We start from the raw sequence: 144179 nt of genomic DNA on the forward strand, positions 1-144179 counted from the left end.
TTTTTTTCCTCATTGAAGGTCTCTGCAGCACTTATCCAAGTGCCATGAGCATATGGCTGTTTACTTAACCCAGCTTGACTATATAAATAATTGGACTAAGGGAATGCGATAGCGTCCTCACCAAGGCTCGCGGTTATAGGGGTGAATTTGTAGGCAGTTCCGTATTAGGAAGAGGAATTGATTTACAGATGAAAATGTGAAATAAAAATACCTGGATCATATAGAGTAGTTTAATACAAACATTTTAACACCAAAATGAGAAGCCTGACAGCAGCAGTTATGGAGAAAGGAGAGACGATGGCTATGTCAATACTAAGTGAATTTGTCAATGGAGTCGATGGAGCTGGAAACGCGCCTATGTTCACTTCCTATTTGGAACGCAGAGGCTAGCAGGTTAGCTATGTCCATTTATATACAGTCTATGCTTGCAATATAAACACAATTTCTGATTACCATTAGAATAACTGCCCACTTTGAATTTGCTGTGTAGTTATACCCCCCACCCCTAAGTGAGAGGTGGTTTCATTTTTCAGTTTGCAAAATGTACAGTTTGTGTCCATTGCCCTTCTAAGATGATTCTTTACTGGATAACAGTGATGTAGAAATTTGTAGATTTGCTTTTGCTTGGTGGTGAGATATTTGTAAGGTAATGTCCAGACATTTTTCCAATGAATATTGTCAATAGAGTAGGGCTGATAACAGCGCACGAGTAGGGCTCCGTTTAGGAGGTGCACTTGTGGTGATAGTTGCTCTTTTTCTGCGGTGACTCATCATAAGGCAAGTTTAATTGAAGATGAAGCCAAGTAAGTTTTGCAAAGTCTGGTGCACAGCGTCTTCACTCACGCCTACTCAAACCGCCATCTTCAGGTGCGGCCCTGTCCTGCCGCTTCCCAGTTTAGGCTCCTGGCACCACTAATGACATCACTCTGTTACAGCCAATGAAATAGCGGTAGGGGTAACCCTGTTGTCATATCACTAATAAACAAAATATGAACTAAAATGTGTTAAATTAATACTATTGAGTTTGGAAAAATATTGGAATAAATTTATAGCTTTGATTATTAAACTAAAATGGCAAATATTGGTAGGGACTATTTTGTATTCACCAAATATTGGCTGACATGTCCCCACTGTCCCTTTGCAAACCTATGCCCTTGGTTATACACCACATTTTAGGTGCCATCCATGAGTTTTAATATGATGAGATAGGACCATAGTTGTAGTGATTGACAATGTAAAAGTAAATACAATATCTTTAGAAGTGGAAAAGTCCCCACAATGTTGGATATAACAGGAAGGTAAACCCATAAATAACTCAGTGGCTGAAGGCTACTGACCCAAAGGTTGGAAATCTGACACAGTTATTGCATAGTATTATTGTACCCTTGGTAACACACTAAACCTACCTCAGCTCCCATTGGTTCACAGTGGAGGTGAAAAAAGAGCTAAACCACAGCTATTATTATCAATCAACTGAAATCATGTACCTATTGGTTTCTCACAGGTTTTATGTCAGCCAGTTATTACCTTATACCCCTTTCCTCCCTTGAGACTGGCACCAATACAAAAATAAAGCTTTTGAAAGGTTGCAGTTGTGAGGAAGTGAGAACGTCAGATCTCTGGCACAGCTGTTCCCAAAACAGAGACGACAATATGGTCCTCAGAGAAGAATGAGGAGGCACACTGCGCCGCTCCATCAAAATGACAAGGCACCAAATAAAAGGCTGTCATTAGGGTTTTACTCTGACACATGCCTGTGATTTATCAGGGAAACAACTGATAGATCTTGTTTAGGGCGGAAGGATGGGTCAATAAAAACATGTTTTCCTACTGTCCTAAACTTAGCACTGTCAATGTTAAAAGCTATAAAATGTAAGGACAAATCGATACTGATACTGTTGGTATCGAAAATCTGTGGTGATACTGAAAAATTTACTGTATTGGATATTAGTTCAATGATATTGGTTAAGCCAATATTTGATGCAGCTATTTACAGGCTGATTAATTTTGGTCTACAATATCTCATAATGTTCATGCAAAGCTAGTAGTCATTTGAAGGATTAATAACAGTTATACAACACAACTCGGTCGCTTGCATAATAAGTTATCTGTATTGTAAGGCAATAAGTGCCATTTTCTGTTGCACACTAGTATGGCTTAATATCGGGTATCTGCAGATACATAAAAAAGTCAAAATACTGATATTAGAACTGAAAAAGCCCGTGCATCCCTAATAAAATGTACATGTCTGTGAGTAAATACCTGGGTAAGAAGGTATTTGCAAAACATAAAATACATTTAACTATGTGATTGTTAACATAACATTTCCCAAATCCACCACCTGCTTGTCTGATAGAAATGTTTGCATTTGCATGGAATGTTCCACAGTGTAGCATTAAGCTTATCTATCTCTGTGGATACAAGCACGTTACCACCACCTTAAGTAAGAGAGGGGATCTATTGACAAACCTGCTCACAGTAAAAATGTAAGTATTTTTAAGCCATAAAAACACCTGTAATTGAATAAAGGCAAGGTAGATTTGTTCAACACCACACTGTGAAACATAAAAACAAAGTTATAAAATCCCCATGTACTAGCAGGTGATGGACTCCCAAGAAAAGTTCCATAGTTCATCTTTATATTTGATAGGTCCTCAGAGTTGGAATACATAATTATTATTACAAACCAAGTCTGCATATAAAAAAAAACAGTAACTATAATACAGCAAATATTAATAATTCAACACATTACAAAACAAAAATAACTTAAATTTTTTCTATTAATTTAAGATTAACACAAATTAAAACATATAAGACTATCTGGCTATACCAGCTCATGCCCTCACCAGCGCACGTGCACGTTAACCTGGGCTTGGGCTCTTGATTTAATTGCTGACACTGGAGCTTCTGTCTCCCTGCACCAAATGGGTCCCCCTCGCGGGCTACATCATCCATTATCATAAATCAGATGCACCGACTCAGACAGGTGCAGCATGAATAATTAAAGGTCGCTACATTAGCACTTGTGCGGAGGTATGTGTTGTAGAGCCTTCGTCAGAGAACAGTCTAAAAGCGCCACAAAACCCCTCCATCCACATTAAAGCTGCTTAATGCTTTGCACTACAAGCAGAAAAGATGTACACTTTACAAAGAGGAGCTCCCATTGCGATCCCACCTCCAATAGCTCTAATTTTAACCCAGACTGCGGTGTGATGGAGGGGAGTCTGCAGGATTCTCTGGGCTGGGGGCGCTGTCCGTCCTCTGCTCCTGTGGATGGGTGGTGCTGCTGCTTTCTCCAGTGTTTCGTTTTACCCTTGACTGAACCGAGGCAGGTGAGATGGGTGACTCTGTAATGGAGAGACCAGGGAGCTGTAGGCAGATCCAGCTAAAGGTCTATGGGAGCAGCAGGCTTATGCACCAGCACTCCTCCTTTCTAACATTAATTACACTTGAGGCAAATTCATTTGGACTTCTGCCCAGCCAGAGATAAGGCTTAACTGCAGACAAGGCACAAGAGGAGCCAGGGAGGAACCATACAGTTTTGAGACTGCCCTTGTTGGCTGAGATGCACCTTTATAAAATAAGTTTTCTGGCACTCAAAACCATATATACTTCAGAAGTTGGTAGAGCAACAAACATTGTATTAAGTACGTGTCGCATAGTTTGGCAATAATATTACACCAGTAGAAGTACAAAGTGGTCTAAGAAGACTTAAGCAAGTTTTTGGGGAAACTACTTCAATAAGAGTTATTGGCTGTGTTTACATGCTAAATCTGATTAATATAGGATTTTTGGAGTTATAAGATTATTTCATAAAAATATAAAAAGCAAAATAATTAAATTTCTTTATTATCATGGTCTCTCTGAATACTCAGATCAGATTTTGTGATTTACAAGTAATTTAAGTAATCATAATGGTCCAGATCAGATTTTGGTGTGAATGTGAACAAGGCCACTGTCTAAATAAAAACTGATCATTTTAAGTAAATGTATTTAGAAGCTTGTCTCTGTCACTGGGAAGAGAAACTAAACATTTTAGCTGGTAACCTTTAAAACCATTAAACGGTAATATGTATTACATGACTAAATGTACTTGAGTAAATTTTATGTACAAGCCACTTCTGATGTACTTTAAGGCAACAATAAAAGACACACTCAAGATGTTAGAAGCGAAAAATCTCAAATGTGTACCAGAGTGTTAATGTACTTTAATGCATTATTTTGCAGGACATTCAGTGACAGTTAAAGGCATGTCTCTAAAGTGATAGCTTATCCTTGTTGTGTTCATCATACTTTGGAAATATATTTGAATAATGATCATGTGACCATCTGTTGAATAATGATAATGTGATCATGCCCCAACGTGAATTGTCTGGGGGAAAAATAAACAAATGAAAGAAGTGTATGTATGTGTATGAGTCAGCCCTTTGTGTAACTGATCATTGTCCAGTATATACCCCTCCATTTAAAGCCATTAGCTGCTGGGGAAAGCTCCAGTCAGCAGCAACATCTAAGGGAAACAGGTAAGTATATCATTTCTGCATGGTCCTTTTATCTGTCTCACAATGAGATGGTTGAAAAAATATATAATAAAATCCAATGATACAAAGAGGATATAAAAATATACATCACATTTATTTGTACTGACACAGAGTGCGTACAGAGTTATCTTTGTCTAATGATGTATTTGGGCACTACAGGTTCATCTCCACTCCCTACTTCCCTTACAAACCAACATTCAGTAGACCGTCATTAGCGGGCCTTGCATTACTGCTACCAAAGACAGAGTTTGACAAAGCTGACACACATCACCATTGTTTTTTTTTCTCTAAAGATAACACATTGTACAAAAATCCAGTCTGAAAAGAGAAAGGTTTGTTGGTTGTATAAAAAAATCACCTCCTCCTGTTTTAATAATAAACAATGCACTTATCTTTACCAAGCTTCTGCTGCATTGTGATTTTGGCAGCCCAGGGGTATACCAGGGTTTTAAAGTGATAGTAACAGGCCAGCTGATCCCTCTGTTACAAGCACCGCGGCTTTCCAAGAACTGTCCGCGGCAAGCCAAGCGTCAAGCCAGTGTATGCCATCTGGAAAGGAGTTCTTAAGAGACCAATATGATTTCGAAGTAAACAGTCAAACATTTTTTCCTCACAATGTTCACTACAGTACAACACTACCGCCATGTTGGGAAGTCATGTCCACAGAGGAGAGCAATCAGGCAGCTGTTGGCGCAGACTGTCTGGGACCCATTGGGCGCATCGAAGGGCCCTGCAGGATGGTTAAGGCCAAAGTTCGCGGTCAGAGCGACGAGGGAGCGGAAGACGAGCAGCTCCCTCCGAGGGCATGGGGTGGCACTGCGGCCTCACCACAACGCTGAAGGCACCAGAGCAACCAGCACGAGAGCAGTCCATGTTAAATTCAGGCGAAGGAAATGTGTTGAGCACTGATGGTTTTTGGCTCGAACTCCTGAAAGTAAACAGAAACATTCATCTCAATAAATCTTTCATTAATATAGCTATTTCCGGTAAGACATGACCACTGAGAGATTTATGGCTCCTGATAGTGAGTTACTTAGACTGTATATTAGAACAAGCATCATTTTAAATGGCCTTTTTGGGATACATAAACTTGGCTTGAGTACTGAGGAGGCCAGGGACCATTATCTATTTGATTGTTTCCTTTGAATAATGGTTAATCTGCTTGATTCTCGTTGATTCTTGTTTCATCGTTTGATTTTCAGATCCTTTCTGTTTTTTGTTTTTTTTCCTGATCTTTGTTATAATGTTGTTTCCTCATCGCAAACATATCTGAACTTGTGTTTTGTTTCATTCACACATGTTTAACACATAAATCCTTCATATTTAGACTGTTATTTTCTCAAACAGGAAAATATCTTGTTATACCTTGTGATATCATGTGGTACTACAGGAAGTGCTCCACTGTGTTTTTCAACTCCATACATCTTCACTGGAATTGTTTGAATGATTTCAGACCTGGGCTTGCAAATCTCTTCTGAACTAAAGGTAAATGGTAAATGGTAGCTGTTTTGAACTTTGAAGATGTAGACAGACTAATAATAAAGAGGAACTCAAACATATGTGAATAAAACAAACACAACTCTAGGTATGTTTTTGAGGAGGTAGTAACATTTTAACAGCTTAAAGCTCACAAGAGCCAATTTTTATGCAATACAGGACCTTTAACAAAGCCCTGCAAGGCTGAGATATTGGACTATACACAAATTGAATTGAATAATGTAAAACTACATGTGAGTCTGTTTATCAGACAGGTAGTGAAAGTGGAATAAATCATCATACCGCACATTTTGAGTGGACTGGATTGCAGAGTTCTGGACTTGGTGAAAAAAAAAAAACATAATTGGGGAATAAGTGAGCAAGACTATAAAAACAACTATTGTCACATCACACATAAGATTCAGTTCATCTTTCGATTGGAAGTTAATTGTCTGTGGAAGAATAGGACGCTTTGTGTGGGAGAAGTAATTAAAAGAGTATTAGCCAAAGAAAACTTGGCTCTTACAGCAGCTGCAGTGCCTCAATTAGACACAGAGAATGTGAGAACACTATGGATAGATGTTAACTTGTTATCATAGAAAAACACTGGGTCTCATACACAATAGGTTTCTAAAATTGTTTTATAGGTACCTGTCAGAGAGGATAGCTGATTTGTTCCAAAAATACCAAAAAACATCCAAAAAAAAAAAAGTTTGCCCACTGTCTCATTGTAGCATTGTGTACTTCTTGAGAGTAAAAGAGCACTTTAAGGTGTAAATTAATTATTTATTTTACTTTTTTATCTTTAATGGAAAATGCAGGAAAAAAGTAAAAGATCATAGACAAAAATTATCTTATGAATCAAGGAGTGTATTAATGAATTCTAAACTTAAGATAATCATGAATAAATAAAATGTTAATATAATGTATGGTAACACATACACATTTGTAATAGCCTTAGACTTAATTCATGAACAAATTGTTAATTACAAATGATCCAGACTTAGTAATAACTTAAATAATATCCTAACCCTAACTGTTAATTAAGTAGTTTGTAAACCTGAATCATTTTTTCATTGTGAATTAAGTATTTTTTCATGCTTTAATAATTAAGGTGTAGTTTTTATAAAATGGTGCCCAGTATATTCTTTACAATGTTTAGTGCCTTGGTAGAATTGCGGACTCACCGGAGGATGTGACCAGTCGGACCTGGGAGCTGAGTGAGCCCTCGCCCCCCTCACTCAGAGCACGCACCTCGATGATGTAAGTGCCTCCCTCGGGCAGAGACAACATGGTGGACGGGTTGATGGTCCTAGTGATCTGGTTGTGTGGTCTTCCCTCCTGTCTCAGCATCACCTACAGAATCGGCAAACAGACTGGCTAAATAGCAGCAAAGATATTTTCAGAAAAGGTGGAGCTATATATTGTAACACTATGGGAGATTCACTGCTTCTGTAAAAACAAAAATATAACTGAAAATCCACAAACTGTACAGCAACTGAACTGGGGGCCGTTTAGAATGTGGTGCCATGAGAATACAGCCTCTTTGAGTCTTTTTTTGGATGAATAGCAGAGATGGGCAGGAAACATGGAGGGGGTGGTACATTGCACAATTGGCCAGATACAAAGTGTACATGGCTATTTCATTCTGCTAATCGATCCACAAAATTGAAATAATCATTGTGTGTTACATCACTGTGTTACTCATGTTGCTCTGTAAAAGTGCATGATAGCTTCTATAATTACAGGTCAAATCACATTTCACGGATGAGAAGAACATTTGTCAAACGCTTTCAATTTGATTCTGATAAAACTAACATGTGTGTTATTCTGTGTTATACAATAATAAGCAGTCACTGGGAGAGTGTTCTTAAATATTTTTCTTATTTACGCACTTAAAATTAAACTAAGAGTATGTTACAAAAACCAATAACATATCCAAATAATCCTGTTCTCGGATTATTTATGTTCTCTCGGATTATTTATGTTCTCTCGGGTTTATTGAAATCGTGCCTTAAAGGTAGACACTGAGCATTTTTTCTCATAGAGGGTCCACCACTTGCTTGTCTCCAGGGAGATGTTATTGCTTTGCCTGGAATGTTCCATGGTATGGCATTTATTCATTATGAATGTTTCTTTTCCTTAAAAATACAATAATTCCTGATGTGAATAAGAGTTGACTCGCCACAGGTCTGAATTGTAATGCAGCATTGTGCTGTAACCTGCTTGTATCCCTTGTGATAAATTCTTGTGATACGTTCAATATATAATGTGGAACATTCTAGACAAAGCAGTAACATTTTCATGGAGAAAAGCAGGTGGCAGACCGTCCACCAGAACCATTATGCAGTGCACCTTTAAAAATAACTTTTATGAGTGCAATAGAAAATGCAAAAGGTGCATTTTCTATTACAAAGTATCATTTGTATAGTGTATTATAAGCCACAGGCAACTTCTTTACCATGTACCCGATGACATCAGATTCATTGTCTTTGGCCTTCACAGGAGTCCAGCTCAGAGACACGTTGTTGCCCTCCTGAATCCACAGGAGGTTACTGGGAGGCTGCGTTGGAGCTATGGAAAGTAACACAGGCGTCAGTGCATGGAAATACATCCTGTCAACAGAGTTTTCAGCCAACTAGGTCAATTACTGCCACTTTTTTACCAGGGGACATTGAGCCAACTTAACATGTAACCTCGGTTTCCTGATATAGTAATGCATGATTAGTGTCAGCAGTGCACTCACGGGCCTTCCTCGTCCGGGCGGTGACAGCGGCACTGGCAGGTCCCTGGCCGATGCTGTTGAAACCTTTAACAGTGATGTGGTACAGGCGGTTGCTCTCTAGTCCTGACAACACCATCGAAGTTTCATTTTTTACAGTCCGCTGTTTTTGTCCAGATTCCTCCTGTTCTGCATCATTCCAGTAGCTCACCTTTAAATATAAATTTGTGTCAATCTTACACCTACAGATCATCAAGACTGCATAAGGGCCTATGAGGTATATTACTGTACTGTATAAACACTCAGACCTATAATTATGATCAGGCTTTTGTCTCAGTGGTAAAGACAGCCCAGATCTGAGCTTAGAAAGATAAGTTTATGGTTCTCTTTACTACAAAAAACTCTACAGAAAACAAGATGAAGGTTAGCTTATAGTCTTTGCACAGTATGAACCAATAGATTGTAAGGGTTTTTTAATGAGCAGAGTTAAAGAGAGTTTGAAAGTTGTGTAATGCCAAACTACTGCAGTCAATATTGTGTCCTTGTTATTTTACTAAACAAAGTTGGTGGCATTGATTTTGACTAATAAAAATTTTAAATTCATTCAAATACCAGCGCTCAAATATGCCAAGAGGGGGTTCATGCACACCAGTTTGAAAAATATGTTATTGACAGTATTCGTTTCATTATTTAAAATATGAATTAGTTTACAACGTACACCGACTTTCAACCAGTATTTTTCTATATAACTGAAAGGTTGTTTTTTTAATAGACAGGGTAACTTGGTGTTTATAAAGATACATGAACCTTCTCTTACTTCATATCCTCTGGGTCTTCCAGGACCAGGGTTTGGTGGTTTCCAAGTGACCTTCATTTCAGACGAAGAAACACTGTATGCTTTAATATCAGATGGAGCCTCTCTGGGTTCTGTGAAACATTTAGGAATATTTTATGCCACAAAATACCATACTAAGGTGTTTTGTCCTAATGGATTTTTTATTTTTTTCTTAAAATTTTGGCAACAAACTGTCACCAATATATGTTTGTAATTTTTAGTATACTACTGCAAAGCATAACTAAAAATGTTAAATAAAAAAGGAAATAAATGAACTAAATATTTATAGATTTGCTTTTTTTGTGATATTTAAGTCTCAGTCCACCTCCACAAATAATTTCAGTGGCTCATGTAAAATTTTTAAAACATAAAATAACTTTCTCATTTTTTATTATGTTAATTCCAATTGTATTAATGAATTTATTAATTTATTAAAGTGATGATATTTTGTATTATTTTTTAGTATATATAAAAAAAACTGTCTAAAATAACAAAAAAACAAACAAAACAAAAACATACGAACCTCCCTCAGCAGAGTGAATAACCACCACTTTGCTGAATGGTCCATCTCCTTTGTTGTTGTACACTCCAACTTTTACTTCAAAAGGCGTTAGTGGAGGGAAGGTCTCATCTCTGTATTTATAGGTGGTGGAATCTGCTGAAGTCACCATCTTCTCTTTCCATCCTCTGCTCCCATTGGCCCGAAACGCCACGATGTAACCAAAACCCTCTCCGTTCTGGAACTCCTCGGAGACTGGCTGAAATAACATGAAAAAAGAAAAAAATTCCACATCTGAAGAGCTTATTAAAGTCAAGCAGCCCTTCTCACCAACTAGAAAACCCAAACACGAATTTCCCCCTCAAAGGTATTCTCATCTAACCAGATTTCAATTTATTATCCATTTGCCGTAACGGTCTGCCAGTGTTAATAAAGATGCAGGCAGTCTGAGTAATGGAAACAAATCATATCTCATTCTCTTGTGCCCCTTATGCCGCTATTTATCTTCTCATGTTTGACAGTTTGGGTTTGGGGGACACAGGTTTTCGTGCGCTGGCTCCAGTGCGTTTTCTGTGGTTCAGCCTGAAGTGGTAAAACCTGGGGATGTCTTCCACAGCTGCTCCTTAATCAAATCAGATGCCAATTTATTAAGTGAGCTCCCATTTAATTAAAGACTGAGCAACGGGGATTAAATCTTTGGCTAAATTTAATAATTGACAAACACCTGTACACCTGTTTTTGGCAAGATCTCCGTGGCAGTCTCTGTTATGCCTAATTTGCATGAGCTTCAAAGTAATATTGTCCCCCCTTAAGGGATCGTCCAAATGAGCCACTGAGTCTACTGGGGAAATGGCCCGATTGCAGATGTAGTTCACTTTATTTATTTAATTATTTCCCCCCAACAACGACTAATCACTACGGCTGCCTAATTACAAGGATGATCAGCAAAAGTGAATTAGCTTCTATCAGAGTTATTATCTGCGCTGGCAATGCTTTAAAGACCTGCCAAAGAATATGGGGCTTTTTAAAAAACAGCATGAACAAATTAGCCTGTTAAGACAAAAAAACACTTGCAGCTTGGGGAATTGAAATGGTAGCATGTGAATGAAGATTAGATCTAAAAAAAGAAGGCTTTAAAATGAGCTACATGGGTGATATCCATTTTCCATTATTACAAGCAGTTATCTACTTTGCTGTTTACTAGTATCTTAAGTACAAAAGTATAAAATAAAGAAATTATTATACTGAAGTTGATTTTTAGTCTTGCAAAAGAGAAATGTTTATGGCTTTGATCCCTGACTGGTCAACCATGTGAATTGAAGCTTACTTCTATCCTCCATAGACTTCTCAGCCCTCATTAATGACTGAATATGTTTGGTTAACCAAGTGTGACTGTGGTTTTAAAAAAGTATTTTGTTAAGTCAGAAAGCATAAACAACCCTAAATGGCGAAAAAGAGTGTGTATTTAGTGTAAATGGGTGCTGTACAAAGTGAGCTGCGCTGGGTGGGTGCGTGTGGGGACTGTTGGGCTGGCTGCCTCAGTGCGGCTGGCTGACTGTGGGGGCATCACTAATGGTCCTCCCAGTGGCTCCAGGAGAAGAAGCTGTCTCTCTCCATCCACTATAATGAGACGCCTGAATGAAGCTGCACAGAGTGTTTAGTCATTCATCCTGCTTAATAACCCTGCCTACTATGGCCGTCCGGAGCGCTGACAACTCGCCACAGCTGAGTGGAGAGGCAGAGCTGCTCACACCCAGCTCTCACTCGCACCGTTGCCAAAAAGGGCCAACATTCCTGCTCCTTCTACTTTAATGTCCAACAGCATTGATCACTATCAGAGTCCTCAGTGTTTCCAGAAACCTTTAAGATTAAAAATAGTTTTGTAATGCTGACGAGTAAAACATGATTTAAGTTGACACTTTCCTGTCAGTGATACACTCCCACATCAGCTCCAGTGTCTGACAGATGACAGAACTGTTTCTTTTGTCACTTTTAGTAACTGAAGTGTGAACATATAGGCACTTCATCGCTACATTACATTACGTTATTTTATTGTCAAACTGTGACAGGTCTTATAGCGTACTTGGCTTAATTGTCACTTTAGACAAAAAATACCTCGATTCCTCAGTGTTCTGCCAGTGTTAGAAAAATGTTTTCATTTTAACATTGAGTGCATCGCACACCAAATGTTTCATGACTAACCAGACTCCAGTTATTGGGTTTTGTATCTGGGCCACTGTGCCAGCGCAGTGTCCTATAAGATGTTGTGAGTGTAATATTAGCTGTGCTAATGGCCCTCCTGGGTTATAAATAGGCAATGGTTTACCACCAAACACAGCCCATCTGGAATGGACATTATCTCCCATAATGCACCTCAGAGGTGCTCTTCTCCTCATGTGAAGGTTATCGTCCCAGTGGCAGTTGGGCATCCATACTTAATAACTACAAGAATAACTGTCAGTACCCTGCACATCTGTTCGCTGCTCCCCTGTTAATATATCCTCATCTCAATTACAAATTCCCACTTTTACTTATGTGATTCACTGCATGCTGTGGCCTGAGCCTGCCTCTATGCTCAGCTGTCCAACAGTTCATCTATAACATCTTCACTTGAATGTCACATTTGGACTGAACATACTCCCTTCTGATGCATTGTTAACATCCTTGAACTTCAAGGTGAACCACCATTGCTAGGTCTCTCCAGTGGGACTGCATTTAAATACAGTACATCTTAATCACTCCCATGGCTAATGCTGTTCTGTGGGTACAAGCCCCGGCTGGCTTTCATCTGGCCACATAAGCGACTGAGTTGTGCCATAAAAACCCTGGACCCCTGCCCTGCCGAGTTAAACACATTTGCAACAGAATAAGAAAGGATCTGTTCAATATGCAATGAGCTGTGATCTCTTCCTGACCTGCCCTAGTCTCACCTCACTTAGCTAATTTACTAGTCATCATAATTTCTTTATTCATTCCTAGTGTTTCATTTGCTTTGCTTGTATAGCTTTCTGCATATACTTCAAAATTCATATTATGATAAAACAAGTGCTTCAACAGTAAAAAGAGTCATTTTAAGAAGAATGCATTGCTGTTACCACTTTAATTTCCTCCGGGATGTGTTCTGTCATTTGTCTTGTGTCAGACTATTTTGTTTGTAGTAATTCAACTTCTGTTTTGAAGAAAATAGAATCTCCACAAGGACCTGAATACACTCTCATTGCCTTACATATTTCTCAGGAACAGCACATGCCAGATGGGTCTACATTGCTTCTCTCTGCAGTGCGTTGGGGTCACTCTGTCCTCACAATGGGCCCTCACCTGCGCCCCTTAACCTCCAAAGACCTTCTCTCCAAGCGCAGTGGAGCAGGCGAGACAGCGACCTCCACCCTTGAGTTATCCCCATGCTTATAATGTGGGTCTCTAATGCTTTGCTTATCACAGGGGTCAGTGCTTCCTGGGTCACACTGCGTCTCCACACCTGGGTGGTTTAGTCCATGTCTGCTGGTCTGCGCTGATTTATGTGTACCTCCGGTGCCTGTGGTTTGTCATGATTTAAAATTTTTTTATTTTTTTATCTATTTTTTGTTTAGTGCTGTTATTAATGTTGGGCCACATCTGATGATTACCTAATACAATAGCTGACCTTACGTTTATAAGATGTGTTGTTACCTCATCAAAAACATACCTGGTGTTGTGTTTTGTGTCACGCATGTTGGACTAATCCTTTAGTATTAGTCTGTCTGCATCTCCAAAGCTCAGAATATTCTCTTCTAATTTATGATGTCACAAAGTTGTAGTTTTCAAGTTAACAGGTACCTTTTACCTTTTGTTTAGCAGGGGTTGGATATTTCAGGGCCAAATTATTCTAGTATGAAGTTTAAAAACACAGTGGATCACTTCATGTATTACTACATGACATTGCAAGAGTGTTTTCTGTTTGAGAGAAGGACTAAATATGCAGGGCTTGTGTGTTAAATGTGTGGTGGAAACAAAACAACTCCAGGTATGTTTGTGATGATGAAACTACATTATAACACAGATCAGAAAGTAGCGCAGTATAGATCTTTGAAAGGCAGACATATTATGAACAATCAACTTTTAAGAGCTTTTACCTATTTTCTAATTGTTTTCACTTGTCATTTCTGTTGTAGAGTTGTAAAATAATTTATGTTTGTGCAATGTCTATTCTTCTGTACACACCACTGCTCCGATACATTAAAATTTTCACCATTGTCCACATAAACTGTATCTACTTCACTCAATATATATTTCCCATTTAAAAATAACGATGCACTTAAGCTTTAGCCGTCAGCAAAATATCAAATAATGATCCACGAGTGTTCAACATCCCTTCTCCCTAGATACTTCCTACGAATAATGTATATTTAGTTCCACTGCCAAATTTAAATGTGTTTTTCCTCGTACAATGCTACATATAAACTGTGTGTACGCAAATCACAAGTTCAATTCAAACTAAGGATATGTACAAAGCGTTAATATCCACCAAAGCCCTCCCCTGCTGTTTCTGCCCTAATACACACATTTTCAGTAACATGCTTGACGCAGACTGTCTCCTGCTGTGTGCTCTGTGGGTGCACTCTACATGAAGACCATAATTATTACACTATACACACAGACAGTATGAATCAAACAAACAGATTAGAAGATGCTGTTTACTATCTATAGTGACATTCAAAGCAACCAGACAGCAAAAGTCGATATAATAAAACTGACCTTATTTCTGAGGCTTTCAGAATGCACCTCAGCACTGCAGATTCAAATTACATTTTTCTTTGTAGATGAAGAAAAAGGATGACAACCAAAAACCAAGTCCCTATCCAATACAAAACAAAACACCAGCTATTAAGATAACCCCAAGTGATTTTAGCCACAAGTCATCTAAGATTAATAACATCTGACATGTATTCCCAAGAATCAGGTGAAGATTTCTTAATAAATGACATTTTCTACAAGATTAGAATATGATGCCCTTTTTTCTGTATTTATTACAAAGACAGTTGGAGTCAAGGGGAATGCGTAAGTGTCAGTTTACAAGTAGTTTTTGCGTGTTTAAAATCTCATAATCCCGCTTTTATTCCACATAAGTTTAAGCATTCTGGATAGGTTCAATAAAAAAAAATGTGTTTTCTAATATCCCTATGCAGGTGCTCTGACTTGTTTATTTGGATCTGTGCCGTGTAGCAAATATTTACTTCCTCTCTAGTATGCTTCAGGAATGAATTTTAATTGCCTGCGTATTATGAAGAATGTGACACTAATGCAGGATTTTATTGAGTACACTGTTAAAGAACTGACTAAATACCCCAGTTTTTAGATGCTTCTGAACACCCATCTGAGCACACTGCCTTTGTGTCTTAAAGATTTTCTGCTTGTGAATGATTAAAACGTAGTATCTCGAAATTATGCAACCAGAATGTTAAGTACCAAGTGTCATCAAATAGACAGATATTTTAAGTAATTCTATACATTCAATATACAAAATACAACATAGCATTTTGATTAAATCTGAAACAGTGAATAAAATATAAATCATCATTTATAATCAATAAGCAGAGCAATAGCATCTTGGCATGAATGTTTATGGAGAAAATGTTTGTTTACTACAGAAACTGTTTGCACCTTTTTTTAAAGCCTGTTTAGCATTTTAACATTAGCCCTCGTAGAATTTTGGAATAACATCCTAAAATGCCACAGCGCACTAACTAACAGCCAGAGAGAGTTGCAAATAGCACATTACAAATACTTAACAAAATACCCTTTCCTATTTTAGTATAAAAGCTTCTTATAAACCTACTAACCCTGCAGACCAAAGGAGAAATTCCGTTCTGTAAACTGGACAATTATTTTTTTTTTGATCGAGGTTTCACAGTTCATCCAAGCTGCTTCTTCAGTTCTGAACTGAACTGCTCAAAAACTGCTAGAAGTTTTTCGCTAACACTGACAAATGTTAATTGATTTACATCAGCCTGTGCAGACTTAAGACTTAGACAAACTTTATTGATCTACAAAGGAAATTATTTGAACACAGTAGCTCACACATCACAATAATAACAAAGATAGGCCTGTCACAAAAAGAAAATTATTGATTTATCATTCAATATATGAAAGCTGGAACAACATATTTTGGGGTTCAATATTTATCATTGGTACTTTTTTCTTTGCAATAGTGGGCAAGATTTTTGCTATTTTATATAGTAATATAATTTGCGCTGTCCAGAGTAGAATAAATAACTGTTATGACTAATTATGGGTTCATTCTGCCTTTTACTGGTTACAGCTCAGGCCTTTTAGTGAATACTACTATATATTTAAAAAAATAATAATAATTTTCTTGCTTCGTGACAGTGGTATAAAATAGTTTCAATATTATTGTATATGGCAGTATATTTCTGAAGCAATATATTATGCTTACAATTTTGTTTTTATGACAGGCCTAAACAAAGAGCAAAAATAAACAAAATGTAATAATACATTCGAAACAAGTAGCAAAAGTAGCAAGAGACTGGTGTTATATAAGGTAATAACTATAGAACCAGTTTTTGACTCAAACCAAAGTGTCCAGGACCTGTTGCTGTGCCCTTTCTGTAGTCTAAAAGCTGGAACACGCCTTACCTCCCAGGAGATGACAAGCTCATGCCGCCGGCCATTCCCTCCACTCACGTTGGCTGGTGCCACTGATGGGACTGTGTGAAATACAAAGGTCAACAATGCATCACTGACTTTTTGACACTAAACTTTCTCTTCCAAACATGAGTTGAAACACTTCTGATGGTTGTTAAGTGTTGTAAGTGACCACATCGGAGCAATTTCATCCTAAATTAAACAATATTAATACAGTATGTTGAAAATCTCACTTGTTTCTTGCACATTGCAGAGAACGGCGTTAGAGATAGATCACCCCATCAGCATGTGGTTACAGTAATTAGTCTATTAATCATGCTGAGACGATAGTACAGATTAAATAAGCCACATCCAAATGACCGTTGACCTTTGTAATTATTTCATTTTGTCAACGAGGAGTGAGCAGCAAGTGAGGCAAGATATATCAGTGAATTCTTGCTCATCATAAATATTGTCTTCACTTGGGACTCAACTGAACGCTTCATCTATATTGGTGGTGGCCAAAGAAAACAAGGCTTTACTTATGCAGGAGGTTTGTTTTGGTTGAAAATGGTTGAAATGGCTTCCATAAAATGACTTCAATTTTGTGCCAAGTTTAACGTTGGGCTTTATCTATCCTAAAATGGAGACAATATGCAAATCTTTCAGTCATTTACATAGTAAAGAAAAACAAAAACAAGTCAGTCCTATTTCAATATGTCACACAGTCACAATGACATTAATTTGTACAAATAATTTCACTAAATGTCCTTGCAAAATCTTCAACTCTTCAAATTCACATAAGCTTCACATAAGCTGCTTACATTTGGCTCCCTTCCTAATTAAAATATAAACAATGTGGATATGACTTGTCCAAATAGCAAAACAGCAATGCATTGTGCACAGGTCTGGCTTGAATCTAATAATAAATAACAATAACAAGTAAAGCCTGGAGCTATTACCTGCTTCCTTAGTCCGCACAGCTCTGGAAGGAGCGCTGGGGTCTCCGGTCCCAATGGCATTGCTGGCGACTACCCTGAACTCGTATTCCACCCAGGGGTTAAGCTGCACGGCCACGGCTGACTCAAGATCCCCAGTCACAGGCTCCGGCTCTGCTCACGGGAAAAACAGGACCTAGTTTAGCTCCATCCACGTGTGTGGTGTGTATGGGTATTTTTCCACCTACATAGAGGTCAGCTGGCCTCAATGTAAAGACTGATTTATACCTCTGCGTCAGGGGCGCAGCCTGGCCTACAGCTACTACATGTGTGGGCTCAAGGGGGTGGTGCAGGGCATGGACTGGGTGAAGGGCATCTGGGCCAAATTGTAAGTATGCATTATGATTGTGTCAACAGAAAGACAAATAAAACAGCTGTGGAAGGGCTGAGTGACTATGGAACACTGTTAATGGAATGACCAAAAACTGGATATAGAAGTGGACTGAGGGAGCGTCACATCACCAGCAGTGTTCAGCTCTGGCCAAATGAAGCCAATGGAGGGTGGCAGTAATAGCGGCGAATTTGGAGCCAGGTTGTTGAAGGTGCTTGCTCCTTCCTGCCTGCACCACGGATTTGGCAGGAGGCAACCGGCCGTGATAGCTGCCAATCAAACCTGTTGCTAACTCTAGTGGAGCCAAACTCAGGAAAAGTCCTAATTCCTAATTGGTCAGTTATTACAAAATAGTAAAAAAAAACATATTAAGGTAAGAATGAGGAGCATGACAGCAGTAATGACAGAGAGGGGTGATGATTTTTCAGTAGAAATTGAACTGGAGCCAGAGTTTATGGCAAAAATAGCACCCATTCTCACTTCTGATTTGGAACACTATTAGCAATGTCCATCTATATATACAGTCTTAGGTAATGGCAATTCATAGATTAAACCTCTCAGCTGATCTCTGTGGAGAATGCAAAAAAACCTGAAAAACTGACCATGGAACAATATACAAAAATAGACCTTTTTTTATACTACTTACTACTATACTAATGGATCGAGATTAGTTCATAATCTACTTTTTGTGTCTTTCCCAAGCCTTTTCCCAAGCCTGTATAACTTCAATCAACACAACCATTATTCAAATAATTTCACCTGAGGAGGCTGACGGTTTGTGGTAGAAAGCCCAGAATGCAAAATAAAAAACTGAAAAAAAAAATCAGCATATTATTTTGGATTCCTTTCTACTGTACTGCAGCTATTCACCATTTCATATAATCCACTGGAAAACGATCGCCTTTGTTGTAGTTGCCAGTCCTTTTTTCCAATTTACTGGGACTTGGCGAGTTTTTAAACAGATGGTAGTGATACAAGAATCCTCAAAAAATGGAAAAGAGCTTTTTTAAGTTCAAAAAATTTAAATATGAATCAGTTTCCACAGATTTGTTCAGTAATTACACAAAACAAATCTGTATTCAATCAATTTTCACAGCGGAGACCAAAGACCCGCAGTCCTGAGTAATTAGAAAATCTTTGTGGACAAAATTCAAAGTCCAATTAAATCATGCAAGCTACGATGAAATATGTTTACTATGTCACAAATATAATATTGACTTTGTACATATTATGCATATCAACCTAAGCTAAATAAATCAAAGGTCCTCTTATGTAAACAATTTCAACTTTAGAGGGAGAATAAATTTGCATAACACGGAAAGCTGTGTACATTACAGTGTTCCAGCAGATATTCAAACATAAGCTGATACGTGTGTTTGAAGAAGTGCAGTTGAAGCTCAAAGCCCTTTCCGCTACGTCTACAAAGTTCTGCTCTGACAAATACATCACAGGGTCATAATGGTGCTCCAAGAAAATCAACTGAGCATTTGTGTAAGACTTGTGAAAGGTATAAGACTTGTATTTATACTTGAATGACTGACTGTTATGGATTTAAGCTGGAGTAGGTCTAATGTGGCTGAATCTGCCATTGTGTTATGTTGTCACTCTGTGTTTCTGTTTGTTAAATAATCTTAGTATGGGGTTTTTGGATACATCTGGAATACAAATTTTCACAGCACCTTATCTACCTCCTTCAGTGATTTGTACATAGATTTAGCCAGCCCTTCTTGACAAAACTTCTCCCCATTAACTTTAGCTTGGGGCAGGAACAAATAGTACTTGATGATGAAAGAAATTAAACTAAATTTGTTATTAACGTGCACTATGTAACCGTTTGTTATAAGCCAGTTATTTTATATATACACCAACATAAACATTATTTTATTTTATAATCACTTTAGAAGAGTTTATTCTCAAGGTTTCACAAAAATGAAAAATGTTATATTGCTCTGAAACATGTCAAACTAAATACTGAGCAAAGCTAATTACCCAGGTCAAGGTATGATTGAATGCTTCTGATTCTTAAAAATAAAATAAATGATTGTACTGTTGGCACTGCATCTCTTAAACATCTGTATATATTGTGTTGTAAAACCTTGCTTTAGAAGAACTATAAAAAGTGACTAGTGAATAGATTTATACTGTGCCCGTACTAAACTGCTAGATCTACAGTTTGCACTTGGTTTGTTACTGATTACCTGTTTTGACGGTTTGCCAGCCTAATGAAAATGGGCTGCGCGCCTGTATGTTGTAGGTGCTGATGGGACTGTGGTTGTCCAGACCACGCGTCCAGGAAAGTGTGGCTGTTGTGTCTGTGATCTCCTCCACTATGACCACACCAGGGGGACCGGGTGGACCTGTTGACAAGGAGACAGCCAAGACATGGGGCTTTAATTACCAGATAGCCTCGCTCCAGGCGCTAGATAAGCAGAAGCAGGCGTGCTCTGAGCAGGTCTGTATTGTGATGCTATTAGACACACTAATGGATGCAGCCGTGAATTCATTAAGAGGATGTGTGTTACTACATGCTCACGACATGGACAAATCTCCTGTTGTTATTTTGGACAACAAAAGAAAAGAAGCACTGAATTCAAGCAGAAGCCGCTCTGACACAAATTTGCGGCCAAGGATTTGTGGCTGATTAAAGGATATTGCAGCTTTCTTTTTGGGACAGGGATTCAGAGGCAGTCTGCCAGTTTTTGCTGAGCATGACTCGAGCTAGTTGTTGTTGTGTTTTTGTACAGCTCAACATATGTTTACCTCTTTACTCAGAAGTACATCCAATCTGCAACTCCAGCAAATGTCTAAGGACTCAGGGGACAACAGCTGTAAATGAAAGGCTGGCAGGTGGTGTGCTCAATGAAAACTAGTGGAACACGTCGCCAAATAGTGGCCATTCAAAGGGTCCAAGGTATTAGCATTTCATCTGCTGCAGCAGTGGGGAATGCAATCTCTCTAAAGAGTGCTTCATGCAGATAATGCAGAAAACGCACATCTGTACAATTATTCCCTAAGGTGGACATGTCCTCCGTATTACCAAGATCAAAATAAACTAGGGGAAATACACATTTCCTATTCATTAAAATAAAAGGTAAAGGGCATTATCCTTAGTTCATTTGTATTGTTATAAAACATTGTTGGAAATCAAAGTCACAAAGAATAGAAAAGCATAGAATTTTACAAAGGCATAATTGTCCACACAGGGTGAGTAATATGTCCTTGTTACATTTGTATTTCAATATTAATTTCTAAAATAATGCAGGAGCACTTCCTAAAGAGAGAGACAGCAAATGAGTGTGGGCCTAAATATGTAAGATTACACAAACACGTATGATAAACAGACAAAATGCAGATATGATTTGACAGAGGAAACTTTATAAATTGTTATAAACAGAAAAGCACCCACGTGTATTTGACAGTGCGGTAAGAATACAACAAAAATCAAGATTTTACAAAGTAACTTTGTCATTAGGAGATAATAGAGACCCGAAGCTACATGTGCTGTAATTGCTGAATGTAATTTTCAGCTTGAACAGATATGGCCTGAAAATGGGGTGATCACTTTTCTTATCAGCGTGCTCATGCATACACACTACATGTCTGTAGGCCACTCTTCCAGTGACCATAAAATAGGCCTGCTTGGTTAAAAGGGGCCAGGAGCACTTGTGACCGATGTGCAAACCTCGAGCATCAGCTTGTAATTGGAGGCTTGTTTTGTTAAAACTACATTTCTTCTATAGCCCACAGTTGAACAAAGACATTTAAGTTAACTGACTCCCAATGGACTAAAAGCTCCAAAACAAATTCACTACAAGAATACATTATGTTACAGGGCATTGGCTCCGTTCAAGGGGACGGTGAATCAGTGGCTGTGTGAAAACAGTGCAGTGGTGCATTGATGAACACTCACCTCGTACAAGAAGTTCGGCCTCAGCAAACACAGTATCAGCACTAGTCTGAGCCCGACACCCATATTTCCCAGCATGCTTCAGCAGAATACTCCTAATCATCAGATCCACAGTGGAGGTCTGCTGCAGTGAGAACACAGGAGATAAAAAGTTAGGTTTTAGGAGTGTCTAAATGTGCTCAACAAGAAAAGTGTTATTCCCTTAAATGTCTAAGTGGTTTATGTGGCTTGAGACACTACTGTTTAATTCAGGTGCGCTTTGCCTCTACAATCTCCGGCTATCTGTATTTTCCTGAAATGAGAAACGCCTAAGGCAAGACTGAGAATAATTCAAGGTCTACAGGCAGCTGTTTAGCACAAAACCTGATTAAAATTGCAAACCATGCATCAGCTCAGAATGAGCCTATAAAGAATTGCCACCGCAAATTCTCTTTTCCCAGAGCCCCTTCAATGAATAAGGGCACTCCATGACCTAGGGGAATTCAATTCACGGGAAATTTTCAAGTAGGACTCCTGCCTAATAAATAATGTGTATACATTCATCTTAATAGATATGAAAGTACAGCATTGGGAAATGACGACTGACTCTATTCTGAATGTAATTTAGAAATCTCAAAGATAATGACTAATGAATTTTAGTATCTTTTTATTTCATGTAAAATACACAGTAGAAACTTGACATTTTCACTGACATTTTAATACACAGGATGAAGCAAAAGTATATGAAACTAAACGTATTTTGGATGTATGCAACCACAGCTGTGCAAATTTGACAATTTGAGCACATCAATATATGTACAATCCACAAACTATCACAAGATGATCTATTCAGTAGGCATTAAGGGTTATCACAAGTGATCAGTCATACAAATCAATAAATGTTTCACTGTCCTTTCATGCCACACAAAACAAAACAAAAACAAAAGTGCTCTACCTGTGCTCTGACTGTCTGGATGTATTCAAAGTGGCCGCCCTCCTGGTGAAAGCTGATGGGTCGTTGGTTGAAGAACCACTGGAACGCCACGTCCAGAGAGGTGTCATGTGTGGCTTTACAGCTGAGCACCACACTCTCCCCCACAGTCACCTCCACTCTGCTGGGGTTCAACTCCACACGCATGGCCTCTGCAAGCACAAAGCTGCTGCACTGTCACCCCAGGTTAAACACACTCTATGGCACGAGGTAGGACTAATGTGGAACACATCAAACTACTGCCTTTTTAACACACAGTCTTCACTGCGCCTGTGTTACCAAATGAGCTCTTCAGGAAGTCCCGCTACATGCATTTGTAAGGTGAACATGTGAATCTAAATTGCAAAACAGTGTATGTGGAAGTGAATGGTTGTGTCTGTATCAGTCCTAAACAGGCAGTCCAGCTAACATTCCTAAAGCCCAGTGAGAGACTACATTCAGAATTAGAAGATGATGACAGTCCACTCAGTTAGCTATGTATATTTACAATAAAAATAGTATTGTAATGTGAACATTTATTAATACATGTATATTTTTAAACATTTATATTTGTATACAAAATGCATTTCCATAATTATATGTTATCTTGTGTGACAATTAACACTTGGATCTAACTCCAATCCTGATCCACAAGTCTGCACCTTTTTGCTGTTGAAGTGTGTCCTTGTAATATGATTCTTGAATGTGAGAGCCTTTGTGCACGGTTGAGTAAGCACAATATATTTCCTGGAGACCGAGCAAAAGACGGGGGTAAAAATGACATTGGGGACTATTTACTGGTGGCTGACTTGTGCTAATTTGGCAGAAAATAAAGGCCTCCAGGGCATCACTTACCTTTTACCCACAACATGGCCGTCATCTCCGCTGAGCCCAACTGGTTCTCTGCCCGGCACACATAGTTGCCCTCGTCCACTCGGCTGGAGTTAACAATCCTCAGAGTGTTGTTCCGCAACAACATAATCCTGGAGAAAAGACAATCAATACTGGTATGAGCACAAGTGCATAGCAACAGCTGCAATTCAGTTCAATCATGGGTGTACTTGTGAGCTTACAAGTCATTAGTAGAACAGTACACAATAGGAATAGATAGAATGTAATGATTTGGGGAAAAAAATAACTAGTTGCATCGTCAGTTTTATTTCAGTCTTTGAGCCCAGTGCAAAAAAATCTACAGTTACTAACATGTGAGGAAGTAACTACAAGTTTGAAGTTTTGTAATAGAATGCAGCAAATCAATAAAAAAAAAAAAAAAAAAAATATATATATATATATATATATATATATATAAATAATAAGAACACAAATGTAAACAATAGCCTGCAGTCTTTAATGAACTACAATTCAAGATGAGTGGTCTATATCAAGCATAATTATAATTCCAGTCATTTGTATTAGTATAAAAAATAAAAATAAAAACATGCATCATTAAAATAATATATTTACTTCAAGGGATACAAACACATTGCTTTACTTCTCAAAAGAAAAAACCAAGAGTCCGCACTGCCAAAACCTCAATATTGCTGCATTGAAAGGCTCCAAGCAAACACAGCCAAAGTGAGATGAGCGGATCAGTGGGGTGTCCGCAGGGAAACACAAGTGCTATAGACGGCCACATAAAGACTAGCCCTGATAAACAGCACTCTGCAGTCTAACAGCTCCTTATGCAGCAAAAGCATCCTTTCACTTTTTAATATTTACTTGAGTTTGTAAAGCACAGAATGAAGAGCTTCAAATCATATGTCATCATACCCCATAGTGTGAATGGATGAAGAAGGGCGGTGAGGCCTCGCATTCAAATAAAAACAACTTATCAATATTTATGTTAGTTTTTCTCACCAGCCAGCAAATGCTGGAATAAATGTTTAGACTTTCCTCAACGGAGAAATCAATTTCAGTTTGCAGCAAATATTCACAATGACACGCGTGAGGCGGTCCCATCGTTTAATTTAATCCCTATTTAAAACACTGAACGCTTTTATCTTTGGTGAAATGATGAAATTGGCAGAAAATGAACTCATAAAGGCGTGACGATATTTTCCAGACCAACCCTTCAGTAGCATCTGCAGCCAGGAGACATTTTTATATTAGGGCAACAGTGACAAGGACACTGAGGCAGAAAGGACAGGATGATGTTGACAATACATAATATGCAAATCATCCAGCCTTTTATTTGTAAAGAAATATTTGACAATCAAGTCACTGTTGTGTAAGGTGACATCAAAGTCAACAAAGTTTGAAAATAGCTTCATTATCATTAGATTTGAAAAGAACAGTAAAACGATTTTTTTTTTTCTCAGAACAAACAACTTTTGGACTCAGTGTTTGACTGTCAAAAAAGGCATCGGGCACATCCTTTCAATGGGATTAATACTTTCTATTTAAGAGACAAAAGGCTTGAACATTAGCGGAAATCCATGTTAATTACAAACCTCCATTAAGTCGACACAGCTGTCAATGGCAGATAAACGTGAAGCCGCTTCGATCCGACCTCTGTTCTTCTAAGAATAGACCGTCTGTGTCTATGACTCTTTACCACACGAGGTGTCAGAAAATCTTTTCCGAAGTCACCCTGACCCACACCTTGAAAACGCTTAGCTCCACTCAACTCGCCTGGTATCATCTCGTCAGATAAATTCAGTTTTTTTACCTCCCGGTGACACTGCTTAGTGCACTAATCCATGCAATTAATTTACATCACTCCAAATGACATTTTAGGTCTTTAAATATCTTCATAGAGGCATTGGTACAAATCTTATGCTCCTCTGACACAAGACTTTATCTGTGGTTGGATAAAAACAAGATCAACTGGTTTAAACAAGTATGAGTCTTCTTGTGGTCTGGGCCAACAACACTGAAAAATGGATTAGAAAGGATTTGACAAATACCTCAAAGGCTTTATCAGATTTAGACAAGCTTGGGCCATTAATCACCATTTTAGGGCAACACAACCACTAACCTATTCCCATCCATCAGCTTAAACTAAAGTGCCCCAATTAGTTCAGGAAATTGGCATCCTTTCACAGTAAAAAACAAACAAACAAACAAACAAACATTCATATTTGGATCTTGATTTACAGTATGTCCAGTATGAACTGCGTTCCAGTTGGTTCTGAGATTTTAAGGTTTAAAAGAGACCATATACACTCTGGTCCACCTTGTGATGTCATGCGGTAATACGGGAAGTGCTCCACTGTGTTTTTAAACTCCGTACACCTTCACCAGAATTATGTGGATGACTTCACCTCTCAAGTTCCGTGTCTACTGGACAAAAGGTAAAAGGTAGCTGTTAAGTTGAAAACTTCCATTTCATGACATCACAAGGTGGACCAGAGCATTCTGAGCTTTGAAGATATAGGCAGACTAATAATAAAGGAACATGTGTGAATGAAAAAAAAACACAACTCCAGGTATGTTTTTGATGAGGTAACAGCATTCTAATATGGCTAAAAGCTTTGTCAGCTTTGTGTAATATAGGATTTTTAAAGTTCTGACCACTCATAGAGCACAACTGAATCTGTAGACAAATATAATAATAACAACAAGAATATATGAATGCCAGCTGAGTCACTAAAATATCAGTGTCTTTCCACCTGTAGGGAGCCATATGATTAGTTCCTTGTTGTTGTAGAAACCGCAGTAGATATGAGCCCTAGCGCCAGGCTTTTTAACAGGCTGCTAAATCTGGCCTGATAAACACAGGTCGTGGACTCTGCTCGGGAGTTGAGCCGCTCCGCACTGACTGATAATTCCACTGGTGTCGCTCACTTTGATTGATGCTCCCTGGGCCTGCTCCCTCCTCTCTCGCTGCACAAGAGAGATGTTTCTCATAAAAGATGATGCATCAAACTGCATGTGAATGTGAAATGCAATTGTTCGCTTGAAAGTGTCAGCAGCCGTGAAGGGGAGGTGCAGCTAGGCAGTCTCCGGAGCTTTCCCCGGGACCTGCAGTGTTTTGCTTTAGCTTTGACACTTAATTTCAGCTACAGTAATGAAAGTGTGATGTCTTATGGGCTAGATGCACTCTTGGCTTGAGTAGGATTCTACGGTCAGTAAAAGACAGGGTACCCGCTCCACTCGCACATACCAGAAAAGACACTATAAAAATAGAACTAGGACCCAGGTGTATCCAAAACCACTTCACACTATAATGTCCTTGAGCACATTTAGCAGCCATGAGTAAACAGCAATCCAAATAAACCTGAATGACGCAGTGAGTAGTAAAAGTGCAAGGTAAGTACCTTTTATTGGGCACGATTCGTCTGTCGCCTCTCTTCCATATAATCCGAGGTTTAGGAGAGGCTTTTGGTTTGCATTCAAGGAGCACGTCTTTTCCCAGGGTCGCAATAATGTGTATAGGATTAGGCACAAAGACGGGGGGAGAGGCTGTGTAAGAAAGTAAAGAAAAACAGTAAAGAGAACAGTCAGTATCATCTTCACTGTGATTCACACATCCAAATACATTTCTACACATTTTTTAATCACCACCTAGATTAATTATTACTTTATTCATTCAGGTAAATTTGTAACTACTATTATTCAATTAATACCATTGAATAAGAGAAGAACCTTTTACAGAATAACAAAAAGTGTCGAAAGGAAGCATAGGCCTATAAACAATATATAAAGAAGATATACTTGAGTCTGCAGGTTTTTCCTTATCTAAATCTACATAATATAGGCCTTTAGATAAAAAAAATAAAAAAAAACAAAAACACTCCTCTTGATGTTCCCTAATTAATATGAATTCTATACCTTGTAACATATAAGACCACCCTTTAACTATTATAGCCAATTAACAAGCTCAACATCTACACGAGTATCTTAATGAAAGCCTGAGGAGCTGATGAGGACACTGTAGCACAAACTCCGCCGTGTTGCACATCGAGGCCAAGCAGCAGCTCTGAGGCGTTGTCTGTTGTGATTATTCAAATAGAGAATGATGTTTTATCTGTGACGTTACAAACAATGACAGTTCAATCCCATGTGGAGCTACAGGCCGACCTCTCTCCTTGCAACACTTGTGTCTCTGAGCCTGAATGCTCGGCTGAGTGGCAAAGGGTCCCTGTAGGCACCATGAGGATCTGAAAACAGAGCAGTTGCAGTGTGTATTTGTTTTAATCAAAATAGGAGCAGGCCCAGAGCTGGTGGCAGTGGTGGCAGCAGCAGTATAGCCTTATTGCTCTGCCCTCCCAGTGGAGCCAGATCTGGGACAAGATCAGAGGCATGAGGGCAGGCGGTGCCCTGTGTAGCCCCCGGTGATCGCTCATCTGCGGGCGCTTATTATCCATGTAATCTCTCCTGATAGTGTTTGCTGTTGGACATCCCCACAGAGCACAGGTCACTGAGAAGACATGTCTGGGGGGTTCACTTATGAAAACATTCATCACACATTTCAAATAGCATCAGGGTGACTCCTTCTCTGAAGGGGAAAGCTTATTAAAGATTGCTTCTTCTTTAAGAGACAACAGGAACATGCCTCCAACAAGCACTGTATTTTAAAACTGATCTTTAAGTAGAACATTTATCAATCTTTTATAAAAGAATGGGCTAAAACTTGAATAATACATTTGAGTCTTAATGCAATACTAACATCAACTTAAGAATGCAGTTGTTCCACAACTACTACCACACTCTCTTAAATTGTTTTAAAAAGTGAGATTACTTAGACATTTTTAGAGAAATACATTATTTGATGTTACAAATTGTTATTGATGGAAACACATGGAAAAAGTTCATTCATGTGTTTTATTGGCCAGGTTATATAAACAGTGGTAGATTTTAATATCTTTGTAACTTCTATTATTATTAAGAGGAACACTAAGAGACATCAGAAAAGGATTTATGTGAAGTTATTTTGTGTCATTTTAAATAGATATTTTGATGTAACTTTAAATGTATTTTCATAAAGGACATTTGCAATAAAGACTTTTCAAAATGCCACCAATTCCCCTTCAAAAAGGGCATGCCATACAGACAGTAAATCAAACTGTCCCTTAGGGAAAAATGAAAGGGGAATGGGTGTCACCAGCTGTGTCCCAGCACAGGAGATGACAAGGAGAAAATAGTCCATCAAAGCACAACACTGGACAGATATTCAGTGCGACCGCTAAGTTTTCACCCTCGAGCCTTAAGTCTGCAGTGCTTTGTTTCTATGGCTTTTAATCTCTCCAGTTCAAGGTAAATGCATCCCATAATTCACTATGGGCGGAGAAAAAAAAACTGTTCAGGTCAAAGTGCAGTGGATCTTAGTATGGTACTGATAAAGTCATCCTCATTTTTACAAGAAGGAATTTATAATATCATGCTGTGCACACAATGTAGTAAGATGGGACAAATATTTTAAAATCAAATAAACAATAACAGAAAATGTCAAAATGAATAAACTGGTACATGGATGTACTGGAGTGGAGGAGTACTGCAGGTAAATCAAATCAAAGCGGATTTACCACTGAACCAGCATGTTATATTTTCTCTATGAGTCCACGGTCTTGAGTGTATTATGGCCCTTGGGACATCTTTCTCTGTTCCCAGCCCCGCTTTCTAGGACCTTTACACAATACTTCACACATGACATTACTTTTCCTGAATCACCATTATTCTTACTTTCAAGTGTGCAATGTGGTATTCATACCATTGTTCATAATTCAGGCTTCTGATTAAATAAGGAGCGCTGATAACTGGCTGAAGACTTGCTTTGTTTTGTAATAGATACAATGATGAGCACCGCGCTTCAATCACAAATTATAGAGAGGAGGATTAGATCATAATAGACTCATTAAACTTCATCAGAGCTCCCAGAGACATCCCATTTCTTCTGTTGGCTTCCTACATTGAAAAAGCCTTAAGTAATTTCCTTGGTGAGACTATGGAAGTATTCCTGGTCATGCTGGCCTTGGTATGTGCAGACAGGGGTGTATATAAAGGTCCTTCTTTTATTCATGCCGTCCCCTGGCTGGGTTAAATCAGGGACCATTGATTGGCAATCAGCACATCTCACACTTCAGAGTCTCTCACTTGCATTTCAATCTGCCGCTCCGATCATCCTCGGCCTTATTCACATGCCAATACTCGCTCCATTTTATACTTACTGCAAGGCATCAAAAATGCCTTTGTGAGCCCAAGAGTTACATCATAACATTCAGGTATGAGTTCTATTTACTCAAGGTAACTTTACAGTTGCAGTTAATTCAGTTGTACTTACAAATTTACAATTTTGTATATCTTACAAATATCCACAGAAAAAAGAGCTGAATAGTTAGCATTTGATTTTATTTCTTAAATTGCGTTAATAAATTCCTGCTATTATTACTGTATGCAGGAATACTCTTTAAGATACCTTAAGATTTTACTCTAAATATTTTTAATAATATAATATAAGAACTCTTATGTGTGTCATACACTGGTCTGAAAAGAACAGGTAAGTAGATAATGATGTATACCTAAAATCTTGAGCTCAGCGCTGGAATAGACTGCTCCATATTTATTTTCAGCGATGCACTGGTACATTCCTGAGTCCGTCTGCTGCACTCTGTGAATGGTTAGCTCACCATTCACAATTTCTATACGAGCCTGCAACAGAAGAAATATATGAAACAATTTGAATGTAGATATAGACTGTACAATATGCTAATGCTACGCACAGACATGATGTGGCTATATATAAGGAATAATTCATATGTTTTATGATCCAATCACCATAAGAACTAGTGCATTCACATTGTAGGTACCTGCGATGTCAAGGGCAGCCCATTAAGAAGCCAGCGATAGGTGGGCCGGGGCCTCCCTGTGGCCTTGCACTCCCACTGGAGTTTCTCTCCACTATCCATCTGAGTATCATTAATCATTCTGACCCATTGAGGGAGGGCTGGGGAAAAAAAGAAGACTTAAGAATAAAGTAATATATCTTTGCAACACACAAGGCTCGAAAGGGGAGAAAAAAGTATGTACAAATACACTTAGAAATCCCTTGCAAATGTAAAAAAAAAAGATTCAACACAAGAACAACCTTTGAGAACAGAGTGCTTTCTGTTAAATGTGTTAAACATCTAAGTGGGTGCTGCTTTGTACTGCACACTGTCCTCTGCATAGCTCCCAGAGTGCTTTGAGCCATGCCCTTTAAGAAAACGATATTCATGTTTGCTGTCTCATGGCTGTGAATGTTTTATATATATATAGGTATTTTTACAGTGGATCGAGCCTAGGGGTTGAGAACAGAAGAGTAGCTTTTATTTCCTGAAGGCCACTAAACAAGACAAGCTGAATTCATTTACGTAATATGGTGCAGAAATTTCCACTTCAGCAGAGATTCACGCATAGAGTAAACAGTCTAACCTAAATTACACTATTTTATTTACAACCCATTATTTACGTCCCTAAAGGTTATTTGGACCATTTTCTTTTGTCTATAGAATTGGCTACAGTGTCAGGGGTGCTTTTATCAATACTGTCTATGTTTTGGCCTATTTGCATAATGTGCCTCAGCTCAATAGCCTTTGTGTGCTTTGATTGAATGTTTGTGGCCACAGAGGTGCGTCTCACAGCACAGGTTCAAGCTACCGGCTGACCTGAGTAAATTACATTTAACGTGAGCCTGCTACAAATTAGACTCCCTTTTCTCCTCGTGATGCCGACTGAAAAGAGGGTGCCAAGAACAGGGCTTTGGAAATGTGTCCAGACGAGGTAGCAGCACTCTGTTTTATTGGTCCTGGGCACAGTGAATAGCCAGAGAGAACAGAGAACAGTGAGTCAATGCGATCTCGACTGGCGAGAAAATATTTAGTGCAATGTGGTCCAAGTTTATCACCCAGGTAATTGTACTCTAGTATAGTACAATACAGAAAGCCAAAAGATGGATTAAAATGGACCACAAAGTCTTTGATTTAGTAGCCACAAAAATAATCCATTGGAATGCTTTTAAATGACCTTCCATTGCTTGAAGAGGTTTATTAGATATACAGTACCTGTCATTCACATGCACCTATTTACATCTCCAAAGCTCAAAACACTCTGTTCCACCTTGTGATGTCATGATGCAGTAGTTTTCAGGGTGGAAAGTATTTCAATGATTCTAGTGAAGGTGTATGGAGTTTAAAAAAACAGTGGAGCTCTTCCTGTATTACCACATGACATCACAAGGTGGAACAGAGAAAAACTCTCTGAAAATAGCATGATATGGGCCATTTAAACGACATGTAAATGTTAATTAAGCAAAAGCAGATAAAATTTGACTCACTGTAGACCTGCAGATGACCTTTGAATGCAGTTCCTCCTCTTGGATTCTCAGCTTTACATTCGTAAGTCCCTGAGTCGTCCAGCTGGATGTTGGGGATCTCCAGGACTGCCTGAGACTTCCGCAGCCTGGCTTTCTTGGGGATGTTACCATTTATCTTTCTCCATGTAATCGTTGGTACTGGGCTAAAAGAAAAAAAAAATGGTTTAGACATTTCTTATAATATTTTTTGCATAAAGACATTCATAAAACTATAAACTAGAAGATAAGAACAAGAGAATGTATTTCACTTGTTCAACTTGAAAAGAAATATTTGGGTAAACAAAGTGAAAGAGATCAATAGTATTTGCTGTGAATTAGAAGTATGGGTAGTAATGTCTATTCATGTCTATTTTTCCTTTGGAATTCAACAGCTGACATAGTTGTTAAAGATACAGCTTTTCTGTTCCAATACTGATACTATGGTTTCTGCTGATACCTGTCATTAACCAGTGCAGAGACTGAAAATAGGATTTATTTGTTTTAAAAACAAATGGTGTATGGTAAACAATTATCCAAATGTGTTGTAATTGTTATTTATCATTTAAAGTAACCACAAAGCAGCTTTGATATTATGAGGTAAAGAGAATAATTTGGTTTATAGACTAAAATGGGATATTGACTGAACCGATGGGGCCGAGGTCTGATCCATAAATGTTTTCAATATTGGGCCAATAGCCGATACCAGTATCATATCGCTAATAGCTGTTGTATGTATGCTTCATTAAATTATAAATATACTTCACATGTACATGTTTTTCTGGTACTACACTGAATCTCAACCAAAGGATCCGTGTTTATTTCAGCTCATGCATATTGGCTGATGACCTTTTAACTAATCACAGCATATTTACAGAAATGCTAATAACCTACACCGTGTAATATTAGATAGCCGCTCTTGAAGGACATCTGCAATATTAAAGCCAAGCTATTCCCACAGCCAGGACAGTTTTATGATTAGTGTTTGACTAATACCATCTCTCCCTGTTTATTCATGGATTCTCCTATAGGCCCTGACAATATATGGCTCACATCAGACATAGAGGGGCTCTGTCTATAGGCTATCACTGCGGCTCTCATACAAGAAGTGGATTTGACGGCAGTGTGAAAGATGGAAATTTGACACCGTACAAACCTCCTGTGAACCCATCAATCACTTTTTGCCCAGATGAAAATGTTACACCCCTAAGCCTTTTTTATCTCGTCTAAATTCACAAGGACACTCAAGTGCTCTTGACTGAGATGGACTCAAATTAGAATTCAAAGCATGTTTTCTATTAAACAAAGAAACAAACAATTGTCGCTTTTCAATTTGGGTCAGATTTGATTTTAGACTAACATTTCTTCTGACTTTCTCTTTCTCAGGCGTTGGGACATGGGAATGTGCTTTCTGTGTATGTATGACTGCATAGTGTTAGACAATAGTTGATCTTCTCTAACACTTGGGTAGTTATAAATACAGTACATAAAGGCGAAAGATATGAACATAAATCTTTCTTTTAACTAACTAACATTTTTAGGTTTGTACTGTCCTAAATATTAAGGACGTTCTAAACGGGTATGTGTGATCCTGACTTTTCTACTTATTTAATTAGTATTAATGAAACAATCTCCTGTTATGAAATACATATTAAGATTAATTCTACTCTCCCATTTTGAGCATACTGAAATGTCAACCACAACTTCACAGTCGCAAAGTAGCATAAACCACATCTACTGAAATAAACAGCTCGTGTGAATGATCTTCTTTAATGCTGATGTCAAGCTTTGCTCATGACCTTTCCTCCAAATGAATTCTTAACCTGCAGCGAAACACAGCAAACCCCCAGGGACCAGGAGAAGCCAGAACATAAGTTTGAGTCTTCCTCGGTGTGGCAGGATTCAACTTTGGAGACAGAATAATGAGCGCCCAGGCAGCAGTGGACATGTTCAGAGACAAGGGGAAGAAAAGCATGGGATTTGAGATATTCTGATGCTAGATTTATAACATTGTCTAGCTCTTTCATACTCCAAAAGAACAAATGCCTGAAACACTGTACTTTAAACTACTTTTCAACCTACAGACCCCAGGGTAGGCTTAATAGCTGCAAGACCAGCCAGTCCCTCCTAAACCATAAAGTGCGTTAAACAATCGTCCTCATTTGAGACTTTCCAATCAAACTCGCTAATTTGGAGCATGTATCCCTCAAATGTGGAAGACATTTCATCTCAAATATTCTTATATCACAAAATATATGACTTCTTTTACCTCATATACCAAAGAGTTTCTCTGATTGGTTAATCTGCCTGTCCATTACACCCATCTGAAATCTTTACAAACGTCTTTGTAAAGTATTCAAAAAGTGTTTGGTTTTGGCTGGCCAGGAAAGCTTATTAGATGACACCTTAATAATTAACATTTAGCACATCTGCCCAGGCCTCATCTGAGCAGGTTATACAATTAAGGTTAAATATTTGATTAGGACTTCAGTGTGTTTCAGGTCTCAAGATGAAACAATAAATTATTTCCACTGATTCTAATACATTTAAAAACATGAAATAAAATACTTTTTTTGTTGTTGAAATACTACGCTAAAACTGGGCTGTAAAAATTTGGGCTGTATAAAAATACACTGAATTGCATGATGCCATCAATATGATATGACTCTTGTGGTCACGCTGGTCAAAACAACCAGACTCTTTTTTCATATTTGCCCTTCAGTTCACCTCCAACACAGTGTCACTGGTAAATACCACATCAAGAGTCTTTGACATTCACTTAGTGCCCTGCTGTAGCCTGCCATACCATCATACATATTGATTAGAGCAAGAACAAAACCCATTTTAACTTGAGTTTCAGAGCTATATAAAGAATGGCATTTCTTAATTAGGTGCATTGATAAAGCATTCATCTCTTTGTAAAAGGGTACGTCACTAGGATTACTCTGACAGAGAGCTTTTCACATTCCAATTACTTGTCTGAGAAAGCAGGAGCTGACTTTGGTTGTCTGTCCTACACACATCAGGAACACCTCTTCCGGTAATAGGAAGACATAAAGCATGGGAGGTTTTAATGCCCTGTCTATAGACTTAGGAAATGACTTTGCATAATGTGGGTAATTAATTGAAATCAGAGTAAACAATTATAAGGTCTGGAGTCAGCTGTAGATTAGAACATGTTTGTACTGCAGATTCAGTAATGAATAATTCATGCAGAATAATTATAAATAACATTGATTAGAAATGATAAGGAGTGTTCAGCAAGGAGCATTTGTAGCGTTGGCAAACACAACATCTTCAAATCAAGGAGAAAAACACGTCTTTTCAATGTTATTAACACTGCATTCCACAGTTGTTTGATTTACTCCAGAGTAAAGCTTAATTAAAACATCAAGTTGGCAGCAAAGGCTAGTTAGTAAATGAGATGACTGCTTTAAAGTCAGTTTAAACTCTGAAAATGATTGGCTGCAAGTGTATTTAAAATAATAATAAGGATGCATTTTTAGGGTGAGTAATAATACAAAGCTCAAAAATGTCACTAAACCTCATTAAAGAAAACACAAACAGAATTTTAGTCATTATTTCTGGTCTCTGTAGACAATGTGTGTTCCCTTTTGGCAGAAAACTATTTCCAATTATTTTTTTTCATAGACATAACCTTTAGTTTTCTTCGTTCATACCAGTCCCTAAATGCACCTATGGAAGCCCAGTTACATTAGGACTCTCAATTATAAGAACACATGGGTCCCTGGGGCTGAATTCCCTATTCACTCTTCCCTGCTATGCACTAACATGCTATCTAACAAGAGAGCTACAATACAGGCACTCCTGCACTCACTTAACATTCTGCCTCAAGACTATACTGCCCATTCAGGTAATGGAATAATGTAATTTAGAGGACAGAGCCCAAACACAAACAGGATCTCAAAGCATTAGAACAATGGTAGGCTTTAGTGTATTGGATTTGGATATTAATATGACAAAGTGGTGATTCACAGTGTACGAGTGTTGCAATGCATTCACTTACTTTCCCAGAGCAAAGCACTCCAGTCTCACAGTGACTCCTTTTGCAGCGAGGACAGATGTGGGAAAATGCACTTCAATTTTGGGCTCATATTCACCCATGACACCTAGAAAAGGTCAAGAGGGAGATTGCAGATATTAGAACCAAGATGATTCAACCATACTTTTTAAATTGCCATTTTCTGCCATTCACAGTGCCTTCTAAACAGGGACTGGGAATTAAAATAATGACCTTCTTCCTACTGGCAATGGAACTGTCTGAAAAAGATTAGATTCAAACCACATAAAATGTAAATAGAAATAGCTGACTAAAGTGTAATGGGAATCATTTGCATAGTAATACTCAGTGTCACTTTAGACCATCACTTGTGCTACTTAGACTTAGAAACACTTTATTGATCCACAAGGGAAATTATATGGACACAGTAGCTCACAAATCACAATATATTATAATAATAAAGAGCAAAAATATAAATGGGGATAATAAATTAAAAAAATTAGCAAAAATAGCAAAAGACAGGTCTCAAATAATATAGCCTGAATCATCAGCCGGTTTCACTTTGTGGAAATCATCTGGCCTCACGGCATTAGGATTTGTTTGCTCGACGGATTTAACCAATCGCTGCTATTTGGTCATGACGTATGTAATGCGCCAAATCCCATAGATGGAAAGACAATAATGTCTTTCCCCTTAAAAAAAAAAATTTAAATTAGTCAAACATTCTCTTTGTTCCAGCTTTAAATCCTCGATCTCGGGAATCGTTGCCAACACAGACTGCTTTGTTTACTGTTGTGCTGCACCACAAAAGGGCCCCAGACAGGTGCTAGATCTTGACATCATGGCTTCACAGCTCTTTGCTGATTGGCCAGTGTGCAGTCTACAACTTCCGGGGTTCTTGCAAATCGTCTAGTGTATTCCAATTCCTGACCTAGTCGCTGAAGAGAAATGAAATTGAGTGGAGGCACTAGGTGATGTCACCCTGGCTAGTCAAATAAGGCATAATTATACAAATATATATGTACAATAAAAATAAATATAATCAGCTATATACAAGAGGTAAAGAGAAACGGTGTAAAGATGAAATAGTGATTGACAAGGCATAGGGTAATTACATAAAGTTGAGTTGTACAGTTGTATGGAGTGTGGAATGAATGTAGTCCTGTATCTTTCACTGTTGCTACTTTGGTAAACTTTCTAAAGCTGAATGCAGGAGTTGGCAATATGGATGTCAAAAATGTTCGGTTAAGCAATAATGGTTACAAGCTACAATATAATCATAAGAACTAAAGAAAGCATAATAGTAGTGCATTAGTATTAAACAGCACTTCTCCAGAAAGCCAGTAGTCACTCAGAAAAAAGTCACTGGCTGGAAAAGGGACTTATTTAACAGACCAAATCACTCACCTGCTGTAGTTCCAACTAACTCAGTTATTTATGGTCAGATTGAATTAGAACAAAACACTGATTAAAATTTAACTTGAGCATCAGAGATTTAGTCAGAGCAGTGTGTCCTGTTAGCTTCATCACTTGAAAAGTATCAATTCAGAATTCCCAGTTTAACATCTTCAGTCAGAATAACAGCTTATATTCTTTTGGCAACGCACATAAAAGACCTTGAAAATCCATCGTGTGTATTTATCCTAAATCATAATTACAGCAACACCACTAAACTGGCTTTCCTCCAATTTACTGCCCATTTTTTCAGACTAAACACTTGGCATTAAAGCAGTGTACAGGTGCACATCAGACACACCATCTGCTGCATCTTACTAATATCCACCTTTTACAGAAATGATTCTTAATATAGCTTATGATAGGTCAAACATAACATCAAGACGCTGTAATTACCGCATTTCTGAAAGTAACAGAGAATACGCAGAGGCGGCGTGCAGCGTGTGTGCAAAACCCTCACGAAAGCTAAAATGCAAGAGGACAACCCATTAAGATGATGCAGTTACTGTGACAACAAAGATAAGTACAGTCCCGTCCTGGTGAATTAGCAAAGCACTTTACAATTTAGCAAACACACACACTAAAGGACACGGGATAGCGCCTTATCAGTCTTGCTAAGTGCCACTATGACTAACACCTTCGCTCTAAGTCTCCGACAGAGGACACAGCTCCTTTTGTTTATTCATCTGTACGTTACGGCAGCCATTAATAACCATTTGCCAGGTTGATGTGTCAGATGGCATAGAGTAAATTTGGAGTGGAAAGGAAAAACACTTTCATCTGGGATTTAATTACCATTATCCATCTTATTATAGGAAACTTTGTGATATGAATACTGCATGAGTTCTCCAGTGGTTTACACACAAATATTAAGAGCAAATTATGTTAGGCTAGCAGCACAGATGGACACAGGCCTAGTGCATAAGGCGTGTATTGGAGAAAGTGCAGGCGGTACAGTAACACACACGAGTCAGACAAATGACCGCCATGACATTTCAGAAGCCATAATTACACCTCCCACGTGTACCTGACACTTTTTATGAGCTGCAGCCAATGCAGCCAAGCTAGACAGGCCTTATTGAATTGTGGCCTGTTATGTATGGAAAAAAAGTATTTTATGATATTTGTTACGAAGAACTTTTCAATTCCAATCTCATTCCCAACATTTATGGCTCCAAAGCAGCCCTTCACATAAAATGAATTTGCAATATTTCAATGTCCCAGTATATTTCATGTGATATTGAGTTTCCCAGAATAGTGATTGAATTGAATAATAATTCTGTCGTCCATGCAGTAAAACATAAAATTCAATTTGTTAGAAAAAACACCCATCTCCTGCATTATACCCCAAAGGCTTCAATGATGTATGATGTACAGACTGTATGTAGCATGACTTTCAGACCAGATGACCTCCCTGGTACAAACCTATTTATCTGGACACGAGAGTGACACAGAGTACTGCTGTTAACCTCCTCTCACACGATAGAATACAACAGATACACCGAATTTAACTAATGAACAAATATGATTAGTGAAACTGTCTTTGATATCTCCAAATCTTTTACTCCAAATCACTGTTTATTACCAATAGTTTTAATGTTTTTAATTCACAGAAACGGGAGCGAGTGCAGAATGTGTGCATTGTTAGTTAGGGACAGTTTTATCAATGCCATAAAATAAATTATATCTTGTGAAAATTGTGGTGACATTCAATATGGTTACAGGCATAAGGTCCTAGATTATAATTTAGAATACATGACCCTTGCAGATGACTTGTGTCAGATGTTATTATGCTTCTCAGCCATCAATGTCAAGATGCAGAGGGAAAACAAACATACAGCAACTGGATTTACAATTTCAAAGCACCAGTTCAAAACTTGAATAATAACCTGCGTTTGTAACAGTGACAATGTATTTATATAAATTCTAAGGCAAAGTTGCTGAGACAGAATTCAGTTCAATTTTTGGACTGTCAAAAACAATACCCATACATACTGATACTAAAACTTGTATTGATGAACTAAATACTAAAAAATGCTTTGAACAAGACCAGATGATAATTTAGGAAACTACTGGCATTATGTGTTTTATATTGTATTATATCGAGCTTTTTTCCGTAGTAGTAAAATCACATTAGTGACAAAATCTTTTACCAACAGTGAACTATACACACTGATGTTTGTATTCTAATTTACTGCAATGGCCCTGTATAATAACTATGCAGAATCTTTTACAGCAAAACAATGAGACAAGCTGTTCACTATTTACAAAGGAGTATTTTGGCCCAAAGTTCATCGTTTACCCCCGCTGTCCTCACAAGGTGGAGGGGGATGCGTGATCAATGGCATCCTGCCGCGCAGAATAGAGCGCAGATGCTTGTTTTGATTAAAAGAGCTTCTTACCCATCCACTATGTAATAATCCAAGCATTTTATAAAGGCACAGAATGTACCTTCTGATTGGTCCAACTCCAAAGTTTGAGGGCGCCTTTACTTCAGGGACATCTGATGTAGTCTGCGAGGTGTGCCAATGTAATCTTTGTCAATTTAGATCCAAATTTACAATGGAGAAGGGCTGGTGAACATCATGTGACTGGCAGAGTATAGGGTGCCAATTCTTCCATTCTTTGGCATAATGGACCTGCAGCTGTGGGGATAGGATTTGGCCAAGTTGTGTGGGTGGAACGATATTGCATTAAGAGCGTTGTTAGTGACAAGATACTATAAATCTATGTCACATTCAGATCTTTAATTAAAGGCATGACTTTCTATCTCGAGATTTAATTATATGTGTTGGTAACATGTGTGTATTGCATCTGGAGGGACATGGAATAAACACCTGAGTAAACACGCTTCAACATCTTGTCAAGTAGCCATTATCGCCGTAACAACAGCACAGATGAGTCTGTATTCTCAAGGGTCAGGGCTGGCATCTTTCTCTACTACACATTGAAAGCATGTTATGTAGAGTAGTGCTTTCTTCAATACAAATGAAGTACTCGAGTTCTGGACTTTTGATTAATTTTCCAAGTTATTTACAGGACACGGATTTGACTAGTTAGCGTTTGATTCCTTAGCACTGTTTATCTCTAAATATGCTTTTATAAACACAATTCATAATCATGGTTTTAAGTTTAGAGATTAAATTCTTTGTCGACTAAAATGGGGGTGTGGCAAAAGATCTTAGAACTATAACATATCTCTTTGTATTTGATCCAAACTGCTGTCATAAGACTACGCCTGCACAGAAGTTCATGCAAAACCAACTATTAATGCAGAAAAAAGGACAAGGATTAAAAGGATTAAATTTGTGAGTCAAGAGTTTGAGATGCCTTTTTACATATAAATATCAAAAAATACCAAATCTTCAGTTAACACACACATTTCCTCCCTACTGTGGTCCCATATAAATCCTTATAATCAAAATAAAATATTGAATTGACCAATAGAAATTTTTATCGGCTAAGACACTGTCAACCGATTAAAATGACTAAAGGAGTAAGCTTATTTGATTGATTTATTGAGTTATTTTTTACAAATAGCTGGTACCATCAGATGTGAAACCTGTTCTCTCCTCACATAGCCTCTGGTCTCCTTTTGTCCAGTCAAAGCTACAAGACTGTCAGACAGCAGTAAAGCTGATAGCATCTCGTGGTGTTATGTGAGAATGTAGCACGGCTGCATAGGACAATCTAATAAAAAATACTTTTAACCAGTCATATCTGAACTATGGCTCTGGGGCCAAATGTGGCCTTTGGACATTTTTTTCTTGGCCCTCAGGCTTCCAGGTGAATTGGCCTATATTACCTTAAACTATATTTTTTCACCATAAGTTTTTGAAAATGTATCTTGATAAAGCAAATATACCATATACTTAGGATCTAAGCTTGAATTTTCTGTACTGATCACCAGTCTATGGTCCTCGATCAGCCCTCCACTTTGTCTGTATTTTGATTTGCAGCCCTTGATGAACAAAGTTTGGACACCCCTGGTTTAAACTAAAAAAAGCAAATTAATTACAACACTACCGTCTAAACGCCTGATTACAAACTGACATTGTGTCCTTCTGTGAGGCACTAAGGCCCCTTCCACACTAGTGCGTACTCGAGTAGTTTTCGTTTAGGATGCAGTGTTCGTCCACACTAATCCTATTGAAAACAGCTCCAGAGATGGAACGATCTGGTACTGCCAGCTCCCACAAATTCATTTGAGTAATGATCTGATCTGACAGTGTGTGGACACCTGAAACTGCTGATACGCTGATGTAGGTCTATGCGCCGTGAAGTAATTCACTGCCAAAATGCTAGAATATATGTCCATTAATATATACGGTCTATGCGTATGACCTGCAGACGTTGAATCTCTGAAAATTTTAACATGAACGATCTCCAACGTGACAGAAACACATAACAGACTCACCATTAGCAGAACACCCTTCTGTCACAGAAAGAACACATATAATCCACTGAGTCGTGGCCATTAGTCCAACAGAAGCTGAACTGCATCAGCGCACAATAGCAAGCTGTTTTTTGAGAGCTTAGTTTATGCAAATTAGCCATGTGGTTTTAAGTTTAGTTTCTGTAAAACGTAAACAAATATGCTCAAAGCTGTGTGGATAGGGAAGGCTTGCAGACACAGAAACAATGTGTCTGGATGCAGATCCTTTCCGATATGGTGATATGGTGATACAGTGATTCGTTTCAGTGTAAACGTAGCCTAAGATCCACGTTAAGCTGTTGAAGTATTCTAGATCCCAACACAATACTTCTTTTTTCCTTTTTTGAACAAAACTGTCAAGCAGTGTTATAATGTGCTTGGCAAGATGTGCAAAATTAGCTGATGATCTTTGTATCTAAAAACATGATGATTTAGAAATGCACTTGCTCTTGCACTGACTAAAACAGACTAAAGTTTGACCTCAACTGCTGGCCCCAGCCTGTTGATAGCTTACTTGTGTAATTCTAATCCTACAAATTGCTCTTTTACTAAACCAACAGTGTGCGTTGCCATGGTTATGTGTTAAGTGTTACAGATATGTCTCTGTGGGCCATTTCATACCAGGGTATTCTAGTACAGAGGAGGAGTGTAGCTGGAGGGGCTGCAACCCTTAAGAGGTACATTTGTGGTACTACATTTGGAACGAGCATTCTTCCTGGGCTCGCACGTCCTTTTCACTCTTACTCCTGGGATGTAATCTTGAAGGCTTGTTTGAAACCTTGACAATGACAGGCACCTGTGTGAAGTGATGGACGTTTGTCGGTGAAGTCAGATGGAAAAAAACGCCTGTAGGTGAAACTCACACCTGAATGTAACAAACAGCTCGGTATTATCGCTCCTGAGAGGCCAGTACAAAAGAGTAAAATCTCTTCGACAGCGAGGGCCATTGATTCAGTTAATTTTATGCCGGAAAATGATTTCCCCGATGGCCACTTTCACCAAAGCACACCGTGAACAAAAGAGCCTCTCCACACTAATGTTAAAGCATTGCTCATGGTCTATTTATGGTGTATACTGGATTCATAACGCTATCTAAACTAAACAGGGAATGTGCAGCTCAAATCCTATTCTGACCAATTGGATTTGAATTTCTGGTATTATGCATTAGATAAGTGGAAAGTACACTTCTACACTGTAAGACTCCTTTTATTAATATATCCCTTACTAGTGGTGACTATGTGGTAATAATTTGTGCAATGGTGTACTATGCATTTCCACTTTTTGTGTATTTTGACATGAACAAGAATAAACCTCAACGGTACCTTCAGTTAGAGTATAGTCTATAACACTAACCTTCATTCTCACTATTATAAAATATGAGCCACTGAAGGCGGGGGTACCGGGATATTGTAAATAATATTTTAGACCTGTAGTAAATTGTATGAAATTTCTGTTCACTTGCTGCCTTATCAGAAAGATACCATAATGAATATATATCCAGTGTTCATTTGTTAAATGCTATGCCTGATTGTGAAAAGAATTGTGTAGTTTTTATTGTATTCATTTTAAATTGTACTTCAGTGCTATACATTTAATAATCTTGACATTTCTCAGAATAGATAAATAAAATACTCTTACCATCAGTCTTGAGCGTCAAAGGAGTCGGCGGGCTTAAGACCCTTGCATTGGTGACTGGGTTTTTGACCAAACAGATGTAGCTGCCCACATCGGAGGGTTGGACTTTGGAGATGTACAGATTCCCTGTGTCCTGGGAAATGAAGCGGCGACTGTCCTCCGCCACAAACGAAGGAAACTCATTAAAAACCCAGCTGTAGATGATCTCTGAAAAGCAAACAGAGCAAACAGATGTGCAGGCTGCTTATGCTACTGACTCTTCAAGTTCATTACTGTATACAAAGATGCATTATAATATCCAGATGTATGGAAAATTGCAGCTTTACTCTCAACAATAAACAGATATACAAATCCTAAACAGAGCAATGACTTTGAGATCTGCACCATAACAAAGTACTGGGTGAATCAGCAAAGCAAATAAATGCTTAAACAAGAAATCATTTTCACTTTCTAGCAAATAAAAACTAAAATATTCAAATTATATTATGGGACATCATTATGGCCCAGTACAATATTATATTATTATGGAAGTGATGATGATAGCCAAACAGCAAACATTTCCCTGGAAACATGCAGAAAAAGGCCCTCCTCCGGCCAAATAAGAGTCATGCTTGTGGAGATACAAGCCTGCTCAGAGTAAGGACACATGCTTTAAAAAAAAACAAAACAACAACAACAACCTTTTCTTTTCTATTCCATTTAGTCAGGCATGGGGCCTTGCACTTTTTCTTGATTAATTTCTGTTTGTCCACCTTCTGATAAAAGGGAACTATCAATCTCATGGACATGTACAATATTAATGGAAACCACTTATTTTCAGTTATTTTCAATAGACCATTCTGAGAATCTGGACCAGTTTGTACTCCACATTCACAAATAAAAAGTCCCTAAAATTTCTAAAGTGCTTAAATCTTAATTTTTAGATGAAAAGATAAATAGATCCCAACTGAAAATTAACGTAGATCAGACAACAGAAGCTGTAACTACAGAGCCTCAGCTTCACAAAGAGTCCAATCATTTGTTTGTGCTCCAAAGGGTTCAGAAAGTGATTCAGTTTGAGTTGAGAGTCCTTTAAGATAGACATTTTAGGAAAAATAGGCCAGAATGATAAGGGGTTAATGAAAAATAAAAGTAAATGCTTAGAGTGAATATCATATAAATTAGGTGTGATAGTGAAACAAATACATTTTAAACAACAATAACAAGAAAACTATTCGCAAAGCTTTGAATGTAGCGTACACCATAATATTCTCTTCACATCTCATTGGCTTCAAATTAAATACATTAAATAAAAAGTGGCTCTGAAATCCTCCCTCAAACCTTGAGTGCAAACATGTTAAACAGTGTTTTATGCAGTCCTATATGAGTTTCAGATGTAACGCACTTTGAGTCACAAAAGCATTCATCATCACTGCCAACTTTATGACTATGATCTTCTTTAAAGTGATTGGAGCAGGTGCTGGAGATCATTTGTCACTGGATGTCAGAGTAGTCAGATTATACCTGAGTCAGTATGTGAATTTATAAGATATTCAAAAAAAAAAAAACAACAACTGTGAAACATCTCTACTACTACTACTATACTCGACAAGAAAATCTTTGTTACGTTAGAAGTTCCTTTGTGTTTTGTAAAATTGTATTTTCCACATTAGTCCTTCACTTCATATTTGTTTCTGGTCCTCGGTAGTATACAGAAAAAAGTCTGTTTATTTCCCTCGCGACTGTCCTTTTTAATGCAACAGCCTGTTGCCATTTTGATAATAACTAACGGAAACCACCAATTACACAGCAAGTGAGTAAATTGTTTTTGCTTTTTTTTGGTAAACTTTATATATTTTTTAGAAAATGTTTTTCCGTTGTCTAATTTGTCAGTAGCATAATTTATGTATTTAAGTTTAATTCTTGGATGGATGCATGTGCCGGCGTGTATTCTCCAGTTTACCCCACTACTAAAGCATGTACAAAAGGGTCGCCTCTGGGGCCAGGACTCCCCTTAAAATCAGTGGGTGAAGTTTAAAACATGACATCCCACTGGTGCCATGGCAACCCTGGTCAGGTTTTTAATGAAGAGGAAAAAAACTCCTGTGCACTGTGCTTTCATCTGTCAGTCACAGACCATCATGAATCTTTTATTGCCTTTTTAATCACCTGTTCCTGCCACTGGTTTCTGCTTCCTATCATCTTGCATGCTACATCTCATGAAATCCACAAATGCTAAGCGGGTGTTGAAGTACACTTGGCAGACATTCCCATATCACAGCCCATACTAACAAAAACAAATAATTCACGGTTCAGAGAGGAGCTTATATTATAGGACCACTGTGGCGAGAGACTCTCAAAGCTACAATGTTACAATGCCGTCTATGCCCTGCTATATGAGAAATAATTGGCTGTGTAACATTGCCTTTCATTTGTAATGACCCAGCAAATTTGATCTGAGAGAATCTGCGCTGCAGCTTAGCTGTCTCCATAACTTACAACAGCCATCATCAGACACATGGATGGATGGGAGCACAGGCGGATGTACAAACAAAGCATTAAAAGAGTCCAATAAATTCAAGAGACAGTGATCATTCAACTTTAAAAACTCTGCAGTCATAAGGAGCAGTTAGTATGGTGTAGAGTTATAACACTATAAACTTATCCTTAAAAGGTGTCAGAGTGCAATTTTGCAATTTCATATTAGTATCATGTGTTGTTGTTCTATTGAAAAAAAAAGATTAAGTTAAATCTTACCTGGTGAATGTGGGGGAGGGGTGCACATGAGAACCACACCTTGGCCTTCCCGCACAGATACGCCTCCTCTTGCCTTTGTACTAAATGGCTTGAGAACTACAAGAAAGAGAAAATCTATTTACAACTTGGATAATAATAAATATTTCACAACAAGATAGTCATAATAATTAAATCAAGAGAAAAGTTTTGGCTCAAAACATATAATTACAGGTTGACACTGAGCCAGAGTTGAATCAAGTGGCAGGCAGCTGACACCAGGGTGTGCCTCCAGCCTCTCCACCTCATCCAATGATTTCAAGGAGGCTTTGTTTATTAGTTTAAAAAAAGAAAAGAAAAAAAAGAAAAATGATGTTTCAGAGTAATGGGAGAGAGCCCATAACTTCAGATTCTGACATCAGTCTAAAAAAAACCCCAACACAAATAAGCACCAGTTTGTGGAGCTGATCTCCTCTGAACCGTGTTGTGATTGCAGATCAGAGCCAGAATTGTTTGAATGTATAATCTTCTTTTGTGGGCCGACTTCTCTCGCACATTTTCGATCTCATCATGTTGGCCAGCATCCCAAGTGTGATTTATTGGTACTAACAACCTGCCAGCAGAATGGGGATGGAGAGTGACTGATTGTCAACATGTTAAATATTGATTCAGCAGCAGCTGCCACCACTCAGTCTTACTGTCGACGCACTGCTCTTTCCCTTCTCGTTTGGTGCTAAATCACTGATCAGTGTCCTTTGGTCAGATTTGGTATTCAAATGACCATTACGTCTGCATTCATTAAGCAATATGTGGTCTTTGTAAAGAAACCACATGACTTCCTGCTTAATGTCACTGGATTTATTTCAATGCTGCTGAAGGACAACTAGAGTAATTACCAACCTCTAGCACAACTGATGTCCTTCACTGTGCATTTGTATAAATGTATGTGAACCTCAATTATTCATCCAGGCTACTCACTGCACATAATAAAATGTTATGTTACAGCTGTAGTGTGTAAAACTAAACAAAAATGGAAATATATAAGTAAATAACTTTTCCGCATTAAGTGCTTGACAGGGTGAATGTGGTTTGGGCACGTAACAGTACTTTTATAGATTAAAAGTGCCTCTATAGTCACCACAGAGGAGACAACAAGTTTTAATGAGCCATAATCCCCCTTGCAATGAGAATTAATCCAATATTAATGCTAATTTAATAATGCAACAACTGCATGCCCATAAAAGTATAAAAAAATGACCATCTACATTATATATAAACATCTTCAAAAAAGTTTTCTTGCCCAAAGAGGCTGTACTGGCATCTTTGAGAACTAACTAAGACGTACATTTCAATAAATGATGATTTTGAAGTCCTTTCTGATAGTATGTGTATGTAATGTATTACAGTGTATATAGTCCAAATAGTGGGGTTAACTTGAGTACTACTGTACGACTTAAAGCAGCTATACCTGAGCCTGTGCTGGGCTCACGTCTGCAGCGGGAGAGTCTTTGGGGAGAAAGATCAGAGGCCTTCTTTCTGCCTGCTGCCTTCAAAGTCACGGCTGAAAAACAGCCCAAGTGTGAGTTCAGCCACTTCGAATTTCAAAACAAAGAGGAAAAAACATCTTTGAGATGAGCTGGACAGCCCCTAAATCAGTCAGATATAGATAACTCTGACTGAACCATTACCGTAAGGTTTCTTAATTGTTGTCAAAGACTATTACTTATGTTTTGTATGCATAGTAACAGCTAAATAGTAGAGAAGAAGACTTCTAGATGATAATTGAGTATAAGCTCACACACAGGTGTGAAATAAAACAGTGTCTGCCCTTCTGACAAATGAAGTATGTAATAAAAGCTGCACGCAAACAATAACACAGATGAAGTTTATAACATGACATGCGTTATGCTTTAACATTACAGAGAGAATAATAGGATAATCTGAACTTGACCTTTCCCTGTAACAGTAGAGCAAGTCTGACATCAGCCTGACGAGCACAACATGAGAATTCACACATTGACATTTCATCATTGTAAATTTGCATGACTGTCAGCAGACACACCTTCTGCCAAACAGACAAACAGTGTGAATAAGCCTCTAACAGGAATCAAATGTACTCTAATTAAAAGAAACAACATGTTAGAAATTACATTCTATTGAAGTCTTATGCAAAAGTGCAATTACTGACAATGCATGTGAAAATGGTGTGACAGCGGTATGTGTTAGTAGAAAAAGTTGACATTTCTCTTAAAATAACAATACAATAATTGTACAAATTCATACATATGCATAAATAGTCTGTTGAAAAATTGCACATGTGTACTGCAAAGGACACAACAAATAGATGAATTCAATTCATGAGTCACACTGTAAACAAAATGTAGTGATTACTACAAAAAATATTGCATTAACCAACCAGTATAAATGATGTATGACTGTGATAGTGTCACTAGTAATGGTGAACATTTATGCAGAGTTAAGTACACTAATAACTGAGTATTATGTACACTGATATTGGAATAGGTCTATTCTCTTGAAATACAAAAATCACTAAGAACTATAGAGTAGAGTGGACAAGAAATCTGACAGATGGTACAAGTCGAATCCTATACTTTTTTTTTAAATTATGAGTCTTTGCTTCACTGTTACATTAATGAATATACAGTAGTTTAACAAACTGTATTAGTTCTTATTATCCTTGCAAATTTATATCAATGCAAACAGTGATATCAGACACACAAAACTGAAACCCATCTCTTGGGTTTTGCCTCTGACTAGTTGGTCTCTTTTTAAAAACTATTTAAAGGTAAGCTCAAAGTTTTAACTGTCAGTATAGCTATTATCGCTGCAGCTCCGTCCAGAAAAGCAACAATGCGTTTTCTTCGTCCCAGCCCAGAGCCCCTGGATGATGGGCTGGAGGAAGGCCAGGAATTTGCTGGAGGAAGAAATGTGCTTTTTTTCCTCTCATTTACCAGGGAGACGTGGGATTTGGGGCCACACAGCCTGTTAGCTGTGCAGCCCGACAGCATCACAAGGAGTCAGTAGAACCAGTAGACTTCAGACTAACTCACCACAACAACCTACGTGCACAAAGGCCAATGTTTACTTGTGCCTATAACCAAAAGTGCTCATTCTCATTCAAAGAGACAGCGGCTCCAAGCTAATCATGTGCTTATACAGGAGAGTCAGGCTGTTTTTACTCAAAGAATTGTGCCACCTTTAGTATCTTTTACAACCCAGCCATATCTCTTCAAATGCTGTAAGTTTTTTCAACTTTTAGGGACTTGTTTCAACAAACTTTTCACAAACTTTGTAGTAACTCTCTGTAAAAAAAAAAAAAAAAAAATCACTTATAGCTGAAACTGGAAAATATCACAGTTGTTGATTTGGCTATAGATTGGATAAGGATTTCGAACTAAATATCACGTATTTTATCTCAAATAAAATGTAATAACATTTAATTAAATGGTTTAAAAGAGCTGATTAAAAATAAGAAGACAGAAACTTGCAGTGTAAATTTCCAAGTACAAGTGTACAGTAATATTTTTGCACTTTGTGTTTTATATTAATTAACTTTTTGAGCAATACAGAACCTCAAAAACAAGATATACCACATTGTACTCTTATAAGTTTAGCTGTAAAAAGGGCTGAGGGTGAGTTTCTAGTAAACATAAATCACAAAATCTGTGAAAAATAATTCAAATTGGCCCAAAAATATTGGCAGTTTATTGGCCATTGGTTTCATTTGATTCTAAACAAATGGTATTAGCTATGAAAAAAGTCAATCTCTAGACACAAGAAGAAGCCATGTCTTGTGAACACGTGTAGCAAGATCAACCAAATTAATTTTATACAGGACGCATCAAACTGAATGGGTTCTACAATATTAAAAGCCAGTGAATTGTATCTTTTATCATCCTGCAGCCTGTGGGCTTTGTTGAAAGAGATTATGTGATGGAGCTGAGAAGAGACAGTACCTCAATAAAAATACTCACATGCAAATTGAAGGAGAGCGTCTCTACTTAGTACTGTCCCAAAGCTGTTCTGGGCTTTGCACTGGTACCTCCCATAGTCTATGCTTTCACTCGCATTGGTTATAATGAAGTTCCCCTCTATCAAACTGTAGCGGTAGTCTGCTTCTGCATGCACTTCTGAGCCATTGACAAACCAGCTGAAAAACAAGAGATGATTGTTTAATTATTTGTTGAAAATGACAGAATTGAGAGCTAAATAAAGCAGTAATGATTTGGCAGGCAATTTTCTGTCACACCTGTATGTGGGTGGTGGGTTTCCTCTGGCTTCACAGCGCAGCATAACCTTCTTTTCATCGGAATCCAATGAAAAAATAACGTCGTCTGGCTCCTGGATAAAAACAGGTCCAAATTCTTCGTTCTCTACGGGAAGATAAAACGGAATAACATCTTAGCTGGGATTATTCATTTAGCTTTGCAGCTGTGAAAGATCTCAAAGAATCCTTAATATTTCACCAACCACAAAATTAACAATCCAAGAATAAAATATATAGTAGAAACTATACTATGGTGAGAAAAGTGGTGTAATTTCCAGCTCCTCTGCCCATCAGCAAAGAGTTTGTGACTTAAATTGAAAATGAGACATTAAGTCTAATCTGTGTAAATAAAGGGTTAATAATCATACAGGTAATAATTTCTGGATCTGATCTATACACAGATTGCACTCTTGCACACCAACATGAGTACAAGTTCTTTTTCTATTGTAATATTCTTTAGAGGCCCCTTTACATCTTTGCAGACCGTGCTCCGCGCTAACTGCTAAGGAGCCACTTATAGCATAAAAGTGAGTGTTTGGCTGCAGGTCCTGGGGTTTAGGTAGTGAGGATTCAGATCAAAGAGTTCTTTTAGGTTTAAACTAAGTTTCAACATTGAAAATGGCAACTTAAATGAGGGACTTATGTGATTCTCATTCTGTTTTCTGATTGGATAATCCTACTGAAAAACACACAGTATTATAACAGAGATAAATTGGACATGATCATTGCTATCAGTAAAACCTATATTTGATCTGAACATGTTTACATTATATCTGGTGACGCAAACAGGTCAAGCTTATAAAATTCAAAATCTAAATGTTACATACAGTTCCTTTAACTAATAGTAGCAGCAGTACCAGCATTTGTTTATTATTGTTTATAATTGATTATTTGGGATGTTAAGAGTGAGTATGGACTAAAAGTGTGTAAGGAAACTGGAATATTACTTTAAAAGACAAAATAAGAGCTTTGTCAAAGGATGCAACTGTGCAACTTGACAGCCAGGTTGGATTACACTCACAGGGGGAAAAATACATGTTTGGAAATGTCACTTTGAGAAGATCAACACATATATAAAACAGTGTTCACTTGCATTTATGTCTTTTGGACCGCTGTTGTTTGCCTAGGGACTTTAAGAAGAAGAATGGTCTTATCAGACTCAGGGTTTCAGTGCAGCTCTGCTTTTGTTTGCTGTTTGAAGATGTATAGTCACAGAGTGAATGCTGTGTTACATAACACGTCAGCTTTAATCAAGGACGTCGCATTTTCTCCTTAAAACATACAGACTTGAAAAAGTTTGTTTTAAGTAGAAAAGGCAAGTATGCCAAATGTATTAGCCCAGAGCTATATGAAAAAAAACCTTTGTTTGCAAATCTATGCGGCCAGCAAGAGGCATAATACCAAAAGACCAACTGTTGAATAGAAAATCAGTTTCTTGAGGAAAGGCCATTCAACTAGTAAATAGGTCGAATTGTATTCTTTGCTGATCATACTCATGAGTAACACAGTCTTTGAGAAATCAAAACTAATAAAAATAACTGACTGCACTAGTTCTTAACTGCTTTATTTAATGAGCACAAAAATGTACTTCACTGACAAGAGGCAGAGAAATGCTTCAGCTCAAGGTGAAGTGAACTGGCATTAAACTCCATAATGCACTCTTAAGAGCACAAAAGTGACTCCAGGTTTAGAAGACAGGTAGTACAACAGATGCACTTATTACACTGTTGTATTTTCTGCAGTCACAAACTCTCTAAAAACTAAAAAAAAACTTCTTTTGATGACCGACAGAGTTTACTGTTTGGCCACTGTACTATCAGGAAACATCAATCCAGAGCAGCGCTATAATGCTGTTGTCACTGTTGACAATAGAGGGACATTACTCTTGGTTACAGAGATGTAAGTGATGCTACAGCGGAACATCGATGTTGTTGTCAAAAAGGAAGCGACAATGGACAAGAGATACAAAGCCCAAACAGGAAATACTGTGGACTGATCCTTAATAGCAGACATTTGGGGGAAAGAATAGAAGTCTACATAAGATGTTAATATAAAAGAATGACATTAACACTGATGAGTAGATAGACCACATGGGGATTATTTGTTTGCATGTCGTAATTCTGGTTGTCATCTCCATGGTGCTCAAGATTACCAGTGACATTCAGAGATTAGTGTGATTAATTATTTCACAAGCCTGAATGGGCCATTATATCCTAGACAATTATCCAAGCCCTCACTAAAGACAGGAAGTGGCTGCTGCAGATGGGGTTTTCACACTATAACTTAGATATTACATCTTCTTTTCGACAAAGATATCCATCATATCTATAGCTCCTGTCCTGACAGGATCACAGAAAGAGGTGGATATTGCCATAATCCCACTTCAATTTCACACAGGGCGTGACCCTGGTCACTGCAGACCATGCAGACTGGAGATGGATAGGTGAAACTCATTTCCAGAGCTGATCTAAACAGGCAGGGGGCCTGCACACATGACAGGAGAGCAGACACAGCACAGTGTTGGCAGCTGGAAGCAGAAGTCATATTTGGTCTGGTTAAACCCAGGAGTGAGGCCCATGTCAGCAGGTGAGAAAACTGCACTCTGAACTGATGTGGCACCTGCCATTCCCTTCCGACTCACCTACAAGTTCAATTCTCAGCCTGGAATAAGTGACTAAACAGCAGTTGGGCACCTGTGAACGAAACTCACCTGTGCTGCACAAAAGCTCTTTTTTTGGACAAGGACAAATTTATAATGTGAACACAGACAAACATCATTTGAAAAGGTTCAAAGCTGTATTTGGTCACACACCACATTACTTCTGTGTCATAAGCAGTTATGAGTCAGGGCAGTGTTAGGAGGGACAAAACCAATGACTTTTTTCAAAGATTATTTGAGCTATTTCTTGATTTCTCTCCTGTGCCTGGTCCTGGTCAGCAGCGTTCAGCCCCCCCTGAGCTCTGTCTGCTCTGCTCCACCTCCACATGATCCCGGGACACAGTGCTCTGCCCTGCTCAAGTCTCTCCTGGCTTCAGTCGGCTCTCTCACCTGCCCCTCCACTCCCCCTGCTCTGCTTCTATTCTATCCTCATCATCGCTTCATCCATAATGCATTACTCACACTACTTTGGCTATAGCCTGTCCGCTTGGAAACTCAAACTGTTTTTAAGAGCACCCCAGTAGATTTACAACTTTCAAAATGTTTTTGATCTCAGCAATTTCTATTTTTATTTTATTTTATTTCTTTAGGCATAAGAGCAGGATAGTTTTACCTTCACTTCTGTAGTCCTCTTGAGAGCTGAGCAGGTTTTGGGATGACAGGGTATAACTGGAGAACGGGGACCAGTCAGGAGTGGATGGTCCACTGTGCTGAGGTCTGCCACGGGAGCTGAGCAACGACGAAGAGCTATCCGACTTCATCCGTAAAACTGCAGCTGCGTATGTCATAGGCCGTGCAGCTACTGATTCTGTAAAGTCTAGGGAACAAGAAAAGAATATGAAGTAATGTTGGCATATTTGGCATCAAGAAATTTTATTTTTTTGTTCAGTTTTCAACAATCAAAGCATGAGGAAATGAATTATCAAATGTTTTTCTCAAAGCCTATGCATTGTTTGGGTTTTTTTTTTTTTAAACAAAATATAAAAATAATAAATAAATACATAATAATAAATATAATTAGAGCAAAAATAAATAAATATAGGAAAAAATAAATAAAAATAAATGTATAGAATGCAGTGATGACAAAGTTTGTTTTCACACAAATTTCCACTTGAGACTGAAACAATGAGGACTTTAATTTTGCCTGTGGCTTACTTACATCAAACATAGACTTATTATTAACTCACTTCATTTATTTAATTTATATAAAAGCTATTAATTTTGATCTGTCAAAGTTATAAAAATCCTAATTTTAGAAATGCTGAGCAAAAAAGGAGGTTTGCTATCTCTCACCAGCATCACTGAATGTAGATTGAATATCTTTGTGAAATGGAATTTACCTGGGTAATAACAGCTATATTTCATCCACTATGAAAGAATAATGTAACTAATACATCACAATATGAGTCTTTCCATTGAAACAACATGAGAGTATTTCTACAGGGACATCTTACTCGGGAGGGACAAAAGGTCAAGGTTTTAAAATGCACAGAATAACTTTAATGGACTCATGTTACACAGTTTTGTGATTTATGTTATAACGGTGTTTCCTCATCACAAACATACCTGTTGTTTTGTTTCATCCACACATGCTTAAACACAAACCCTGCATAATTAGGATGTTCCACCTTGTGCTCCACTGTTATTTTATACTACATACTGCCCTGGAATTGCCAGTCTCTAATGAACTAAAGATAAAAGATATCTGTTCACTTCAAAACTACTGCTTCATGACATCACAATGTGCAACAGAGCATTTTGAGTTTTGGAGATGTAAACAGACTAATAATCCGGGATTACTCAAACATGTGTCAATGAAAGAAAACACAAATGCAGGTACGCTTTTGGAAGGTAACATCATTTTAACCTGGCTAAAAGCTCACAGGAGCTCACAAGTCATTTTCATAGGTCACAATTTCCTTTAGGTGTGAACAAAGGCAGTTTCATTTTGCAGTTAAGATTGTATTTATTATTGTACATTGTTTTTTTTTTTGTTTTTTTTTAACTGCACGAAACCTGTGCTAAAGTGACATAATGTATTTCTGAAAGTCACTAACCAGCTAAATATATCCTACAAATTTTATCAATCAATTAAATGAATGTATTCTATAGAATAACGTGTGTATTAAAATTAAACTTAGCTTTTATTTAGTGGTGATATGCTTCAAAGAGAAGACCACAATTACAGAACAATGTCTGATAATAAATATAAAGAAATGGACAAAAACCATCGAGCCTCTCACATGGGGTATAAGGAGGGGACTAATAAGAGACTGGGGAGTGTTTGGCTCTACATGATAAAATAGAAATGAAGTAAACTGAAATATAATTATGTAGCCTTAGGGACTAGTCCGATGCAAAAAATACTTCTATCTGCAAACAGGAAGTGGCCAATTACTACACTGCATATTCAGAGAAGAGACACTATTTAAACTCCACTAAAAATAATACAATTGTGTTTGGTAAAAAAAAAAAAAAAAAAAGCAATTAGTAGTTACTTTTTTCTCTAAAATCATGGCATTCAGAGGAAATATGTTGACCCTTGCACAAATTTGAAATCAGCACATATTAAGAACACTGTAGGCAGCAATTGTCTTAATTTAGCCTTTTCCTCATTAAGTGATTGTGAATACACAGCAACATAAAAGTCTTAAAGTCAAATGCATAACAATTACAAGAGTCAATGCTGCTAAATCCAATAAAGTTCATTCAAATTAACCTCATAAACTGCCTCCAGTTTCATTTTGTTCCCACTCTCAAATGTCGTGTTAAAAAAAAGAAATAATTTGCACTGACAATTAACTTAATGTCTTCTTATTGTATTGTTCAACATACTTAAAGCTCATAATTAAGAACAATGTGTGTTCTTTACAATATCATTCTGTATTCTAAACGCCAATTTCTATTCTATTGTCTGCTAAATCTGATGACGTTTTGGGGGAAAAAGAAGTCAGTGCAGCAGACGAATGGCAGTTAGGATTATTCAATCAAACTGTATTTATACATCTCTTGTCAATAATGATTTCATTGAGTGTTAAACAGAACATATATCATTGAAATATATGTCATCAACATCAGCTGTGTCTGATCTGAGGAAAGGTTCAATTTAGTGTGACAAAAGAACAAAAGTAAACTTTGCTGAAATGTTTTTCTTGGTGACAAATGCCACCTTTATTTGACAAAAGCATCAGGTCTCACGATCCACCTCTCTCTCAAATGGATTTGTTGAAAAACTGGCACCAGCTTATTGAACCGCAAAGTCTGTTTCAATTTCAGACATTTACAATCACTTTCAAACATGGCACACCAATAATATAATAAAAATAGTAGCTATCAGACCTGTCAAGATAATTACTATATTGATTTATCGTTCTGTAAATTATAGTAGAAGAATCATTTTAGGGGTCAATATTTTTGACAGTTGAATATGTAACATAGATACAGTTTTGCAATTTATTTATTACAGTTCATGTTTTCATGTCAATATTGTACACTATTGTCTTGTCTTTGTACGTATTGTGTTTTCTTCAGCATTATTTCTATTCTAAAATGTGTTAGTGTATCCTGCAGGCCTATTAGATGTTATTTTAAAAACATGTTAACACTTTATAACAAATGGAGCTACATATCTAATAGTTTAAAATGAAAAACTTGATCACTGATAATCTTGAATCTGGCTCACACGGTGGCCCGCATAGGCTCAATCCTTAGACCCAATTACAAAATATTTCTGCATGATTTGCCCAGTATTACAGTCCTGGGTACTCTACTTCCTCCCAACACTGTAGATAACTATACTTCTTATTGTTTATGGGCTAGCACTGCCGTTATGTAGGGCAGACCTCAGCAAAATCACCTCAATACTGAGATTAACTCCACTTGTGACCCTATAATGATATTAAGCATATTGAATACTTTTTGATTATGTGTGGTGATGTCTTTATTAGAGAGCTGCCTTTCATCTACTAGACATGATTCATTAATAAATATAGAGGGGATTTAGCTCTGAAACACAGACCAAGGACCCAATTGAATCTGATTTGGGCTGATCTCAGGTTTGGAGGAGCCTGCCCACAGCTGGGAGGGAGTGGTGTGGAGAATTCATTTGAATAACACACTGTAAGTTGGTGAGGCGCTCGTGGGACTCAAGTAGACGGACATGATTAGCCGTAGCCTGTAAGATTAATGAAGACCTTCACGGGGAGATTATATTGACTGAAGCTGATTATGCTTGAGACCATTTATTCCGCAGAATATCATTACAGATAGAACAATCCATAGATCATATGCGGCCTCAGCTCACTCTCCATTACAGCAGACAGCTCACTAAAACCCAGCCTATTTCCTGATCCGGTGTTCTGCATCAACCTTGACAAAAGTAAGTCATTTGAGAAGACACAGTCATTCTTTATGATGAATGGGATTAATGTTGTCATGGTTTTAATTGAGTGCGTGAAGGTATACATTTGCATTAATCCGTCGTCAACTTAATCTAGAGAAATGATGAGAAGGAGCAAAGTTTGATGACAAGATGATTCATATTCTTTGTCTGGATTAGGGGTAATTTGAGGATAAGATCATGTAAAATGAGTTGGCATGATTTTGGACCTACCAAATAGAATACAGATTATCTCATCATCATAGCCTCTTTTTGATTGTAGTATACACTAGGCAAAACAGGACCCCTTACAATTATGGGTCTCTGTCTGTGCTCTGGGTAGTTCTAAGATAGCAATTTTTAAAGTTCTGACCACTCATACTGTTTTTTCACATATAAAAAACACCAACCAATTTTACAAAATCTTGAAAAAAGCCTAAGGTATTCAGAAACAAGATTAGCATGAATAAATAGATAAAAATAGATAGACTATAATTCTGAATCTCAATATGTAAATAGCAGAAAAATGAGAGGTCACAAGAATTTAAGCAAAGGCAAAGCAGAAAAAACACATATTTGCTGTTATCATTGTTTAAGTGGTCTAAAGAAAGAAAAGCTGATGGAGAAGTTGAATTTAATAATAACAATAATGCCTTGGATTTATAGCAGCATTCAAGATACTGAAAGTTAGTCCTATAGCCAATGTTGCCCTGGGACTGACTGACAGAGATATGGCTGCCAATCTGAGGCAACGGCCTCATTCACACACATTACGTTCACACATAGACAAAGTGTATTGCTCAAGGAAACAACAACAGTACCAAAAAAGTGAATAAACTTTACTGGTGCATATTGTTCATTTAAAGCAAACAATACCATTTAAAGGGTGCCATCCTCATCAAAAACATACCTGGATTTGTCTTTTGTTTCATTCACACATGTTTAAGACACAAACCTTATATATTTAGGCTGAGTTCTTTTCTCAAACATAAAACATTTCACCTTGTGATGTCATGCAGTAATACAAGAAGTGCTCCACGGTGTTTTTTAACTGCATACACCTTAACTAGAATCATAATAATTCCAGGCCTGGAGTTGCCAATCTCTACTAAACAAAGGGTAAATGAGAAAATATGAAAACTAACTGCGTCACATGATATCACAAGGTGAAACAGAGCCTTTTGAGTTTTGGAGATGTAGATGGACTATAAAGGCTTAGTCAAGCTTGTGTGAATGAATCAAAGAGCAACATTTAATATAAATGTAATTCAGTTTGATGACAAGATGAATTTCATTATTTAACTCCATCAAGTCTATTTTCGGTCACAGAAAATGTTGGGTCTGAGCACAGAGGGCCATTGTTCTATTATGTTCTTGTATCTACTCACAGAATCCCATGGTGCTGATTAAACTGATGATCACAGTGAACACCAAAGATGCATGACTGCCAAGACAGCCAATGCAGCCAATTTTCTCGCTTTTTTTTGCTTCACTTTGTAACAATAGAACGAGCTGTCAAAACTTTAATTCTTCTGCCAAGTCGAGAAAGTTCACAAGTCTCTGATGACTAGATTAAAACGGCGACTATTTTTTCACCCCAACATCCTCACTATACAAAATGTAGAATGCGATACTTATTAATGCTTGAGTTTTCTGATGAATGGCATTGAGTATTCATGTGGAGAGGCACCAAGCTCCTATGCAAATGCAGAGGGCATACATCAACCACAGTCCCCAGTGACTTCAGAGGAAACTCTGTATTTTAAATGTTTACTTTGTATACAATCAGAGTTCTATTCATGTTTTAGTGTTGTTGCATGTATACAAATATGTCTATATTTCTCTGCATTCAGGAGCATGTTTGAGTTCACTTGTTTGCCCTTGATGGAAATTACTTTATGTATTGATAGAGAGGGCAGGCTGCAGAGGCAGAAAAATAATAAATAATATATAACATTACAAAGGTTTCGTAATTTATGTATTTCAAACATACTTTTCCAGATACTCTTCTATTTCTCTTAAAAGAGGCACTATGTAAGTTTTGGGTGCAGGGCCCAAAAATCTATTCTCCATGAAAATATTTTTTTGGCTAAAATGTTCCACAATTTTGGCTAAAATGTTCCACAAACTAGCATTAAACTAGCAATCTCACTGTAAAAAAGTGACTTTTAATGAATAAAATATTAACAATGTGTGTAATACCAAACCATGAAGACAGAATTCACAAAAAGTATTCTAAATATACAAAATTGTTAAATATTGTTGAGCTGTATAAATAAATAGCGGAATGCAACACGTAAGTAATTAGTTTGTCATTTTAGCTCATAATTCAATTTTCAACAGGTCAAATTTAATCATATTGCAGAAAAAATAACACAAGTTTTAACAAAATTTTTTCCACTATTACAAAAAAAAAGTACTACGATAAATATTGACCCACAAAAAGTATTCCTTCATTTATAATATACTGGTCAAAGTCAATATAGTAATTATTGTGACAGGCCTACGAAGTAAAAAGATGGTTATGAGACTTGCCACACCACCTAAAACTTACATGCCCCTTTTCCAAAATATGAATTTCATTGTAAAGCCCGAGTGCTACAGGTACATTGTAGATAGAACTGACATTGTTGTAAGGTGAACATTTAAAAATCAAATCCAACATCACTGCCCTTACTTGTGCTATTTCCATATCGGCAGAAATAAAAGGCTCTTGAAAGCATAGACAGGACGAGGAACATAAAGCAAAACAAAAGACCAATGCACTCAAAGAGAAAAATGTCAGAATATTCAGAGAACAGTGGGTCAATAATCCATTATAGCACACGTCATGTCAAAACTATCATAATAGACAACGGCCACATCACACTCCTCCAGAAAAAAGCTGCCCATCGCTCTTGCTGCTGATAACATTGAAACGCTGTTCAAGTGCGTTCTCTTTCTAAAACCTGACACTTTAGAGATAGTGGTAAAAGCAGATTCGGCTCTCTACTGTAAAGACTGAAGTGGTACTTTTATGGGTTCATTCTGTTACAGGCATTATTGGGCAAGATGATCCACTTTACCTTAACATGCCAAAACAGTAGGTTTATTTGGGGGAGGGGCTCAGCTGGCTTTATAGTAAGAGCATGTCTATAACGTTATGTAGTATTGTTTGCTTAGGTGCTATTATGCAAAAACTAAGGAGCTCACGCTCTCCTGAGTCCATCATTTTGACTTCTACTGATTTCTTGTACAAATATGATCAAATATATATTAAAAAAAGATATAATTTGCTTTTAATTTTTATTAGCTGAATGTATTTATGCTATCATTTTAACTACTTTTTATACAGTTTCAACAGGAGTTTGAAGTAGTTTGAACTTTGTGAACGCAGTAAGTACAATCCTGTGAAACATGCCAACTGTCCATAGGCGTTGAACTCTCATACCTGTAAGGCCACTGACGATAGAGAAGAAGAGAAATGGTTTCCATGGTGACCCCATACTTGTTGAAGAGGGTCCCTTCTGCAGTGTTAGCAGGTCTTCCTCTTCATTAAAGCTATACTGGAAGAGAGAGAGAGAGAGAGAGTCAGTCTGCTGTCTAAGCATCTGATGCCTCACAGTCACATCTGTATTTTCTTATATGTATAAATCAATATTGACAGAGCTCTGAAGTGGGACAAATTAAATGGCTCAATGATTGTTGGAGAGACTAACATTAAGTATCTAAACTACGGCTGTCTACTAACTTGTTTTATGCCATAATTCTCAAGTGCCTTGTGAGAGCCAGGGCAACACACATGGAATAACAACGCCTTTTTGTGAATCACTGAGATTGGCCATACAGTTCAGAGTATAATTTAGAAACAATTCGGATTTTATTTATTAAGAAAACATGACTTATGTTTGGGCGACGTCAGTGTCTCATGGAGCAGAGCCCTGCCCCTGGACCTGAAGCTGTGCCTGAAGCATGAAACAGAGTTTGTCTGGAAGGTGCCACACCAAACAGACCCGCTCCAAGGTGGCTCCAAGCCAACTGTGTCAGTGCAAAAGAGGCTAGGTATTTGTTGTAGGCCTACCACAAGTTTTGTTTAACAACAATATTAATTCAAATGTATTTATTTATATATTTTACCTTAAGGTTTTTTAGACCAGATATCAATATTCATTTGCTAATCCCAAAATGAATACCTGTATTCTCAATATAATGTGTTTTACCCCTGAACAAAGTGGTGTTTTCTTTAATAAGGTGATATATGAGCTCATTTAGTCTAATACAAAATACTCACATATGGTATTTATTAGAGCCCGCCCGATATATCGGTTTGCCGATATTATCGGCCGATATGGGCACACGGAGACATATCGGCCGCTATCAGCAAGCATATCGGCCGATATTTCACATGGACATGTGATACGTCGTTATAAATCTTAGACTCTCTAAATTACATTTCTACATTTAATCCAATTTACAGACAGATAAATGTCCAAATATGTGGCTCCACATCAGTATTTATCAGCGGAGTCATTTGTCTGTGTGTGTGTCCGTACTGTCCCTGAACACACCCCCAGAGTCGCGTCACTCACGTGTGTTTGTTTACACTCGCAGACACAGATCCAAACACTGAGATTATTTTCTTTTTACGGACAATCGGTTTGAGTCTGGATTAAAAGGACATTTATTAGTGCAGACTTGTGATGTGAGGAGGAGCCTGTGTGAGCGGTGAGTGTTGGAAATATGTCGACTTTGAAGCTAGTTTTGGCTATTTGTGATTAGCTGTTAGCTGCTGTAGCTCCCGCACATAAACAGTCTGTTTTCTATTGGTCTATTGTAAAGAGACTACATTGGCCATATATTTGTTACTGGACCTGCATTGATATGTAAATGAGCTGTGAATAGAGGTGTAAATTATGACTTTTGCGCATATAATTAATTACCGCGGCGCGCACGCATTTATGGCTAAAGGCTAATAGCGCTAGTTTCTTGACTAGATTGTAGTGATGGGTCGGTCATGAACGAAGCGGCTCTTAGAGTCGGCTCTTTGAAGCGAACAATGGGAGCCGGCTCCTTATTGAGAGCCGTGTTTTCGCTTTCTCTCACTTTTTTTCTCTTTACGCCACGTGCAGACTCGTGGTAGTTTGACAGCGGCTAAAAACGAAACTTTCAGAAATCTGCGTGTGCATAGGATAGAAAAAACTTGCATATTTGGCTGTAGTTCAGCATAAAATAAATAAACCAGGACTAATCTTGGGCTCGAGAGACGGAGAGAGATAGAGACTGAGTCCCGACACTCAGTCCTGGTTCAGTTTTGGTTTAGTCCTGTTTTACACATGGTTTACATCTGTTTTAGTCCCAGTTTAGACCTTTTTCAGTCCTGGTTTAGACCTGATTCAGTCCTGCTTTAGACCTGCTTGCAACAAAACTGAACTGGAATACCCACCACTAGCTGCTAGAATGTGATGCAAAAATGCCATTAAGCCAACCTACTGCCTGTAAATATGATGTAAAGAGGCAGAATAACAATAAATGTTGCCTAAATAAACCCAATTTAAAACCCACCAGAGCCAAACCTAAGTTTTTTAAACAATTCAACATTTACAGTGAATTTTTACATCACTAAATATATCGGCAATTATATCGGCTATTGGCAGCTCCAACTCCCATTATATCGGTTTCATATCGGCCACAACAAAATCCATATCGGCCGGGCTCTAGTATTTATGTCACATCTTTGGTTGTTTGGAACAAATCACTGCTTCTAAGGAAATTTCAGAAATCGCTTTCCTCTAACCCTTGAACAGTAACCACACCAGACTTAAGCTAAAGTTCAAGTAGGGCTGGTCAGATGGCTGGCCTCTGTAAAGTGACCTCAATTACACTGAACATCTGTGCAGGCAGCCAGTTAATTCTGAGGCTACAACAGTTAAACCTTCAATTAGAAGAAGCCATGGCGCTCAGGGCCTAATTGTGATTTTGGTTCCTTTGTCCCTTTTATAGAGGTGAGCGCTCCACTTGAGGAGAATAATTAGCTCCATCCTCGTTTTATTCTAATTTACTAGATAGTGTTGTAGATTGTGTGTTGTAATAGACTGATGATTGGATGACCTGTGAGATAAGACTTCATCAACAGACACACTCCCATGGCAAATTAGTAACACAGTACAAACGCACAAGGTTATGTTCAATAAAATCATAGCTCTTTTTCTTTCCTGTTCACCTGAGCATATCTTTGGGGTGGGTAAAACAAAACAAAAGTCTGCCTCCTCACTTGACTCTGATATAAATCCACCCAGGGCTAAATCAGGTTCCCTCCTTATATCGCAATTTTCAATTTTATTTCATATTATTAAAATGAGGTTTCATTATTAACTTCTAGAACATACTGATGGTTATTAATTGGCATTTGACACAAAAATAGTCACATTTCTTTCTCCACATGCTCCACATCCTTTTACTCACTGAGTATTGTCTATATTTATATATTATAACCTTATTATATATTATAAAATATATATTTATAATTTTCTATATTTAAAAGACCCAAGATGATCATTGACAGTCAAAGATGATCGATTGAAATTTGATTAATTGCAAGACCCTACCTGTCACTCACACTTGCATGGTGAAGGACGACCATATGTGGACAAGTACATACTTTAACCTCTTAATTGCAATATATTAATAAGTAAGTGTACCTTAACCTTAATGCTATGTTTAAAAGAAAATGTAAGAAGTAAGTGTGCTCTAACTTTTTACTTTTTCTGTACATAAGTGCTGGTCAGGGGTCTCTCACTCTGCATGTGTGTGAAGCATGTGGCGATGGAACAGGATTTATTGCTTGTGTCGACGGCTCACCTCATTTACTCTGTGTCCTCCGTGGACCCACCAGCAGCAGGGCTAGTGGCTCAGACAATTAGTGGTGAGCTTCTGTTGTTTCTAGAGAGAAAAGAAGAACAAAAAAACACAATGTCATAAAGGCAGACAGTAATAACACAATAAATAAAGAAAAGCCAGTGTCACTCCTGTGCTTTTATAGTTATTGTGTCTTGTGTCTGTCCTCCTTTGTTTGTTTCATCGTGTAATTCTGTCTTGTCGTGTGCAGCGGTGCTCAAAAAAGCAACAAAAGTCGGGATGATTTTTCATGTAGCTTGGAGCTCTCACTCACTTTACTCACTGACAAGTCTGCTGACTAGACAGCTGCCAGATGCCTCAGGATTTCAGATCTGGTTTGATTTCACTAAAGGACTAAAAAACATGTGCGTCACTGTCAGAAATGCATGGCCGAATGATCACAACTGTTTTTTCACGAGCATTAAAAAACCCCACACACACCATTTGTTCGTTTGTTGTGTCTGTTACGTAGAGCAACACAAACAGTGAGTTGTGATGTTGTTGTCCAAATGTCATTTTTGTTAAATATATGGCTTTAGTCCAGCTGCTCATTCTGTCACACGCAATTAATTCTGAACACATTGTAGTAGGACATTCATTTTTTGGAGCTAAGTGATGACTTTTTAGAGAAAATATCACCTGATTCTAATGAATAGATATCTTTGATTACATTAGTTACAAGTGAATAATTACATCTCAGTTATGTTATTCCCAGATCTCATTTTTCCATTCAAACTGCTCTACTCTAGAACAGTTTCTCCTGCACAGTACCTTACACCCAGCACTCTACTGTTTAAATACGGGGTAGTTGACAGTTTTAGCCATTGTCCCATGTAGACTTGTCATGATAACTACTATATCGACTTATGGTTCAATATATCAAAGCTGAAACTATATATTCTGAGTCTCATAATTTATCATGTGTACATTTTCTTTGAATTAGTGTTGAAATTTCTGTTATTTTTGTTGTAATATGATAAAATATGAGCTGTAGAGAGTTGAATAAGTAACTTTTATGGTTAATTACTGGTTAATTCTGCTGTTTATGTGTTAAAAAGTGTTTGCATAAATTATCCTGCTTTATTGTTATTATGTCAGTGGCACAAAGTAGTTTCAGTATCATCACAATATTTCTACATTGCAAAATTGTACTTCAAAATAAAACAAAAATAACTATCTGTATGAATCCAGTAGAGCCGGTAGAGACGGTATATTTCTGAGGCTCGCACATCAAACGTCAATGTCCTGCAAATAACGTAGACTTTCCATTTCAAGTACTGAATACAAAATCCATTGTTGTCTTTTACAATCAATAAATAGTTCTGACAGTCTGTTTGAACATAAATCTATTATTTGAAGTCTCAAAGGCACAAGGCACAAAGCACAAAGCGTATCATATAAACAAAAATTACAAAAAGTTCCTCTGTAAAAATAACATATTTTTCAATTATCTGTGATGACAATAAGCAAGTGTCTGACATGTCAACTGTCTGGCTTTCATCATGAGAGAACACTGGTCCCTTGTGTGTATCAAATGAAGTAGAACTGCTCTCAAAGTTCACTCCACTTGACGCTGTGTCTCTGAGCTGAGCCAGACATGCCATTTGAGGACTCAGCTTCACTCTCCGCCAATCATACTTACAATGGAATAAAGACGAACTGGGCAAAGCCTCCACAAAAGTAAAAAATGTCTTTCCATTACACTAATGCACATGTCCACTTTGGTCCTGAAGGCTTCACAGACACTGGCCAGTGTTAAACCTGAAAGCTCCTGGACTCCAATCCTTTCAAAAGGGTCACAACATCAAACAGGGCCAGGCTTTCTCACAAGTTATGTACTTTCAGAACTTCAGATCCATCTCAAGTGCCTTTAAAACCAAAGTTAAGCTCAGAAAACTTCAAAACGTTCACACTATACTATTATACTATTACTTCTAACACATTCACTTGAAATACACTGAATCTTGTATTCATTATAATGTTTTATACTGACAAATTATGTAGTTGAAATAATGAAAAGACTGAAGGCAGCTTGTTAGCATCAAGAATACAGGCTCAGATTAAGCTGTGCTGTTGATTTACATGCCTCTGTTACCTTGGCCATGGAAACAAATCTGCTGAAATAAAAAAACATCAGCAAATAAGTTGCATCAAAGATTTTCTGAACACACATAGCCCTGCATAACAGTGTAGCAATAAAGCATGCTGCCTCTCTCGCAGCAGAGATGACCTTTTCCACCTGCTGTACAAGTAGCCTACAGTATTACTCACCAGAAGCAATTGTAAAAGCAGTGCTTCTATAGGAGCAGTCTAAACTTCAGGGCTAATATAAATGTTTGTCTTGTATTTATGGGACAGTGTTCTGCTCTCTACAGCTTCCATAACCAGGTCAAGGACTCTTCACAGTCACAGAGCACTTACGGTTCACTGTACATCATCATTTATACCATTTATTTTTTATTTCAAATGAATTTTACATATCTACCGAGCCAAAGACAGTTGTAGGAAATAATGTTATACAAATAAAACTCTTATTAAATAACATGAAAATCTAGCAACAATCAGTACCATTAAAGATCCTTTTATGGATCATTTAAGATTATTTAAATTTAATTATAGTGGAAGATAACCATGAGCTGCAATAAATAAATAAATAAATAAATAAATACCACAACAAAACAATATAAAACAGCATAATGAAACTAATGCAAATTAAAGGTAAAAATGTATTGACTGATACCTTAATATAGAGCTTACTGTGACAAACCTAAGAGTCAGATATGAAAAAAGACCAAAGCAAGCATTGTTTTCCTCAGGACTGTGAAATGATGTGCTTTGTTACATGTGATTGCATAAAAGTATCTGTGGGCTGATTCAAGCCATCTGTTTGTTTTTAATTAAGGATTCATGTAAATATTTATGTCACTATATTCATCAGTATGATAATTATGTTTTTCAAGTAGGATACTAATACTATAATGAATGTGTTAAATGTTGAGTTGTAAGTAAGTTAATGCAATGAGATCAGGCACGCTCCTTTAGTTATTATGTTATTATGAGATGCCATATCACACCCACTGCTTTGACTGAGAGTCTACAGTAGAGTAGAGTGTCTGTGTTTTAAAGAGGATGCATTTCTTGATATAACTTGAGCTGACTGAATGTCCTTAAACTGGTACAAGAGTGCACTGACTTATGAGACTTTATACTTGAAATAGTTTGACATCATATGATGGTGCAATTACATTCAATACTTCCTGATATTGTACCACAAATCCCATTTGTAGTATAACAACAAAAAAAGTGCTATGTATAACACACTATTGATAAAAGTTCCTCCCTGAAGAGACAATAGGTTTGAAGAATAAATCAGGAGCAAGACATTCATTGGGACCTTCATTCTCCTACTAAAATATTAAGACAAAAATGTTACATGTCTCAATACGGTAAAAGTAAAATAAAATAATAAAATAATAATAAAATAATAATAGGAATGCAGGGATCCAAAATGGGTATCAATATTGACACCGATACAGAAAAATTTGCTGGATCAGATCAAGTCATCCAAAATCCTATTTGGACATTTAAATTGATGCAGTAAAACTATTTTACTGGTTGTAATTAGGGATGGGCATTCGATTAAATTTTCTTAAGCGATCGTTGGGAGAATTAACGATCAATTATTAACCGTAATGATTAATCATTAACGTTTTTATATTAAAATTATGATCATTATTATTACTATTACTGATCAGCATAAATAAACTCAACTTTACAACATATAAATCATAAACCACTATAGCACCACATCAGCCCATTTGATTTTATAATGTGTTTAATACAGCTTTGTCACATTTGTTTCCGTCATACAGAAACGAAACTTAAAACCATATGGCTAATTTGCATAAACTGTAAATGCTGGAAAAAAGCAGCTCTTTCCTTGTGCACTGATGTACCAGCTTCTGTCGGACTAAAGGACACGACTCAGTGGAATACGACTGTTCTTTCTGTGTCAGAGGGATGTGCTGCTCATAGTGAGTCTATTCTGTGTGTATATCCTGTTGGTTACTTTATTTATTTTGGCTACTGTTGTGATGAAAAGACTGAAAAGTGTTTGTCTTTTGGACTAATGCGCACTCAACTTTATGCTGCATATACATACACCATGACGAAACCGGGATACTCAAAAAACCCGATCATAATCCGGACACTGATGTGCATTTAAATACACTCATTGAGGGATACTGTCATCTCCAAGGAGGTGTGCCAGAGCTGAAACGTAGGAGTATAAGGCCACTACTCCAGTCTTTGCGTTGTCAGATGCAGCCTCGTCTACGCACGGTAACCTACATTCGGTTTGTTGATTAAAAATGAACGTGATCGACGAAATTCTTAAAGATCAATTATCCATTAGTCGACTAATCATGCCCATCCCTAGTTGTAATTGTCCCAGAAAGTTACATGAATGACAAATAACAGCTACGTCTTATTTTTATATTTTTGTAATTGGCATACTTAGAGCTATAGTATCAAAATCAGAACTGAAAAAGCTGGACCGGTACATCCCTGATACAATCAATTATGAATGTGGATAACTAAATACAAATGAAGGACAATAAACCATGGAATGACTTCTTCCTATGTGACTATTTACATCTTGCCCCGTACATAAATGTATTAGAGCAGTACAAAGGCAGACATCAGCAACACTCAGCCCCAGCCCAGTGCACTGTCGAGGGTCTCCCCAAGCGCTATTATCTCGTCCATGTTTTGTTCTTCTATTTTACCACCAAGCAGCCCCACTGTCCCAGGCCTCTTGCTGCCACTTTTCACCCCTCAGTGGTTTTAATTGTCCTGATGACCTCAATCAAAAGACAATTACCAAAGGGAAAAGCAGTGCAGCCAATTATTGTCTTCAACAGCACACCTGAATGGGTCCAGCACCTTCCATCCAGATACAATTACATGAACAAGCGTTGCGTCTGTGCAATGAAGATGTGAAGTATATGTGAAGTACAGGCCTGAAATACAACATAGATGCTGTGTCCTCTGAGCAGAGCCACTATCACAATGCACCAATGACACTTCAAATCCCAAATGAGCAAAGCACTTGAAATGGTGCACGAAGAGCCGAGGGTCTGCACAAGAATCCAGGCCAGGCACGGATGAGGGAGAAATAGGTTAAGTCCGACTCTGCTTTAAGGTGTTTTTATCATTTTGTCCAACTACCTTTGCATAAGTTGTTCATATTTTAATTCAGTAGGTTAAGCAATTATTAGTATCATCAGTGGTAAAGGTGCACTGCATTATTTTTGGTGGAGGGTCCGTTACCAGCTTATCTCCATGGAGATGTTGCCTGGAATGTTCCACAGTATGGCATTGCACTTGTTTATACACTTGTTTATCTTTACACAGCAGGTTACACTACAGGGTCAAGTTACATGTTAGATCTGTGGAGAGGCGAGCCTACTCACAATAAGATTACAAGTTTTTAAGTCAATAAAAACCCATGTTATTGAGTAACTGCAAGATGGATACACTTAATGCCAAACAGGGACATTTCAGACAAAACAACATATCCATGGAGACAAGCAGATGGCATGCCCTCCACCAGAAAAGTTACATAGTGCACCTTTAAGCAATAATCATGATTACCATATTTTCCGGACTGTAAGTCGCTCCGGAGTATAAGTCACACCTGCCAAAAAATGCTCAATGAAGAAGAAAAAAAACATATATAAGTTGCACCGGACAACAAGTCACTTTTTGGGGGAAATGTATTTTATAAAATCAGAGACCAGGAACTGACATTTCATCTTGAAAGGCAAGTTATAGTAATAACAATAGAATAGAGAACAGGCTGAATAGGCGTTAATATATTCACGTAACATATTAACAGTTATTCAGATAATTATAGCATAAACAACATAACATCTTTTTGCTGCTCGATTATCGTTTTCGGCCTGCATATTTCACAATTCGCAGCAGGACAGCAGCTTTTTTTACAGGAGGCATGCGCAGTAGAGTGTGAAATAACAGTGGTACAGGTACTAGATACTGACACAGAAGACTAGAGTGCCCTCTCGCAGCTGTCAGTCTGAAAATGTTAATATATAAGTTGCACTGGAGTATAAGTCACAAACCATGAAAAAAAGTGCGACTTATAGTTGGAAAAATATGGTATTTACTGAACCATTAATGAAGTCATTTCAATTCAATGTATACTCCCAAAAAATAGGATAAAACCTTCACATTAACGCAGTTTAATCATTCAGAAAGTATGAATTTACAAATCTTATAACACAGAGGAATGGTAATCTACGAGAAACAGAATAAAGAGAATAAAGAAAGGATGTGATGTAAGAAGTCAAAATTTGAATTTTGTTCAGTCATAGGTCCAGTAATTGTGAATAATTGTAAAATGGTGATGTTTCTCCTCACATTAACCCTGACACAAAGTCTGATAACATAAGATCACTAGCAAAGAATATTAAAGTTAAAGTTGTATTCTCATTAGTAAATGGTCCTATGATGGCTGTCCTCTATAATCTTGAATCATCATCATCATAAAGAGATAAATAATATAAAAGCTCTTTTTATAGATTTTCAGACATTTCATCATCCCTGTGTGGTCCCTACAGCACAACATACAAAATGGGTAACACTTTCAGTAATTTCAATAAATTGTATAGCAGCAGGGGGCATTGGGCTGTTGGATGATGCTGTTTTAGTTTATCAAAATTTGTAGTACAGGCTAAAAGTGGAGCAAAAAAAACCCTGACGCAATTTCTCGTAGAGACGCTACAGAAGACGCAGCGCAATTTTGCTCCTGTGAGAGAATGAATGTGCAACATGCACAAAATCTGAGCAAGAGGAAAATGAAAATTAAGATGTTAAGTGGGTGCAGCCAGATCTATTACAACAATGAGAGTGAAAACTGAGTGATAATAGCTTGGGATCCAAAATACACACTTCTTCAATACTTTACAAAGATGTGAGTCTGGACACCAGTGAAGCTCACTGTTTTCAGATGGGAGTGACTGACAGGTGCACATGCATGTCTGTCCGTATCAGAAAAAAATAAAGGAAAAAAATATTACTGGGGTCTGAAAAACATCATGGATTTCGGCACAATCAGTGAGTGAACAACTAAACTCTGCTTATCTGAGGTGAGAGAAATTATATTTTATTTGTACATCATCAATTTGTAAATCATGACCAATGAGCTCCTTCATTTCACGTTCACTCTCGCTCATTTCATGTCACTGAAAAAAAAAAAAAATCTGACTGAACACTCATGTTTCACTGGGTTTGAAACATGTGGACCAGAGTGATATAAACCTGTCCAAAAACAGATATGTCATTCTAGATTTGCCAGGCAAGCATGATAATATAGTATGTTGGAGAGACAGCTGTAAAGTTTTTGCACAGGATAGTTGCGGCAATTTGTGCACCAACAGGGCATTTGATATAGACTTTAAATGCTTTAAATTACCCACCAGGACAGATAAAATAATAACATGTTGTTTTCAAAGCAGGAGAAATAAAAAATAAACTCTACCAGCAACACTTATGGCCCTCACTCCTACAAGTCGTCAACTGAACCAAACTGTTCCACAGCAACTGTCCATCACACTTTTCACTTTCACGCATCTCCCACATGTCCTAAAGTGGAGGCTGCAGTGTCCAGTCCAGACATCCTCCACCCACCCTGAGAGGGCAAGGCACCTTTCATTTAGAGGAGCTGATTTTCATCCCTCCACAATGCATGTTGCAGTTCCTGGTTCAATGAAGTCATCAGGAAAATATCATCTGAAAACAGTAGTGATGTGACCCTGTGATCCCCCATACCAGACCCCCTCCAGCCTCTGAGTATGACTAGAAATTCTGTCAATAAATACAATGAACAGAACCAGTGACAAAAGACAGCTCTAGCGGAGTCCAACATGCACTGAGAACAGGTCTGCCTTATTGCCAGCAATATGAACTCAGTTTCTGCTCAAATCAAACATGGATTGGACAGCCCTTTGCCTCAGACCCCATATTCCCTGAGCAACCCTAAAGGACACCACAAGGGACACAGGAATTCCTTTAGATCCACAAAGCACATGTAGACTGATTGGGCAAACTCCCATGAACCCTCAAGCACCTGATGGAGAGTATGGAGCGGGTCCAGCGTTCCGTGACCGGTACAAAAATCACACTGCTCCTCTTGAAGTCAAGGTTTGACTGTCAAATTCTCCTCTCCAGTATCTAGTATCTCAGAAGTCCGACAAGCTAACAAGCCGCAATAGGACTAATTTTTGGTATGAAGATAAAATGACAATTTTATATATAATCATACTGTTTCCTAATACTATTTCTGAATAAATTGTGTTGTTGTAGTCCTGTAAGTGCAACATCATTAGATCAAATAGATAATCTATACACGATAGACATAACTGGCCATTACTTTTCACTGAGCCCTATGCCTACAAATGTAAGAAATGTTTGTAATATTTGTAATACATTAATACCTTTCCCTCCAGTGTACACACATAATTACATAATCTACTAATGTGCTTCTTTGAGTACACATGTATATTGAAATACAGTGATATTGTGATGAATCTTCAAAGCATTCTAGGTTTGTAGAGCACAGAGCCAAGCTGTCTCAGAAGTGTCACATGTAAGGAGGAACATCCTAATCTTAAATTAATTAGTTACTAAGCCTGAATCATTCTTAGCCAACTGTAAAATAAACAATTTTTTCATAATTAATTCTGTTTTGGTTCTTGTATCATTAACTTTAAAGAAGGTGGAGTTATTATAAGTGTAGCTGTCAAATCTTTATACTACAAACTCTGAAGCAGGGGTCTCTAACCTTTTTTCCTCCGTAAGCTACTTTACCTAACACAAAACAACCCGGGAGCTACTGACATTTATTTTAGCTTATTTTTTGCATGAACAAAGTGCATTTTCAATTTGCCTCAATATTAAATAATTTGTCCACAAATCACATTTTGCATTTAAAAAACAAATAATGTTAATTTCACAGAGATGAGCAATTTTTATGCATATTGTATGTAGTGCTATTAACTGACTAACTATATACACACAATTAGGACAGAATATTATTCATGTGACATGTAGCCTACTCAGTGTGAGGGCTGGCACTGCATGCTGTCAACAAGAGAGGAGTAACTGGGAGTGTAACCACTCAGGTTCACTCTGATAGAGTCATTGAAGTGTTCATCAGTCAGTCTTGTCCTGTACTTTGATTTAATAACATTCATATCAGAAAAAGCCGGCTCACATAAGTAAGTAGACCCAAACAAAGTAGACATTTTCAGTGCAACCTCATTAAGATTTTTGAAGACATTTGGCTCTACAAGGCTCCACAAATTTGCAGAAATCTGCTGAGACTTAAGCTGCACATTATTTTGAATGTTTATCATCTCCATTTCCATTTCCACAGGATCAATACAGAAGAGTTCAGCCATCTGAACTGAAATCTCACTTATGTCCACATCCATGAATGGGTTTGCCATAAATGTCACACAAGGCTGAAGTTTGTCAAAGTCCCTAAGGAATCATTTGAATATAGCCAACAACACATATAAGAAAAAACTAAACAAAAACAAAAACAAAAAAAACACAATCCTAATTCTGTCTATTGTGAGCTGTGAGGTGCTGGCAGGCCTTATTTTCTCATCCACCTTGCAGAGACATGTGACCATATCATACCACACCATATCATTAATTCACAGTTCACACATGTTTATAAAATATGCATCAACATCTGTCCTCTGATCTCAGCTCAAATGGAACAAGAGATGTGTTGCCATGGGCCTAAGAGGCTGAAGTCACTGTTACCACTTTAAATGTGAGAGTTTTTTTATTCAACTTTTGATGAAAACTGTTAGTACAAAAGTGAAATCTGTTTATGTGTGAAATGCTGAGGCTGTAGTTATAGCCTGACCCGCTGTGAGGACTGTGTGCTGCTAATTGATGCTGCAAAATTAACACTTGCTGCACCTGTTCCTGATATAATAGAAGGACCGCCTGGAATGCCTATTTGTATTCTGCGCTGTTTAATAGAAAACTAGACAGGAAATCCAAACTGAAACCATTTATTCAAAACGCCTTCAATACACGGAGCAATACATCTTTGACTATAACAACTAGAATTGCATAAATCAATTATTAGCACAGCAGCTCCAGTGAAAGGACAGTGTTAAACCAGGGGATGGGATAAACCACACTGCTGACAAAGAGTCTTCTAAAAACAGCTTTTACCACCAAAGTCATGCTCATATGAACAGGTTTTGTGGCGTATTTTATCACAGGCTGCAGCATACTTTCTATAATCCGCTATGTTAAGAGGATTTTATTTAACCTCCTATTACATACTCCAAATAATCTTTTCTCCTCCTCACTTACCTGACTCATACTCGTAAGTCTCAAGGCAAAATAAAAATGTATTTCGCTACTCAATGGAAACTGTGAAAATGTGCACTGTTAGAGGAGGCTAGCCTTTTAAATCTGGTGTTTAGCAGAAAAGTATCATGATTTTCCGTTTTCTTTATTGTAAACACAAACAGCACCTTTAAACTAGAATAGGCTCAGTGACTTCCTGTTCAAAAGGGCGGAACTGATTCTCTATTTCTGGCCAAGGCTCTCTATAGGGGTGTTTCATTGTAGCATGTAGCATGATGTTTTTTCTCTCATATTCAGAATTTTAAGCTACACATTTCCAGCAGAAACCAGTCTGCGGTGCTGGATCTTGCTTCACTGCGTAGGACAGGTCATCAACGTAGTCAAGGACAAAGGCAAACAATCTACATAAAGCACTTTTAGGGAACTTTTCATAGGCAGAGGATTTTCTTTTTACATGTGATTAAGTACAAAAATTAAGTGTAAATCACCCCTCCATTTTTATTTAGTATGTGTAGTATTTGTTTTTTCTTCTGAGTATAAATGTAAAAGAAGCACTTTGTGAATAAGCAAAATAGCAAAATAAACAGGAAAATAAGAATGCTGTATGTCCTCTGCATCTAATTGTAAAACCTATATTGTCTGCAAACAAAAAAGTAGAGTCTGGGGTGTAGCTAGTCTATATATGGCTTTGAGATGAGAGCAGATAATGATAGTTAAACATGTATCTAAAAATGAATGAATGTGAATAACAAGTAACAACAATCAGAGCTAAAAACAATATAGAAGTCCGATAAACAGTTTATATATTTCAGTTGAGTTGGGTCAAAATACTGCAATATTTTATCAGTTCTAAAATGTAATGAGCTGCACCACTCTCACTCTTGAATATCTAAAAACATGTTATATATGTACAACATGAATGTACAAAACATAACCATAACTAGTCAGTGTAGAGCCACAGTAATACTAGATTAGCTATTTGATTCTCCATTTGAATCTAATTTCTGCTGTCTGCCTCCTTTCTTCCTAATAGAGTGATTCAACAAAAGCTGCTCCACTGAACATGGCGTTTCCACTTAAATAATCCCTTTGATCTGCCACTGCTTATGTTTAAAGCAGATACAGCTTTTTAGAAAATGTCATTACAAAACACAAAACAAATCATCTGCGCTGGGCAAAAAGCATAAAACGTACACAAAAGGATAAAAAGTAGAGCTTAAAGTAAAACCTGTTTCCAAGTAAAGCTAAAGCACTGTACTAAATATTGTAAAAATAAAAGTAACGTGAACAGGAGCAACATCTCAAGTGAAGCTGAAAGGGTTATTTTAAGCACCAACACATCACATAGAAGAGCTTTTCTACAAAGTCTACTCACCAAAATGTCGACAATTAGGCTAATCACTTCTGGAAACACTTTTCATGCTGTGTTTGTTAGCCTCACTTTATTTGTACCCTGCAACAATTAAATTCAAAATGAAGTTTTTATAAAATGATAAAATGTCTCCATTTTGAAAGTAGCTCTATTGTGAAACAAATGGGAAATTGAAATGCAGTTTGATTTTATTGACATGTAAATAGTGACCCACCTTTTTGCTTTGAACAAATATCAAAAAGGACTAACAATGAAAAATCATTTGGCAATGACAGAACAAAAAGTGTCAAACAGTGTCCACAGTGTCCACAGTGGAGAAGCTTTACTGTTTAGTGTAGTATTGTATGGGACAGTAAATGTTTTATCGTTAAAGTGCAAATGGTCCTCAGCACAGCTGCCACACCCAGTAATGCAAGCAGCATCATTCTTTATACTGGATTCTGTTTATAATGTGCACTGACTGAAAATAAAATTACCAAATAGAACAGCCTCAAAAGATTACAGCACTGTACATCTATAGGTACTTCCTCCCAAACATGCTCAACTTTGTATTATGTGCACTTATTTTTAATGAATACTTTTTTTCATGAAGTTCAATTAAGTTTGTTGTCAAACTGCCTTTTAAAGCCTGACAGTCCTTCTTCTGCTGCACACTGTACTGTAGCATGTTGAATAGAGCACATGTGCTCACTTGAGCAGAATAAATTCAGTGTTTGTCACAGGAGGATGAACATGAAGCTGGCGGGGAGGCGGTCGCAGCAGCAGTCTTCTGCTTGTGTTCTGACAGATACCTGCGTGCTGTGCACACCTCATCTCTCCAGAGAAAGGAAGCACGAGACTGGAACGCACCAACTCATCATGAGCCTGGAAGATGCATGACTTAGTGCTGTAGGAAAGGTGACCCACAACAATGTCAATATCATGGACTTCAATGTTCACCTGTGTCGAAAAAATCACTTTTTAAAACTATATTCCTCTTTAGTTTGTACTCGTGTCACAGATCTATTCTCATTTTTAGGTAATCTCTTTTTGCCGATAGCAGCCCCAGATTACAGTTAAAACTTTTGACACAACAAGACCTTAAATGAAACCCTCTTTGATATGCATCAGCAAAACCAAAAAGCGTTTATTTTGTGTTGGAGACAAATTATGAGCTGGTTATTTTGAATAGTGCAAAAGTAATCATAATGAATCCAAAAAGACTGATCTGTCGAGGCAATCTGATTTATCATGAGACTGCAGACACTTGGCTGGAGCCTCTCTCTCTGTCTCATGAACAAGATTTACTCATTAAGATGCCACTAAAATAGAAAAAAGGTTTTGGCCTTCAATGAATTTTAATCAGGGAAAGAAAACACTTGCTCAAATTCCTCAGGGCACAATGCGATGTCTATGGCAATCCTGAATTTAACATGGAATGTAAAAGCCGATGGTTTTGCATGTCTTACACTTTCACTTTTGAGTCTCTCCAAAGGCTGGGTGATTAGACAAAACATTATTTAGTTTTCTCATACTGATCAATCAAATATTTTTTTGTATTTTTTTTTTCATTTCAAAAACAAAATATAGGTGATTTTCAGTTTTTATTTCAAGACTTTAATAGCAATTTCACACACAAAAATAGCCAGTTTTCTCCAAACCACATACTTTAACTGACAGAGGCTATCATTGAAAATTTAAAAATGACAGAATTTTCTTGATTAAAATTTTATGGCCCAGCCCTGGCCTCTCCCTTTCAGTTTGTCAACAATATGCCGACAAATATTTAAGATCAAACGTTTAGTCCTGAAGGTCAAAAGCATTACAGATATTGGAACTAATCTTTCCATTTGGACTATCAGCGTGATGCAGATCTGCCTCAGCGCTATAGACTGTATATTTGACTCCTCTGCCCCCCCACTGCACGTTCACACGCCTTCATCTCAGTAATCTGTCTCCTGCATGAGACTGTTAAACGTACGCACAGCTGATAAAAAATCAAAGAGGGCCATGCTTCATCATGGCCCTGCTAGATAAGGGCTTTTACTGTCACATAAAATCAGACGGAGCCTACAGAAAAACACTTTATCCTCAGGCTCTGCCCCAACATCAGCATCATGGCTCCTCTATGCTCACTGTACACGCCCCCATCACTACAGGGGCAGGTTACACACACAAGCCTGCCTGCCATCACCTGTAATACCACTCTTCTCTCATACTCTATACCACGCCCAACTATGTCAAGGGAGTATAGACTGTGATTCCTGTTTTAAAGGGGCACTATGTAACCTTTCTGATAGGGATTTGCCTAGAGATACTATTGTTTTGCCTGAGAGTTCCAGAGTATGGCATTAAACGTATCTATCTTGCATTTATCCATTTATAGGTGTTCTTTATTTTGGGGGGGGACAACTCCAACTGTAACTCCATGGAGAAAGGCAGGTACCCACATACAGCTTTCAAACACTGAATAGATTTAGAATATTGATGCCCACTAAATGATAATGATGATGATGATGATGATGATGATGATGAAATGAGTCATAATGAAACAAGATATTCATTTGAACAAGTATTGATATTGAATGATATTGAAGAAATCACATAAAAAGTATAACATGTGTCAAAGTTTTAGAATTGTTAGGTTCTACAACCCAGTGTTTCCCATTAATAGAGAGCTCACATTAAAAAGTACAAAATGTGAGCTCTCCTCCTGAAAAGTTTGAGAATTAGCAGGTTCTCCAAAAATACTCCAAAATTTCAAATATCGATTGCCTGTGCCACCATAGACTAGTATAAACCTGTGGGAAACACTGTTCAACCATATGATAATATTAGCAACTATTAGTAACTTGTATTGAAAAAATCAAATGAACAGAATTAGAATTACAATATTTTTCACTGCTAGAGCTTTAAAATCACTTAAACTGCATTAATTGCCCTGATATATCGATGGATGGATACGTTGACCGATTTGTGTAAAACATGCCCTAGTAATTCATAATCCCTGACCAATTAAGAGTATTCTGACTTGAGAAAATCTTACACTTTCTGCCTGTGCCACTATTAACCTTTGAGCTAGGCCTGCAGGTATCTCCACATGACAGAGGAACACATGGAGCACACAAAGACCAACACATAAAGTGCAGTCTAATTAACCAACCAGGGCCCAGCTCCATGAGTCAGACACACAGGCTCTTCACAGAGAGTTCAGACCCAGCACTGCTGCTACGCCACTGCTGTTAATTAACACTACGCTCCTGCTTTACACATGAACATTTGTGATGGTGCATGGTAGAATCAGTTGGATGCATGTGAAGAGACAGGCCAACTGTGGCTATCATCTTTCAGGGACAGGAAGGCGAGCCTGTAATTAAATTAACTGTGCTTATTTTCGACTTCACGCATGTTTAGCACAACATAGCAAATGGGAGTTGGGTCGCTTGTTTGTTTGACTCACCGGACATCAAATCAAAGTCATTCATAACAGTGACAAGTGGTGAGGGGGCTCAAAGTCACTCTCTCTTCTAAGCAATTATATAAATTAAGTTGTCAGATGGCTCCAGAGGGACGTTTTGTCTTTGTGCCCTCTTGAGACCAGAGGGCTCGCTACAACAATGCACTACACACGGGGCAATGGGAGAGGAGCGCAGTCAAGCTCAGCAACATTCTAAAAAAAGAATAGCTTAAATCTAACAATGCAATGTCATTTCAAATTTTCTGAAGAACTGATGCCCAACACTCAATATGAGTCACGGCTCTGTTTGGGAAGCAACTGCATGCAATGTGGACATTGAGAATTAACCAAATTTTAAAACATCTATATTATTGAAATGGTAATAACAGTATGCATTTTGATATGGTAATGTTCAATTTCTATTCCATGTCAATACAATGACTGCATGATAAAACTCAGATATCAGTCCTAAGATGGAAAAGTCAACATCCGTTTATTAGATAATACTATAAAAAGAGCAATTTGTGTATAGAAAGTATATCTTCTTGTTCAAGGAAAATGAATAGAAATTAATACTTTTTTAGGCTTAAAGATGCCAGTAAATGTCTTTGTTGAAGTTCAAATACTGTTTGGAAGATTGCATTGCATGTTTCTATTCATTGAAAAAAAAAAAAAAAATTGGTTTAGATTTTCTTATTATAGACAATATACTCTCTGTCTTCAGCTTTAGCATACCTTCAAAATGATTTCAGTATTTACGATGTATTGCCACTGTATTACTTTGGCTCATTGTTTAATACACAGTACAGTGCACCCCTTGTGGACGCTGTAAGGATATGCAGTTTATTGCTTTCAAAATTGCCCCAACACTTTATTTCTGTTCTAGTAGTGGAATCATTACATATGCCCTTTACACCCAAGCCAGTACAGAAAGCCATATATCACTGTCTTTTGAATTATCTTTCCCCACATCACTGAATAACAACAGTCTTTGGGGATGTGTTGAATACAAAGTGGGATCTGCAAGGGTCCTTTATTCTCCATTTTCACTATTAGTCTCAGATTTTGCTGTGAAAATAGGGCTCCCTTGGGTGCCACTATTTTGCTAGACAGTTTATATCCAGAGCCATACTTTGTCACTGCTGGGATGCATTCTCTTTTGCAACTATCCCCAAGGACACGCCTTCACCAGACTTGTCATTTTCAATTAGCAAATACCCCCAAACACACATGTCTGCTGGCCCATGTCAATAATGATAGGGATTTAAAGGGGCGGGACAGCTGTGTACTCCAAGATGTTTTCCATTTCCATCAAGATCAACCGATTTACCTAATTTACACTGCATCTCAGACCAGCCCTCAAGCAGATTTAGCAGCATCTGAAAACATGTTCTGCAGGTAAATAAGTGATTTATTGCCAATATGGATACGGCGGACCCCTGATTAGTGCTAACATCTGTTCATCTCTGCATCCAGTCCCAAGGCGCATAGGTGAGGCTGCTTCCATCATGGCTGCAAATGCTAACTGATGATAAAGCTGTGGGCCAGGTACTGGGCTTTTCACATCATCTCGAATTACATATTTCCAGATTGCAATTACAGGCCGGAATACACGTAAAAGCGTGCATCCAGTGCAGTACAATGTTGATGTAAACAGAGCTAGCATTATAGGATATAGTCCATGATGGAAATAGACTGGCCTCACTGTGATTTGTTGTAACTCCAATATATGCAGTATATTGAACATTGTCTTTATAAATACTCTGCAAGCTCAATAATGCCAGTGGCTTCTTTATGATAGGAATGTAATAAATGAAAATGTCTCCGAAATCTATACACACTGGTAGTGAAGGAAAAATATGTACAGTGCTTTTGCTGAACCAGCTGCTATTGTGTTACATTGTTACTAAATTGAATATTGATTGTGGCCATGTGGTAAACAATACTGTATTTATTACTACATTTGACATAGCACTTGAATGGAGGTTAGCTTGATTCATAATCTAATATATGAATAAGAGGAGCGCATGTCGTGTCTCTTTGGGTCATTCTACTATTACAATAAGCAATGAGGCATGGTGACTGAGTGACTAGCACTCACACTTCACAGCAACAAGGTTCTAGATTCGAACTCTGGGTCGGCCAGGCCTTTCAGTGCAAAGTTTGCCTGTTTCTCCCCGTGTCTGGGTGAGTTTCCTCTGGGTGCTTTGGTTCCCCCATCAACCCAAAACATGCACAATAGGTACAATCTTCCAAAGATAGTCCTATCCAAACCTAGCAACAAGAAGACGATGATGGGTCCCAGGGTGCAGCATGATGGTCCAGTTCTCCTAATGAAGTGCCCCAGCGGCATTGAAGAATGGGTCAAATGCAGAGGACAAAAAGGACAAACCGAAACCCTTCAATGTATTACTCCATTTACTCCAAGATCCTGACTCAAGATTTTGAGAAATGTCCCTGAGCACCGCACTGCAGTCACCCATTGCTTCTGACAGTTTGCCAGGGTCAAAGACAAAACAAATTCCATAGCTGGAAGAATGAGGAAGGAAAAATAATTCTTCATTTGAAACTCCTGCAGAGTACATAATTGTGAGAAAATATCAGTTGTTTGTAACAAATTATTATTCTTTATCCATTCAAATGCCTGCAACTGCATTTGTACTATTAGGATTCCAATCTGAATTTCCAGTCTTATTATACATCGTATTATTATAATTCAAAGAATATGTCAGTAAAATCCATGTTGTTGTTTTTTTTTTCATCTCATAGAAACATGTATGTAAGCAGGTTAAGATGTAACTGTCGCTCTAATAACAGTATGATCTGAGACTTCCTGCTTTGGATCTCGTGCACACTTAACAGTGTCACCCTCTGAGCTAAGTGCCCAGGGTGCAGTCCTTAATGCTTTTTCTTCACTATTTAAACAGGACTACTTCAGTATTTAAACTGAATTTGTGTTGGACTCAGGAGTGACTGAAGCATACAAACTACAATCTAGTTTAGGTATTTATACAAAGACAAAATTGGTTTGGAGTCCCTGGTTCAAATCTTCCGGACTTGAATATTGTAGTGTTGTACTTAGGAGCTATAAAAATCTATCCTGAAATATCGTGATGCGCCTTCTTGGCATGTCTTAATGGACTTGCATTAAAAGTAGAGAAAGCCCAAAGCAGCAAAGCAGATTTACTGACAGACCTTTAGAGGTTGTCTTTCCTTCTTTCAGGACTTTATTCTGCCTGTTACTACTTTCCTAATTGCCATCAGTGACAAGAACCTCACAGAGAGCCTCATACACTTTTTGTAATTTTTTTTCCCCAACTGATTAAATATGATATTTATTGCTTGTGCATCTACTAAGCCCCCGAAAAGCCAAAATCAATATGATCAAAGCAAGAAGTCAGTGAGCCCCCAAGCCACACTGTATAGTACAGTCACTAGCTTACTCTGAGAATAAAGTAAACAGTCAAAAGTAGTGGCAGTGAAAATGAGTATTTGGTAGATTATCATATCTCTGATATGCTGATAATCCCTATGGGTTCACTTGTTTGTTAAGGGGAGTGTTAGATACTGCTCTTGCAACTCCAAAAAGTAAAAATAACTGCCTGTAGCGCCACAGCAAATACATAATTTTATATTCATTACTATGCCTCCAACCGCTTGAGTTTTCTATGAAAAAGCCTTTGTTTTTATTTATGCAAATCAATCACCATGTCTTTCTAAATAGAATGTGTAACATAATTACACATTATTGGAGATTAATGCCATTTTTATTGTTGTTGTATGTTGTTGTCCACAGATATGTTGTTGCATCTGTGGATATATTTTACCCCTTTTTCTTGAAATAAAATGCTCTTAAAAAAAGACACTGATTATTCTATAAAAGGAAATTCCAACTTAAAACAATATCATGTAATAATTCTGTGGAAAAAAAAAAATCTAGTACAAAGTTAGCACCAAAAACTATGTGATTGACAAAACAGATACTATTAAACCTTACTATGAGCCCCATGCCCACGCGGTATTTGACTTGACTCAATGAAAAGGAGTATCTTGTAGACTCCTACTTAATAACGGATTTGTCTTTCTTAAATCCATGTGTTTACTACAGCAATGTTATTCAAATACTTCGACTTGGCATTCATCAGTTGTATAGGCTACTTACTCTAAGAAGCATCATCAGCATCTTAGACCAACTTCAACAGGCTACGTTCACCAAAACGCATGAATGCACGCATCCAAATTAAATCTAAATGTCATCCAGTGTGAATTCGTTAAACTTACCTCAATGTAAAGAACCCCCAAAGTCCCACGCTGAACTGGCAGCAATCCCAGCTTCGCTGCACTCTTTCGTCCCCGACCCGAACAGCGTACTGGAAAGCGTAATCAACAATATCCAAGCGAGCCAGTGTCTTCCATCTGTCCAGGACGCGTAAACAGTACATCCACGAGTGTGTAAAAGGATTGTATGAGCGTGAATGAGTTTGAGTTCCTTATTCCAGGCTCACCAAAGCGCTCGCCCCGCACTCGAGTGGAGATGTGAGCCGGAGCCGTGCGTCGCTGTGCCGTGCGTGGACTGAGGACTGGTCTGCTCTTGCTCTGGTGATGAGACTGCCTCTGCCGTAGCCGGCTGCCTCTCTCTGCAGCAGCATCCCATCTCTCCAGCAGCCTGCGCGGAGGGAAAAGGTGGACCTCGGTGAGTAACAAGGAGTGGCGTCTCGTCTTTTTTACAGGAAGTGTCGCCTTTTTACAGTTTGATAGCAAAAGTACAAAAGTTAAAACAGTTTAATGTAGTTCTGAATTTAATCAAACCTAGATATAAAATGTATGTATCACATTCGCTTGCCCAAAACTCATAATATTTTCACCAAAAGTGTAAAACCTGTTGAAAATAACAATTTATTATGTGCTTAGCTTCAAATGTATGCATTTAATTTCGAGAAAACTAGAAAGTTTGTTCATTTTTCCTACCAGATTGGACGCTTGCCCACACGTGGCGCAGACGTCCTCAACTCTACCCCCTAGCGGCCACTGCGCGTATTATATCAATTAGACTTCGTGAAGTCATTCAGTAGAATGATAGAGAAGCACATTTCATGTACATGTAGAACAAAATGTATTCATATTTCAAAACACATTTTATCTATTCATTTATTCAAGGGATCAGATGGAGAGATTACAATTTGAGAAGCTTGGTAAAGTTGACAGATTTGAATTTCTCTAGTGCTATAATTGGGGTTACACATATAGGCTTGCCACGATGCTTATCTTATGTACTGGGTGGATCGGAAAGCTAAGTTTGTGTGTTAGCTGCAGTGCATGCATTTGTGAGGAGAGTCTATAGTTTTAATGTGGAGGTAAAGAGGTGTAATCCCATTTTAATGAACCGATAATTTTCAGACTGGTCCCATTGACTATCATTATTGCTTTTAGATCAATATGTGCCACCAAATCAATGAGCCGCATTACCAACTTCACTTGATCATTGAGCACTAAAGTCAAGTTACACAAGCTTTATAAAGACACTTGTCCTATACCCTGTGTGACTGGGCCTGTAAATATAGTAAATATAAACCATAAACTGTAATACTCTATACCAAAAACAGATTTAAACCACAAAAACTATTAGAAATGTACAATACTGTAAACAATCTTGAGCTGTAATAAATAAATAAATAACAGAATGAAACACTTTAGTAGTTAGTTTGCATCTGTAATGAGTCATAGAAGTATTTCATTCAACCTTTTACTACTATTGAACAACATGTCGATATACAGTAGTAATTATAATGACTGCCGATGTGTGATGCTATTTCATTTTATTTCAACCAACTAAGCAGTAACTCTGCGTCAGTATTGGTAAAAATCCAAATAGCGTTTTCGTTTTCCATTGCGCTTGCTGTACTCTTAACATTAATGGTACTGACTATGGATATGGAATCGTGTCTTGACTTTCCCAGATCAGTTACATGGCTCATATTGCCACCCTTTGCTTTGAGTGTTTGACTGACAATACACAGCTAACAGCCTATCTCCAGCCCCATCATTAATTAAACAGCACCCTTGACTGAGTGTGCTTCCTATTGCACGATTGATCCATTTCGGTGCTTGTAGCTCTTATCGGCTTTTAGATTCCATTTTTTCAGAAAGTGTTTTAAGGCTTCTTTGTAAAGTGTCAATAAAGCCTGCTATGCTTAACATGGGCAAAGACATTTCCTATAGCTTAAGCTTTGAATATTGCCTACGTAATCTTTATTGTTTCCACAGGCCATTACAGTTATAGAAACATATTATGTAATTACCGAATTCCTTGAACACAACACAGTAAAAAGACAATGCTGAGCAGCTTATAGAAAGTACTGTGCTAATTAGAAAATAGGGTTTAATTAATTCCTAAATCTTGATAATTAAGTAGAATTACAAGGCTGATTCACAAGAATGACTCAAGTGATGTCATATAAGAGGCTTACTAAAAAAAAGGCACAAGTGGCAAATCAGAATAAGGTTCAAAAGTGTTTACACAGACTTAAAAAAAAAAATCACTCCAACATAACACACTTGTTTTTAATGGAAACAATTTAGGCATATTATGCAAAATCAACTTTAATGAGCTTTTAATCATGTTATAATCCTGTTCCCTCATTATCTTTCTCAACGTTGAATTTTGATTGAGTTGTTCATGTTTGAGTCCTGCATTTGAGGCATGAGTGCTCAAAGCGACCTACCCCATATCTCCAGCCACATTCCAGCCTGTACAGTGTCACAGTAATTTTTCAATAACAAAAATACGTACATGAAAATCTGTCGCTTGCTACGGAAAAATATCACTATGAAGAGGTGGGGCTTCTCTGAATGGGTAATGGTCCTATTTCTATTATGAAATCAATATACAATTTACAATGAACAAAATAAAATGGTGGTCTACTTAAGTTACAGTTAATAGGTAAGTTCCTGAAAAAGCCCCCTTTAATGAAACTGTTTTGAATAGTTTTTCTTAATGCAGTTTGTATCAGCATTTTGTTTCTTATAATTAGTCCAAACTTTTATTTATGATCTAGATGAGCGTAACTATATAGCATTGTTCTCTCTTTCAGAACTTTGCCAAAGTGCTAACTAATTCAGAATGCAGTAGTTTGCAGTTGTCGGCAGTATTGATATTGATGAAAGTAAGGTTAGAAGCACCAGCCCTTCAGTTGTAGTCGTATTAGCGCTAATATGCTGGGTAGAGAAAGTTTGTGATCTTGTTCTGCTACACTGCTCTTTACATAATCTGTCCTCTCCGTCTCTCCGTCGTCTTTTGTGCCAGCAAACGCTTTCACACCTCCACTGGTTCGAGTATCTGACATGTGCAGCTCGCGAGGTGCTGTGTGATGTTGCAGTTGAGTGAATCCTAATTTCCCAAGAAAACGCTAAGGAGACGGCAATTCTCAGCATTTGAGCTAACACAGCACTATCCGGGAACAAAACATCTTAATTTATCTTCATTATACTCTCAGGGAGCTGTGTTAGGGTATACACTGCTTTACACTACAGTGCCGCTCAGGCTGCTGCAAAGACAGAGACACAACACAACCCCGCCCTTATAATTGGAAAAGCACTGAGATATCATATAATGCACGCGTGTAGTGGGAATACGCACGTGTGTCGAATTCAGCCTCTATGGCATAAAAACGTCTGAAAACTATAAACATACTGCTGCAGATGGTGATTTATATTAACATGCTTAGCCAATTTGAACAATTTATCTCCACAGCTCAACAGATGCTGACTAGATCGAGGTGCTAAATTACAATTTGGTTGGTAGGCTGATTCTTTTCATTATACAACGCCAACATCTGCTGCAGGCAAGGTTTATAGAGGCAGTCATGCTGAGGGATGATATACTGAGACTTGTTGTCAAAACAAAAACATGCTTTAACATGCTACATCAGTGCCGAGAAATCTCACTCTCTCCAAGTTACAACTTTTACAACCAGGACTTTTTTTTTTTTTTTTTTTTTTATATAAATGTGCTGATTAGGTCTGTAACTCACACTTATTTTGCCTGTCAAAATAATGACTAATTATCAGACTAAGGAAGGCTTGTGAATACATACTTTATATACTGAATGCATACTTTTACTAAATTAAGACTGTAACTATGGCACCCAAGAACTTAGGGCCCATATTACAGTATTTTCTGATCTATGTAATAATGTTGTTTCGTCATCAAAAACATACCTAGAGTTGTGTTGTTTCATCTACACATGTTTAACACACAAATCCTGCATATTTAGGTTGAGTTCTCTCAAACAGAAAACCCTCTGCTCTATCTTGTGATGTCATGTGGTAATACAGGAAGTGCTCCACTGTGTTTTTAAACTCCATACACCATCACTACAATCTTTTGGATGATTTCAGCCCTGGAATAGTCAATCTCAACTGAACAAAAGGTAAAAGGTAGCTGCATGACATCACAAGGTGGAACAGAGCATTTTGAGATTTGGAGATATAGACACACTAATAATAAAGGGTTGCTCACACATGTGTGAATGAAACAAAAACAAAACTCTTTTTTTTTTTTGAGGAGGTAACAAGATTCTAACATAGCTTAAAACTCACAAGAGTTAATTTCATATTGTATAGGACCTTTAACTTTGACCACAAACTATATATAATTTGTCCATCAGTCTTTGGCTTCCACCCAACCCACAATGCTGTGATGGTCCAAACTGTCATATCCACCAGTGGATTTGAGCTCAAACGTACAGGCAGGAGCATTTTACAAACTCACAAATGTACCAAGAGTTTATCCTGCAGCACAAAGTAAAAGGGATTTGTCCACTGACAGAATATCATTCTGATTGCCTGGGATCCAGAATACACACTTCTTCAATACTTTATGAAGATGTGAGACTGGACACCGGTGAATCTCCCCAAGTTCAGATGAGTGAGATTGACAGATGGATTAGTCAGGGACATGCATGGTCCACTACAAGGAAAAAATAAAATAAATTACAGGTGACAGAAAAACATTACACATTTCTATAGAATCAATGAGCAAAGCACTAAATTCTGTGAATATGAGGTGAGAGAAATTCCTCCTTTGTGTCACATGCATTACAGAAAAATAAAATAACCAGACTCACATCCCTCTCTAAAAAATACAGAAACATGTCATTCTGGATTTGCCAAGAAGTCATTTTGACAGTTTTAAATCACTGGAATTTGGTGATGTAGCCATGGTAACAAAATGATGGAGTCAGCATGAGGCAATGGACAGTCTCTAATCCATTATTAAAAACTGTTCCCATCCCAGCCTATAAAATGTGAAAGTATGCTGTACCCAATGATTTTGTGCAGAAGCAGCCATAGCTAATAGCATTTATATGTAGATTGGAACAGGTCGTCCTTATTTGGGTCATGTCCTTTAGAGTTACCTCATTTAATGCCTGTGACATTTTGTCTTTTGGCAGAATGGCAAAGATTAAACCCGCCTCACCTTATGCTCTGACACATAGTTCAAATTCTTTTTAAACCTTTGGCAACTTTTAGTTTGGAAATATTCCTTCCAATGACTCATTTGAAGCAGGGAATCTAAGCAGTAACTACATTAATATTTTCCTGCATTTCTGAAGAAAATTATTCACTGTTCGAATCATTTTATGTTGTATAGCAAAGTATCACAACAGCAGCCATCATGTCATATTTAACCAACCACATTTTTAGAGACATTTAGGGGACAATGGTTACGTGATAGCAACAGTAGTAGTGGGTGACAGATGCATAGATTGTTTTTGTAGTAGTTGTAGTATTGGTTATATCAGCTGTTATCAATAGGTGGGAGGCACCACAGAGCCACTGGGGTGAAGCGCGACACATGTGGCCTAAACCAGGACTGATCCCAGGACTGAATCAGGATGAATAAACCAGGACTGAACTAGGATTAAAACAGAACTAAACCAGGATTAATCTAGGGCTAAACCAGGACTGAGTGTCGGGACAGGCCTGAAGGTGTGCCCCTGTAGACTGTCGGGTGACCGCAGGCGAAAGAACCGGTGCTTAACACTGCGCCCACAAAGCTAAACGCAGCCATTGCCCAATTGCACTTTGTGCGCACCCGGCCCCGCGGGCTCTGGGTTCTCCTTCTCGCTCTCTCAAATCCAAGATTAGTCCTGGTTTAGTCCTGGTTTAGTTTTGGTGTCCTTCTGATGTTCAAAGTAGCCTCAATTAGGCTTGCATGAAGTTGGAAATTATCGTTTATGAATGCACTTTAAAAATATATATATGAAAATACAAATTAAAAAAAAAAACAAAAACAAAAAAATTGATCAGTTGTTATTGAAACTTAAAAAAGATGCATTTACTTCAAAGGCCCGTGTGGCGTAGGGCAGGCGGATGGGATTTTGGGCAGGGGAGAGGGGGGTGGGGGGCTTGGCTGTCTTTACCTACTCTAAGGGGAGGCTAACATTCACCCAATTTGAAAACCCCTGGGTTATATAAATAAACATATAAGTCATGAATATATTCCCAGCTTCATAGACCGTGCAGTATTGTATTTTGAGTTGCATAGTGACTTTATGTTCTTAGCTCCCACAGAAAACAAGCCCATTGTCATAGAGCGGAACAGCCAGCCCAAGTGTGACTGTTCCCCGGGTTACTAATTCCTCTTTTGTCCGCCATCTTTATCTGTGCAAGTCTTCTTCACTTCTCAGATTTTCTCCTCCCTCATATCTTGTATTACTTATTTAACAGCTGGATGTAAGCCTTTCTTTTTCCTTTGGCTTAGGACTGACACAAGAATTACGTTGTTTATGTTGGAGTCAGTTTAGTGAAGTAAAGCAAAATTATATTATATATATATATATATATATATATATATATATATATATATATATATATATATATATATATATATATATATATATATATATATATATATATATATATATATATATATATATATATATATATATATATATATATATATATATATATATATATATAGGCCTATATGTATTTACACACACTTAAACTTGCCTGGCACTTTAAGACACTAATCTAATTTAATCCTGCACACTTGAGAGCATCAAGTGTACATCAAGTGCTGCTATGTGTTTCCAAACTCCTTGTAATAATAAAATAACACAATAGCCTGTGAGTCATTGTCATTTAATAAGGAGTCAGTGTATTTTCTGATCTGTTAAAATGTTTTCTCATCAAAAACATTCTGTGTTTTGTTCTTCCACCTTGTCATGTGGTAATACAGGAAGTGCTCCACTGTGTTATTAAACTCCATACACATTCACTAGAATCATTTGGATAATTTCAGCTCAGGAATTGCTCATCTTTACCAAACTAAAGGTAAAAGGTAGAAAACTACCACAACATGACATCACAAGGTGGAACAGAGCATTTTGAGCTTTGGAGATGTAGACAGACTGACAATAAGGGATTACTCAGACATGTGTGAATAGAGCAAAACACAACTCCAAGTATGATTTTGATGAGGTAACAACATTGTAACATAGCTAGTGCACTATGGAACCTTTCGATTTGAGTGCCCTCTACCAGCTTGTCTCCATGGACATGATATTGCAGTTACAGGTGTTTATTGCTCAAAATCACCTTGAATAACTTAGATTTATACTAAGATTGCAAACCTGCTTGTCTCTGTGGAGATAGATACATTTAATGCTATACTGTGGGAAATTGTAGCAATAACAGCTCCATGTGGAATATGGATTTCCTTCGTACAGAAAAGCTGCATTGTGCCAATAGTGCTAACACATGCAGGACAGACAAAAAAACAATACTGCCCAGCTAACCCCAAAAGAAACATTTTGTTGTAGAAAGTCTCGCTCCGCCCCTCCGTATGTGCAGTAGAGTCATTGAGCTGACTCAGTGACCATGGATCCACCTGCAGAGAGGGAGATATTCGGCTCTCAAACACATACGGAGTGTGATAGGAGGAGAACATACGCCCATGTCTCAAATCGCCCCCTTCAGAACCATCAGGGGCAGAGAACGAGGCTCAGTGATGAAATAACACACTCTGTTTCCATTCAGCTGTGATTGGAAATAACAGTTATAATTACCACCGAGTAATCACGTCCCCGAGCTCTGAGTGTCAGCATCACTCCTACTGTCATAACAGATCAGCCAAAGCACCGAGCAGGTCGCACACTATAATTAGAACTGGACGGTGCAAGTTTGTGTCATTTCAGGAATACATACAAAATATATAACATTTTATTAAGATATTTTTTGAAACATGCGTTTTTATACTGCAACATTTTTATTTTTCTGAAGCACTTGTATAGTAAGTTATATGTAATAAGTATGTTTTCTGCTGCAGGGTCTACCACTTATGATATGATTTTGCTTCGTTGGAAATGCTTCAAAGTAACGTATCTATTTCCATGGAGACAAGCAGGTGACGCAAATTACAGGTCAGATTTTTAGCAAGGTGTACCTGCTCACAGTGACTGCATGATATTCAAGCAATTACAAAAATCCCATACTGTGGCAAAGCAGTAATATCTTGAACACTTATATGTCATACAATGTCACATATTCTAAGCAAGATGGTGTAATCCCTCATTCATCCAGGAGTAATCCAAATAGGAAACAGCAGTGTCCAGATGACTACCTCTGAAATCTTTTCTACCATTATGTTCAAAACCACCCAACAAACCATTCTACAAGAAAATGTTGAAATGCCATTCAGTTTCATTCGTAACAAAAAACAACTTAAACTCAAACCATCTCATACCAGCATCCGTGTAAACCATTCTGAGGTCAGGATGTCTGGTTATACTGTGAATGAAAACATTTTATGCCAGACATATTTGCATATTTCTTCTACCTGAGTGTGATTACATTACAGTGTATATCTTGTCTCTATCTAAAAGCACTCACATTTCACTATATCTCCTCAGTATTTGCTCTTTATTCACTTCTACCACCCTCTATGCAATAAAATTACATGTGGGAATGTGATGTGTAAAACACTACTGTGTCTTTGTCATTGCCTCTCTCTATCTCCTCTCTTTTAGACACTTTGGCCATGCCCCATGTGGCGGCCCATTTGTCCTGCAGTAATTCATTACCTGTTCACTCAGTGGTGACAACACCTCACTTCCATCTGGCTCCTGGCTCTCCTGGGGGCCCTGCAACTCCAGCTATAATAAGGACCACCACCAGGAAATACATTTGCTCACCTATTACCTCAATAAGTACGCCATGATTGATTTCTTGTTGGATTATCATGTGTCACCGCACCACCAAGAGCCCTTTTAATGAGCAGAGCCACATCCTCCACCTGTGACTCCATTCAAAATCACAGGAGACAGAAGCAGGCAGAAAAAGTGACAGTGGTTGTCAAACATGTGAGATAGGAGGGGCTTTCCTGCTCAGCATGCACTGCCAGAGAAGATTGTCTTCAGCGTTTTTCACCCCAAAAGACAGAGCACTCGCCCTCGCATGTAATCACGGACATATTTCACCACATTAAACAGTGACTTTTGAGTCATTTTCTTGTATTAATATACATACTGTGCATGCTTTTTAAAAATATGAGGGTGACAGTCTTAATGACTATGTTTGTCTAAATAATGAACTAACAGTTGCACAGAAAATCAATTTGCTTTTTTTTTTTTTTTTTGTAACTTTACTTAACACTTTATTATAACATACATAAACACAATTTTTACAAATTATTTTAACTGTCTCTACTTCACTTACTTTGCTTAATTGGGTTTACATAAATCTGTCAATTTCATTCTGTGGGTAAACTGTACTCTCTTTATGCAAACAATGAAATGTTTTTGTTTTGTAAGTTAATCAGTTATGTTTGTGCAAAACTAATGATATTTTGAAATTAATGTTTGACATTAGATGTACTGTCTGGTCTCAATCATCTTGGAACCCTTGGGAATCAAACAAGAGCACTTTACTCAGAATCTTTGATACCCACTGACATTGCAATTTTGTATGTATGATCTCTTTTCATCCGTATGATCACTTATCCCATCATCAAGTGCCACACCATGTTCCATGTAATTTCATAGCTTTCACAGCTAAAGGACAAATTAAAAAATAACATTATTTACATCCTTTCATTCCTGTTTGCATAAAATGCTGCTCAGCTACAGACATCGCAGTTTGATGTTAAACGTAAGCTATTTTCCTTGAGACAAAGACGTGATGGCGATCACTCCAAGCACTTAGGAACATCCATGACATTGTTGAACAAGTGTAGATGTATATATTGAAGGACTAACCTTACCTAACCTTACTTCACTATAATCCTCAAAGGTGTGTGATGAATAGAATTCTTTGATTTTGGCCGGTGTACCCTTGCACTTATCAAACAAATTACAGGATTTATAAACAGGGATGAGCTGAGGTGAGATTTGCCAAATAGTTCTACATTCAGCTCTCCGCAGGACAACACAGAGAGAGCAGCTGCTGCATAAATAATGTGATTAATCTGTATAATTCTTCTCCCAGAGTTGCATAATACATGTTGCATTCCTTTAACCCCCTGTATTTTATCTTGCTATCACCCACACAGCCTCATACACATGCAGCCAGCACACTTCCCATTGTTTAGCTCTAAGATTACGTGTCTGGGATCCGTTCCAGCACTTTCAATTGATTAATAGTGACTTTAATTCCACAGAATGCTGACTGCGGGCTGCACCACTGTGTGTCTTGAAAACATGCTTCTTGAAGCCTCATCATTGGTGCGTGTGTGTTTTGGAGAAGTTAATGAATAAGTCATTAGGGGGTGACTGTGATTGATGTGTTGGATACAAATAAGTTGGGAGAAAGAAGGAAGCCAGAGTAACGGCAGGTGAGCGACTGTTGCATCCTGTGCTTCACTCTGCCATATGTGCGGTCATTGTCTTGGTGTTGACAGAATATTCAAATGTGCATCACTTTTTAAATACACCTCCTGAATTTCATTATAGTAACTTACTTTTAATTAAAGAAATACCTGCACATATTGTGATACCAGGCGAGTTGATATGACATGGTTTTAAGGAAATGGTAGGATTGTAGGTAGCTCTAACAAAAATGTTCTGAAGGGATAAGTTGTGCCATATACTGTAACAAGAGTCATATGTACTGCTTTTGCACTCAGCAATACTATTTGTTCCATATATAATAATAATAGTCTTATATGGTGCCTTACCAGTGTGATGGGGTTCTGTTCCTGCATAATGTTCCTGATGTCGATGGTGTACAGTAGTCAAAAAGATGTTTTTACGTTTCCAAGAAAAGTTTGAATACAAGACAATCAAAAAAAAATTACACTTTATACAAATGGCAGCAGAAATATGCTTCATAAATCATAAATAGTTACCTTCTCTGTGCATACCCTGGCCCAGACTGACTGAGGGAGGGAGAGCGCCCTCTTTTATTCACCAAGACTCCCACAAGCCAGTAAATGCAAAAATACAGTTTTTCTATGCAAAACCCAACTTAACAGAATAATCACAGAAATATGGAAAAACCCACAAAAATACACTTTACAGCATGGCCATGTCTCTGCGCCTATAGCACAATCAAGAGAAATAATCCATTTCATTTAATAGGAAAAAAAAAAAAAAAAGAAGAGCTCGGTTTGACAGTGGGGACCATGGATGGTGGGGACTTGTGAACAGGAGATGGATAGTCATTTGAAGTTTGTTGGAGGACAAAACTATAGACATGGATGGTTTAATAGTGGCCTAGTGCGCACCCAAGACTATTGCGTAGTGAACGGACGGTAAATGTAGCGGAGAACGGAGCAAGCGGACAGGGAGAGGAATAAATGAACAGGTAAGTGTTAGCGCGTTTTTGCATGTGCGCATCGTTGACTGTATCAAAGAAGTGGACTAAGTGAGTGTGATATCACCCACAGCGTTCAGTTCTACTCAGCACAATAAGAAAACCATCCACTTGTTCTCTAGTTCCAGAGCTGTTACAACCTTGGAAATTCTTGAGTGATTTAATTTATAATTTTTATTTGTAAATGTGAATTTTGGTTATGTGTGACCTTTGGCTACCTTACCCCTACCTTGGCGTTACCTCTATCTCCCCCTGTTCTGTATATTTAATTTTATTTTTTGTATAATTTGTATTTATTTATTGTGTAATAAAAATAAATAAATAAATAAAATGTAAAGGTTATGCACAATTTCCAAACAAGAAACTGATGAACTGTAAATGAACCTGTATCGCTATATTTTAAGACTAAAAGAACAAATTAAAAAGTACAGCAAACCCCCCCCCCCCCCCCCATTGCTCCATTGATTTCTTATTGAATTTTATTAAATGTCATGATCCACTTGTTAAAAGCCCGAAAAATGTGTGCTGTCATTGGATAAATGTATGTGTCATTCAAACCTGTCATTCAAACCTTCCTGCCCCTTCTGCCGGTGGACGGGGCAGGAAGGTGGGAAGGGGGCTTACTTAGCAACGAAACACACTAGTTGTCAATCAAACCTGTTGCTAACCTAGTGGGAGCAACCTCAGGGAAAGAAAGCATCTGATTGGCCCATTATTTATGTTAATATCTTCATTTAGGGACAAAATAGGATTATGCAGAGTGGGTTAATATGAACATTTTAAGACCAAAATGATGAGGCTCACCGCAGCAGTTACAGAGAGAGGAGCAACAAGATCCCCTTGTCAAGTCAATTGGAACCAGGATCTGAAGGAGCCGGAACAGCCTCCTGGCGCACCTTCTGCTTGGAATGCGGCGGCTAGTACGTTAGCTATGTCCATTAATACAGTCATAGGTGTTTGTAAGACTCAAAAATACTTTGAAAAACAGAGATTCTGTTAGTGGAGTGTGCCTTTCCACAGATCTAACCTTTCACTAGGCCTGGTTGTGTCAGCTGCTTGTCTCTAAGGAGAAAGATCTGTTAAATACCTTACTGTGGAACATTCCAGGCAAAGCAATAATATCCCCATGGAGACAGCCGGTAGGTCTATCAGAAAAGTTAGATTCTAGTCTATCTATAAAGTATAAAATGTCAGACACTTAAGATAATCCCATAAACAATGTCATAGCTGAACAGATGAGGACGATTTCCCTTTATTTGTCATTGTGTTTATGGTTATGTTGCAAAGACATTTAAATCATTTCTAATACCCACCAGGCTGAAAACCTTCAAAACTGCATTGTATAACAATGTAAACCTGATCACATGACCCCCCTGGGCTACAACAGAACGGCAGACGGTAATAAGCCAATATAAGACACAAATCCATGCAGAGACAAGCTGGTGAAGTTACATTATTGGTTCAGGCCCATTGGCAAAACAATTTCAAATGAGTAACTGCTTTGTCAGAAATAAATAAAATAATCACAAATTCTGACAAGACATTTTAAAACACCACATGAGCACAGAATTGGGGTAAGGCTAAAACTGAAGTCTGCTATTCTCTCTATGAAGCAAAAATGTATTGTTAGCAAGCACCCGTATGTGATATGTGAGGAGGCATTGGTTTATAGCAAATAAAAGGCAGACTTTGTGAAATTACTGAATAACACGGGTAAGGTCATGAGGTTAGAAAAAATTATAAGTTTCATTCTAAAAAGCAGAATATATTCAAATTATTGTGTGGTGCAGCTGTGTATGTTATTATAGCTAAAATCAAATTTGTCCAGCAATTAAATCGACCATTACATCAATGTAGCAGTTAACACGTCAGAAGTGGAGTACAAGGGGAAAAAAAAACTATAATCACATATTTTTGACATCTAAAAACACCTTAATGATTTTATAAGACAAAATCATAGGGTTGAGTAGATGCTGCTAACACTGTGCAATCTCCCATTCATAATTGTAAATATATATGCAAATTATTCAGATGTAAGTGAGAGTGAAAGACTGACCTTGCTGTACCAACATGAACATATTCTTACACATTCCAGCTGCATACTCTCAGAGGTGTGAATGTGCTCACTGTTTAGAACTACAGCCAAGAAACAAAGGAAGAGTAATTTGACTATATTTAGATGATTATACAGTCAGAAGAAGAGGAGCGATTAGTGACAGCCTGGTGACAGATAGATGGAGCTCCAGCTATAGTAGTCTTTAACTGTTACAAATAAGAAAGTCAACCAGAGCAGATGGGAGCAGAAGAGATCATTCCTTGGAGATCTGAATCAAATACAGATTCAAATAGTGAAAAGAGGAGGTATACTTATTTGGTTTAAACTGTTTAGAACTTTTAATTGTGTTACCTGCAGTTTTAACTTGTTCCTGTAGCTCTCAGTATAGTATAGCTTTTTCAGACAATGAAGTATTATGGATTTCCAGTATACACTATTGAGAGCGGCTGTCTTTCTGGGTTTAGGTTCTTTTCATTTAAAATATATTGTAGTTTCAGCAATTAACCCCTAAAGAGGGTGTACTGTACAAAAGCTTTCCATCACGTCATAACATTGTTCTTTCAGCAAAAATATGCCTGAAGAGGTTTTAGATCTCATGTTTGAGTGTTTTAGCGATCTCTCCCGGGCTCTATTCGAATCCTCCTTAGCTGTAAAATTCTGTGCAATGTTCAGCCAACAAGCCAAAGTCATCCATTTCTCTAATTCTCCATAAATATACAAAACATGATACAAAATTGTTAGGGGTGTAATGGTACACAAAAATCACCTCGAGTTTGAGGTCATGGTTCGGATCATTTTTGGTACAGTACAGAAACAAAACCCTTTTGCTGCTTGTTTATTTGTGTTTTTATTAAACCAACAATTACTTTTTTACATTATACAAATGGGAAAATAAAATAAATTCAAAGTGCTGCTTGGTAGTATTAATAAGTTAAATAAAATATTGTCAAATAAGCAACAAATGTATGAAATATTGTAAAAAATAAATTCCTTGTAAACAGTAAACTAAATTTTTCGAAATGTTAAGTGCAGCACTAACAGTTCCAGCATGAAGTTTTATCCAAGCTTCATATTTCCGGCCAGAAAAAAAACAACTTTATACATTGTCTGCAGTAAATGCAGATCTGCTGGCTGTTCCAATCTCCCCAGCGGTTGAAAGTACCCTTTCACTAAGGACAGAGGTCACGGGTCTGGGGAGGGGGGCAGAGTTTCCGTGCCGGTGAAAGTGAGGACCGGAGAGTGACGACTTTGCAAAGATTCACGTGGTTCGGAAGAATGTTGTCAAGGCAGGGGACAATTGTTGTCAAGGCGGCCGCCCTAAATATAAAGCTCTGCGGGAAACACTGCTACCCCAATTCATGGAATAGTTCCCTTGTGAATATTAAAAAGCTGAGCCTTCCGTGTAGCTGCACACGTAGTGGCGGAATGTAAATACACACAAATTGTGCAAAGTCATTCATGCACAGCCCTGCACCGAACCGAACATCCCATAAGGAAACAGTTCAGCTTGAATGCATGTACCGTTACACCACTAAATACTGTGCACAAGAACTTGACAAACCTGATGCGAAATGCAATATTTTCACTAGCGGGATGCACGCTGATTGTGTTGTGATAGTGCTCTGAAAAGGGAGTGACTTAACATGTAGAGCGAAGGGAGGGGAACACAATCTTTTAAAACATGTTAATACGTTAGTTTAGCAAATGTAGTATTTTTTAAAACAAAACAAAATGTAACTGATCTAAATATCAAAAATAATTAATACCTTCTTTAAGATTTTTTGCCATGCTGATAAATTGTGATATTCTAAACACCAGTCTCTAGTTCATATGCAGTGATTTGCACAATGACAACATAAACCTTTGCCCTTCCTGATGGGTGTGAGTAGTTTTGCTTACGAATTTTATTGATCTGATTAAAAGACTCTTAACAGACAGCCTCCCTACCAACCCTCTCATAAGTCAGACCAGCAAGCACCTTTTGATCCTGGCTGGCTACATTTACGACGCCATGATCTTACACCTGTACACCTTCCCATTGTGCTTTGCTGTTCTTCGAGCTCCATCTTCCCCTTTCAGCAGAGAAAGCTTCTTTCCCCGGCTCAAAGGGAATTATTCACATTCTCCTCAGAGCTCAGACAAGGTTACAGGCAGCGTCTCTCCCTCTCACGGCTGGCTCCTGTTCTGAACCATAATTGATTAGGTTAAGCAGTGAGCGAGGGGAAGGTCGTGCCTGCAGAAGCCCACCGTCTCAACAGCACACGTGGACAGAGACACATGCTCTCCGTCATCAGCAGACAGTAGCCCCCAGACCAGCAGCTGCACCAACCAGTGAGACCTAAACACTATCAGAGCCATTAGGGAGGCCTGGCTTAAACTGAGGGATCATTCATCATAAATAAAAGATCTGGGATTGGCTGCTGTTAAGGCTCATATTAAGTGTTTGAAAACAGATTAGCAGGAAGCAAAGACTGTTAAATATATTACAGAGCACACGGCACTTACCTCTTCTAGTGTTTACTCTGGCACAGCAAATAAGCTTCGTTCTGTTAGCCTTACTTTCTCTGTATTCCTCTCTCATACCAGCTGCAAGTCTTTTGTCACGCTCATAATATCATTTGGTTCTCCTAAAGGGTGTATTTAAAGCATTATTTTTCAGGTTTGTTGGGCACTATATAAGCCTTGGTTTTAAGGTCTTATATTGTACAAAACTCTTGTGAGCTTAAAGCCGTATTATAAAGCTGTTTTCTGAGTTGTGTTTTATTTCATTCACACATGTTTGAGTTATGCTGGTTAGTCTGTCTACATCTCCAGAGCTCAAAATTCTCTGTTCCACCTTGTGATGTCATGAAGCAGTAGTTACCTTTTACCTTGGCAATTCCAGGGCTTATATTATTATATACACAGCCTAAATATACAGAATTTTTGTGCTTAAAAGCTCCAGGTATGTTTTTGACGAGGAAACCACACTAGTTAGATCAGAAAATAGCGTAATATAGGCCCTTTAATAATGTTGAAAATAAATATAGACATGGTTGTGTGGTTGAAAAACACCAAAAACATCCAGGCTCCATCCAGACGAAACATACTCCTTATCCATGACTGGAGCTTTCCATGCTTTCTTAATTTGTTCAAAAGCAGCAAGATCTAAAACCAGACCACTCTAGATGAGCATTTCAGTTTTGGGAATCACAACTCTCTCAAATGCGGAACACACCTCCTCCAAAGTATTCTCATATCTTTTTCAAAATATAGAGGTGTTTTTTTTTTAAGTTCACACAAAGAAAACAGCAGATACTAGTGTATTCTCAATTACTCTTAAAGTATTTGTTTATAGAATCTCTAAACCTCCTGCCTGACACCTGCCACATACCTCCTCAAGATGAAAAATCCTGTCTCCGGTCTATTAACATGCATCTCTCTGATACATTTATTTCTGATCCAGACTGCCCTTTAAACTCCCTAAGAGGTCTTTGAGAACAGAGTACTTGCGCTATATGAACAGGTTATTTTCAGCAGAATATTGCATCAGGAGCAAGAATCTAAGTATGGGGTCAGTGTAAATAGGCAAACGTACCATCATGTAACTCCACCTTAGTGCCTTTGTTGTAGCAGCAATATTATTTTTTCATGAATAGAATTTGTACTATAAAGAAAGAAAACATTTCAAATACGTATCCATGTGTAAAATGACTGGAGTTCTAAGCAGCAGAAGCAGCTCTACACAGACCGGTAAATGGTCACAGTATGAAATCCAGATGGGAAGCAAATGGAACAATTTTATCTAAAATTTAAAGTAAACTCTTTTGCTCAGAAAATGTTTTGCGGCACACCCTTTTCGATTTTATGTTTGTGGTGATATTTCCTAAACAGTGGGACTTCCTTTAAAACACATTTCTATCTAACCGTAGGGGTTGAACCTTGAAGAAAATTGCATTTCTTTTCAATTTACACATTGCAGATTCTCAGTTATGTTGTGCTAAATAAAACATGGTAAAACAAGGTCTGAACCCCTTCACTTAACACCCCACTTTTCCTGCACTGCATAATCAGGAGATGCAGTTTTTCCTCAATATTATTATGTTTTTTTTATCTGTGGTGTTAAGTCGAAGGTTGACTCTCTGATTTTTGTTTTTAAATATGAATTGTGGATTTTTTTTTCAAGTTTGGAGAGAATTGGGTGAGAAAAGGCAGTTGTCTTGAAATGTCTGGGAAATATGCAAGTTCATTTCATAATATACAGATTAATTTCATGAGAAAACTCGAAATAAATGTGTGAAGAATCCCTCAGTCGTCCAGGTAGAATCCATGGCGAGGAGAAAATTCAGTTTGTCGACTGGACAGAAGTTAATTTGGTTGAAGATGTTTCACAGCTCGGATGAGCTATAAATAAATGCCTATAAAACAATAAACACTATTATTCACTATTCATCTAAAGAGTAGTTAGCTTTTCCTATTGGCTGTTGTATACTCTTAGTCATTTGGAATTAATATGAAAAGTGTTAGTTATATATATATAAGTTCTATATGTCTGTGGATCTTAACAAGTCGAACGATGGGTCAGAACAAGACAGCTACCACCAAATGTCTGACAAGTTGTCTGAGCCAGGTGTGGTTAAGAAGAGGCTATTTTAAAGAGGTCAAAAAAAAGAAAAGAAAATTCCTGTTCTTACTGGTGTAATGTATGCAAAAACATACACCAATACTTTTGAACCGAGACCTATATCACTCTCGGGACATGGTTATTTAAGCAGCCTACAAGACCACCTGACTCCTTCTGATTAAAGTGTTTTTCACTTATTGTTGAAATTGAGAATAATATCTAATCTGTTAAACCTTTGATTTATGTGTGATTTGAGGTATTACTAGAATGTGCCTTGAAAAAAATTCCAATTTGGGTTAATCGATTCACATATACAGTCCCTGACAAAAGTCCTGTCGCTTATCCATTTTGTAGAAACAAAAGCTTATAACCTGACTTTAAATTAATCGATTGGTTTTAGAAATGTCTCATATGAAAGCTAAAACCCTCCCAAATTATGCTCAATATACAAAAATAAATTTGCTTCACTGAAGAAAGATTGATCATTTAATGAACACAGAAAGGTCAGATTTTGGCAAGACAAAAGTCTTGTCGCCTTGTCATATGATGCACCCAATCCTAGATTACAGCCTCACCTGTGATCAGTTACTGATCAGTCAATTAGTGGGTGTGTATAAAAAGAACCCCAGCACACCAGACCTTCACATCAACTGCAACTTGACCTCTGACAACATGCCTAAGATCCACCCTGAGACCAAAGCGTTAATTATCAAGAGGCTGAAGACCAGATCCACTGCTGAGGTGGTGACACCTTCAATGTGTCTCAGCGTCAAGTACAAAGAATAAGAAAAAGATCTGAAATGACTGGAGATGTTTTTGACAAGCCCAGATCCGGCAGACCCCACAAGACAACTGCTCGGGAGGACCGTTTGTTGATTCAAAAATCCAAGGCCCCTTTTCCACTGCAGCAGACTCCACCAGGCCTGGTCACCTCAAGTCCCTGTGTCAACCAGAACAGTTTGTAGAATTCTGTCTCGAAATGGCCTCCATGGTCGAATCAGTGCACAGAAACCAGCACTAAACAAAAGGCAATTAAAAAACCGTGTGGCATTTGCCAAGGCCCACAGCCTGCTAAAAGGATGGACACTGGAAAAGTGGCAGAAGGTGGATTTCTCAGATGAATCCTCGTTGAATTACATCACAGCCGCCGCAAATATTGCAGGAGACCTACTGGAGCCCGCATGGATCCAAGATTCACCCAGAAAACAGTTAAGTTTGGTGGCGGAAAAATCATGGTCTGGGGTTCCATCTAGTATGGGGGTGTGCGAGACATTTGCAGGGTGGAAGGCAATATCAATAACCTAAAATATCAAGAAGTATTAGCTCCTCTTACATTCCCAACCATAAAAGGGGTCAAATTTTGCACCAGGATGGTGCTCCATCGCAAACTTCTATCTCTACATCAAAGTTTCTCAAGGTGAAGAAGATCAAGGTGCTCCAGGACTGGCCAGCCCAGTCACCAGACATGAACATCATTGAGCATGTCTGGGGTAGAATGAAAGAGGAAGCATGGAGGCAAAACCAAAGAATCTTGATGAACTCTGGGAGGCATGTAAGACGCTTTCTTTGCTATTCCTGATGACTTCATCAACAAATTGTATGAATCATTGTGGAACCGCATGGATGCGTCCTTCAAGCTCTTGGAAGTCATACATGATATTAAATATGGATCTCACAGCACCACGACTTAATTCACTGATGTTATGCAACATATTTTTGTATTTGAAGTAAATTATTTGTTCAATTTTCTGTAGGCGACAAAACTTTTGTCTTGCCAAAATCTGACCTTTCTGTGTTCATTAAATGATCAATCTTTCTTCAGTGAAGCAAATTTATTTTAGTTTATTGAGCATAATTTGGGAGGGTTTTAGCTTTCATATGAGACATTTCTAAAACCAATCGATTAATTTAAAGTCAGGTTATAAGCTTTTGTTTCTACAAAATGGATAAGCGACAAGACTTTTGTCAGGGACTGTAGGTGATTCTCGCAAAATCTCCATTTAAAACAGACCCAACCATAAACATTTTAAAATGCCTTAAAATACAATTTTATCTTTGTAAACATAAGATTTAGATGTTAACAAACTAACCAAAATAACAATAATTAACCAAGCCTGCCTACCATTCACCCTCATGTGCACCTACCCAGACACCCATACACACTTACTGCATTTCTCCCTTCAGTCTATGTAACATTAGGGTTATCAAAGGCTTGCCCTATGAGTGAACCCAAACAAAACACAGGGACAGGGCGGCTCTGTTTACTCAAGTGCATTTGAATGTAAATTTCTGGGTGCATTTCTCGTGATTTGTCTCATTTCATTCTGACTGTCAAGATGAGCAGACAAGCCACAAGTCAGTTCTACAACATGACCAAAGCCCTCAACCCTGTTCAGATGTTGGAGGAAGCTGAGGATATCAGGAATTCATTAACTGAAGAAAACAGATGAGGAATCTGAGGATGACATGGGAATGGAAACCTGCATAGGAGGAGGAGTGAATTACAAGAAATTGGGTGGACATCCAAGAGTGGCGAAGTTTGGTCTTCTGCTAATGAGGAAATGTTACATTACAAGCAGTGGCAGGTGGTCAGTAGAGTGGGCAAGTGTGGCGCACTTCCTAACTTGACCTAGATTTTAAAAAATTTATAAAGTCGTAATTTTGTATTAGACTATATGTTTAATATTTTGTTTACAATTGAACGTGTATCTGCATAGGCATTTTTTTTAAAATCATGTTAAATATGGTTATATCATTGTTTTTTATTCCTGTCTTTGCCCATTGAGTTGTCTGGGCCAGAGCAATGATACTTTACTTACTCCTTGGATTACACCATATGCTGCATCACGGATTACAGATCTTTCAAGCACTTTCAATTTCTAACTAACGGATGACATGATTCAAATGATTGTGGACATGACAAATTCTGTAAGGAATTCGCACTGAGGAAAACTGGAAAAATGTGGACACAGAAGAAATTAGAGGGTACATTGTACTACTTCTTCTAGCTGGTGTGACCTGTTCATTTGGGGAATCAACGTGCAGTTTGTGGGCAGAATCCACAGGACATCTGATCTTTCGAGCAGTGATTTCAGAAAAGAGATTATGCCTTTTGAACCGCAACCTAAGATTTGACAACCGGTTAACCCGACCTGCACGCAACATCCGTCGCCTTGACAAGCTGGCTCCTATCAGGGATTTATGGGAAATGTGGGCATTGCAGCTTTGACTGGCATTCTCGCTGGAAGGATGTTTGTGACAATGAGCAGTTGGTAGGATACAGGGGGTGTTGTCCTTTCAAACAGTACATTCCAAGAAAACCGGCCAGATATGGGATGAAAATCTGGATACTATGTGATGTCAGCAGAGCCTATGTTTGGAACATGCAGCCATATTTGGACAAAGAATCCTCCCAGGCACAACCTGAAAAGATGCAGAAGAAACATGTGATAATGGAACACACAGACAACTTTTTCATAGTAAAATTGGGGTAGAATCTGCTGAAAAAAAGAAAAATGGCCTTAGTGGGGACCATCTGCTGCAACAAACCAGAGATGCTGCCACAACTTCTCCAGGTAAAGCAAAGATGGGTCCTGTCATCTTGCATTGCTTTTCAGAGCATGATGGTACTTGTGAGCTATATTCCAAAGGCAGAGAAAAATGTGCTTTTATTCAGCACAAAACACTGAGAGCCAGAGATCATGTATGAGGAACACCAAAAGCCAAAGATGATCCTTGACTGGAACTCATGTAAGGGCGCAGTAGGACAAGGTAATGATGTAATTAATTGTTGTAGTTCTTATTATTCATATTGCATGAACTGTGACTGATCTTAGGCAACACCAAGAGAATGATCCACCACTGGTCCATGTTGTACTTTTCTAACGTCATTGATATTTCTGCAAACAACTCTCTTGTGCTGTGGCTCAATGTGTAGCCACCCTGGAATGAGGGCGAACTTTTCAAAAGGAGGCTTTTCCTGAATGAACTTGCCATGGCCCTTGTGAATCCTCAGATGGTGCGAAGACGTTGGGTACCCCATGGACCAGATGCAGCATCAGTGGTGGAGGTGGCACAAAAGGAGCCTTCGTTGATTAGGCTTCAGACCAAGTGCACACTGCTGCTGAATCCAGGAAAAGGTGCAAGCTGTGCAGTGTAAGTAAGGGTAGATTCTCACAAATTAGCTCTTGGTGTGGAAATGCTACATGCAAAGAGTATACTGTGTACATGTGTACTTCATGCAATGTCTGATGTACCTTCAAGTTATACATATGTGATGAGTGTTCTAATATTAAAATTCCATTCATTTGTTGGCATTGTAAATTTCATTTCCCTTCAGTGTTTTGCCATTATCAGATCTTCTGATGATAGGACAAGAGTACAAAGATGCTACCAAGAGATTTCAAAAGTTTTAATTTTAACATTGCAGTCCAGCTCACATGTGAAATGGCTGCCGTCTTCCGCTGGAAACTTTACAAAAGTCCAACACTGTTATAGTGTAACATTCAAATTCTTTGTAAGTGTTTGGAGTCAGCACTGTGGATCAACAACTACTTATTTTGCTCTACATCACTGTCATAGTTGAAATAAGTCTTGACTATGTTGAATCATATCTGGATTTTCTTCACTCTACTCACAACAACACCAACACAACACGAATGTAACACTTCTGAATTTGCAGTGTATGCATATCACCGATTAAGAAAATAAAATTGGAAAACAAAGTAAGTACAAAGCAGCAGGTGTAGAAGTGTCCCAGTATGTAGAGTCACCTGTTCATTTCCCCCTCTAAAGTGACTGTCTTTTATTTCCAAGTAGTCTACATGCACTGCCACAGAATCCTCCTCAAGTGATTCTTTCATGGATTTTAATTGATGGTGGATATTGAAAAGATATGATGAGAAAGGTCAGATATGGTCAGAGAGTAATTTTAAGTTGATGTTTCGATTTTCAAGGAACGTGTTTTTTACTTCTTTTTCTACATTTGTACCATCTTTGGAGAGTTTTGTTAGTGGGACTCATCTTGTTACCCATTCCTGTCTTGTAACATTGTTTTCTTTTGTCAAGGGATTCAGTGAAGTGGAGAATACACTCTGGCCTCACATTTGCCATACATGCACCAAATGTTGTCCGCGTTACAGACAGTGGCTCTTATCAGCTCCTCAGGGCAAGAGTTCGCCAGTATTCCCAGCTGTAAAATTGTGCCCGACACCCTTGTTTCTGGATGTTTTTTTTTTTTTTTTTATGTAATTTGGTCAAGGGTTTGTCAGGGTTCTTTTTCTATATACTTTTCCTTTGCGAAAAATTTCTCCAGACTTGCAGTTTATGATAGCCGACACATCAGAACACAGACAAGAAGTGACTTAAAAGGGTGCTTAGTTGTTTTTGCTCACTGCTGGTGGGGAGCTTGGTTTTGCTTTGGTTGAATTTGTGATGAATGTGACCTTGTATGTGTACACTGGCCTTTGTTCTATTTTATCAACTTGCTTTTATTATTCCTATTTTTCTCCTCAATTTCTGTATTTCTTTCTTGTTTGCCTGAAAATTCTCTTCAGCATGCCTCAGCTGTGCTCTTAACTTAATTTTTGAATGATGCTTCTTTTTTGAATGTTTGTGTGTGTGTGTGCGTGTGAGGGGGGTTGTATTAGTGGGGGTTGATGTTGCTTTTGGTCCTATTATTTCTTAACTTCTTTCTTCCTTTTCTTTTACTGTTCGACTCAGATTTTAAATTCCTAAGAGCTGTTCTTGTCTATCACCTTCTGCCTCCCTCATTTAACAGTGATTCTGGAGTCCAGACTAAGATCTGATTTTCCTGCTTTTTTTCTTGTAGTGAGTAGACATTTTTCTTTTCCATTGCAGTTTTTTCTGTCATGTTGTTTTTTGTTAAATCCTTGTTGTTGGTTGCCTTTATTTGACCACTTTCCTTGCGCTTGTTATACCTAAAGTGGGGATTTAAAAATATTAGTAACGTTAAATATGTAATATTCAAAAACAATATATGAAACTTGTATACACTGTATAAATAATGAAAGAGACAGTAACCTTGTGAACATTCAAAGCAATGAAGAAAATAACTGAACAAGGGACTGTATAAAAGAAGTGGACTAAGCGAGTGTGACGTCACCCATAGTGTTCAGCGCTGCTCAAATGAGGCTCGCGATGCTCCCGGTTACAGGAGCGAATCTGGAGTCAGGCTCTATTTTATGAATAGGATTTTTTGACGGACAAAATAGAGTAAAAAAAAAAAAATCTGGATCTTGTAGAGTAGGTTAATACGACCATTTTAAGACCAAAATGACGAGGCTCACTGCAGTAGTTTGAGAGAGAGAGACGACAAGATCCTATTGTAAGTCAATTGGAGCCAGGGTCAGGAACCGGAAGAGCCTCCTGGTGATCTTCCTGTTGGGAATGCGGCAGCTAGAGCATTACCTATGTCCACTCATATACGGTCTATGGGATATACATTTTATTTAAAGGTTAACAATATATATAACTTATTGGTGTATATCACCAATTATGTATCAGTTATATGTTAGGAATTATATTAATATATAATCATCATATTACATTAATTGTATTGATAATTTAATTTGATTAATTGTATTAAGCCCAATTAAATAATTATATAATATTAATTATATTATATGTATGTTTCTTTGCTAACCTTCCCCTTTTCTCTTCTTCTGTACTCCTCAAGTAACTCTAGATAACAATGACATAATTCATTAATAAAAAACTTGTCAGCTCAGACTGATTTTAGAATTAAAATTTAAAATTGATTTCATGATGATGATATTAGCATAGATAGATTTGTGCAGTTTGAATGATAGAGATTTTCACAGATTACATGTTTAGCATTTAAAGTGCACAAATTTATCTATACTAGTATCTAGATCATGAAATCATTTTTTTTATTTTAATTTTAGAAGATTTAACAAGTCACTTGTGTTTTATTCATTACCATAACATTAGTCTTGCTCAGTAGTAGTTCTCTAATGCTAGTCATTGTTCGCCTTTCCGTTTTTGTCTTTCTTACCTTGATAGTTGTGGAAAAATTTTCATGGAAGAATGTTTATCCTTTGTGGACCTTGTTGGTTGATGATTTGGTGATGGGGCAGGCAGATTTATCAAGCTGGTGGACAATTTCCACAGACATCTCACCAAAGAAAAGCAATAACTGGAAGTTCCACAACCTTACCGGGCAGGACTGATCCAAACTAGAAAGCAAAACAGTGTGGTGACCATAGACTGTGAAACGAACATAGCTAACCTGCTAACCCGCCGTGCTCCAACTGGGAAGTGAACATGTTTCCAATTCACTGTATATTGAAAAATTGTCACCCTCTCTCTGTAACTGCTACAGTGAGCCTCATAATTTTCATCTTAAAATGCTCATATTAACCCACTCTACATGATCTTGGGATTTTATTTCAATATTCTGTTCGTAAATCAGTTCCTATTCAATGAAACTCTGCTCCAAATTCACTCCAGTAATCGCTAGCATCGCATGCTTCATTTGACTGGAGCTGAACGCTATGAGAGACTGACATAAACCATGCGTGTCTATTATTACATGTAAATTGCAACCATTTGACTCCTTAAATTATGAATTGCCCATTGTTCGGAATGCAGCTGGTGTTTTTAATAGTTACTGTGGCTGGTCAGAGATCAGCCGAGCGAGACCCGAGCGAAACTGTGGAAATATGGAATGCAGCGGGAACAGTTGCATGTGAATGAGTGTAGGTTCTGCTCTATCCCTATGCAGAGTGTGGCATGGAGAAAGGCAGGCCAGAGCCATGATGATGAGTCCACCTCCTGTGAATAAATTGAGGTTGACTTTGCGAGGGCCTTGAAGGAAGCAGAATGGGATTGAATGTGAATGTGCTGTTGCCATGCCACTGGATAATATTCACGGGAAAGATGAGAGGCAATTGTAACGTTAGGTGAAGGGAGAGGTAAGCTTCGGAAAACCTTTGTGGGGGTGAAGGGCATGTGACCCGGGTGAGTGGCGTATCCGTGAAATAGAAGAAAAATCCTATTCAAATTGTCGCGTAAAAAAGACAACGGGATTGGTTTCCATCGGCAACCTGAGCCAAACATTAATAAGCGGTAGACCTAAAGAAGATCATGTCATATTTTCAAGTATGCTAAACAAGAAGGTAAAAAAGGTCACTGTAAAAATTGTGTAGTCCAGCATTGTGCGATTCTTGGAGGAGAAAAAAAACTAAAGATTTTTCAATGACAGATCACCAAAACATTTTTTTTTAATTCTTGCAAAAGGGCAAAACAAGATTTTAATATTCATAACAGCAAAGCAGAGAGTCAAGCACACTATTTAGAGTCTTAAATTTGTGTGAATAATGCAACCACCAAAAAAAAAAAAAAAATATAAATAAATAAAAAAATCTGTTGTTAAATTATTCAGACCTCCCACAGTGAGAAATGGAGCTAATTAGCATGAGGCTACTTGAGCCTGACGAGCAGAGCCAGGATCACACAGGTACAAGTGTCAGTCTGTTTGTTTAATAATGAATCAGCTTGTCTCTTGATTCCAGTGTCTAAACCAATACATGTGCAGAAGCCGGAGGAGAGATGGTGGAAAGGTCACATCTGTAAAGTTAATATCACTATTTTACATTTGGGAATTTTCTGTTAGTGGTAGAATTTTATTAACAGCAGTTTTATAAATATGAATACTGGATTTGTATTGCTTTGATTAAAGAAGACACTTTATGCGTTTTGTGTGGTATTTGGTGCAGAGATCAAGATTTTATATTTTGTATATTTTGTTGATTGTAAACCTTTTTATAGTGGCTTTTCAAGTAAGTACAAAGAAATAGGCACAGATAGGGAACACCAATAAATCATGGTTGAAAACATACATAATATGTCCCCTTTGAATTGAACCATTAGTAAAGAAGAACTCAGCATATATTGTTGATGCATGTTGTATTGTCGTGCTATTGGAACAAATATAGGTTTGTGGTAAGGCCTCTGCTCACAGAAATCACTACACATAACAACAGGGTGATTGAAGTATCAGAGCAGGGCCCTTTCTATGCAACATTCCATTCCACTTATAGTGGCTTGGAGCAATGGGAGTGAAAACTAGACCTCAGAAACCAAAAAGAGAGGAGTAGTGACCATATACTTGTATGTGCCAAGTAAGAAATAAAAAAAAATTAGATTGATATACAATTTTTTGTTTATATCTTGTCACCCAGTCCCAAAAAGAATTTGAGCTAAATGTGGTTTGGCTGTAATTGTGTTCAATCTGATTTAACATTATGTTTTTTCCATCTCTTTTTCTTTTTACAATAACCTGCTGAAATGGGTTTTGGGGATCTTAGCTAAATTAGCAGTCCAAGTCCGTCTGTTAGATGACAGAGCACATCCATCACCACATATCAGAGCTTAGCGTCGCCCATCTCTGTTTGGAGTAAATATTTGTGTGGTTGTCGAGATGGCCCACGGTAAAATGGGAAAGCAGCAGTAGTTTGCATGTGTTTGTGGGGGGTCTGAAATAGGACCAGAGGAAGATGAGTGTCCAGCTGCAAACGCAGGAGCAGAGGGGCTCCCTGCAGTGTCCCTCCGCTGTGCACTCTGGGAGACCATGATGAACGAGCATGAGAGCTGCAGCAGCCCATAAATCAATACATCTTTGGCTCCTCTCTTTTTAAGGTGGATCCTCTGCTACATGTCTTGTCTCATTTTAAAGATGATGGACGGTCTTCCTGAACAAACATAGTGATAGTCAATGAAGTGGGCCTTAACCTCTGGGCAGCTGTTAGCTCTTCTTCTCATTAGGACGCTGTTTGTGTGTAATATCCCGGCGTTTTCAGACAAACCAGACGAAACAAATGAAGTATGCCTCGAGGGGACCGTACAGGAGTGAGTGCTCTACCGCTAAACGCATTGGGCGGACGCAATGAATCATTTATCAAATGCTCTGTAGCTCATTTTGGAGCTGTTGTGTCTTCCGCTCTTTAAAAGCTTTTTAATCCCTCCCTCTGAGTCGGCAACACTGTCAGTGAGATAAACTTGAAATTAAAAGCTCTGATTGAAGGATTGTACAAAGTCATTGCGTCAGCTCATTCCAGTTACAAATGACTGCAGTCGAACCCCGCGTCTCAACCTTGTCACCTACTCACACGTCATTCATTTAAAACTATTATTCAGTGTTGATACGCCGTTAATATTTATAAATGTAATATTGACACAGAAATAACATTGGATAAAGCAGGCGTATTGTTTCATGTGTAATGTTTTGTTTCTTCTTTATATTTGACCTATTCTTCAATGAGTCTTGACAGGAGATTGCATGCTTTATCACTGTCATGTTCCCCAGAGAAAAACTGTGGCACTTGTTAACAACTAGGGGTGCACCAATACTGAAAAAAATGCTGGATCTGGCATCGGTTCCATGATACTGGTTCAGCCAATGTCCTGGTTGGGCCTTTAATTACATGCAAGACCCAGAATGTCTTATAATGTTTGAAATAGTATTTACTCAGCAGATTTCTATAGTTACTTCAAGTTGTAGTTAACTGTGTTTTGAGTTAATAAATGCCATTATTAGTCCCTATCAGACCTAAAAAAAAAGCTGAATTGGTATCCCTACTAACAGCTCGGAGTTATTCAGTGTCTCAAAAGTGGTAAATAGAAGAATTTTTGATTTTCCTCTTCTGATTTTTGAGTGAAGATTATTTCGATCTTGGTATTTCTTTCTAATCAGCATCTTGCCAGGCCGGTATGTGTTTCTTTGGCTCACAGCTGGTGGGGGCTGCCTCTGTTATTGACTGGTGTGTGTGAGGACTTCCCCAGAGTACGGAGCAAACACACTGGTCTGCCTCTCATCATCCGCACGCTCTGCACTCGCCGCGACAGCATCAACGGGCAAATATTTGACTTGAGATAAGTTTCACATTACCGAGGAGATCTCAATTTGTGGGAGGAAATGGCACCGGCGCGTTCCTCGTTTTGAAGTTGGGAGTGAGTTAGAGCATCCGAATAGTCCTGCCGTCAGTGATCTATCTGCGCTAATAAGAGACTTTACAACCGCTCAGCCCTGATAGTGGAGTTATAGTGTGATAAATGTGTTTTTGAGTCTCACAACACACCAACAACACAGTCTATACATCCTTTATATATTGCTTTGAGGAAAGACTGTTTTGCCATTTCTGGTTTGGGTTTATACAGGTCTTAATATTGTGGCTGTATATCAAAGTGGTTGTTTATCTTGTCATCTTTTGATACTGGAGAATCTGTGGCACCTCCAGTAAATTCAGACAAGATTTCCTACATGGCTTCATAGATAACACAGTCAGTCCGCGAACCCATACCATTGCACAGTAACAATGTAATGGACAGCTCATTATGAAATCGAAATAATAAACACTAGGGATGTAACAATAACCGAAATATTGTGATATCTTATTGTCAAAGTTCTCACAATAATATCGTGGACCATCACAATATATGGAATTACAAGTCTCTTTGCTTAAATTAAGAGTTATGGTGCAGCAATAGCTAAAAAAAAAAGACATAGACCATGATCCTTCCATTTCAGTGCAGACTACAAGAAGAAAGAACAGTTTTAAGTCTCAGCTCTTTGGATTAAGTCTTGTCAAGGCATTTTAAGAGGAAAAAGTAGCACAAAATATTGCAATAAATGTTGTGAGATGTATACTGTGAAAATATTGTACTGAGAGATTTGGATATTGTTACATTCCTAATCATGAGCCTCCCCACCATATCGTGAGCTTTCCCATGATATCGCAATAAATATCGTACTGTGAGGTTCATACTGTGACTTGGATATCATTACACCCCTAATAAACACAGCTCTCAGCACACACAGTACAACGCAATACTCACTGTTGACTGGAAGGTGTAAACAGCAGATTTGCACTTGATTAAAGGTGCACTGTGGAATATTTCTGGGTCGATCTGCTCGTCTCCATGGTGATGTTATTGTTTTGTGTTCCACAGAATGGAATTAAATAATTATATCTTGCATTTATTCAATTACAGGAGTTTTTATTTCTCAAAACTATCAAAAAAACCTCCACTATTACTGTGATTATTATGTGCATTATTACCACTTCTCCAAAGATCTGACCTGTAACTTGGCCTGGTAATGTGGCTGCTCATCTCCAAGCAGGTGATGGACCCTCTACGAGAAAAGTTACACATTTAAATATAAAAAAAGAACTCAACATTACTCAATTTATGATACCCTGACTGTAACCTTTGACTAAATTCTGCAGCAGTATAATATTACAAGGAGACACAGAAGCTTTATGGTCCAGTTGCTGACTTTGCTCTGATATTGTGTGTCTCCCCACACTCTCCCCTGTTATTTCCCATCACTTCTCCACTGTCTGATCAAATCTAATCTGGGTGAAGCAGGTGCACCAATTCCAACTGTCATCATATTATAATACTGTATTGTGTTGCAGGCAAAAAATGTGCCTTTGTTTATTTGACATGAAGTATTATTTATACACTTGATTTTAGTAGATATAGTCTAATGCAGATAACTAAAATTCATGAGTCATACGCACATACATTATGGAGAGACACTACAAGCAAAACATTTTTTCAGTGCTTTGTCTTTTGGTCAGTTTGGTCTCTTAGCATACAAACTTTTATGTGAAAACAGCAGAATTGTTATATGGGCAATATAACTTCAAAGGTAATTCCAAGTCTGATCCATTCAAGCTTTAACTCCCAAAAAAATTAGATGAAATTAGAATTTTAGATAAATTCAGATAAATTAGTAATAAGATATCCAACATTTTCTCTGTATATTTTTGTGTTTAATATCTCAACAAAAAGAAGAATGTTTCATGTTTTATATGTCTGTTGGCAGTTTTTACACATTAAATGCCTTATTTTTATATGAAAACATTACATGATGACAAACATTTATATATACATTTTTATAATATATTTTCTTACATTTATGTTTGTAAATGACAGAAATAATTTCAAATTGATATCTCTAAATTTAACAGTTTTTCTTACCTGCAGTGTCTTGCCTTAATTTTATTCTGCGAGGTGGCACCAAAGATGTGAGTCATTGTCAACACATATGCAGATCAGAGTGAATATAATTATCTACAGAAAGTTGCCATGACCTCAAAAATAATGAATATGAACACAACCACAGTCTTCTTCTAGAGTGCTGTCGAAATCAACCACAAACAAAAGTTAATAGAAATTGGCTTTGGATTGCAGAGATAAAAGCATGCCTGTGCTTTTGTAACCCAAACTGCCTTTCTCTAATGCATCAATACCAAGATAATGCCAGGGAAAGAGGGAACGGCAAGAATCAAAGAGCAGCAGGAAGTAGACTTGCGGTTCACGACAATCGATATTTGTATCAGTGGGCTACTTCCAAGTGCAGTCGACATCAAAGGAGAGGACCGCGGGGGGCTGTGAGGATCACGCCATGCAAATGGTGCTGTCAACAGAGCTGGGAATGAGGTGAGCACAGGTCAGAAACATACAGCTCTTTGTACCTGGGCTGCACACATGTGTAGCCTTCAGGTAAGATGTCAGAGCATTCAAACACTGAAAAGGTAAGAGCTTTGGCAAAGAACAACCAGGGAGATGTGAGACAGAAATATCAAATGCCATATTTAGTTAGGTTAACATCACAAGCCATATTTGAGCCACATTTTCTTCTGGAAGGACGTAAGACATAAAATAATCATTTAGTTTATAATAAAATGCTAGAATACAGACACTGATGCACAAAAAATGAAACGAAAAAGTAATAAAAGGTCAATATCACAAGCCATATTTAAGGTTGTTGTTTTTGTTCCATTGGGGCTATGAGCAAGGTGCTAAACTGAGAGGAAGGACATAAGACATAAAATGCAAATGTGTTTCTGCGTCATTTGTGCAAATTCCATGAATCATCAATCTAGCCATTGTTGATTGAAGAAATGTGAAAAAACATTTCAGAGAGACAATGCAGGGAATGAGTGTAGCGTTTTTGAAATATGTGAAGTTAAAGACAGTGTTGGCAAGAGATGCATTTTTGACTGATTTCAACAAGACATTGTAAAACCCAGTTAGTGTGACCTGGAAGCCATGAACCAGGGAAATGAGATAGTTTAAAAGAGACAGTATTTGAGTTCCTCGAATTGCTTAAACCTGGACTGTTGAATTCAGTTGGACTTGCATAAACGTGCTGTCCCCCGGGATGAAACAATTACCGTAAAATATAGGTTTGAATGAGATGACTTCACCTTCACTGTCTCTGCACCATAACACACAATCGTATGCACCTCACTAATGTTTCTTTGCAAAGTCAATCACTTTATGCACAAAGGAACCCAACACAGCTTTAATTGCATTTGTCTGTTTGGAATTACAATGGCAAACAGCGCTCAAACCACCCACTTTCACTTCACTGAACAAGAAAATAGGGCTTCAGTCGAGTTGGCAGGGGAGGATAAATCTGCCACTCCTGGAACCATCACACCTCTATTGAACTGTGCACGCTACCGTCTGCACACATATCAAAGGGCGTTTATGATTAATAACTACTTTAAAAGGACTGTTAGCTTGAATCACAACAGTCCCACTATTCGCCCGATTTTTACTGGCCACGCACTAGTCAATTTGCTCTTGCTCCAATAGAAGTGCCTGGTGCCAAAATGAAGTTGTCAACCCAAGAATAATATTTCAGGCTCTGTGGCTATACGGCATATGTTATGACCTCAATAAAGCATTGCTCAAACTGGACCAGGGAACATATAAAACCTTGACTTTACAACCAAAAGTAATAATTCAGTTTATAATAAAAAGGTAGAATATAGAGACACTAACGCCCCAAAAATGAAACAGAAAAGAAAGAAAAGGTCAGAAATTTGAACAATACTAAGAGGCGTCTAGGTTTGTGACAGTGTGTTATTACAGCCGATGCTCACAGTGAAAAAGATTTACATAAACACAGCTATCAGAGAAGAATACCTGGAATTGTTGAGACATTTTGTTTAAGTTTGTCAAAGAAATAGCCACAAACGCGTTGAATGCAGATTTAGTTTATTTATTTTTTACAGACGATCTTATAACCATAGCAATATGTCAATAATGCCATTACAAATAGGGTTAACAAACATAAAAAATTGAATCTAAAGAATTAGTCACGCAGGATTCCCACAATCTCAATAATGCTATTAAGAAAACAAATGCATGTGTATAAACCAATAATGAGCTAAAAAGCCTTCAATAGAGAGTGCTCCCTCATTCATCACGTCTGCTGGGTGCTCTAGTGCTGCCTTTGGCTGGGCTGTGCCTTTACCTAATGAAACACTTTGTGGTGTCTCCACAGCAGCAGTTGTGTCTATTTTCATCTGGGGCTGAACAACAATCAGAGAGGAACTGCAAGACCCATTCCCCATTGAGCCCTATGTTCTTTTGTCAATTGTGTATGAGTGCAGTTCACAAAAAGAACCAAGTAATAACTCAGAGGCACATACAGAGCTGCATTTTTGGCTGCATTTTATTGTAAGACAAATTGTACAATGAATAAAGGTTTGCAAAAATCAGATAAAAAAAGTTTTTCACATAAAAGTTTGAGTTTTGCCACTTGCATGAGCTACTTTATTCAACAGGAAGTTAATTGGCAAAGTGTGTTAATAATTAAAGACAAGAGAGTGGGACTAACTACATCTGCATGGACATTTTAGATGTGACCTATAGTAGGTTATAGCTTGAAGGGTTATGCTATATTTAATAACCCAAAACATGAAAAATAGGTGAAAATCCTCCAGCTAAGGTAGTCCTGTACAAGCATAAGCTCCTGGAGATGGATCCCCTCTGGGCACATCACTGATGCACCCACTGCTCCTTATAAGGTGCCCCAGCGATATTGAAGGATGAGTCAAATGGATGGGTCAAATGAGTGGAGTAAATTAGTTACAGCAAATGCATCATAAGAGACATGGAGTAAGTTAAATGAATAGAGTAAATTACACTTAAGTGATGAAAAAAGTACAAACTCACAAATGGCCTAACTGAATATTCAGCAGGCAAAAGACTTTAACTCTAATTAAAATGTAAATTACTTATTTGCATCTAATTTAAGCTACAACTTTAACTGAAGAAAGTCTGTTTTAGATGCACCTATAGGTGAATCTTGCTCATTGGCATTACATAATGAGATGATTAATTTGTGCTGCTGTTTTTTCCCCCCATTTACCTTTCATTTAGAGGCATACATTATTTTCAAACAACTAGCAGTTTATTGTTTGTTTGTTTGTTTTGTTTTGTTTTTGTTTTGTTTTTTGTTCTGGCCAAGACATGCTGACTGACCACACATTTTAAAATTACAGTAAAAACGCATACACTGTCTTTCAGTAGAACATCATTTGATGTCCACTGTTATTGAACCATGTTACATCTTGTTTCTACAGTCTAACCCACCTCCCTCTCTCTCTCCCTCTCTCTCTCTCCCTCTCTCTCTCTCTCTCTCTCTCTGTGTGTGTGTGTGTGTCTCTGTCTTTATGTGTCTCTTTCTCTCCTCCTCTGCCCCCCTCTCTCTATATCTCTGTCTCTCTGTCTCTCTCACACACACCGGGGGAGAGTGAGGGTGGCTGGACACTGGAGGCGGCTGTCAGCTTGGGCCCGTCTCTGCACAGAACAGCAGGTCTGTGGGCGCCTGCTTTGACACCAACAGTGAGTTTTTCTGGGAGAGAGCAAATGTCTACACTAAAGAAATGGCATTTATGATACCAAATGTACAGAAGGCCTGCGGGCTGGAGAAAGTGTATACTTGCCCAAGTGTTAAGTCACTAACAAGAACATTATTGATTTTATATGGAGGCTAAACCAAGCTCAAATCAATGAATTAGAAAGTTCATACAGTTAAGAAAAGTACAATGTTCTTACTTGACAATATCTAAGTTAAAGCAACAACTTTCTGGAGATAGCACTCCACCTGACATGATTCCATTGAGAAAAAAATAAATAAATAAACAATAACTTTCTATGAAGATATATGCTTTTATGCCATACTGTGTACTGTGATTTCCGTGGAAACAAGTAGGAGGAGGCCCTTTATCAGGCTAAATAAGCATAATTTTGTGAAGATGATGGAGATGCAAGAAAGGACAAAGTAAGGATGCATGCATTTTGTTTTTACATTTTCCAGTGCAGTAAAAACATCCAAAATGAAAAAATAAAAAAAGGCTTGAAAGTTTTGTGGAGGTGCTTTAACTTGAAAAAACAGAGGAGGATTTGTCACTTTACATTAAAAAAGGTTTTGAGGGACTCAAAAAACCCTGATCTTAACCTCAACCAATTTAATTAGTCTAATTTTCCCTAGAGAAATGTATTCTGATAAGATGCTACTCAGTCAAAATCATTGGCCAACATGTATGTTAGAAGATTTGAAAGTCAAGAGCTTCTTGGATTGAGCGAAAAGACAAATTCAAGCCTTCCAACTGCTATTTTGCCCAACTTTATGAAGGATGTTTCTGTGAGGAAGCCTATGAATAAATGTATACTAAAACAACAGCTGCATGTGGTTTGTGTTGAAATAGTAGATTTTGAGTGTGTGCTTTTCACTTCTAGTCTCGAGCTGAAAATCTGCACTCCTCCGATGCCCACTGGTCTGAAGAGTACTCCTTTTGCTTTTTGAGAAAGTGAAGAGAAGGTTCACCACAAGGAGCTAAACACAATCCTTCACCTAGCCAACTGGGCACACCGCTGCATTCAGTTTCAACACAATTTTTCAAGTCAAACCAAAAGACCTGCAAACATTTACACACACAATTCCAAGTTTGAAGTTTTATCACCAACTCCAAAACTTTATCCACAAATCACAACAGGGCTGCATGTTCATCCTGGAGTGCATGGAGTTGTTACTCATTTGAGTTGAGTTGACAAGAGAGTCACAAACGACTTGTTCAATAATCTTTTCTGTCAGGGCCCAGTCAAAGGAAACCTGTTCAAAAATCCAATTCCATGCCATTTTTAACTCTTAAAAACAACTTATTTGAACTATAGCCCTGTGGTAAGTTTAAAGAGTTATCACAAGATAGTCTATCTGTGACATGTTCAGTGTTTACCAGTACAAAATATAGCACAAGCAATTTGTAAAACCTGCAGCTTAAAGTCAGGTGTCAAGGCTATACATCATTCATCATTAATAAATAAATACATAAATAAATAGATAATTGAATAATAATGTCACAAATCAGCATTCTTGCAGTGTATTTCCAGTTCCAAATGATACTATGTCCTTTAATGTCCATTTGACCACCAACAATTATTGACTTTTCAAGTGAGCAAATTTAGCAGGTGTAGCACAGATGTATTGACTGTAAACGGTGAGTGATTGCACATGCTTACTAAGGCCAGTAATTGGTTCTGGGGCCAAGTAGTCAGGTCTCGACGTGTGTCCTTCCTAGAGCTGTCCAGGCCTGGAGACCTCAGGAGCATATGCTGCTCTCAGCATGTAAAATGACCCCCATCAAAGCCATCCATAACTGTAATGGTCACATGGACATTTATGTAACATTTACAGCCATGAGGAATGAGGCTGTTAAGAGACAGAGCAACCTCAGTGAGCAAGATTTCAAAAGGTCTGATGTACTTTTATGATTTGATTTTCAAACGTCAAACTGACAGATGGTGATATTTCTGCTAAAGCTTTAAATGAATGCACTAACAAAACAGCCTTTATAATACTGCACAACAAGTTAGCATCTGTTTAAATGAAATGCAGGATTTATGGACAGCTTCTAGTTTCAGGGTAAATGCTCTTTCCCATTGAGTTACTTTACTGTGCCATGCATTGTTCATTCACTCCATACTCTGTGGTGGTAAGCTACTACTGTGTAACCACAGCTGCCCTGGGGTAGACAGGAGCAAGAAGAGGTGCCAATGTGTGCCGTTGCTCCTTCTGACCAACACTCACGAACCACATCCATACTATGCAAAACAGGTGAAGTGTCTTGGACACTTCTTGTCTTGGAGTTTGCATGGAGTAACTTAACTTCTGCTCCAGTGTGACACCTGCTGTCTTCCATCCAAGAACTAACCAGACCCAGCCCTGCTCCTTCTGTGATGAGATGAGACCAGGGAATCTCAAGGAGTTTTGGCCACATGACAACAATGTAAAGAAGTGAAGACAGTGATCTGTTACAAAATTCTTGGACTGATTCCATTTGATGACACATTTTTAAAGTGAATCTATATTTACCCATAATGTTTTTAGTGCTTTCCTATAATGAGAAGAAGGTTTCCTGTTAGTGAAAGCAGATAGTCTGCCCAGTCCAAGGTTATCTAATGCAAGTATCAAAAGTGAAAAATAAGCACTTTTAAAAGGCTATTTTTACACGTCTCCGCCTCCAATCATGTAGATGAGTTCAGCTATTTTATCATATAGGGTATATTTATAGCTTTCAAAGACGCCCCCATTCTTTATTCCATTGCTTTGAACACCAAATCCATCTGAAGTATTTGGGTTTCAATTTGTTCAGCCTGTTCCCAATCCCAGTTATAATTTAACATCATTAGTGAATTATTTCTGACAATCCAAGATCAGAAGATAAGGGTGGCTCTGTTTTTGCTGAATGTGAGATGGTTAATATGAAGCACAGAGCATGCAGTGGGCCATGAATATTGATAAAGTTAATGCTAAAAGTGTGTTGTTAGGTCGATCGATCAGTCTGGACGTCCTCTGTTGAATAAAACATGATCTTAAACATAGTGGATTAGGGCCTTCTACACTTCACCCTTTTTACGTTTAAAAGTTTAGGATTTACCAAGAGTTTACAAATCAAGACTGCATTAACTGACCAGAGAATATAAGGATTTGAAAGAGGCAGTTTTGGGCAAGTATATAGTTACATTAAAATTCAGTTGTTATCACTTATGACAATTAGGCATAAAATTACAGGCACTCAGAGATGAAGAAAATAACTCAGATTATCTCTCCAGAGCACCTGTTGGCACATTCACCATTTTGGGCTGCAAGTGAACATTTTGTCCTCGAAGTTGATGTGATAGAGGCAAGAAAAAATTGGAATGTGTAAGGACTGGAGCGAGTTTGATAAGGGACAAATTGTGATGGCTGGACGCCTGAATCAGAGCATTTCCAAAATTGCTGTTCATGTGGTGTGTTGCTGTCTGCAGAGTCGTATCTATCAAAAGTCTCCGAGAAAGTAGTGGTAAGCAGGTAATGCACTTTGAGCTATCCAATTTCTTCTCATTTATTTTTAATCAAATCACATTTTAGTTTTAAGTATTATTTGTATATACTCTTCAAGTCAAATGTTTGGACACACCTGTCATGTGTGATTCTATATTTCCATGATTATTTAGATTGTAGATTCTCACTGAAGGCTAAACTATGGATGCACACATATGGAATGCACTAAACAAAAAAATGACTCAAAATAATTCAAGTTGTTTTAGAATAATTAAAAACAGCCACACTACTTTGAACCCTGATTTGCACTTTTGGCATTCCACTGCTGTGAAAACCATTTCAGGAGACTTCAAGCAGCTCATTGAGAGAAGGCCAACAAAGCACTGTCAACAAAACAACTTTGAGGATCTGAAATATAATTTTTCAATTTTAGCTATACAATTCCACATCTGTGACATCATATATTAGTATTTGATGTCTTCTGTGTGTATATATTGTAACCGAGTGATCCCCTTATTAGACTACTCACAGAATCTGTTCTGGCATTAAAAAAAGGGCAATATGATATAAAAAAGTTACAAGTCTTTATTGAATATTCTAGACATTTAAAAATAATTTCATTGAATGCTGTGCTAATTGGTACTTAAAGTGCATGTGCTATGGTATTAGAGGTAGGCTTTGTCAAGTTAAAGTGCATAGAGTTCCAGATGGTGAAAGTGCTAAGGTAAGGCTTATCTGGGCTAAAGTGCTAACCCTTGAGGCCTAACCTTGCATTGCACTGAGAACCCGGCCAAATATTACACTTCCTCTCTAAGACCTCAGCTACTGTCCCACAGCATTAAAAAAAAATGAAAAAAGGAAGAGTAAGAATAAGGTATACAGATAAAGATAAAGGTAAAGGTAAAGGTAAAGGTAAAGGTAGGCCATTAACGACCACCACCCCAGGTATACAACAAAAGATATTTACAGAGAATTTAGTAGGGGGAGGGGGGCACTCTACATGGGGCTTGGAGCACGTTAGGAGCGGCTGCCGTCACCACCAACTCCACAGAGCACCTTGAATCCTAATTCCATAAACATCACATTAAGGCAAATTTTTAACAGGGGACATTCTCAGGAAAAACAGCTTTATATGCGCCATGGACATCTATGAGCCGAAAAGCCCAGACTGCCACCCTACAGCGTGCGCACCCTTTTCTAATCGCTAATCAGTGACGCCTTGAGCCATGCACTGCAACGCACAGGCGGATGCATTCACAGATGCCTTACAATAGGACAAAAAACTAGTTGTAGAAAGTGGTAAACTTAAAGAAAAAGAAGGTGTGTTTAAACTTTTGATTGATAGTGTACGTGTTAGATTTGTTGTTTTCAAAAAATAATATCATAGTCTCCAGCATCAGTGGAAACTTATATAACTGTGTCTATTATCTATCAGATGAACATAATATTTAAACTGGCTGGGTCCTGGAGGCACACAGATTTAGCCTGTAATGAAGTACCTCTGCCCTGGCCTCCCACTCATCTCGAACACACTCCCATTCATTATTAGAAGATGAGAAAGATGTTTCAGGATCTGATTGTCTAATCCCACCTGTGCAATGCTATCTGCTCGAGCAGCCAAGGTGAGTACTCTGCCTGCATGAAAAGTCTTTGTTCAGCCTTTATGTATACTTTTATCTCTCTGAGTAAACATGACAATGAATGAAGCCTGGCTGAATGTTGCTGAACATTGATTCATAGTTGAACCTATCCTGAATATGTCTCAGTTCATTCACAAGATGTCTTAGCCTCAATAAAGTGTGAACAATGAGTCTAATTCCTAATATTAAAAGCATTTATTACCACCTGGCAAATGCCAGTGCGTTTCAGTCTTTCTGCCTTCATCAGAGCAAACTCAAGATGGTTGCCTCAGCTCTGCTTTAAACCAGCCATCTCGGGTTTGCCCTGATGAAGGCCAAAGGGCTGAAATGTGCTGGCATTTTAGTCCTACTTGCCATATGTTAATAAAGACATTTAATATTATGACCTGTTTTGAGTCAGTTTTCTTTTACTTTTCTGAACCTGAAACTGATCCTTGCACCAAAGAGCACCACAACATATATATGTTGGATGTAGCACTCCTGCCTGCTAACATGCCCACAGTCTTGTCATGTCTTTTAGAATTGTTTACACCTATCGTAATTACAAATACCAGTTTATGTCAATATAAATAATGTTTCAGTTTCATACAAGGCTCTTCAAGATGTACCAAGTTGATTAAAAATTTCATATATTATTATTCATTCACTTCATTCACTTACCCATTTTTCGTATTGGTTAGACACTTCTGTGATTGAAATGTCTTGCTTAAAGGCACAACAACATGAGCCACTGGTCGACGTTAGGATCACACCTGTGACTTTTGGGCTGATGGGTGCTTGGTTCTAATGAGACTTTTCTGGCCCAATTAATTACCACCTTAAATATTATTTTAGCTCATGTCATATTGCCCCAATACTCTTTTCCAGTTAGTGATTAGAACTCTGATTTACTGAACATTATCTGACACCTCAAAACCATCTTTCTTCTTTGTGCTGTGCATCCTCAGGCTCTTAGCATAGACTTTTTAATTGCATTTTATTGGCTTTCCTATTTACTTCTGAATCTTTTAATTATAATGCATCATTAAACTTTACTATGTCTAATGAAATATTTGTCATTTACACTCATCAACATAAAACAGGTATGAAAGATGCATTACCATAAGGAGCCAGAAGCTTGTAACTAACTAGAGCAAAAGTCAGATTGCACTACACTGAGGAGGAGCTGTGAGGCCACTGCCCACCAGGATGGAGGTGGTCTGACACATAGTACTCAGAGGAGAAGAAGAAAAGTGCACTTACTTTAATTGTGTGTTTTGGCCCGAAGCGCTGGTTTCTGGACGGTTTGAAGGGCACCTGAGGACAACACTGGGTTCCTGTGTACACAGCCACAGCATGAAGAGGCGTGACACTGGACTGACAGTGATCCAGGAGTTCAGTAGACAATTTTTTTTATGGTGAATGGGACATTAGATTTAAAAGGGAAAAGAATGAATGGATAGAATAAGGATTAAATGAGCTGCTAATGTTGATATTCACACATCATTTAACCATTTATCAGCTTGAGTTCTGTCATTTGTATATGTTTCACATCAGTAGGATATGAATGTTTTCAAATATTCATATATATGTAAACAAATAAAATCTGTGATCATTTGCAAACAAGAGTTTGGTATTCATATGTATAAATTATACATTATAGATGTTTTCATACATAATTATAATATATGAAATCTATAAGCTGACCTGACCTTATAACTGTGGGGTTGCATGTCTTCTTTAAATACTTAAAGAAGAAATACTGTGCTTTTGTGGTATAGTTAATCTATGACACCTGTAGTTCACAATTTAATAAAAGAAGTCTCCTGACTTCTGGGTTGGAAAATTGCAGAGTCCAATGGGAGCTGATTCTGCACCTTTACATCATGACACCATAAACGACATTTCAACAAAGTGGCCCATACCTGTGGCTCCAACTCACACTAGCAAGCAGCAGATTTATTTTCATGAATAAGCTGGTGCTTTTTTGTTTGTTTGTTTTTTGTACCAAAATAAAGCAATGCTGTGGAACCCAACTTGTATCATCGATTAAGACAGTAAAGTGGAAGAAGAAAGTACTGAGCATTGGGTGTGAACCAGTGTTGGTGAAAACAAGCGTAAATCAAAGCAATTACGTCTTGAATGCAGGAAAATAAAGATGACTAAAACATGCAAAAATCACTCTAAATACAACTTTGAGTGGGTAATTGAGAAGGGGAACAATTATAACATGGCTAAAAGCTCTAAAAGACTATTTTGCATAATAGGTTGTTAATAATGTTGTGTTAGGATTGGGAACTTGACATTGGTATTTAAGGCCAGTTTAGGGGCTCTAAACCACTGTACACACAATAATCTTTTTTCAACTAAATAACAAATAGAGTTTTTACATAATGTTCTAGAAAGCAGCTCAGTATAGATTGTAGTGGAATAAAGAGTTGCTCTGCGGTGCCCTTGTGATTAGTGGTTTTGGCTGGCATCCTGCTTTTCTAATTGAACAATTGATGCATATAGGTCAGTGAGGGCGCAATGTTGTATATGCAGCCCTTGCTTATTGGTTTCATTAGGGATAACAACAATGGTCCAAAATGCAGAGTACATACTGAGAATACTCATAAGGCTTTAAAAAACGGCTGTAAAATAATATATGTTTGTAATAGATTTGCTGGTGGGAAGTATTTACTGCCTGACAATAAATCGCTGTAATATAGCTCATTTAATGTCAGGATCTTGTTGTCTTGGGGCTCATAAATGCATTGCAGACTTTTTAATAGGCACTGTCCTGTTTAGTAAGTACTCTGTTGTCGTACAAGACAAATCTGGTATTGCTTTCAAGAAATGAGTGGTTTCGCTGATATGAGTCACGGCTTGAAGTAAACAAGTGGAACACAAGCAAAAACTCTGATCTTTTCTAAATTAATGAAAGAACAGAGTGCAGATGTATGCGTCATTGGCACTGACAGAGGAGACACGTCAGGTAGCCACAGGTCATTACACTGCAGGCCACCAGCTGCCTCTGAGCGGACATTAATGAAGACAGGGCTTGGCAATGCATTATGGGTACGATTTTCACTCCGCAATGTTGAGCAAGTCATCATCGTGATTGAAATAGATCAGATATGAATTGGTTTTACCTGTGAGCCTCAAATGTAATCAATGTGTCTCATCAGAGCTGATTGGATGTGCTGGAAAAGCTACTGCACAAGGATGGCACAACATAAAGCTAAACACAGTGAAAATAGAAATTAAATAAATTATGGGTTCATATCAAATAAATTAAGAAATATTCTCTTCATTTATGAATGAGGCCCTGTGTACAGTGGTTTTCAAAAGTTCATTTTTCATCATTTTGTAACATGAGTTGGCAATATCCTCAATACTGTTCTCTAATGGTGATCATGTTGTGGCATATATCTGCAAGGTAAACATTAACTACTTTCTACTGAGTTAAATAAATTTTATGATTTTTTACATTTTATAGTTTATAAAATATAGTAAAGATTATATAAAAATATAGTATATTTTATAGTTTTCTGTTAGTAGTTTTCTGATACAAGATGTGAAAAATGTCAGCAACAGAAAGAAAAAGCAACAATAGCAACAATAGAAGTTAGTACTAAACTATTTATTTACATTTATTTAATTTGTTTATTTAAAACTTGGGCTACTCTGTGAACCTCTGAGTAAAAATGTGTTTTGGTTTTATAAACATCTACTAATCATTTCCAAGTCTCTCACACAAAGTTCTCATTTTTAATAAACCCTTGCAATGGCTTTCCTCCTATAACACATGACATATCTCTGGCCTAGTCCGGGCAGAGCAGGAATCTGGGCTGCAGGCCAGTAACATCTGCAAGGCTGTAGTGAGACTTGCTGAAGGAGGAGTGAAGATACCTGCTCAGTGTGATGGATGTCCCGGGCTAACGTGCGCTCCATCGTGCTCACCTGCAGCCTGTGGCCCACTTATTGAATCCATGAATCAATTTAATGAGGAGAGGACGGGGTCAGGACTTCAATAAACACCCCACCAAGCTTTCAAATGTAATGTCTGCCAATGAATGATACAGTATGTTCTACAAACGCCCATCGCAAAACACTTACTCTGTCTGTATTGAATGTGGGCACAGTCACATTGAATGGAGCACTTTATGATGAGTGCACGCACGGTGCAAAAAAAAAGAGGGAGTTATAAATCACAACTTTGACCCATAAACAACAAGCTGCAGTATATACAAAAACGCAGTACATTCACTATACGACTCTTTTTGAGTACACTACCTGCTTGTCTTCATGGTGATACTGCATGCTTTAATTGGAATATTCTACAATATGACTATGTATCTTGCATTTATTCAATTACAGTTTTTTTATTGCTTAAAAAGTGGGTATAAAGTGGGGTCACCTCTCCACAGATCTGACCTATAACTTGGATTGGTGCTTGTCTCCAAGGAGATATAGATGCCATATTGGTAAATCATTCCAGGCAGTCTTCTGTCTGGCCAAAGCTGGCACACTATCAGAGAGAGTGAACACAGATAACATCAAGTGGTGTTATGTGAGAATACAACAGGGCTGGATTGGCCAGTCTAATTACAAATTGTAGCTTTAAACTACAAGTATGTTGTGCATTTTTTGTATTGTCTTTTAAACATACTTTTGCTTTGTCATTTTATGTTTTAGAACATGTGTTAGGATGCAAACCTGTTGTCATATTCCCCCAACCAGAATTATGATTTTCGATTTTCCATATAGAGATTAGCCTTAAGACTTAAAACAGTAATCATACTGACCAAATTATCTGTTCTCTATTTCCAAACTCTTAAATTATTGATATCGTCCTCCAAAATGCCACATAGTCCAGGCCCTACAAATAACACCCCTTTATAACCCCTGAGTGCTTTATTCATCTTTCTAACACACTACGAAGCTTAAATCAGACTCCAGTTAAAGCCAGTCTCGGTCCAGTGTGCCATTATGAGTCTCAGGGTGAAAGAGTCAGACTGGAAAAGGGAATGAGATGTGTAGCATTGGTAATCGATAGTGCAGCAGTGACCTGAGCCCTGCCTGTGTGATCCATCCCATTTAGACCTCAGGGTTCGGCTGCTTGACACAGACAACTCTATGATTTCCCTGTGGACTGAGACTGTGCATATCCCCCAGGTTTACCCATCGGCACATCTGCATCTACATCTGCATCTACTTATTGATATGTAATGCCCTTATCCTACCTCCCGCTGTGAGTCCTCTGACTGCCTTCTCTCAAAGTCATGGCACTGCTGTGTTGACTAAATTATACTCTGCTACTGATTTTTTCCCCTCACAATCTAAACGAATAAAACTCAATGTTGATGTGTTTACTAGACTGAATTATGCGTTATGATTACAGAAGATCGAGAATATTTTCTAAGTCAACTTAAAAGAGTGAGAGACAGTGAAGAGAACTGTTGATGGTCAGTGCTTTGACAAAACAGCATGCAAACAATACTGTGTGTAACAGATAGGAAAATAAAAATCAAACATGCTATATTCTGAACATATTTAGTGATGTATTCACCAAAGGAGAACAAGCTTGATTGCACACTGTGGAACATTCTTAACAAAGCAATAACATCTTCATGGAGACAAGCAGGTGGCAGACCCTCCAGCAGAAATGTACAATTGCTGATTTAAAATGGCTAATGTGTATCCTAATGGACCGGCAGTCAGCTTTAACAAACATTTGGTAGATTACTTCTAATTTCCTCTGTATAAATGTGTTGCAGTATACCAACCCTAAAAACTTATTTTGTATTACTTTCATCTCCACTGATATTGTGATTAAAACCTGCGTTCCCCTCCACTGGCTGAGGTCGTCCGAAGATGTCACAGGACAGAGGACAAATGGCTGCCGTCCAGATGTCTGCTATAGCATGGCAGCTACAACAGCGCACACATCTTTCTTCATACACTGGGGACGCGTGGCTAATGGGGCATGAGAGTGGCGCTTCCCCTGGAGCACAGTAGCCCAGGCACGCCCCTGTTTGGACAGGACTGAGGCACCGCAAGCTGCGTTTTGTGAGGGCATGGTGCAAGGAGCGTCTGGGCCAATTCAGGGTAAACATCAGTGCTGGTAATTGGAGAACAGCACAGCAGGGAATTTCAGACACTCCTGATCCGTGTAGCTCAGCCTTGACAATCTTGTGACTGTGAATCTCAAAGAAACAGCATGTGTCAAATGTGGTGGGTTTGGAGAGGATCTGAGGAGCACCACATTATGAACTGTCAATACAAAGGTGTTAGCGAGAAAAGACACGGATATAGTTAATGTTAAGAATAGTGTGCAGAAAACTTGAAAAAAAGTCATAGTTGGCAACACGAGATATAACACATTACATAACAAGAACTATACCCACATCAGATATGAATCCTTTGGAGACATTTGGCTTACAGTGTGGTTTAAAATCACAAACTTTGACAAACATTAAAACACTTAATCCACCTTTTCGGCTCTGTCAGATTTTGTGACTATACTCTCAACAATGTGGCATAATCTTTTCTGTCCTTGCTTTCAATTATTGACTGATTTGTGGATGGAGTCGACTTTGAAAGAATTACAGATGTTAAACTTCACAAGCTAGACAGGAGACAGAACAAGTTTGAGTTAAAAATATCGACTACAGTGTCAGTGACAAATATTAAATAAAAAGGTCATTCAAACCTGATTAACATGTATAAATCAACATCAACACACTCTAAGGTAAAATTACTTTGGAAAATGAAAAAATAGACATTGAACCTTTTGATTTTAGATGCCTTTAATCCCGACTTTCATCTGTACCATAGAGAATTCACCACCTCGTACAAGGCCCCAACTTCTGAATAAACATGTTTATCAGTTCACACTCTGTTAAACACATGAGTTGTACTTAAGTGACTTTGACTGGCAGGTATCTCTCCAGGCAGTATAACCCTGTGCTTCTAGTGCTTTATTGAACCAAACATTAATTAGAAATTTCAAGCTATTTTTCTCTTTTGAAACTTTTATAAAATCATTAGTAAACTGTGCCAGGTTGACATACAGACCACCCGAGAGTCTTGTTTTCTTCTGTCAGTATAAATCAGTATTATTTTATTATTCAAAAAGTCAAACTGTTGTGGCTACATCTGTTAATGTCTCCAAACCATAGATTAAATACTACCTCAATTAATGTAAGATAAGATTACTATGCATCTTTACCAGAGATACAAATACACTTTATAATTACAAAACTACAAGCCAGGTGCACACAAATATACATTATACCATCTGATCTCTCTATGAGTGAATTACATAATCGTAGATCTCATCTCTGTGGTCATTAGCATTCACTTTGGCTACTGAAGATCACAGCTGCAGTATTTGACAAGATGCCAGAGTTTGTGTGCAGTGTAGAACAGTTTGACAAAGAGTTATTGCACAAAACACTGGCAGCATGTGTGTGTATGTGTGTGTATGTGTGTATGTGTGTGTATATGTGTGTGCGAGTGATGGAGTGCTACAAGTTAAAGTAAAGAGCTTGTTGACTGTTGCTGCCTTTCACTTGTGGAACTTGGGAGGACCCATTAGTCCTGATTTCTAATTACATCACATCAATACCATTAGTCCACCATTACAGCTGTCTGGGGGAGTTCTGCTTAATCCATCTGTCACTAGCTGTACATTATTAACTTTTCTTTCTTTTTTCTACAATCAATAGCTGTTTAAAATTGGAGAGATTACATTTGAAAAATATGTGTGAGAAATCTATTTAAAATTATATTAAGTTATTTTGTCAAGTGCAATAAATGTCATTAAGTGCTCACACAGTCAATAATAATTACAGGCAAAGTGAAATACCATTAGGTTATTAGGTTGTCTAATCATGTTCATTATGTCATAAATGATGTGGTTTTACACTGTAGGCTACCTGATTTTCATTATTTTAACAACGTGAAAAAACGAATGCATTTAAAATGGTTTGGAGTGGTCCAAAGAATTACTCACATATCTTATGGATTCTGAGAGTCCAAATCCACCATACTATAATGAGTTCAGAAGCACTTTTCACAACCTGAGTGGAGTTTTACATCATGGCAGAGGAGGGACCAAGTCATTGTTTTGCAAGTCTCAAGTAAGCCTCAAGTCTTTGACCTCAAGTCCAAGTCAAGTCCCAAAGTCAAATACAGGTGAGTCCAAGTCAAGTCTTGAGTCACTGGCCCATAAGTCCAAGAAGTTCAAGTCATTTCAAGTCTTTAAATCAAAGTACCAAGTATAGCTTAGGTTTTTGCAATTTATATGACTTTTAAACTAAATTCTACTTAAAAAAAAAAATAAAAAATCATAGTATATTTATATGAGTATTTATATAAGAGTTGTAGAAATGTAAATGTTTACTTTTTAAAAGTTTTGACAAGATCTTAGAGTGAATCATTACAGCCAGAACAGAAATAATTCAGATTTAAAAGTGCTTCTCAAGTTTTCTCTAGTCACAGGCCTCAAGTCCAAGTCGAGTCCCAAGTTTTAGTCCATTTTATCAAGTCAAGCCTCAAGTCCTAAAAATAGTGACTCAAGTCTGATTCGAGTCCAAGCCACGACTTTCAAGTCCTATCCTCTGCATCATGGTATTGCTAATAACAACTTGCACACTAACCTTGCACTTAAAACACTTCACAATTAGATGCAGAAAGTACACAGTGGAGTAATGTTGTCCTCGAGAGCAGCTTGTACAATAGTGGGGCAAAACTAATTTTACTTATATACATAAAAATGAAATATTGGGCCTTTAGAGTATAGAGCCTTTAAATTTAAAATAGCAAAATAAACCAGTTTCTTGCAGTATTTATATGCGCTGACAATGCCCAGCTGCACAGTTATAAATTCCCCATAACTTTTTGTCTGACTAGTGCAAAGTTAATGTAAACATTTTAGTGAAGTGACGATAAGCTTGCATGGATAACTGCTGCTAAATAACACTAAATCACACTCCCTAATAAGCCTGGCCGCTGCAATGGGGATGCAGCAGCAGTCGAAATTGGCATGAAATTTGCACTGGCACATATCATTTGTGTGTGGAGTAGGATAAGATCAGGGGGGTCTATGTGAGCAGCCGTGCACAGCTCACAGCGCACGTTGGTAAACTTGGATTGAAACTAGGCGCTTTGTGAGGCACTGACATCCCGTGGCTCTGCTCTGCTCCCTTATCAGTGTCTGCTCCTTATCACTCCACCACAGAACAACAAAAAACACACGCAGCCGCCATTTTAACTGCACCACCTTAGAAGAAATTATCTCCATCACTGTCTGACGGATCCAAGGCTGTGTATGCGTCTATATGTTTGGCTACAAGATTCAATTTGTGCGTTGAATATGTAACAGGTTGATAGGAGTATACTCAATTATACAAGATAACGAAGGTTTCTAAATAACATGATCCAATTTGTTTTTAGACCGTAGACTGTATAAAGAAGTGGACTAAGTGAGTGTGATGTCACTTGTTGTGTTCATAGTGCTCCAGTCAAATGAAGCTCACCAAGGCTAGAAATTATGGGGTGAATTTGGAGTCAAGTTCCATATTAGGAAGAATTGATTTATGGATAAAAACACCAAAAGCGGGTTAATATGAACATTTTTAGACCAAAATGACAAGCCTGACAACAGTAGTTACAGAGAGAAGGGCCACACTTTTTCAATACAAAGTGAATTAGAAACAGAGGCGATGGAACAAGATCGCAAGATGCTTACTTCCTATTTAGAACTCAGCAGCTAGCAGGTTATGTCTATTTATATATACAGTCTATGATTCAGACCCCAAAGATGTTGAAAACTAAACAAAACACAAAATTAAATAAAACAAAATACAGTTATTAGTCCAGTCCAATTACATGTAGAAATTAATTAAGACTTCTTTCCTGTTTTGGTCAGTGTAATATTGTGCACTGTACTAGTAAAATGTACCTGAATGAATTTGAAGAATGTTAAATTTTGTATTCTTATACTGAATACTGAAACATGTGTACCTAATAATGTGGCCAATAAAATATGTCCGTGTTGGTATCTCCGCCCACGCCCAGTAATTACAAACAATAACTTAATAATGGACCATTGCAGTACTTGACATATCTGCCAACATCCAATTTATTTTCCATTTCTCCACAATGGATTTGATATTAAGGCACATCTCAGCACTCTCATCAACCTCCTGTTGGCAGCAGCAGCAAATTGTTTCTGATTAAAATGCCTACAGACACACAAAGTTACATCCAAATGACACACTGAGTGAACAGTGAGTTTTATAATGTAAGTGGAATAGGGTAGTCATGAAAAGTAAAAGATGTACTGCAACTTGCTCTAAAGAATTACTCTCAGTTAAAACAGTAATAGAGCCATAGACTGTGTATATATATACGGACATAGCTGCCATGCTCCAGATAGGAAGTGCTCAAAGAGGTACTTCCAGCTCCATCCACTCTGTTTCTAATTGACTATACATTGGAAAATTGTCACCCCTCTCTCTGTAACTGCTGCAGTGAGACTTTGGTCTTAAAATGCTCGTATTAACGCGCTCTACATGATCCTGGTGTTTTTATTTTGCTGTTTTGTACTTACAAAAATTCCTTCTCCTAGTGTGGACCTGGCTCCAAATCGTAGGCTGTATAAGAAGCAATTGGTTCCACTTGAATGAAGCTCGTGATGTTAGTGGTTACAGGGGCGAATTTGAACAAACAAACTATAAACTAACAAAATAGTGAAAAAGAAAGACACCAAGGTCATGTAAAGCAGGTTAATACGAACATTTTAAGACCAAAAATGATGAGGCTCACTACAGCAGTTACAGAGAGTGAGGCGACAATGTTCCAATGTAAGTCAATGGGAACCAGGGTCAGTAGGAGCCGGAAGTGCCTGCATCAGAACTTCCTATTTGGAACGTGGTGGCTAGTGCGTTCGTTATGCTCATTTATTTATATATACACTCTATGCTCCAAATTCAATCCTATAACTCCCAGCCTTGTCAGCTTCATTTGACTGGAGCCAAACATTATTTGTGACGCCACATTGCCTTAGTCCACTTCTTTATACAGTCCACGTAGAGCCTTTTTCCCCAGTATTTTTTAGCTTCAAAAGCATGATTTTACATGATAGTTCTGTTATTGTAATATTTTTTCCTGGATAATGAAATTGAATAAAGCAATACTCACATAAAAGTAACACTCTAACTGTAGCTCCCTTAGAGACCATCAAGAAAAGCAGAGCATGTTATCTACATGTTTGTTTAAATACAACACTTTTCTGGTGAGAGCTCTGCCACCTGCTCGTCTCCATGGAGATATTAATGTTATGCAACTAAAACACCTGTAATTGAATAAATGCAAGATAGATGAGTTTAAAGCCAGAGTGCGGAACATTTCAAGCGGTACCCCCACCAGAATATTTACAAAGAAAGTGTAAAGATATTTGTGGAGTTTCTATATCCTTTTCAACCAGGATCAGAGGACTTTTCATAACGACCATTAACTTGTGAGATTTTCTATTATCTTTCTATTGCATGCTTGATTTGTTTTCATTGTATCTGCATTTCAGAAGAGTCTTTGAGCCAAAAGTGGGACAAAGTAGTTGCAGCATCCACAGCCTGACTTGCATGCATTAACTGAATCCTGCCATCAATCGTTTTTATGTGCATGTAAAGGGACTTGGTTGAAATTTCCAATAATTCTCACATTGGTTCCTCCTATCGGGATCTGTTCTGAATTATAAATGCTTTTGGTGCGTTTTATTATTGAACTTGTCTACAACAAGCTGTTTTACCACTTTCATGAATGTTTTATGACCCATTATTTATGACTGTTGTACATTAGGCATAAAATTACTCGTGGACTTCCTCCTCTTTTCCCCATTATAATGAATACAAGTGGAGTGAAATATCTCATTTACAATTTGGCTTGCTTTTTTGTTCTTGAGCATATTCTTCATAAATGATGCAAAATGACACAAAGTACCCTGCCCTGAGGGGACCTGCACAAACTCCCATTACCAACAACTTTTAATTAGTCGTTGTAATTAAATGGTGAATACCGGGCGCTCCGAGCTAAATAGATATGGCTATAAACATTTGCGTGTTGATTGGTCAGGGTTGAAAAAGTGTCTCAATTCATTCAGACAGGTACAAAATGAGTGTGGTGACCTCTTTATAATTAAGTGAAAACGATTTCTGTGGCCAAAGCCGAGACAAAATCAGGTCAAATTGATGTCAAAAACTTGCTGTTAAAATTTCATGCCTTTGTTTAGTTCAACAGCAGGGGGCACTGTTAAACAATGTTTTTTTTTTTTGATAAAACGCCTGTTAATTATATTTCATCTGAAGAAAAAAAACAAAAGAAATGGTTAAAGGGCCTGTATCTCCACCCCGATACATTTTTAAAAAGTTTGATGATGGATGGATGAGAGCCACAAGAAAGCAACTGCCGGGAAAATGTATCCACTCTTGAGACATTGTTGGATGAAAACCATTTGGAAACAAGTTTTCAGTGCACATGTCATAGCTCATGTGAGGTTTTCTTTTTTCTTAATGCAATATTTGTCACATTTATAGCAACAGGTAATAAAATTTTCACAATGAGTCTGAAATATTGCTTTTTATTCAGGTACATGGCACTTTAATTGCAACAGTGTAGCAACAGAGCAGCTTAGCACAGACAATAACAGAGGAGTAAACAACAAGTCTCTAGAAAATACCTTATGAGACCTTTGCATTATTTCGTTGCTGAACTTTTTATTTTTATTAAATTATCTTATTTTTTATGTTTTAACTGTTAGGACATTTAACCATGGCATAATCTAATCTAAACCATAGAGACTTTTGAATCTGCAGAACTAAACTGTAAAATCAGTTTTTATTTCTTATTGTTGTTATTCTTCTGGTTAATCACCACATTCATACACGATCCCACAGCAGTCTGGATCTTATTTATAGGGCTGCACTGGACCCAGCGCTGTAATAAACACACTTTCTTCCTTTCCCCCTCTCTCTCTTTCTCTGTCTCTCTCTGTCTCTCTCCCCCCTTCTCCCTCTTTCTCGCTCTCAGCTTATTAATACGGTTTTCCAGGTGTAATAAACCAGATAGAAATCCCAAACAAAAGGCAATATTTGAGAATGATGGCAATGAGGTTCGATTGGCTAAACTTTATAGGCCATATAAGGATACAGTACTCTGGCTTTGGATGGTGGAAAGCAGTCATGTTAAAGTTGATGCAGTGAAGTTATTAATATATCTTGTGGTGGGAGCTATTGAGTGAGTTGAATATTAATCATGGAGAGGTTGGATGAAAAAATGCCATCTAAAGCTGTCCAGTCACATTTTACAACATTAAATTAGAGTTAAATGACATGAAGTCGCTGCATGAATCATTAGCCAGTGGCCTCAGAATTGTTCAAGTCTAGCTCAGAAAATGGACAAGTGATAATTATGGCTTTTTTGGGCTGCCAGCTTGCATAAGACCTCAAGCTGAGAAGGCAAATGAATTTTACTCAATAAGTCTGGGTGAGATTGTTAAGCACCTTGTTACTTACTTTGCTGCTTGGTAAAGTATCAAAAGGTGGAACATTGTCTTCCACGATACAGATTATGTGGTGGGTAAAGACCTTTAATAATGCTTAATGGAGAGAACAAGTTGAAGTTGTATAAAAGTGACAAATAAAGAAATGAATGTCATTGATGGAGGTAAAGTGGAAGAGTGGTTCATATTGCAAGTATCATTATGCGGAATTTTTTTCTCTCAGTGCAAAATGTATCTTCTCACCTTGCTCTAACATAAATCAAAGATTGTTGTTTTGTTCGATTATCACGGAAGAAAGGTGATGCTGCTGTGGTAGCATTTTTAGTAGTGTTATAGTAGTAACAGTAGTAATGGTACTAGAGAGTAGAGCTGTGGCTTTGAGTTTTATTCACAGTAGCAGCAAAATGTAAATATCTTATAGATCAGAAAACATAAGGTGTAAATGATTAAATGCAGCATGGTTACATCTAATGCCAAAGTGATGAACATTCCAGGCAAAACAATAACACCTCATGGTAGAGGACCCTCACAAAAAAGTTATTGCTATAAATGCTATAAATAGTATAATAGCCATTATCTAGCAACAATTAAAATCATAGGGCTTCTGAGACAGCAAAAGTTCCATTTGTATCAGTCCACAGCTGTCTCACCACTGCTCCTTCCTGTACCTACAAACACTTATAATGGCTCTGCAACTTCATTCAGCTTGAAACTTTTTAATGAATCAAGTTTTGTATGTTTTCATGTGCACTTTATACAGTATGTGAACTTGTACTTTGTAGTTTATTACCAATGAAATCTTTGCTTCATCAAGTCTATTAAAAGTGTAGTTATTATAAAGTGCTACCCTTTTATCTTCACTCAAACTCCATACCTGAGCAATAATTGCAGTAACAGTATTGCTCCTGCTATGGTGAGTGTGATGCTGATTGTTGCTTGCTGTGCGGGGGCCTCACGTTGATTAGAGGAGCGCACAGTGAACGAGGCAGCTGTGTGTGATAAGGCGTCTGCTGCAGGTTGAGAGGCTGCTGACAGAGGCGCACATGCCCAGGAGGGTGCCTCTGTCCTGGGGAGAGTCTGGAGCTGCTCCTGCAGCCTGCTGAGGAGCACAGACCTCCATGATTGTTCAGTCGCTGTTAATCTAAACACATTATGAAGCAAAACAGACAACATTCTGAACCACGAAAAGGATAGTGGTTATGTTTCATTCACTGTATAAATCTTGAAAAAGACATGTTGTTCCATTGTTTAATTTTGTGTCCACAATTTTCATGCAATCAAAAATGATTGTAAATTGCCTAAAACCACACAGCTAGAACAGAACAAATTAAACAAGGCCCATATCAAGGCTTTCTGTATTATCTATAAAAGACCAACAAATCAACTTTACTCAAGTGTGACACTGACATCTAGTGGTTGAAGGATGAACGTAAAATGTCAGTGTATAGTTGTGTGCTCCTGCCTGTGCCCAGAAGCAGCTGGTCCAGTTATGACAATGTTAATAATAAGAGATATTGTGTCCTCTTTATCCCCTAAGCACTGGTCGCACCTGGGTAATTTGGAGCAAAAAAGAGCAATATTCAAACCATTGTGCTCATTACATCTGTATTAGGCAAAATTACACAAAATGAACTCTTGTGAGCCATGTTAGAATGATATTACCTCATGAAAAACATACCTGGAGTTATGTTTTTTTCATTCACACATGTTTGAGTAATCCTGCATTATTAGTCTGTCTGCATCTCCAAAGCTTAAAATGCTCTGTTCCACCTTGTGATATCACGCAGTAGTATTTTTCAAGTTAATGACTACCTTTTACAGTTCAGTAGAGACTGGCCATTGCACAGCTGAAAGTATCCAGATGATTCTATAAGTTGTATGGAGCTTAAAAACAGAGTGAAGCACTTCCTGTATTACCACATGACATCATCATAAGGTGGAATAGAGGGTATTCAGTTTGAGAAACTAAATCAGCTTAAATGTGCAGGGTTTGTGAGTTAAACATGTGTGGGAAAAAATGGGAAAAAAAATACTTATGCTTTTTAAAGTTACTCTGGAAGATGGTAAAATTCTCAGTTACTCATACCATAACACAACTGGGACTGAACTGGGACTAATGTGGGAATTAAACTAGGGTGACCCAGCAGATTTATCCAAAACCATTGATTTGTCCCAGTTTTATACAAGAAATGTCCAAGTGTCCCTATTTTGCTGGGTATTTGACCAATCTGATACCTGCCAACAGTAGAAGGGCAATATATTGTCACGTATTTAACTAAAATACAGAAAAACATGTTTGAAAATGACCATAAGAAGTTCCTCAGATTATGACTGACCTACAAATAAGTCAAGAATGGACAATGCTGTGCGCTCCTTTCACAGTTTTATTTATACCAACCATCCCAACCCAGGTGTGTCCCAGTTTTTCATTTTGAAAATCTGGTCACCCTAAACTAAACATGGACTATAACTGGATTTATAAGACTAGGACAAGACAAGTCCACATCAGGACTAAACTGCATCAGGACAAGTGTGAATGCTTTATGTGAATCCTAAACCTAATAGTAACGTTTTTGTTGATCAATTTTATTACTGTAACATAATTCAGCCAATTATCTGAAAATTAATTCCACAGGCTTAGATCCTCAAACACTGAACACTCTTTTATATAAATCCACCATGTTGTTGTTTGTAGCGCAGATCAAAGTGCAAAGCGGTAGTGAGAGTGCTGAGTACCTGGATTAGGAAGCATTATCGCCCTCCTCTCATGTGGCGACTGTAACTTGACCTTGGTCCTTAATGGCTGAGTGACAATAGTGCCCCTTCCCACTGGCCTGTCTGCCCCTGTGTGAGGCTATTTATAATGTGCAGACACAGTGCAGAGAGGTTACTCAGAGGTGCCACTGAACACACTATGACGGCCACACAAGAACAAAAGGTGAGGCACGGCATTGTTTGTGTTGACATTTTAATTGCCATCTACAATTTTCCTTGGGTTGCAAAACGTGATATTTATAAAAGTGTTTTTCTTTTTTCTTTTTTTTTATTGTGATGTAGGATATGATTTTCCAGTTTATGGTTTGACTTTGCTCATAGTCATGATGGTAAGTCAATTTATATATAAAAAAAGATAACCAGCATGGGTATGTAATCGAGATAGACCTGTTTATCGCTTTACTGATATTTGGACTTTTTCTTTTGTTTTGGTCAATTTCCTGCCTAGAAATACACAAAGCTTTATTTTAGCTTTAAAATTTAAATGATATAAGTTGGAGAATCTAAAATAAAGTTTTGGCCCAAAAATATCAGTGACTCTGTATTTTAACCAGTCATTATCAGCATTGGCTGTGAAAAAAACAAAAAACCTTATCAGTAAATCTCTAGTATGTTATTTTCAAGATGTTCATTATAAGTAATGGAACTACCAGTGCTCACAGTCTATAGAGTTCTGGTATCAGTTTCTAGTCTGCATAAATCAACAAAATGTCACAAATTCTAAACATGCTGTAAGCTTAAATTTGCAAAATTATTAAATATAATAATAAGTGAATACATTTTAAGTTAACACCTCTTAGTATATATTTCACTAAAGTATATAAATGTTCAAACTCTATATTGCACATGCTCTGTTCCTGACATAATCAGACTTTCTGGTGTAGTCTTAATGCATGCTTTTATAGCTCATGCCCTTGTATTTCATCATCAGCATAATCCTGTGTGTTTTCATTAATGTCGACAAATACAGCACAGATTGTCTTTTGCATATTTCCCTGTGTCTTTGAACCAGGTGAGAAGCAGGACGTCAGAGGCAGCCGGGCCCCACCAGCACTGCGACAAGTGCCATAACCTCCACTGTCACATCTCCAGAACGTGTGCGGTAATTAAGTGTCGTAAAAACTGTGGGGCCTGCCTTCATCTGTGCAAGGAGGAGGACCACCTTCTCCTCTGTCCTAATGAGACAGTTCCATGCATTAATGCCAACTTTGGATGCCCGCTGACTATGCCCCGCTTTCGGCTGTCCCAACACCTGCGCACCTGTCCCGCCAGTGTTGTCTGCTGTTCTCAAGACTGGAATCGTTGGCCCATTCCTGATGATACTCCACCATTTTATACAAACATTTCACAAGAGCGTCAAACTAGACAACCTCTAGATGTTGCTATGGCACTAAGAGACCAAGAAATACTTTTTCGATCTATCAAAATGAGGAGCGTGTTCCCTGAGCTGATGGTTGATGATTCTGACCCCAGGTCTAGTGCTTCTGTCGATACGACTGACAATTCTCCATTGTGTGATGAGAAACTCGCTGAATGTTGTGCAGAAACAAAAGAAAAAGAGTTGAGCCAAGAAGAGAGAGATGCCTTGGCAAGAAGTAGGAATGTTGAGAATATTCAGAACTACAACTCCTGGGAAAAGATGTTTAAGAAGGAAATGGATGGATGCAAGGAAACTGTCAAAAACCTGGAGAGGAATGAAGAAAGAAAGGAAGAGAAGGCAGGGGAGAAATCACACAGCTGTCAAAGAGAGACAAGAGGGGAATATTATTTGAGCAGTGGACATGGAGACACTAGTACAGCTGCTACCGCTTTAGGCGAGAATGGTGCAACAGGACTAGCTCCCTGGCAAGATGGGGTCCTGGAGAGGTTAGAAAGACAAGTCCAAATGTCCGAATATGACATGTATCTAGTTCACAATGGGGCCATGCTTATTAACTTTGGTATACTTCCAGCGTGCACCCCAAGAGAGAAGGATTTTGTCTATGGAAAACTTGAGCCGATTGAGGTGAAGACTGTTCGCTCTTTCAAAGTTCCTACGAGTTACCGAGCAAGACGATGCCAACTAAAAGACCCCACCAGAAAGATCAAAATGGTTCATCAGTGTGTAGATACTGCAGATCTGGGGGTGTTAATCGAAGATCTTCCAAAATGCAGTGAAGTACCCATGGCACTTCTATGTGCATTGGAAAAAGAATTGAAAGGACATTCAGTATCGCAGAATACATCCACTGATGCACTGTATGACGAGGTAGGAACACAAACATATGACTTCCACTCAGCACCATTTCAAACTGACATGTGTCTTGCTGATATTGCACCAAACCACAATAGTCTGTATGTCAATGTTGAAACTGAACCAGTGACGAGAAGGCATAACAGAAGCAGTTCGACCTTTAGCTTCTTTTGCGGACACTTCTTCCGGCGTGATGAGTTTAGCTCACACTTTAAAAACGTGCACTCCGACATCCAATCTTGTCTGAATGGATGGTTCCAGCAGCGCTGCCCCCTAGCATACCTGGGCTGCACTTACACCCAGGCAAGGTTTCATCCTTCAGGTCAACAGGCCACAATAAAGTACTGCCAAGATGTCAATGCTCTTGTCCTTCAGCCTGAAGCCTTCTCTTCTTCTTCCTCCATCTGCCAAAACATGAAGAAAGACCCCCAAATGGATCACCTGAGCAAATTGCCCTCAGAGGTCCTCCAACACATTGCGAGTTACCTTGACAGTTTCACATTGTCCCAGCTGTCCCAGGCCTCACGCCGAATGAGGGATGTTTGTGGCACGTTTTTGCAGGAGAGAGGAATGGTCTCCCTTAAGTGGGAAAAGGAGACAGATTCCACTGGGAGGACTGCCTGGAAGTGTCAAAAGAAAGCAAGTATCTCTCTTTATTTACACGTAGTTTTTATTAGGATATCTAGGCTGCACTCTGCTGGTTTAAAAAAAGAACTACAATCACAATATAATCTGGGTTACCAGTGTCTGTCTACTCATTAAATGTGGACATGGACAACCCATTTTTCATTTGAAAGCAACAGTCACGGTGCTAACGAGACAGCACAAGTTATGATTAACAATTGGTTGCACGTGCTGGGTTTTGAATGGGAGGATTCAGATCAGAGAAATTGCTTTATTTCTCTCTGGTATTAGAAGGATCTTGCAACCGAAAGTGTGGAGGTCATTTTAGTTAACCATTGGATAATTGACTTTATAAACAAAAACACAAAATGGACACATAAGAAAATTACACATATTATTAATGTATTTTTTTGCAGGTTTTCCATCAACAATTCATATGTAGCCACAGAATGAACCCAACAAAAGTACAATGTAATAGCAACATCTTAGGTTTGCTCAAACCTCAGTACAGCAGAGAGTCTCAGAGACCTACAAACATAGTTTCCATTGAAGCTAAGCAGCCATGAGGTAAAAGCAGGACACGCACAGTAGCATGGGACTGTTGTGTCGGTGATATCACTGAAGTGTTATGGCCTGAGCTTGAGCCCACTGTAAAGTGTGACTCCTTAACTTGGCAGATCTGGATTAACATGGAAATGAAGGCTAATAACAATATTCAGTAGACAGCTGGGCATATTTTCCCAGTGAAGGAGCGGCATCATAACAAATGTATTCAAAAACAGCATGTGATACAGATGATAAAAATATTTGGTCCAGATACTGGGGATATAAAAAGACAATTGTCCCCTGCCAAGTCAGGCCAGAGGGGTAACAAATAAGGTTAAGGTGCTTTCATCAA

At 37.9% G+C, this 144179-nt stretch overlaps 2 protein-coding genes across 2 annotated transcripts in view; one reads left to right on the forward strand and one right to left on the reverse strand.

The window, feature by feature from the left end:
- Window positions 1-4616: 4616 nt before the first annotated feature.
- Window positions 4617-84323, reverse strand: cntn5 (contactin 5). Its single transcript, XM_055166958.1, has 25 exons — window positions 84112-84323; window positions 64568-64648; window positions 61161-61275; window positions 53966-54169; window positions 50676-50799; window positions 50401-50576; window positions 46430-46525; window positions 43697-43900; window positions 36175-36277; window positions 32133-32314; window positions 30628-30764; window positions 30340-30469; window positions 27139-27283; window positions 23735-23862; window positions 22865-23052; window positions 21934-22054; window positions 20222-20380; window positions 17657-17806; window positions 16707-16777; window positions 10098-10332; window positions 9557-9666; window positions 8764-8950; window positions 8479-8591; window positions 7205-7373; window positions 4617-5469 (listed from the first exon to the last, which is right to left on the reverse strand). Exons 3-25 carry the CDS (start codon window positions 61213-61215, stop codon window positions 5366-5368), a joined length of 3291 nt encoding a protein of 1096 aa, XP_055022933.1. The 5' UTR covers window positions 61216-61275; window positions 64568-64648; window positions 84112-84323; the 3' UTR covers window positions 4617-5365.
- Window positions 84324-140747: 56424 nt separating this feature from the next.
- Window positions 140748-144179, forward strand: part of LOC110163756 (F-box only protein 40) — a 4914-nt gene continuing 1482 nt past the window's right edge. The window contains exons 1-2 of the mRNA XM_020928767.2: window positions 140748-140753; window positions 141395-143296. Coding sequence (XP_020784426.1) covers window positions 140748-140753; window positions 141395-143296 — 1908 coding nt within the window. The remainder of the gene's footprint in view (window positions 140754-141394; window positions 143297-144179) is intronic.

This window comes from Boleophthalmus pectinirostris, unplaced genomic scaffold, assembly GCF_026225935.1.
Source record: "Boleophthalmus pectinirostris isolate CB_2022bp ecotype Guang Dong unplaced genomic scaffold, ASM2622593v1 HiC_scaffold_9, whole genome shotgun sequence".
NCBI classification, from domain to species: Eukaryota; Metazoa; Chordata; class Actinopteri; order Gobiiformes; family Gobiidae; genus Boleophthalmus; species Boleophthalmus pectinirostris.

Bases quoted from the DNA above. Each gene is read 5' to 3' on its own strand.
- cntn5 (XM_055166958.1), bottom strand. From the start codon at position 61,215: ATGGGGTCACCATGGAAACCATTTCTCTTCTTCTCTATCGTCAGTGGC. The intron at 50,577-50,675 runs GTGTGACAGAAA...CTTGTTTTTCAG, and splicing joins AACCCACCACCCACATACAG to CTGGTTTGTCAATGGCTCAG. The intron at 9,667-10,097 runs GTTCGTATGTTT...AATGTTTCACAG, and splicing joins TATTCACTCTGCTGAGGGAG to AACCCAGAGAGGCTCCATCT.